This window comes from Cibotium barometz, chromosome 50 (assembly GCF_041138505.1).
Source record: "Cibotium barometz isolate CiBa-2024 chromosome 50, ASM4113850v1, whole genome shotgun sequence".
NCBI lineage: Eukaryota > Viridiplantae > Streptophyta > Polypodiopsida > Cyatheales > Cibotiaceae > Cibotium > Cibotium barometz.
In genome coordinates this window covers 42251546-42395724 of record NC_141095.1, presented here as the reverse complement: position 1 = coordinate 42395724, position 144179 = coordinate 42251546, and the positions used below count along the sequence as shown (strand labels likewise).

General features: G+C 42.6%; 1 protein-coding gene across 3 annotated transcripts; it reads left to right on the top strand.

Moving 5' to 3' along the window:
- Window positions 1–83424: 83424 nt before the first annotated feature.
- On the top strand, window positions 83425–126034 carry LOC147610120 (uncharacterized). 3 transcript variants are annotated; one of them, XM_086787162.1, is made up of 4 exons: window positions 83425–83890; window positions 83973–84099; window positions 124978–125176; window positions 125380–125578. In XM_086787162.1, the coding sequence occupies exons 1-4, from the start codon at window positions 83492–83494 to the stop codon at window positions 125429–125431; spliced, it is 777 nt and encodes a 258-aa protein (XP_086643288.1). In that variant the 5' UTR covers window positions 83425–83491; the 3' UTR covers window positions 125432–125578. The 3 variants fall into 3 exon arrangements, with proteins under 3 accessions (XP_086643288.1, XP_086643291.1, XP_086643290.1); XM_086787165.1 differs by lacking the exon at window positions 124978–125176 and having other exon boundaries at window positions 125458–126034; XM_086787164.1 differs by lacking the exon at window positions 124978–125176 and having other exon boundaries at window positions 83426–83890; window positions 125380–126034.
- The last annotated feature ends 18145 nt before the right edge of the window (window positions 126035–144179 follow it).

Genomic DNA, 144179 nt, shown 5'->3' with positions numbered 1-144179 from the left:
AGATGAGAACTATTGAGTCTCCCTCACCCTGTCTTCTTTGGCCATTTTTAGATGCTTTGGTTATTATCTTTCATAGCCTTCTTTTGAGAGAAAGAAGAAGAAGAAGAAATTTTAGCCTTCCATCCTTGTGTGTGTATTATTTATTGAATGAGTGTGTGTGTGTTTGTAAGAGCTCAAGCTCTTCCTCCTCCCCCAATATCTCTTCTTGGACACAAGTGAGCATTACTTGGAAGTTATCTTACCTCCTTTACCTTAATCTTTTCTAAGATGGCCAAGGTTGATTAATTAATTGTCACGTTCTTCACTTATTTTCTTGTTGTATTAGTGTTATGATGGCTAGACACACAAGAAGGTGTAGCCAATAAGGGAGTTTTATTATCATCTAATCATTGTGGTAGTTCTAATATATTATCCTCAAATTCTATGGCCACCTTGCAGCATGTATCCAACCAGCATGGATAAATAATCATACATTTTAGGATCTTGTACTCCCTTTTGAAAACATGGCAATAATTTCTCATCCTCTCCCAAAGTTCATCGAGAGTTCAAGTGCTTGAGTTAAAAGATATAATCTTGCATTGATTTGTGCTCTTGGTACTTGATGTTGTAGAGTTGTGCCACTGTGCTCTTGAGCACCTTTACTTTCCTACTTATATTGATCAAAGACACTGTTGGTTCCAAGGGGGTACCGTTATTAATGCCTATTGTAGTCAAGATGGGATGCTTAGAGTAGGACACTCCACAATGGCGATATATATCTGGATCGCTTAGATGGTAAGTGTGCCATCCTTTGCTCCCAATCCACTTTGTAGCCCATAGCTAAGGTCCAAGTTTGTGCAAGCAGCATTTCCTCTTCCAAGGCACCTGCAAGCATTACAAAAATCTTACATGGCCAAGGGATATTTTTGGTGGAAATATTAACTTTTAAACCTCCCAAGGCCCCTAACTATTCCTACATACACACTTTTAACTTTAGTTGATGTTGACTCTAACTCTGGTTTCTTCAGCTTCACCCATGTTCATATAAGAGTAAGTTGTGACTTTCCTCCAAGTCAATCATTGCAAGAAGATTTGTTGTTTTTCCCTCCATAAAGAGTCCAACTTTGAGATAAGTATACACAATCTCAAGGTCTTCTTCTTCAATTAGGGCTAGAGTAGCCATGTTTATTTTTAATGTTAAGCCATTTTGTTTTACTTTGGCTTTGGCTACCCTTGCCTTAACCTCTTCTTATGCCTCTTTCTCGAGTCTCTCTTATTTCAGCTTTTCTTGTTTCTTTTTGCACGACTCTTCCAACATGTCTTAGGTTAAGAGTCCATATTATTTTTTGAGTTTTCTACTATTTATGCAGCCGTGCATCTTTACTCCATCAATGGTTTTGATGTGAGCCACTACATCTTTGGGAGGTGAGCTCTATAACTTTTAATGGTCATAGCCCTTGATATTTCAATTCTTTCCTCTTGGAAGAACTGACTCTATACATAAGTATCAAGTCTCCTTCTTGTAGCTCTTAAGATTTCATGTTTTGATCAAACCATCATTTGCACGTGAGCTTCTCTACTATCATTCCATGGAGAGCAACTACTCTAGTTTCATCGAGATTTTCTAACTCAATCAACTTCTCAAAAACTACTTGAACATTCTACCTAAGATTTTCTTTCACTACTATCCTCAAGCTAGGCACGTGCTCTTATATACAGTTGACCAGATCTCAATTGGTAAGGTGCTGCCAACTTAATGTAATAAGTTAGGAACTTTAGTTAGGGGCTCAACTATAAAAGGGGCTCATGGATCTTCATTTGTATCTTTTGATCATATGACTTTTGAATGCACATTGGAGCTTTGAGCTACCATGATTTGGCCTTTGGAAGCATCCTTTGGTAAAAGGTTAAATCACTTAGGTATTATGTATGATTATTTCTAATTGCATGTTAATCAACATAATGATTTATCTCAAATCTCAACTTATGGTCACTCGATTCTTGTGTTTTGATCCATGGTTCCATTGATTTTTGCACAATTTTTGCTGAGACTATGGGTCTTGGACCAATCTGAGCACAAAGCAAATTTTTAAAAGGATGTGAACCAAATTTAAACTAATTGGGAGTGATTAGTGTTAATTTTTTGATAATCACATTTTTATCTTATCTTCCACTTTTCCTCAAACTTTCCATGGCTAGGGTTCATCACATAGTAGCCATTCGTAAACATAACCTTGGGGCTTTGGTTGAGGACACAACAAATAGAGCACCATTTTGTGGTATTTTTGAGGTGTAGATTTATTTATTTTTCCCTCTTCCCATGAGATCAAGAAACCCCATTCCCAAGCTTCCAAAGTGATCAAGAGCTATCATGCACCCTAGGGCACAACTAGGAGCATTATATGCATTTGCTTCTCTTTCAAATCTCTCAGCAAGCTCGCGGTGATTTTGAGCCTATAGGGGTTTTATTTTACTCCAACCACTTGCTAGGGTACAAGATTTGTTGGCTTCTCTAGCTTAGAAATGATCTTGGGAGGCCAAATGGGATATTATTAGTGCTTTTCTTGAAGATCTTGGAGATTTTGGAGCTCTCTTGAAGAAGTGGACAAAACCAGAGAATAGTGCTTCACAAATCAATACAAAGAGAGGGCAAATCTTCATCAACTCCAAGCATTGGTGATGCTTAACGGCCATTGGTGAGTTGCTATTGCTATAGCTTGGCTACTTGGTTGTTTTCACGTAAGTTTCAATGGCATTTAGGGATTTCTTCAAGAAACCCTAATTTCTTAAAAAATTACCATTCCCTGTTGTCATTAGGAAATCTCAAGTATCAGTAGCTCAACATTATCTTCATTTATTGTGCTCGATACAAAGAGAGGGCAAATCTTCATCAACTCCAAGCATTGGTGATGCTTAACGAATCAATACAAAGAGAGGGCAAATCTTCATCAACTCCAAGCATTGGTGATGCTTAATGGCCATTGGTGAGTTGCTATTGCTATAGCTTGGCTACTTGGTTGTTTTCTCGTAAGTTTCAATGGCATTTAGGGATTTCTTCAAGAAACCCTAATTTCTTAAAAAATTACCATTCCTTGTTGTCATTAGGAAATCTCAAGTATCAGTAGCTTAACATTATCTTCATTTATTCCTATTCCACTCTCTCAAAGCATTTAGCTCGAATGTGAGTACAACTATCTCAATTGATTACTCAAAGTTACCTATTTTTTTTTTTTTGAGATTAGTGAGTGAGTAGTGATCTTAATCTTGTTTAGCACCCAAATTTGAGCTAAATTTGTTTAAATCATTGTTGAGATACATTTGAAATCTTGGTAAGACCTCCTCATTAAGCCATGTCTACCCAAATTATACTGGATAAATTTAGTGAGTGAAGGAATCCATACATAAAAGTCGTGTATCTCCTCATGATGCGAAAGGAGCTTTGGGAGTTAGTAACTAGAGATGAACTCAATAACGAGAGTGAGGTTGAGATCAAAGCATGGATAAATAAAAATAGAAAAGCCATGGCCATCATTGGGTTAAGCCTTGGAGATAATATCATTTCATCACATCAGCAAACAAAGAGCATGGATAAATAAAAATAGAAAAGCCATGGCCGTCATTGGGTTAAGCCTTAGAGATAATATCATTCATCACATCAACAAACAAAGAGCGTGCCAAAGAAGCTTAAGATGAGTTAGAGAAAGTATTTGGACCTAGAGCAAAAAAAATCAAAAATAAATATGAAAATACAGTTTTATGGGCTTAATATGGAGTTCAAAGACTCATTTATGGAGCATGTAGGTAAGATGAAGAGAATAATGATGCAACTTGCAAGTATCAAGGCACCTGCAATTACGGTCTTAATCAAAAGCATGCCTCAAGAGTTTTCTTCGGTGGTAAACAACTCTTATTAATCTTCCAAATCTTACTCTTGAAGGTATTGAATCCTCTTTGTTTAAACAAGAAGTATCAATAACGAGAGTGAGGTTGAGATCAAAGCATGGATAAATAAAAATAGAAAAGCCATGGCCATCATTGGGTTAAGCCTTGGAGATAATATCATTCATCACATCAATAAACAAAGAGCATGCCAAAGAAGCATGAGATGAGTTAGAGAAAGTATTTGGATCTAGAGCAAAAAAAAATCAGAAATAAATATGAAAATACAGTTTTATGGGCTTGATATGGAGTTCAAATACTCATTTGTGGAGCATGTAGGTAAGATGATGAAGAGAATTATGATGCAACCTGCAAGTACAAGGCATCCGGTGGGGATGAGAAAGATGCAATTGTAGTCTTAATCAAAAGCATGCCTCAAGAGTTTTCTTCAGTGGTGGTAAACGACTCTTATTAATCTTCCAAATCAAAAGCATGCCTCAAGTTTTCTTCAGTGGTGGTAAACGACTCTTATTAATCTTCCAAATCTTACTCTTGAAGGTATTGAATCCTCTTTGTTTGAACAAGATAAGAAACTAAAAGATACACAACAAAGCTTAACAAACAACAGGGAGACTGGATTCTTTAAGGAATCCAATGTCAAATGTAACCATTGTGAAAGGATGGGGCATGTAATGGTCCAATGTCATCATCAAAACAACACCAAGCTTGTATGTGATGCATGTGGCAAGGTAGGCCACCTTGAGAGAAGAATCGTTAATCAAAGGAGAAGTAACAAAGAAACTTGATGGTGGAAGCAACTCATGAGAATGCTCCATAAGAACACCTTTTCTAGGTGTAATGATGTATGAGATCATGTTTTATGTCATGTCTTATGTTGATGTCTATGTAAACCTTGGGATTGGGAAACCCTTGTTCAAGATGTGTCCATATGTGTGTGGATGCGATGCTATCTATGTTCACGTCCATGATGTTATGTCATGTTGATGTAATTACCTCTAGCCACCGCCCGCTGATGTAGGTTAAGTGATGTATGTGTGTGTCTCCATTAAGGGGGAGCAAATGTCATGTCTATGTATGTCACATTATCTTCTTAGGATGACATCCATTTGGGCACCAAGGGGGGGGTGTTGAAATATGATGCCCATCATGTCATGTATGGGACACATATATAGAGAGAGAGATGTAGTTTCAACATTTGAGAGGGAGTGAGTGTGTGAGAGAGAGAGAGGGTGCATGTGCATCTGTGTGTGCACGTGTGTTTGAGAGAGAGAGAGAGAGAGAGAGAGATTACATGTAAGATACATTTATTTGAGAGTGTGCACGTGTGTTTGAGAGAGAGAGAGAGAGAGAGAGAGAGAGAGAGAGAGAGAGAGAGATTACATGTAAGATACATTTATTTGAGAGTGAGCACATCTCACCATGCATCCACACCCATTAAAATTTAATCTAAATTAAAGTTATATATGTATGTGTGCATATATAAAAAATTATTTATATTTATAAATATGGGTGGTTAGAAGATGAAGTTATCTAGTTTCGTTTAGTGGGCGCCCTTGGGTTTAGCCTAAAAACATGTATTTTTTCAAGAAGAATAGCCAATCTCTCCTAGTTAGGCAAGGAGTTTCACTTCAAGGTCTTCTAATTAAACATCATATGCAAAGTCGGGCAACTAAAACTATAATCTGATTGAATATATAATAATTGCAAAGCTCCTTTTCTTTGGGAACCAAAATTGTATACATGCCCTGTTGGAGGTTTTGACATGTACACTATTTTCTATATTATTTAAAAGGTATTAGAATTGTTAAAAAACCATACTATTTTTTCCTCCCACCACAACTACCATTTAAAATGCTCAATTTGTATGGATCTGGTGATAATTGGGAAAGATTACTAGAATGTGGATCTAAGGTAAAATTACAAATCTAATAGTTGGATTTTTATAGATTTACTTTGGAAAATTTGTTATGACTATAAGAGGCCCATTAAATCAATTGTAATTTAATTATAGAAAATCAAATATTGAATCTTTCAATCTAAAAACTCTAGGGATCAATATACTTGTTACCATGAATTTGTTTTAAAAAAAATTAGCTTAATTTGAGTATGGGAAGGTCCATTTTCAATCCTCCCAAGTGAAAATTCCCATATTGTGTCCACTCTCCCCTTTTCAAGTCTAAACCAATCCTAGTTAGGTTTGGAAACTTTAGGCTTGGTAATCTTCAAAGCCTAGATATCATGCCATGTGTGAGGCCTTGGGTAGCCACAAATCTTATATGTGCATGCCACTTTATGTCCACACATCAGCTTCGAGAGGATCCACATAAGCACCTTGCCACCTCCACCCTTGATGTCAACATGGTCAACCTAGTTAACTTCCCACCTCATCATCCCAGTCATGATTAATGCCACATCTTCTTGTCACCTTTGTATGCCAGCTTGCACTTGATGACATGGCATGCCACATCATGGAATTACCACATCAGCCTCATAATAGTGCTGCCACATGTCAAGAAAATGCCACATGACATGCACGCCTGTGACACATGGCACCTCCTTCCCACCTTCACATTTTTTCAAAAACTTTTTAAAAAAAAAGTTAATTTAATATATTTTTAATATTTTTCAAAAAAAGAGAAATAAAATATAAACTTTTAAAGAATAAAATATATATAACTTATTAATATAAAAGAATTTAAAATCACTAATTTTAAAGGATTATATTTTTAAAATTAGATAAAGAATATTATTTTTAAATTCCATGTTATGTTATTTAAAATTTTTATTTTTTTGCATTTAATGTTGTTTGAAAATATTTTATATATAAGAAAAACCTTTGAATAAAATAAAAAAAAACATTATGAAAGAAAATGCAATTATATAATTATAAAACAAAAGATAAATTGGGTCGTCTTTGTGGTTGATTTTGTAGAGAACTATACCTTCACACCTTTTCAGGAGATACAATGAGCAAGTAATGGTTATATTTCAAAATATTTATTGTGTGTTTGAGCTATATTACTTAATTGATTATATTGTGTCCTAATCGTCTCTCTTCCTTACCTCACCAGGTTGTTATTATGGTCCACATTAGCTATCGACATGCAGAGGCACATGTAGATGGGATAGTGAGTAGCCCCGAGGCCCGTGTCATTATTCAAGAGTATAATTTCTATATCAGTGATGATCGTTCACATGATGCACATTTTGTGCAACACTATTTTCGTCTCCATGACGATTTTTTATGAGATTGTGAGGTCAAATGTGGCCATCGATGGGTTTGGTCGGATGACTATGGTGCACCACTCAAGTTATCTCATGACAGTTCTATTGGCTCTACAAGTAGTACTTATAGTTCTCTTAGATTCATAATTAATCTAAATTCAGTATAGAACATCTTAAATAAAACAATAACTAAGACTTGTTTTTATGGGTTTATAGGTGGCATGTGCAATCTAGTGTCCTAGTGATTTCGTCATTCTTTGAGATTGGTCACAGGGGAAGGGAGAGCATGATGGTGCGGGCGCATGTGTGAAACATGCTTTGAGACGTCATCAATTGTGGCAGGATGCTGAGTGGTTCAGAGATGTGTGCCACGTGGTCGAGTGGTGCTCCCAACATTTGTGTGGGAGTGCATCATCATCTTATCCCAAACGTGATGCTCGGATTGTCAAGAGATTTTTTTGGCATGTGGATGGTGGCATGATTGACCATAGAGGCCCCCATGATTGTGACAGTACCTAGCACCTTGGGCTACATTCCATCAGGGAGCACGTGCATGGTGGCCCCTGATAAAAAACAGAAGCAGGAGGGAACACACACAAGAGAAGCAAACCCTAATCCATATCCATCAATCATAAAGAAGGAGAGAAGCCATAGTCATCATCTCTCTCACACACACAAAGAGGAACACAACATAGTGTTATGTCCACACTACAAAGTAAACCTAATGTAATGTCCACACCACACATGACCAGCTGGACGCGGTCATAAACACACCGCACGATATCTATCTACCATACTGTCACTCTGTCAGCACCCATGTGCTATCCTCCAGCTGTATACGAGCTTGACACAACATAGTGTTATGTCCACACTACAAAGTAAACCTAATGTAATGTCCACACCACACATGACCAGCTGGACGCGGTCATAAACACACCACACGATATCTATCTACCATACTGTCACTCTGTCAGCACCCATGTGCTATCCTCCAGCTGTATACGAGCTTGACATTTCAACACTCCCCCTCAAGCTCGACATGTCCATCTCTAGGACTCCCAATCTAGTACGGAAATACTCGAACTTATCCTTACCAAGTGCTTTGGTAAAGATATCTGCAACCTGCTCATTTGTCTGCACATATGTCAAATCAACATGCCCATCTAGCACCTTCTCTCTGATGAAATGATAGTGGACCTCAATATGTTTGGTCCTGGCATGATAAACTGGGTTGCTAGCAAGCTGAATACTACTCATGTTGTCACAATGAATGACAACTCTCATATCACTCTGTAACTTGACATCATCTAGCAACTTCTTCAACCACATAGTCTCACATGCAGCTATGGCTGCTCCACGATACTCTGCCTTTGTGGTAGCTATGGCTGCTCCACGATACTCTGCCTCTGTGGTAGATAAAGCAACTGTAGGTTGCTTTTTACTGCTCCAAATCACAGCTCCACTACCAAGGCTGAAAACATAGCCACTGGTAGATCTCCTGTCATATGCACTACTGGCCCAATCTGCATCTGTATATCCATAGACATGCATGTCTTTTCCTGCCTCATAGAAAAGACCATAATGCACGGTAGTTTTGACGTATCTCAGAATATGTCTCACAGCATCCAAGTGAGGTTTACGAGGACTTTGCATAAACTGACTCACCAAACCAACTGCATAACTGAGATCTGGCCTCGTAATGGTCATGTAGATAAGGCTACCAACCATTTTCCTGTACATGGTGATATCGTCAAGCTCATCACCCAAATCAGCCCTAAGCTTCATGTTTTGCTCTAATGGTGTCAACATTGGTTTGCATGCTGTCATACCATACTTTGCCAGCATGTCAAGTGCATATTGACTTTGCACCAACCATATACCCTTGCTTGTTCTAATCACCTCAATGCCAAGAAAGAACCTTAAATCACCAAGGTCTTTCATATCAAACTCTTTGCATAAAGAGGCCTTAACCTCATCAATGCCTTTCTCACAATCACCTGTGATAATCAGATCATCAACATAAATGACTATCATCACGATACCATCATGTGTCTTCTTCACATAAAGTGAAGAGTCTGCATTTCCAACCACAAAACCAATACTGACAAGATATCTGCTGATCTTGTCACTCCAAGCACGAGGTGCTTGCTTCAAACCATAGAGTGCTTTCTTTAACTTGCAAACAAAAGTCGGATATTTTGGATGTACATATCCTTCTGGCTGTTCCATGTACACCTCTTCTTGTAGTTCACCATTCAAGAAAGCATTTTTTACATCCATTTGATGTAAAGCCCAACCTTTTTGTGCTGCTAGTGCAATAATAGACCTCACTGTAGCCATCTTAGCCACTGGGCTGAAAGTTTCATCATAATCAAGACCATAAGTTTGTGCATATCCTTTAGCGACCAGCCTTGCCTTATGTCTCTCTAGGCTGCCATCTGACTTGCACTTTACCTTATACACCCATTTGCAACCAATTGCATTCTTTCCTTGAGGTAACTCAGCCAATTCCCATGTATCATTTTTGTCCAAAGCATCAATCTCTTCATCCATGGCTTTCTCCCATACATGCTCTCCAATAGCCTCTGTATAGCATGTAGGTTCCACATGCTTTACCATAGATGTCATGTATGCATAGTGCATAGCAAAATCTCTATATGTCAATCTTTCAACTGGATATCTGACTCTCTGGGATCTCCGCAATGCATGCGGGTCACTCTGTACACCTGTAACTCTAGCATGTGGTGGCACATATCTGTCCTGTCTAGCACCAGGTGTGCGTAAAACAGGTATGCCGAGCTCCTCATCCAGACTCTCAGAACTAGATGACTCATAACCTGTGATTCCAATTCCTTCGACTTTCTTCTTGCCTTTACCCATAGCACTACTCCCAGTGCTCACACTCTCATGCCTCAAACGTCCTGACCATGGACGTATACTGCTACTCTCAGCTTCTACTGCTGCTGGCCCAGACATAGTAGTAGAACTAGAACTTGCTTGTGATGGCAAGTTCACAGGCACATTAGCCTCAAGTGAGTCAATGACTCCCTCATCTTTTGCTTTGTACCAACTAGCAAGCTCATCAAACACCACATAGCGTGAGATGACTACTTGTCTAGTTTGAGGGTTATAACATTTGTAGGCCTTTCGATCCTGTGCATATCCAACAAATACACATTTCTCTGCCTTAGGATCCAACTTCCGTCTTCTTTCATCAGGCACATGGACATAAGCTACGCATCCAAAGACTTTGAGATGTCCAATGTCTGGCCTGTAACCTGTAAGCCGCATCTCTAGCGTGCTTCCATGAATGGCTGCTGTAGGTGTTTTGTTCAGGATATACACTGCAGTAGCACATGCTTCTGCCCAATAGTAATCTGGCATGCTCTTTTCATTGAGCATTGCCCTTGCCACTTCACATATGACTCGATTCTTTCTCTCAGCCACACCATTCTGCTGAGGTGTATACTTGCATGTCAACTGTCTTCTTATCCCATGCTTCCTCAAGAAATGCTCAAAAGCTTTTGAGGTGTATTCACCACCTCCATCTGTTCTCAAACATTTAATCCAACAGCCATATTGCTTTTCTACAAGAGCTTTGAAATCCATGAACTTTTCCAGCACTTCACTCTTCTCTTTCAAAAAATATATCCATGTCATCCTGCTGAAGTCATCTATAAATGTCACATAGTATAGACTTCCTTTGATAGATGGATTTTGTGCAGGGCCCCATACATCACTGTGTACTATCTCAAGTGGCCTGTTACTCATATTTCCTTCTCTAGGAAACCTCAACCTTGCCTGCTTTCCAAACTGACAGGCTTCACAAACATGCATATGTCCATCATATTTGAATCGAGGCAATCCACTGACAATGCCTCTTGTTTGCATGTTCTTTAATCTCTGTATATTGACATGTCCAATCCTCTTGTGCCACATGTCAATGTCCTGCACAATCCCATTGCTCTTTGAAAACATGGCTGAGCTCAATTCTGGTATGCCTGCATCCAATTTGAACAACTTTCCTTCCTTCTTGCCCTTGGCAATCAATCTACAGCCATGCTTAAAGTCTTCCACAAAACAGCCATTCTCATTGAATCTTACCTGTAATCCCTGCTCAACCATTTGGCCTACTGATGCCAAATTTCTTGTGATGGATGGTACATATAATACCTCTGACATATTCTTTACATTTCCATCATGCATCCTCAAAGGCACACTGCCAACATGTGTTATAAGATGCTGAGTATCATCTCCTGTGACCACATAACCATTTGTATCCAATGGTTGCATCTTCTCAAACCACTCACCATGACATGTCATGTGGTTTGAGGCACCTGAATCCATATACCATGACTCATCTCCAGCATCCTGAGAATCCATTGTCCCCATAATGTGCTTCATTGCAAAAAGATGATTTGAACTTCCATCATTGTTACTAGTAGATGCATAATTTCCATGTTGTGGTCTTCCATTCCTCACATCATTCTGCTTTTTGTAACAATCTTTTGCCATATGTCCAAGTTTGCCACAATAGTGGCATTCAATCCCATTCAAATTTTGTTGAGGACCTTGCCATCGTCCTCTACCACGAGCACCTGTTCCAAATCTCCTCCTATTGGATTGAAATCCACGACCTCCACGTGATCCAAATGATGACTGTGAATTCTGAAAATTCTGATTTGATTGTGGTTGAGTAGACCTGTCATTCCAACCACGTCCTCCACGGCCTCGAGGGGTAAATCTCCCCCTGCCTCGAAAGCCTCTAGATGAGTAAAAAGCCTGATTCCTTGCATGCTCATCATTACTGGATGAGGATGCACCACCTGTAATATTCATTCCACCAAGTCCAAGCTTCAATTCTTCCACGATGAGCAATGACACAAGCTCATTAAAGTCTGGCATTCCTCCCAACCTTACTGAGATGGAAGTGTCAAAAGATTTGTATTCTTTGCCTAAACCACACAATGTGAGAGCAACCAAATCATCATCATCCATTGGGGCATGGATTGATGACAAGGAATCTGCATAACCCTTGATTTCCTGAACATACTCATGTATACTCCTATTCCTTCGTGTTACACTGTGAATCTGTTGCTTTAGTTGTATTTTCCTTGCACCAGTGTCTGTCTCATACATTCGGCACAATATACCCCATGCTTCTTTCGGTGTATCTGCATCTTGGATGTGAATAAGCAAGGCATCTGTTACACATATTGAAAAATAATGCAATACTTTCGAGGACTGCTCTACCCATTGCTTGTGAGCCACCAACTGAGCATTATTTGGTTGAGGAGGTAGGTATGGCTCCGGGTCTTCCTCCGAGACAAGACTCCATAAACCTTTGCCTTTCAAAAAACTCTTCATTCGAAACTTCCACACTTGAAAGTTAGTGCGGTCAAGCTTCTCTCCAACAATCTGTATCGGACCATCTCCCATTGTTGCAAAAATATAGTAGATGTACCCCCTTGACAAGTTGTATGCCGGACCTGTAAAGCTTCAAATCTCTCCAAATCACATCAAATGCTTGTAAATTGTGTGCATTAACATCCCACAATGATTCACCAACAATGTACACTCGATCAAAGTTGAAACCAAATGATACTTCTTCACAAAAAAATTTCTGGTTTTTTTTCTCGCCAGTAATTTCTCGCCAGTAACCAGTCAAGATTATGCTCTAAATCCTTCAAATCTTGTCCAAATTCAATTATTCAACTTGCATTGGCTTCCCAACACATTGCTCCAACATATCCTAGAAGGGTTTGATCAAATTCTTCAAGGTGAATGAGAACCACCAATTTTTGTAGCTCCCTGGTTTGCTTTTTTCTGCATCTGTCAGGTACCACCTCTCACTAAAAGTGCTCTATCTCCTTCAAATCTTATCCAAATTCAAAAAATTTTGAATCAAAAGTTTAGCAACTCATAGGAATCTACTTGTACCAAAGGAATTAGGCCAATTTGATATAGACAAGAATTAATGCCTTGATTAAAAATGCTCTGTTTCTGGACAGACTTTCTGCAAACCTGCAAACCTCTGCTAATTGAGTTCAATGAGCTCCAAATTCATGAAATGAGCTGCCCCAAATCTTATCTTGCTCACAATCACACTTTTGCTAAGTACTCCAAGCTTTAAAGCACCAAGATTGATGTTCAAATGAGTAAATTAAACCAAAACTTTGCAAACTGTCCAAGAATCTGCACAGAAATGCGCCGCCTGCTCCTGGGGCCTGTAGAGAAGGGGTTTTTCACAATTGAATTGATAGGATGCTTAGCAATGACCTAATCTACCTTGTGCTTGAAGGGTTTGGCTCAATTCTTCCTCTATCTCCTGCAATCAATCCTCCACGGAGGGTATGTCCACTGTTTTTGTGAAAAACCAGAACCTTTTGCATAAATTCACTTCCACTTGATTTTGTTCAAATCTGTATACATCAATCTGCTTCAAGATTCTGTATGTTGCTTGTGCCCACTTTGCTAATACATGTGTAAGCTCAAATACACGTGCCTTTGTGTATACATTTGCCAAGAGTATATTCACTTCAAGCTTTCCATGAAAGCTTATAGAAAAACCAGAAATTTTCTGCTTGCTTTATGCACTTCAATCTTCATTGAACCTGCTCTTTGGCACCTGCAATCCGCTCAAGGGAGTTTTGCTACTCTTACCAGTTAGGCCACGCTTCAGATCTGTAACCGAGGTGAGCTCCACAGCTTCTCCTTTGCTCCAAGCTCCAATGGCTTCCTTCACAGCTTTTTCTTCTTCTTCCCTCTTCTCTCACTCACTCTCACAACACAGCTAATGAGCTCTAGGCTCTGATACCATGATAAAAAATAGAAGCAGGAGGGAACACACACAAGAGAAGCAAACCCTAATCCATATCCATCAATCATAAAGAAGGAGAGAAGCCATAGTCATCATCTCTCTCACACACACAAAGAGGAACACAACATAGTGTTATGTCCACACTACAAAGTAAACCTAATGTAATGTCCACACCACACATGACCAGCTGGACGCGGTCATAAACACACCACACAATATCTATCTACCATACTGTCACTCTGTCAGCACCCATGTGCTATCCTCCAGCTGTATACGAGCTTGACACAACATAGTGTTATGTCCACACTACAAAGTAAACCTAATGTAATGTCCACACCACACATGACCAGCTGGACGCGGTCATAAACACACCACACGATATCTATCTACCATACTGTCACTTTGTCAGCACCCATGTGCTATCCTCCAGCTGTATACAAGCTTGACATTTCAACACCCCCATGATTTACACGTGACGGTTTGCATGCTTTTATGGAGAGCATATATGGATGGCGATTGGTCATATTGTGCCTCGAGAGAGGATGGGCAGATACATGGATACAAACATTCCTCTCCCTTCACATACCAGTGTTGTGTAATGAGCACACAGATTCTGTGTTCATGGTGGCCAACTATGATGACCTAATAGATTTTCTATAGGAGGGTAATGTATTTGCCCCGTTATTGCCGATGAGGGTAATAGCGAGGGAGTAGACTACTATCTGATGATTTGCACTCGGCCAAAGTGCATCCTTAACAACCAGATATATGTGGGGGGGGGACACACCCCCACATGCTCGCAAAGTTTGGTCAGCATCGAAGCATGTTTGGGTATGATGGCATGGAGAAGAGTGAGATTTTCCATGGCCTCTCGAACACTAAGAGACTTGGAAAATCCACACACAGCGCTAATTGCTAATCCAAATATGCTCTGATCTGACTAAACTTTGCGAGCATGTGGAGTTGGGTCTCCCCCACATGCTCGCAAAGTTTGGTCACCATCGGTGTATGTTTGGGTACGATGGCATGGGGAAGAGAAGGATTTTCCATGGCCTCTCAAGCACTAAGAGACTTGAAAAATCCACACATAGTGCTAATTGCTAATCTAAACATGCTATGATGATGACCAAACTTTGCGAGCATGTGGGGGTGGGTCCTCCCCACATGCTCACAAAGTTTGGTCACCATCAGAGTATGTGGGTCCTCCCCACATGCTCGCAAAGTTTGGTCACCCCATCAGAGCATGTTTGAGTACGATGGCATGGGGAAGAGCAGGATTTTCCATAGCCTCTCGAGCACTAAGAGACTTGAAAAATCCACACACAGCACTAATTGCTAATCCAAACATACTTTGATGGTGACCAAACTTTACGAGCATGTGGGGGTGGGCCCTCCCACATGCTCGCAAAGTGACCCACCCCCACATGCTCGCAAAGTTTGATCACCATCAAAGCATATTTTGGTACGATGGCATGGGGAAGAGTGGGATTTTCCATGGCCTCTCGAGCACTAAAAGACTTGAAAAATCCGCACTCGGCGCTAATTGCTAAACATAGCATGAACTCTAAGTGCTCGAGAGGCCATGGAAAATCCCTCTCTTCCCCATGCCATTATACCCAAACATGCTCCGATGCTGACGAAACTTTGCGATCATGTGGGGGACCCATGAGAGGCTATGGAAAACCCTCTCTTCCCCATGCCATTATACCCAAACATGCTCCCATCCCCCACATGATCACAAACTTTCGTCAGTATCATTCGGAGCATGTTTGGGTATAATGGCATGGAGAAGAGAGAGATTTTTCATGGCCTCTCGAGCACTAAGAGACTTGAAAAGTCCGCACTAGGCGCTAATTGCTAATCCAAATGTGCTCCGATGTTGACCAAACTTTGCGAGCATGTGCAAGTGACCCCCTCACCACATGCTCGCAAATTTTGGTCAACGGGCCCCCCCCACCTGCTCGCAAAGTTTGGTCAGCATTCGGAGCATGTTTGGTTACAATGGCATGGGGAAGAGCGAGATTTTTCACGTTTTCTTGAGCACTAAGAGACTTGGTCACCACATCGGAGTATGTTTAGGTACGATGGCATGGGGAAGAGCAAGATTTTCCATGGCCTCTCGAGCACTAAGAGACTTGCAACTCCACACATGGTACTAATTGCTAATCCTAACATGCTCTTATTTGGAAGCTCACGGTTGGCCCTCTATTAAAAATCAACTTGAAAGAAATACTCAAGCTTAAAATAGAAGAAAGCTATGCACGCAACACAAGAATGGGTTAAATCTTCCCCACCATGAGAGTGGCTCACATCCTCTTCATGGTGTATTTAAATATATTTTCTTGTACAAAAAGCAAGAGCCAAAAATACATGTAGCCAAAAATATGGATCTCCACATTGGGCTTGCATAAGCCTAAATACAAAAGTGTGAACACAAGGTTCACTCATAAAATAGAACTAATGTATATCAAAATGTTGCACACGAATGTGCACATAAAATATCATTTCCACTATCGAATAAAAAATCGCCACGCGCCATGCGTCAATAGATTTTCGTCAAAGCAAGCCCAATGGATCCATGCACATCCCGCACACTAACCCTGCCCCACTGATTTGCATTGACATTCACAATATAAGTTCAAAATATGTGACAAGTTAGAGGTGATCAGCCTCGCTTGCACATAAAATAAATATCCATCAAATAAATCCATAAATTCTAAATAATGTGAATAATTCCAACAGCTCTGATGAGTGACTAAACTTTGCGAGCATTGTAGCATTATATGGTAGTGATGTGTGTGAACACACTTAGGACCATCGGGGTAATTTTTCCCTCACTAGGAGGTTTTTTTCCCGTGCATATGTACACCCTCTTATCTACTCATTTTGGGGTGTGTACTTATCTTTTGTATCTAGCACATATTTGTTCATTCTAATCTAGTGAGTTTGTGTGCTCTCAAGCTTCTCTATCTTTTGTGTATGCATTGTTGCAATCCTAACCCTAATTCCAACAATTGGTATCAGAGCTAGCTTCCTTGACACTTGATCTAGTAGTTTGCCTCCTCCTCTCATCAACGACCTTGTTTTTCTATCTCTAATTGAGATACCCTCTTAGGAGAAGAAGGTCTATACTTTAGTGTATTGTATACAAAGTATACAAAATGTTTTGGGTCCGTGGTGTGGGTGCATTTTGGGCACCGCAAGGTTTCTACACAAACGTTCTAGAGAGGCATCATTTTGGATTAGTTCTGCTTGATTTTGGGTATTTGGGCTGTGTAGCGGCAAAGATTTGGTGTTCAGTAGTATCTACAGTGTCTTCAATAACATTGACCATCATACTTTTGCCAGTAATACTCTATTCTCTACTCTATGTTATTTTTTCATACACTTTGAGGTGATTCAGTCAGAGGTTGTAGCCATCCACCAGTACTTGCAGTGTGTTGAAAGATTTTGCATTTGCTAGAAAGTCATGGCCTGGCAGTAGTGATGTATTTAACATGTTGTCTATTGAGGACAAACTTGATGGGACTAACTACTCATTGTGGCCCTATATGATGAGGCATGTATTGGTTGCTAAAGGCCTTTGGAATGTGGTCAGTGGTAGTGAAACTCGTCCTGTTTCACAAGTACCAGTGCAACCAGGTGCTACAACAGGTACATCTGAAGTAGAATCTAATACAAATTAGGCTCCTCCACATGCACCACCAGTATCTTCCACTGCTTCTCAAACGAGATGGGATGGAAGAGATGCACATGCACATGCATTGCTTGCACTTTCTGTGAGGCAAAGCATTATTCCTCATATTCGATCATGTAAGACTTCAAAACAAGCATGGGATGTACTTACTGCATTATACCAGGTGTGCAATGAAGCACATGTTGCATATCTGCGCAAATAGTTGGACTCTGAACACATGAATGGACAGCACCTTCTTGACCAAGATCAAAGATTTTAAGTAGCAACTTACTAGTGTGGATAAGGTATATCTTGATAGTACATTGGTGCCCACAGTTCTTAACGCATTGCTGGATTCTTATCAGAGTTTTGCCTCTACCCTTAGACTCATGATGAAGGGAAATCCAAATTCCCTTACATTTGATGAGCTAGTTTTAATACTCTTACAAGAAGAGCAGTCTAGGCAAAACAGATCTGTTATGCGAGTTGATGACCAAGCTTTTATTGCCAATCACAAAGGCAAAGGTAAAGCTTCTTTGCATGGTGACTATAAGCTTCTTTGCATGGTGACTATAAGCCAAAATCAAAATCCTCAGGTAAGGATGTAGAGAAAGAAAGTGATAAGACTAAAAAGAAGGGCAAGTGTCACTATTGCAAGAAACCCTGGCACTACATAAATGAGTGCAAGAAAAGGCTAGAGAAGGAGAAAAAGAAAGAATCAAGCATGGTTGTGGCTAATGCATCTGCACTAAGTGCAAAGAAGAAGGAATCTGCAAGTTTTGCTCAATTTGATTAGGCATAGACTATACATTGCAGTTATGACCCTTCTGTTCATGATGTATGCATGTCAGTAGTAGAATCGGATACTTGGTACTTGACACTGGTACTAGTAAGCACATTACTTCACAAGAAAAAATCTCATCTTTGGAATCTATCCCAAGTGCAAGAACCATCACGTGTAAATGGTTCCTCATATCCTGTTAAAGGAGTTGGTAGAGTTGTGCTCACTACTGCAAATGGGGGCGCATTTACTCTTTCTAAAGTTTTATATGTGCTAGGTATTAAGAAGAACTTGTTTTGTTAGTTTTAGCCTTATCCTTGTTTTCAGGCTTGACGGTGGTGAAATTTATGGATGACAGATGTACAGTTCAGGATAGAAATGATGGCTATTCTATCATTGCCTCAGGTACTTGTTTCATGGCTTATACAAGATGGATGTATTTGAGAAGTTGCAGCATGATGCTTGCTCATTCTCTATGACTCGTGCTATGAGTGATGTAGAATTATGGTATGCACGATTTGGCCATCTAAATTATGGCAGTTTGTTACGCCTTCAAAGGCATGATATGGTGTCCTACTTGTGCCAACTCTTGAGACCCCTACTAGACATGTATGTGAGGGGTGTATTCTTGGTAAAATGCATCGGGCATCATTTCCAAAGAATGGATCTGTGAGAGCTATTAAGAAATTACAGCTTATATATAGTGATGTATGTTGTCCTATGAGAACACCATCTATTGGGGGATATCTCTACTTTGTCACTTTTATTGATGATTACTCCGGATATAGCTGGGTGTATCCATTAAAGCAGAAGTCAGAGGTTTTTATGTGCTTTAGGCACTTCGTATCCGTGGCTGAAAATGAATGTGAATGTAAAGTTATCACCCTTCGTTCAGATCGAGGGGGGGAGTATATGTCGTCCGAGGAATTTCATGCATATATGGCTGAAAAAGGCATAAGGCATCAATGTACAATGCTATACACACCTCAGCAAAATGGTGTGGCTGAGGAAGAATAGGTCTCTCATGGAGATGGCACGATGTATGGTGAAAGTCCAAGACTTACCTCATGGTTTTTGGTTAGAGACAACTATGTGTGCACACTATGTGCTGAAAAAATGTCATACCAAGGCCTTGCAATCTAAAACTCCTTATGAAGCTTGGCATGGCAGGAAGCCTTTGTGGCTCATTCGCATGTTTTTGGTTGTCTTGCTTATGCTCTTGTGCCTGAGCAACAGTGCAATAAGCTTGATGAAGACAGTTAAACGCATATTTGTGGGATACAGTTTAGAAATCAAGGGATATAAACTCTACCATCCGGCCTCAAAGCGCATGCTTTCATGCAAAAAACAGCAGAATGTATGCTCACAAGACATGTTTGATTTGCTTCTACCTTTGTTTAATGGAGGGCAGCCATATGTAGAGTAATTGAATGCTCAACCAAGTGCTGAAAGTCAACCTTTGCAGGTGAAAAATCAGCCTGCAAATCAACCTTTTGATGAGGTAATTATTGAGGATGTAGTGGTGGATGAGGAGAGAGCAGCCATAGAAGAATCTAGGCGTATGCCAAAATGGCTTGTGCAGACATTGAGGGATAGCAAGTTGGCAGCTCCTTTACCTAGCAGAACTCATGCAGGTTCTCATCATGCAGATTATTCTCATGTGGATCATGTTCTCATTTCTACTTTATGTAATGAGGAGGAACTTGTTTCCTTTGAGGAAGCACAAGATGATGATCATTCGATGCATGCTATGTAGGATGAGTATAACTCTATACTCAAGAATGACACCTGGTATATTTGACAGATCTACCTCATGGCAAGAAGGCCATTGGTACTAAGTGGGTTTACAAGTTAAAACGCAAAGCACATGGTAGCATTGATCACTACAAGGCCAGATTTGTTTTTTGCAAAGGGGTATGCCCAGCAAAAGGGCATTGATTATGATGAGACCTTTGCACCCACATCTCGTATGACTACCATTAGGTGTCTCATTGCTTTGGCAGCACATCATGGGTGGAATGTACATCAGTTGGACATTAAGACTCCATTCTTGAATGGTGATTTACTTGAGGTGTATGTATCGCAGCCTCCTGGTTTTGTTGTGAAAGGAGAAGAGTCTAAAAGTATGCAGGTTGAAAAAGGCTCTTTATGGCCTTAAGTAGGCTCCTAGAGCTTGGTATATGAGAAGATTTATACATACTTGGTTACAAATGATTTTTGCAACAGTCCAACAGAGAGAGTACCCTCTATGTGAAGAGGAGTAAGGACACATTTTTGGTCATCGTTCTATACGTTGATGACATGCTACTCACAAGACCCAATATAGATCAGATTTCAGCCTTTAAGGTTGATTTGCAATCATGGTTTGAGATGTCAAATTTGGGGCCGTTGCATTACTATTTGGGGATTTGGTTTATGCATCACAATGTGGGATTGTTATGCTGCAGTTTAAATATATACAGAAGCTATTGATGAAGAGGTTTAATCTTGAAGACTGTAAACATGTGACTACACCTAAGGAGACAGGAACTCGACTTAGTCTTCAAGATGCAGGAGACTCTTTTGATGCTAGTTTGTATCAGTAGGCTATTGGATCCCTTCTTTATGTATGCAACACGAGGCCATATATACAGTATGCGATCTCACAGTTGAGCAAATTTATGCATAGCCCATGTACGAGGCATTGGCAGGCTATTAAGTGGGTTTTCCACTATTTATAGGGCACTCAGTATTTTGGATTGTTTTATCCAAAAGGGGGTGAGCCACAGTTGCATGCTTTTAGTGATTCAAATTGGGCTGGATGTTATGACACACAAGTGTCCACTAGTAGGTTTTGCTTTCGCCTTGGTGATTCATATATATCATGGCTCAACAAGAAGAAGCTTACAGTGGCCACTTCCAGCTGTGAAGTTGAGTACAGGGCAGCTTTTACAGCTACAATTCAGAATATGTGGCTCAGACGTCTAATGGCTGATTTGGGTGTTGGAGAGTCGTCTAACACTATAATTTTCACTGATAGCTAGAGCACATTAGCAGTTGCTATGACGAGGAACCCAGTGTTTCATACTCGCACTAAGAACATTGAGGTGCATTACCACTATGTCAAGGAAAGACTCTTTATAGCAGAGATCAGCTTGGTCTATGTGCCTACACATGACAACATGGCAGATTTATTCACGAAGGCTCTTCCTCGTGAAAAGTTTGAAGCTTTTCGTAAAGCTTTGGGCTTACTTCCTTTTCAGGATTGATCGGCCATACCCTGTACATGTCCACATTATCACTCTAGGGGGGATTTGTAGCATTATATGGTAGTGATGCATGTGAACACACTGAGGACCACCGGGGTACTTTTTCCCTCACTAGGAGGTTGTTCCCCCATACATATGTACACCCTCTTATCTACTCATTTTGTGGTGTGTACTTATCTTTTGTATCTGGCACACATTTGTTCATTCTAATTTAGTGAGTGCATTGTTGCAACCCTAACCCTAGTGGGTCTCTCCACATACTATCAGAGTTTGGTCACTATCGGAGCATGCTTGGGTATGATGGCATGGGGAGAAGAGCGAAATTTTCCATGGCCTCTCGAGCACTAAGAGACTTGAAAAATCCACACACAGCACTAATTGCTAATCCAAACATGCTTCGATGTGGTGACCAAACTTTGCGAGCATGTGGGGGTGGGTCCCTCCCACATACTCGTAAAGTTTGGTCACCATTGGAGCATGTTTAGGTACGATGGCATGGGGAAGAGTGAGATTTTCCATGGCATCTTGAGCACTAAGAGACTTGAAAAATACGCACACTCTAATTGCTAATCCAAAAATGCTCCAATGGTGACCAAGCTTTGCGAGCAAGTGGGGGTGGGTCCCCCAAACATGCTCGCAAAGTTTGGTCACCATTGGAGCATGTTTGGATACGATGGCATGGGGAAGCACGGGATTTTTCATGGCCTCTCAAAGCACTAAGAGACTTGAAAAATCTTCACACGATGCTAATTGCTAATCCAAACATGCTTCGATGCTGCTAACCAAACTTTGCGAGCATGTGGGGGTGGGTCCCTCCCACATGCTCACAAAGTTTAGTCACCATCTGAGCATGTTTGGGTACGATGGCATGGGGAAGAGCAGGATTTTCCATGGCCTCTCAAAAGTACTAAGAGACTTGAAAAATCAACACACAATGCTAATTACTAATCCAAACATACTCCGATGTTGACCAAACTTTGCGAGCATGTGGGGGTGGGTCCCCCCCACGTGCTTGCAAAGTTTGGTCACCATCAGAGCATGTTTGGGTACGATGGCATGGGGATTTTTATTTAAAAATCCAAAAACCATGAATATCAACTAAAATGTAATGATCCTCAATAATGAGTTATAAACATCAACTAAGTACATCCTCGATAACGATATAAACATCAGCTAAGTACATCAGAATGATCCTCAAGAATGAAAAAACTCATAATGACATAAACATCAACTAAGTACATCAGAATGTGAGCTAATCTAGCTACTTTAGGTTTAGCCTCTAAATCAATAAATCAAGGCATAATGAAAATGTGCTACCCAAGCTAGTCTGAGGTTAGTCACTGCCAAAAAATCTAAGTACAATGTAAGTGAGCTAACCTAGCTAGTCTGAGTTTAGTTACTATCAACAGGAACCCAATCAAAATAATTATCTGGTCGACGTGCACGTCGAGGCTGCTATGCACGTCGAGGAGGCCGTGTCGACCTACAGGACTCGTGCTCAGAAAGAGGGACATGTCGAGAAGCGTACTAGCTCCTCCTGTGGGTGATGCAGGACAAATGGAAAAAATGTCCACATCCCAGAGCATATCCACTAGTACTGTCAATGTCCTCGAGGCATCATAGAGCACAGCAGTCATCATGGAGGAATGGTGGTGCATCTTGAGGGAGAGGTCATCGAAAAAACTTCGTAACATGCCATGGATATAAAGGCAAGTAAATCGTTGTCATGTCAGAAGAACTGCGAAACTCCCGAACATGCACGATCAACTGCTCTGCCCTGTGCTACGCAATCATCTCCATAATCATGTGTTTCTCTGCCTCAACTCTAACACTCTCTACTTCAGTCCGGACCTACTCAAAAAGTAAAACATACAAATAATTAATTAGTCTCTCTCATTATGTATTACTTAAAGAAATTTATAACTTTAGACCTTAATTATAACTATTTTACATATAAGAGAGACCTACCTGGTGGATGTTAGACTCTCGCATGGCGTGCCTCTGCAATGGGGCTATATTTGCACGTATGTAATGCTACTCTAAGATGGTCAATCTCCGCTCTTGCCTCTATCAACTCGTGATTGAGTAAGTCTCTCATTGGTATGTGTGGGACCCTACATGACACAATCAACCATGCCGCTCATTTTAAAAATATAGAAAAGTACATATAAACATGTAAACAAATGACTATGAAAAACCTAAACAAGCAATAAATATGTTTAAAGACCACGACATCTATCGGTATCGATCATGAAAACAAGCGCACCACGTGCTGGATGCTCTCTGTGTGGTGGTACTCTATACGTCGATACCCACCTGGGCGCCTAGTGCCTTAACCGTAGACAAAGGCACAAACATAGGATCTGTAGGCAGCAAACTACATGAAGGGCTGGTGGAGGCTGCCTACCCTAGTGTTGGAGATGACCTCGAGAGATGACCTCGACCAGCACCGCCACCAGGCTGATGGCTAGTGTAGTCCACCTACTCCCCTAAGATAAACTCTGCATATAATTACTTTGCAAAGTATATGGGAATCTAGCAGTTGTTTAGCATCCTCCCATATGCAGTAACATATCAATAGATATGTGCCGCCATCATACAAGGATGCAAACACCACAAAATAGTAAGGGGCAAACACCAGGCGGCATCCCACGGCTATCAAGGGAAAGGTCTAAGTAGGCTCCATCCCTAATCGGACCAAGCTCATAGACTTGACAATATGTTAGGCCATGTGATACTACCTCATTCATAGCTTTCTCCCAACACACATTTCCAACAGCCTCATCAATGCATGTGTGGGCTCTACAACCTACACAACTTTTGCATAGTGATGTGCCACATAACCATCATAGGTAAACCTCTACACAGGATTCTTCACTCTCCTAGATCTTCGCAGCTTTGCATTCATGGCTTCCATAGCCTTCCTTACATCAGGTGTTCTCATAGCTGGTATCCTGAGATCCTCATCAAGGCTCATCTCTGAGCCACTAGACTCTCCATCAACATGAGAATGCCCTGCAGAAATGTCAAGCATACTAAGGGGCTCAACCACTTTCTCTTTGCCTTTATGTGATGTACTAATCACATTTGCAGCACTGGTATTATGACGCAGCCTGCCACTCCATGGTCTATCAACTGAACCACTAGATGAGGACTCTCCTGGTCCACTCAAAGACTGTGATTGCTGACTTGTATTCTGTGCAACTACATTTCCACTCACATCAGCCCCAATAGCTTCTTTTTTAGCAGCATACCAACTGCTCATCTCATCAAAAACAACATCCCTACTTACCCTCAACTCACGTGTAGCAGGGTTATAACACCTGTATCCCTTTTGATCAAGGGAATACCCAATAAACACACATTTTTCAGCTTTTGGATCCACCTTAGTTCTCAGCTCATCTGGCACATGCACATATGCAATGCATCCAAAGACTTTCAGATGAGACAAATCAGGTTTTCTGCCAGTAAACCTCTCCTCTGGAGTTACATCATGTATGGCTGCAATTGGAGCCTTGTTCATGATGTAAACTGCTGTAGAAATAGCCTCAGCCCAATAGCTATGCGGCATATTCTTCTCTCCCATCAATGCCCGTGCAATCTCAGTAATGTGCCTATTTTTTCGCTCAACAACTCCATTTTGCTGCGGAGTGTATCTGCATGTAAATTGTCTCTGAATACCATTCTTCTGTAAAAATTCAGAGAACTCATTGGAGAAGTACTCTCCCCCTCCATCTGACCTTAGGCACTTTACATGTTTCCCTGTTTGCTTTTCAACCATAACTCTGAAATTCTAAAAATGAGTGAACACCTCACTCTTCTCCTTTATGAAGTATACCCACACTTTCCTTGTGTGGTCATCAATAAATGTCACATAATACCTACAGCCTCCCATAGACATAGTCTTCGTAGGACCCCATACATATGAATGCACAACATCTAGTGCATTTCTGCTCACATTTCTGTCACATGGAAATATATGCTTTGTTTGCTTTCCAAATTGGCATGCTTCACATATTTTCTACATACCTTCAACTTTAAACTTTGGCAGCCCTGTCACAATTCCTTTAGTCTGCATAGACTTCATTCTCTGCACATTCACATGTCCATCTTTTATGCCAAATGTCTGTGTCTGCAACAATTCTTGAACCATTTGCAAACATTGCAGCACTCACTTCAAGCAGTGGTTACCTTGTGTATATGCATCGAAATGATGGAAGAACTGTGGCATTGAAAACGTGTAATGTTGATAATAGATGGGTTGTGTCATATAACCCTTACCTTTCAATCACATATAATGCTCATGTGAATGTGGAAATATGCTCAACAATAGCAGCAGTGAAATATCTTTACAAGTACATATACAAGGGGCATGACAGAGCAACAATAAGATTTAGCACTATACAAGGTGGTGATGTTAATGATGCTTGTGTAGTTAATGAGATTAAGAGGTATTTGGATGCACGTTACGTCTCTGCATCAGAGGCATGTTGGAGACTCTTTGAGTATGATTTACACAATGAGAAGCTTGATGTGCAACGGTTGCAGGTACGGGGTCATAATGTTATCTTCAGAGATGATGATAATATTGCAAATGTTTTTCAGAGGGAAAATGTAGGCAATACTACTTTGATTGAATGGTTTACCTGTAATGAACAACATCCTAAAGCAAACAATACATTGTATAGTGATTTCCCTCAACAATGGGTTTGGAACTCCAGGTTGAAGAAATGGACCAAAAGAAAGATTGGAAACACTATAGGGGACGCATGTACTTTGTAGCTCCTTTGGCAGTGAGGCATACTATGTTCACCTACTTCTTACAATATGTAAAGGATCTAAATCATTTGAAGATTTGCGTTTGCTCAATGGTCACATCTATCCTTCTTTCAAGGCAGCTTGCATTGCCAGAGGGATACTAGAAGATGATTCTGAATGGGTTGCATGTATGGAGGAAGCATCATCCATTCCAAATGTTTTGCAGTTGAGATATCTTTTTGGTACTATATTGCTATTTTGTGAGCCTTCCTATCCAAGAATATTGTGGAGAGATTTCGAGAAGAAATGATAGAAGATTTTCTATACCAGTTAAGCAGGGGTCAGTTCACTGGTATTGAACAATTAGCCGAAACTCAAGCACTACTGCATTTAGAAGGAATTCTTCATGCTCAGAGACGAACATTGGCAGATTTTGAAGGAATGCCTGAACTAAACAGAACTGATTTGGAAGTCGGGTGAAAATAGATTGTTTTTGGAAGAGAGATCTTTTGATAATGTCGAGCAATCTAACTTGTCAAGTGCTATGGAGTCAACATTAACAGATAGCCAGTGTGTTGCTTTCGATGCTGTAATGCATGCAATTGGACAGATGCACGTGACATTTTTTTCCTAGATGGTCCGGGGGGGATCGGGCACCAAGACCTATTTGTATAATTTCTTACTTGCATGATTACGTGGACAAGGGCATGTTGCTCTCTGGCCAGTGCAGCCAAGTATTGCTTCTCTACTCTTGGCGAATGGACGTACTGCACACACTCTCATGTGTAAGTGAACTTATCATGTCACTTCACTTGTACTTCACTCATTCTCATCAATCTACTTTAAGTGTTATGCTTCTATCTATCTCTCCTTGCTTGTTGCATCTATGTGTGTGTTGCTACCTTGATCTCCACTCCAATAATACACATGTTATAAAATAATAAGAGGTTATCAAGATGAGGCATTGGCTTCACATCAAATAGCAATTAATACAAAATAGTTATGAAAGCATAGCAGCAAATAAAGAGAAACTAATATACAAGAGAGATAAAAACTAGAAGGAGAAAGGCAAGAGTCTTCTGGTATTCTTCCCTCTTAATCTCTTATAGAGTGAATAGTTTAAAAAATAGAGTGATATTCTTCCCTATGAATCTCTGTTATAGAGTGAAGAGCTCTAAAAATGTTTAAAAACTTTAATTTTGTTGAAGTGCTATATCTGACTAACCTTTCTTTGAGATTGTAAACAAAAATAGCTTGTGTTATGAGCTAAGCTTGCATTAACCTTCAACACCCCCCTCAAGCTTATGTTGATTTTTAGAATAGTAAGTGTGGATTGAAAACTTTCACGTTTTTCCTTTGACAATGCCTTTATAAAGATATCTGCCATTTAATATTTTATCTAACTTTTAGTCCATGAATGATAATACTTTCTCTTTGATAAAATGCTAATGTACTTCTCCATACTTTATTCTAGTAATTAAAACAAAATTATGAGCTAACATCCATTGGATTTGATATGTCAAAGCCAGACTCCCATGTAGACTTCTCTCATCATAGTGACAAAAAGGACCTCAATATTTCTAAAATTCTAGTTAGGTTAATGGCTATGGAGCGAGATGAATCCATAGGATCAACTGATTCCATAAAACTCTTTCTCTCTCCACAAAAAGGGCAAAGAACAACACAAAGGGTGGACCCACTATACATGTCGATCAAGCAAAGACTCGCTCCATTACAATTCCACGAGGCAAAGCAAAGGGATTCCCATCTATGTTACAACTTCCCTCAATTCTCGCCATCAACATTCCCGGATATAACCAGTCAAAGGAATAAGATGCTGACATGGATACGAGCATGGCAAAGAATCCCAGATCTAGATATAGTGGTTGCCGCCGTTATATCTTTAAAGTTGATCATAGTTCTCATTGATCAACCAAAGAAAATATATGATCGATATGATGCAGAGCAGCTGTGCTTCAATATGAACAGAGGCCTGAATGAACGAGGAATGGTGCTTTATTATCATTGCCTCAGGTTTCTACAAGGGTACATGCATATCACATTTGAAGATATGATAGACACTCGGTTATGGATGTCATACTCCACGTTCAGAAGAACCCTCAAAAGGCTTCAATCACACTGTAACTTCTACAGACATGAGTTCGGCGACCAAGTCTTTTGACCTAGGTAAGAGGTTATGAGGACAGCACCTACATCAGATAGGGAGGGGTTGTTAATCCGATTTTGGATTAACAAAGATGCTCCTCCCATTGAGGACATTAAGAAGTGCTATGTAAAGGCACTATAAATGTTGTACATTATGAGATATTGGCCAGCCATGGCTTGGAATTGAAAGACTTGGAGAATTGGATGCACATCCATACATACATACATATATATATATATATATATATATATATATATGTGTGTGTGTGTGTGTGTGTGTGTATGTATATATATGTATATGTATATGTATATATATGTATATATATATATGTATATATATATATATATATGTATATATATGTATATATATATATGTTGAGCGATATCTCGTGACAAAGAGGTGGTAGCTTGGGGCCCAAAAAGATAAAAATGGATGACCTATATATTTTCTAGGAGGAAAGGAAGACCACCATTGGATTTGATATGTCAAAGCCATAGACTCCCATGTAGACTTCTCTCATCATAGTGACAAAAAGGAGCTCAATCTTTCTAAAATTCCAATTAGGTTAATGGCCATGGAGCGAGATGAATCCATAGGATCAACTGCGTCCATAAAACTCTTTTGCTATCCACAAGAAGGGCAAAGAACAAGGCCTTAGTAGAAGCTGAAAAAGAAGCTAACCCATCTTGCAAAGAGAGCACATGTGCTAAAGACCTTAGACAAGTGCTTGAGCTTTCCAAAATAGATAATGTGAGTATGCTTTGTACACTTTGAAAAGGCTAAGAGAACCCTTGATCATTGGGAATCCTAGAACATCTTATGATGGACCAATGAGGTTAAGCAGGACCTAACAAGGATCCCAAACCCACGTATATTGGAAAGGACCTTTCTCCAAAAGTTAAAAAAAGACCTCATTGACCTACTCATAGAATTCCAAGACTTCTTTTCTTGGAAATATATTGACATGAAGAGCATACCCCTAGGAGGTGGTCAAGCACACTATTTCCATTGTGGAAGGAGCACAACCAAGGCATAGGGCCTAAATTTAATCTAAGATACTTAAGAATGGTCAAGGATAAGATTGACAAACTCATCAAAGCTGGATTCATTTACAAGATAGAGCACACGGAATGGCTATCCCTAACAGTCATAGTGTCTAAGAAAAACGAGAAGATCCAGGTTCGCATTAACCTCAAAAAGGTTAATGCAACCATGGTGAAGAACCATTACCTATTACCATTCCCTAAGCATGTGGTAGAATGAGTAGCAAAGCAAGGAGGCCTATAGCTTTCTTGATGGGTTCTCGGGCTATAACCAGTGGAAATAGACCTGATAGATTAACATAAGAATGTATTTGCCACAGAATGGGGACTTATGCATACAAAGTTATGCCATTCGACCTATCCACCAATGCCCCAGGCACTTTCCAAAGGCTTATGTGTACAATATATAAGGAATACCTTACGGAGTTCATTAAGGTTTTTATGGATGACCTTTGTGTCAATTCCAAATGGAAAGCACATCTCTAGTGCCCTAGAAAGGTACTAGAAAAATGCAAATTATATTGAATATCCCTTAACCCACTCAAATGCTAATTTTGGGTGAGGCATGGAGTAATACTAGGCCACATTGTTTCTAAACATGGCACCTCCACTGACAACAAGGTGAAGCTATTTCTTGAGCTTCCACCACCTACTAAGGTCAAGGGTGCCCAACATTTCAAGGGACAAGTTAGATACTGTAGAAGATTTATAATCCTATACACCGACATAGTGAGATCCTTGTATAGGCTTCTTGTCATCTTTGAGTGGACGAATGAGTGTCAAAAGTCCCATAACACTCTTAAAAAAGCCTTAGCAATTGCACCAATTCTAAGCTCTCCCAACTGGGATATTATTTTCCATGTGCACTTAGATATCTCAACTTTCATAATTTTCTACATTTTAGCCCAACTAGGAGACCATAACATGGATTTCCCTATTAGCTTTGGTAGCCTTGCCTGCCATTGAGACAAGGACTCTCAATGGTGTATACTATAAAGAAGTACCACCATTATGTGTTAGCAAACAAATTTGTATTTGTAGACCATGAGTTAGGCACTTCTCTACTCGATCAATAAGCCTTGTGCTATGGGAAGGATAACTCAATGGCTCCTAATCCTTCTAGAGTTTGATTTCATGGTGAAATCAGGTGCAGAAGGGCTCATAGCATATGCATGTCAATCACTTTTGTCGCGTGTCCCTAATGGAACCGCCGGGTCAAAGTGGAGGATGAACTACATGATGCCTTGCTCTTCAAACTCTGCATTATTCTAGAATGGGCCGAAGAGATAGCCCATTATTTGGTTAATAGTTTTCCCCAGGAGAGACCCCTCAATTATGATAGAGCACATCCCCTTACCAACTAATTTACAGGCAATTGTGCAAATTAGGCCAAGATGGGATCATGAGGTGCGATACTTAAGGATTTGAATACGTTGATATCCTTGAACAAGCTCACTCAAATGTAGCTGGAGGACATTTCTCAGCAGGACACCACTGCCAAAAAAGTTCTACTAGTAGGCTTATGGTGTCCCACTTTGTTTGGAGAAGCGGCTGAATTTGTAAAAGGCTATGATGAATGTGAACAATTTGCTAGTGTTCATAACCATGTTGAAATTCATTGCACCTGTAGTGTCTCTTTAACTATTTGAGAAGTGGGGCATTGACTTTATTGGATCGATTTGTCCAACAGCTCAAGGAACTCAAGTGCAATTTATCATCACGCCACCACGGACTATTGTACCAAATGGGTTGAGACCTGTGTGACTAGAAAGGTAGATGCAAGGGCAACAACCAAATTCCGTTATGAAAACATAATCACTAAAGTTGGGTGCCTGCTAAACTATTAAGAAACAACAAACAAAGGAAGCCACTTCATTAATGATGTAATCACTAGATTTGGGTGTCCGCTCAAATTAGTAAGCGACATGGGAACCCACTTCATCAATGATGTCCTGTTGCGTGAATTTATGGCAGTGCATTGTAAATTCTCACGCTACTACCCCCAAGCTAATGGCCATGCGAAAAACACAAATAAAATTATGTGTATTATCTTGACCAAGATTGTGTTATAGAGCATCCTACAAAGTAGCCATCCGATACACAACACATTTTAACTTGACATATGTAACAAATGCCATCATGCACATGGAATTCTTAGTACCAAGTTTAAGGCTTGTTGCCATCAAGTAAAGATTTATTGGGAATGCATTGATGAGGACGGACTGATTATTTGAACTTGAATGCTTAGAGGAAGCTAGATTACGTGCCATCCATGGAATGATAGTCGAAAAGCTTAGGTACAAGGAATGGTTTGATGAAAAGCTTAATGACAAAGATATCAAAGTCAAGGACATGGTTCTCATGTACATCACAAAATAAGTTTAAGGTTGTAGAGTAAAGCTTCAATGTAAGGCTTCATCACCTTGATCATTCAAGGCTCAGCACGTCAAGTTGAAGAGAGTGAACAAAATTAGCCATGTAGGTCACCAACGACACTTGATGTATGCAAGTAGAACTACGAATACTTGATGTTCTATCATAAGCTTCTTTGAATGAGAAGATTCTCATACAAGTTCATGGCATACCTAGGATGAGACAGCCAATCCGCATCTAAATGCACGAGTTTCTACTAATTTTTGGTCGCCCTTGGTAGAATTCCTGTGGGTTGACTATAACAAGGTAGCGAATGTGAGGAGGTTGCCAATTCCAGATTGATCATCGCTGGCACTCACGATTTATGCATACTCTGGTGCAGACTTGCTTAGCTCAACAAGCGACTCAACATTTTGCTCATAGGCGGATATTGAAGTGCTTTCCAGCTTGTGAAGCCAGGAGAGACAATGGAGGGCCATTTCTTGCATTTTAACTTCCGTTACCTTCTCTTCGTTTCGCCTCAACATGGATCTAGCCTCTGCATCACATGGAGCAGTTCGGATGTGCTAGCCTCAGCGAACGTCAGCATATAGCCTCTGCATCACAAGTTGTAGTTTGGAGGTGCTAGCCTAAATGAACTGCATCCTAGCCTCAGCATCACAGGCAACAGTTCGGAAGGGCTAGCCTCAGCCAACGTCAGCCTACTAGCCTCTACATCACAAATAGTAGTTCAAAGGTGCTAATGGTGGTGCTTGGCATCACTTTTCATTTCATCTCTCTCTTCGTTTCGTTTCAGCAGCTTCTCCACTTACAAATGAGACCATCATCACGACTAGCTCTAGTCAACAACAGCAGGTAGCCACTTCAACTACGAGGGCTGCAGTAACGCTGAGCTTGCACTGCTATGAGATGATGACAGTAAAACAAAAAAAGCGAGCTGAGCAAGCATCATAGCTTGGGCTCAGCAACGTCTGGCTCAAGCTTAGTAATGTCTGGCTCAACAACACCTCACCATAGTCCACGTGAGGAAGCAAAACAAAAAAAAGTGTAGATTTTTTTTTGAAGAGATAATAAACACACTATCCTTGAGCTCTTGGGCTCTCAACTTTTTTTTTTTGCCAGCAGTGTGTATAGAGGAAGAGAGAGAGAGACTCTATTGACCAAGAATGAAAAAAAGGAGAAGCAATACATTTGTTTTTTCCCTTTTACAACTTTATGGTTTGTCACTCCACACTTCCCTTCATTTGGCTAGCCCATTTATACTTGGTCCATTCACACTATCATATCTACACATTTTTCACTCACACTCTTGATTGTTAGGGGTGTTTCGCGCATAGCCTGCATCATTGGAATTTTATTGGGTTTGTACACACTCAAGCACACTTTTAGGTATTTTTTTTGTGAGTCCATACACACACTTGGGCTCACATTTAGGTTTTTTTTTTGTGAGTCCATACACGCACTTGGGCTCATTCACATGTAGTGTGAGTTGTGTGCTTTGTAGAGTGTTCATGCTTTTGGGAGTTTGGGGGTTCTTTCACATAGTTCAGATGCTATGTGTGGGTAGTTCACATGCATTGTAAGTGTTATTTACACGCTTGAGGTTCCTTGGTGATTGTTCACATGCACACATTACTATTGAGCTCATTTTGATTTATTTGTGCATATGAACCTTTGATCACACGTTGTGGGCTTTATTAGTGGTTGTTTAGATGCTTTGTTCTTTTGAGTGATCGGTCACATGCACATTAGTGCATTGTTGGGACGTGTTTACACACAGAGAGAGTTCTTGTGCATTACTCGCATGCATTAGTTTTTGTTCACACCTTATTCACATGTAGTCATCATGAGGTACTACTACTATCCTTCATTAGACTGACACACTATCCATTATCTTTGTCATCAACATTGCTTAATTTTATAGCTGATCTTGATTTTAGGAGATCCACTTATGCACTATCTTCATGGCTTTATGATCGATATTTTGAATTACCATCTTATGCCACATATCACATCTCTTTTGTCACATTCACACATAATTTTGGCACTACGAGGCTTTGATCTTTTGATCCTCATTCACGGATCTCTTGCTATCACGAGGTAGCATACTCATGTCATGGATGGATGTTTGAGCTCAAGGGTTTGCTGTCAAGTCATTTGAGGCATTTGTTTATCGAGGAGGCAGATGTATGTGCCAGGTGGTCGCACATAGCGACTTCATCGACCATTGCTTGCGTACCTCAACATGGAGGGTTTAGTATTGATCGCATGGGATGATTCTATTCTTGGCAACTTATATGAGTGTCCTACACTCGAGTCATTGTGACTATGTTCGTGAGAGTGTACATTTTACTGGCACAGATCCATATGACGATGATGATGTATCACACCCACATACCTATGATATTGTATCTCATAAACATGAGATTGTATCATGCACACACACACACATACATGATGACATTGACACGTGCACATGATGATACACATGCACATGATCGTAGTGATATGCGTGCACATAATGATGTTGACACATGAACATGATGATGATGTATGTGATAGTGATGTGTGTGAGTTAGATCATGTGGGCATGATCTTGTGTAGAGATGGAAGCGAGATGGCATTGACACTTCTATGCCTATCATCTTTCCTGTGTTAGGATGTGGACACTCTAGTTGATCATGGGTGACATTTTAGAGGATAGTGTGCATTTGATTAGTGATGTATCCATTAGCACACTTTAGGTTAGTGAAACTCTACATACGAGTGACAAAGACACCTATGACCATAGACTTGAGTTCCTAGTGCTAGATGCATTAGGCTTTTCTTCTAGGATTTCTATTTGTGGAGATATCGCCGATAAGACCACTCCTAGTATTCATAGCATTCCTGGCAACGTTCGTGTGGATAGAGTTAATGTATTTGAGAAGTTAGGGCTCGTTCGTTGACATTAGCTTCTTGCACATTCCATTTGACCCTGGGGGATATTCGGCTACTTTCATCATCGAGAGTGGTCTCTTACACTTTCCTTTTGATTTAGGTGGGAAATTGTTTAGCTTTATCATTGAGACGGGAGGCCCTCATCCTTTTTCGTTTGACCATGGGGTCATATTACACGTGTCACAGTATTTGGGTCTTCCATGATAGTGACTTGGTCATGATTTTTGGCTTTTATACATAGCCTTTTGTATATGTTTGATTTTTTTTACATGACTACCCTTTGATTTTGAGGATGAAATCATTGTAGGAAGGGACGGTTTGTAATGAAGCTACAACTTTAGATTAGGTCTCGGACCATGGTCATGGGCTCAAGTATAAAAGGGGGCTCATGGGCCACTATTATATCTTTTGGACATCTTATGATATTTGGTCATGACTCTTGGATCCTCATGGCTTTCATAGCTTGGCTTGTTGAAGGCTTTTTCCATCCTCTTGGTGTGGGAGGTTAACTCACTTGAACATCATGGCTATTATATGAGGTTATCACTTAATCTTATATTAATCCGTGGTGATTGTCCCAAATCTCAACTTTACGATCACTCCATTTCACTTGGAACATAGTAGTACTCTTTTGAATACTTGGCCTTGAGGAGGCCTTGAGAAGGTAGGGTCGCTACATAGGTTTCTACCCCGTGAAGTCACGCATTATTAGGGATGCCTTGGCCTGTTGTCATTTGTATCCCCCATGGTCCCTCTTATGAGATATGGATTACTGATTGAACTTGTATTAAAGATAAAGCTTGATAAGACATATACTAAGGTAATGAATGATGTTGTTGGTGTTGAGGGTAGGGTTTGGGTATTGTCATTGGTTTAAGATTTTGAGGGCTCTCTCAATATCAATTTAATTGAGAAGATCATGCTAGTTAAATGGGTAGTTAGGGGGTTGCATCTACTACTATGTTGTCTCTAATTGGGGTTCTAGGATTTAACCTTCTTCCAAGACCTGTGATGGGTGAGAGGGGTGATTTGCTTATGAAGGTGAGTCCATTAGATCTCTCCTAGAGAGGTAAGTTGTGGGGATAGGCTTGGGAGATGAGAGGTAAGAGGGTGGTGCTAGAGATGCAAGTGGGGTAATCCAAGGAGGAGTGCCAGGTGTGGTGAGGTGAAAGCGAGGAAGGGGGGGGGGCTAATGTAGAGGGTTGTCCCAAGGGAAGGGAGTGCAAGGCATATTCTTTTTCCTTGCCTTTGGGAAAAGTTCTTGAAACATGTGTAATTGAATAGGAGCTTGATGTTGAAGGGCAAGGAAGCTTCACCTGGGTTGCCACCTATTTTGGTAATCCTATTTAGGGGGCCTTCTTTGGATATGTCTTTATTGTTGCTGGATGCATCATCGTCATCCTTATCCTTTTGGCAGTGTCCATGGTGTCCTCTTCCTTGTCCTTCACCTCGAGTGCTAGCTTTGATAAAATTCAAGTGCCTCCCTGTATTCCTCATTTGAGATGTCTTGGGGGGTAGGCCACATGCATAGTGTTGAAGAGGTGGTACTTGTTGGTGCACATTAGTTGTAGCTACTTCCAGATACATTGATATAAGACAATGATGTTGACATGGGTGCATAGACTGTGCTAGCCTTGGCATGGTGAGATGGTGTAGGCCTCATCCATGATGCCTCATCCATGATGTGTCAGCAGCCATGTGTGCACATCCACTGAATGGCTCTAATGATGATATCTATGGATGCAAGGTATGGGCATAACTTAGTGGGAACAAAAAGGTCAATGAAGTCCCCCTCGTCTAAGCAATCAGAGAAGGTAAGGACTCAGCACCAAGACTAGAGGTTAAGGAAGAGGATGTGGTGAGGGAAATAAAAAATGGTGGAGGGCTTAGTGAAGGAGATGGAATTTTGGAAGAAGAACATGACAAGGGTGGTATGGGAGGCATAAGAGACTTTGGAGAGGATGGTGAAGAAGGTGGAGGTGGGAAGCTCATCTCGTCAAGGAATATATTGTGTTGGAGGAGGTTGAGCTAGAGGGTCCTATGATGTAGTTTGAGGAGGCCAAAGGGTGGTTGGGGAGGGATTGCAAGGTTTGGCAGGTCGGCAACATCCATAAGGCTTTTAACCTTCCTTTCTATTTCTAAGGTAACCTACGTAGGTTAGGGGTTAGCTTTCATCTCTCTATAATGGTTTACTCGAGTAGAGTGATGGATTAGTCCTTGGCTTCAATTTCCCTCCAAAATTCTTGGTGCTATGCAGACATCTCATTATGGAACTTGTCCATGAGTTGCTTGCCTGTTGTGCATGCCATGGCCTACGGGCTATCTGGAGGAGTGCAATGTCATGGTCAATTCTTCCTATGTTTGTGCTCTGGTTGTTGCCCGAGCTCCCTCTACTCCTATGTGTAGGACCTCCAACCCAACTATAGATGAGCAATCCTAGAATTGGTTCAAGGGCCTATCATTGAGGGCCTATCATTGAGGGTGATGGGTGGCGGCATTCTTTTGAGTCTATAATTGGGTGGTGTTGGCATGCCTAGTGGGCTGCATCCATTTTCTCCTTTTGTTTAGTTATGTATGTGGTCATATGCCCGAAAATATTTTAAATCAATGAGGAAAAGGTGCGTGAAAATTTGGAAGGCATCCCTGAGGGTGGAAGAGGGCATGCAATAAGCTTTTGACAGAAGAGAGGTGTCCTTCCTATATCCATGGTAGGTTTTAGTAATATTCTCTATTCCTCATGAGAATTGAGAAAAAGATAATACTCTTGAAATTGACTATTTGCTTGGCACTTCTTGGTACGGTAATTATCCATTCCCCCTATTCCTCCTTCTTCCCCCTCTAGTACTTTTGTTAGGGACAATCGGTTCATACAGGCCACCCTAGGAATGGGTGGTTGTTGTGGCAATACTAGAGGTAGTAGTGGTAACTTTATAACTCTTAGAACTCCTTGAGGCACATACTTCCCTAGGTGAGCTGCGTTAGCAAGCATGGGTCTTGTCGGTGGATCAGGCAAAGTAAAGTGTTGGTGTGGGCAGTTTGTATAGGTTTAATAGTAGCCCAAATAGAGAGGTGGTAGCAAACGAGGCTACTATCCTCAAGATATCTTTAGTAGTTAGATCAGAACAAGTAGTGTATGTAGATATTGAGGCAATGGGTTGTGTGTCATAATATGGGTACGGGTAACTTCGTGGCATGGCATACTGGGTATTTCCCTAGAGACAAGTTAGGATACTGTGGCGGCAGCCATGTAAAGCTAGGTTGTATTGTGGTGTGTATGCTTCTCCCAATGTCAGGTCTAGTCCGAAGTTCCTTGATCCGTGCCACAAGGTTCCCATAGTTATATACCCACCAACTTGGATTTACTCTTCAGCCCTAGTAGCTACTAGAGTTACTACTCTACAGCCTCTATGGTCATATTAAACTTGAAACTCCTTGCACTGCTCACCAGGGTCTAACACTATAAAGCTGATAAGTCTCTAGGCTGTTCTGAACACTCTAAGGTTCATATTCTAAGAGCTACCTAAGCTAAAAAGTAGTAGATGTAACCGTTGTCTCTATGACTATTCCATTTGTGATTCTAGGAAGGATTTCTCCTTCCTCTACTATAGGGTTGGTGCTTCCTATTCCCAAACTAGACTAGTTAGGGTTCATATCAAGAATGAAAGCCTCCATGCTTGGTTTGAGCTAATTTTTAGCCAATATGGATTGATTTATAACACCTTTTTAAGCATTCATTTGCTCCACATATATGGCTACCCATGTCATTGTACAAAGGTAAGAGCGTATCAAAGATGTCTTGTGATCATACATAAATTATCATTTTTTTTGTACAAAATCATGGGTTGAATTGAGTTCTCACAAAGATAATATCTCTACTCACACTAAAATCCCCTTTGTGTGCCTAGATGGTAGAGTCTATATCCTTTGCTTTCTAAGTTGTATCCTTCGAAAATACATTTTACTTCCTTATCATCCAGCTTATTATGTTGTCACTCAGGCATAAGAGTATAAGCAAGATAACCAAAAAACACGCAAATGAGCCATAAAGGGCTTCCTACCATTCCAAGCTTCATAAGGGGTAATTGTCTACAAGACCTTGGTGGGGCATCTATTTAGCACATAAGAGGCACACATAACTACCTCTAACCAAAAAACATGAGGTAAATCCTGGCCTTCAACCATGCAACATGCCATCTCTTTAAGAGATCTATTATTCCTCTCAACCACACCATTTTGTTAAGGTGTATAAGGTACTGAGCATTGTTGTTTTATGCCTCTTTCATCCATATGTATACATGAAACCCTAAATCTATATGAAGGGTGCCAACTTTACATGTAGACACATTTATAGCTATAGAAACAAAGTGTCTAAAGTATGTAAAAACCTATGACTTTGCCTTCAATGGTGGATACATCTAGGTGTGCCTAGATTATTCATCAATAAAAGTCACAAAGTAGAGATATCCCCGCAATCGACAGTGTCCTCATGGGACCACATACATCACTATGTACAAGTTATAATTTCTAGAGAGTCCTAACATATCCATCTTTCAGGAATGATGCTCGTTTTGTATCTGGCTCAAAATATACCCCTCACATACATGTTTGATAGGGGTCTCAAGCTTTGTCAACTCTAACACCATTTCTTACCTTTTCAGATGTAGCATACTACCAAAATTCAAGTGACCAAAGCAGGCATACCATAGCTCTATGCCACTCATAGCACATGTGGCAATACATTGAATAAGCATATGTGCAAATCTCTCATAATTGTCTAACTTGTAAAGCCTATGCTAATCTCTCTCATACATGTCCACTGTGTAAAGCCCATGGCTTTAAGTATTAGATACCACAATGATATCTCATCACTTTGGTCATGAATTGTACACTTGTCTCATCAATAAATCCAAACACTAGGTCTGACCTAGCAATGGCAGAGGAGGCCGACAACGAGTTCTTTTTAATGTGTGGCATAAATAATAAGACTTCTGAGAGAGTGATTGTTGCACCATTTACAGTAGTGAGAACAATCGTACTAACTCCTTTTATAGGACATGAGGAGTTGTTTGCACATGTGACTATTCCTCCCAACTGAGGAAAATAAATCATGCTACGAAGTAATGTGCTTGCTAGCAACACTATCAAAGTACTAGACATGTTGATCTATCACTGACATACATACACCACGGACAAAAGGATCATAACTGCAGTGCATAATGAATGCCCAATCATTATGTGTATTTTGACTCCTTCTCAACACTTGATGCTAATGCATTGGCCACATAGCCATGTCGACTCTTTCTCCTTCTCCACCACCATTTTTTGCATTCACTGATGTAATGGCACGGCTTTCGATAGTAGTTACATTTTCCTTTCTTCTTAAGCTTATCACCCCCCTCAACATCCTTTCTATAGAGAAGATTGGGTTGATTCTATCTTTGGCTTATAGCCACCCTAAGAAAAGGGTTTACCTTTACCTTTTTGACTATTGGTAGTAATAAATCCCTGATCTCCCACACATATACCTGGTCAGTTTTGTTGAGATTATTGTTCCTCAGCAAAAAGTAAGGGAATTGGGTTATCCTTCATTCATGATCCAAAGTGTAGATGCAAAATCTTGGTATGAATCTGATAGAGGTATGAGAATAGTAGAGACCAAGTGCTGCCTAGATTTGCCTCATCATCAATACATGTCCCTAAGATCTTTAATTCTTGTGAGAATCTCATCCATTAAATCTCCCTCATTCATGTGCTTAGATTATAACTGCTTATGTTAGTAGGTTACTCGTGCCTCATATACACTTGGTAAAGCACAACAAGTGCATCCCAAGCATGCTTTATAATTTTACATGAGCGAATATAAAGAACAATACTCCTTTTCATTGAAAGTGCCACTAATGCATGTGCATCCCTCCCATCCCACTTGGCTTATTGCATTGTGGTGGGAGGTGTGAAGGTGGATGCCACAATTACATCATAACTTGTATCACCATCCAAAGTGCCTATGCTATTATATTGGCGAGATAGACATGCCTTATTGCTAAGACCTTTTGTGACTAATACATGGTGCATCATATAGAACCACAACCGGTATAGTTGGTCTTGTCAATCTTATCCTTAGCAAAAAAACATACCAAATACATCACTACCTACCATTCAACCTACATATAACTATTCTCTAACACAGAATGTAAATATCCTAACCACCTACTATAGGGTATTGTCAATGCTGTTGCCCACTGAATGTAACCAATATGATTGCCAATAGATCACTGTGATGACAATGCAAACCTATAAAGTGTATGAAAAATTACTGAATGTAGAGTATGGAAATGATATTTAGCTAAAATGCAAAAATCAATGATAATGTTGACGATGCTATTGAAGATAAGCTCAAAGATGTAATTTCGAAGATGATGATGACCCTATCTCTACATACCAAATGCTGCTTATGTTATAAAGAATATCCAAAATCAAATATAAATAGTTCAAACTAACACTCCCCCAAGACACCCGTGAAAACTTGAAAGCATGCAAACTAAAATGCTCCAAAACACAAAAAATGTATTTAAACAACACACTATAGTAGGGTATACGTTCTCCACCTAAGAGGATAACTTAATCTGAGATAATCAAAAGAGAAAATCCCTAGGAGAATATGACGAGGGTTGAGAGCCAAGAGAACTTTCTCAGATACTAATTGTTGGAGACAAGATCAAAGTAGCGATGCACACATAGATGCAGCAAGCAGGGAGAGATAGATGGAAGCACAACAATCAAAGTAGATTGATGAGAACGAGTGAAGTACAAGTGAAGTGACATGATAAGGCCCGTTACACACACTCATAAGAGTGCATACATATGATCAGGAAAAAAGAGAGAAAAGTTACCCTGGCTCATTATTATTAGCCTATGTCCACACATCACACTACCATAGGCTCTTCTACAAACAAACACATATGTATCATATGAATATAATATCCAAAAAATTGTTGAGATTCAAGCTCGATGTCAGTGTGTGCCAGCTATGCTATGTGCTGGCATGTTAGGTAGGAACATGTGTGAGACATAAATGACCGCGTCCAGCTGGTCATAGTGTGTGGACATTAGCTAGGGTTAGTAGTGTGTGGACACAACACATAGTGTGTCTTGTGTATTATGGATTATGGCTTTATGCATTGTGTGAGAAGGGAGATGGCTTCCCTCTACAGTTAGGGTTTATGGAGCTGGAAATGAGCTTATTAAACAGACTGTCTCTACTGTGTTCAGTGAAACAGAGTGTGATTAATCGACTAATTACTCTATCATCTTAAACAATTGGTCTAATTCCTTTTACATGGAGTTAGTGGACATCATTGCTAAGCTAATGAATGCCTGGTCTCTCAATTTGGACAAGGATTAAAGAAATTAGAGCAAATTTACTACTAGTTTTACTAGTTTTTATGGTTTTTCTCAAAACAGAGAAGGGGGTTTGACAAAATTGGTATATGTACACATCTTGGATGGTGTTGATATGCAACATTGAGGTTGTTTAGGTGTCAATGCAAGTTATCCACACTTGATTGAACCACTAGATTGCAATTTGGAGCCTTGGAAAGCGCATCAAAGTAGGGTATCTTGGACTGCGTAAACCAATTCATTTTGGATGCATACAGTTGATTTTTTACATCAAAATTGAAGTTTGTTGACTACTTTGGAGTATCTGGAACACTCATTAGAGTGTGGTTGAGTTGAGGAAGGCTTGTTTACAGATTTGGACGTGTACGAAAGGTGTATTTGCATTGAGCAAATATGTCGGATAATCTAGTACAAATTGTGGGTGAAAAGCTAGATAGGAAGAACTTCTAGGCATGGAAGTACAGGATTAAAAGTTTTCTGAAGGGAAAAGGTTTTTGGAATCTCATTACATGTGCGGAGCTACCCCGACAACCTACACAGCAGCAGGTTATAGCTCATAAACAATGGTCAGAAAGAGCATACAAAGTGTTGCATTATCTGTCTATATGTATTTCGGATGCTATACTCATAAATATACATGATGTTGAGAATCCCAAGGATGCATGGGATACATTGGTAAAGTTGTTTGATGCAGACACTAGAGCTCGCAAGTCTCAGTTGCGTGACAACAGATTCATAATGTGAAACGGAATAGAAGGAGCATCCATGATTATGTACAAGAGATAAAGAAGTATGCAGATGCATTGGCAACAATCAATGCCCCCATGCCTGATGATGATTTGGTAGACATTACCTTGCGTGGTCTTGGTGGCAAGGAGTATAAGTCTTTTGATACATCCATCTTGGTTCGGAGTATAGGTTTTTGGATGCATAGCTTATGTACATGTGCATGACGAGAGAAGGAGGAAGTTGGATCCTAAGGCAAAAAAGTGTGTGTTTGTTGGATATGCACAGGATCGAAAGGCATATAAATGTTACAATCCACAAACTAGGCAAGTGGTTATCTCACGAGATGTGGTGTTTGATGAACTTGCTAGTTGGTACAAAGCAAAGGATGAGGGTGTCATTGATTCACTTGATGCTGATGTGCATGTGAACTTGCCACAAGCAAGTTCTAGTTCTATTTCTATGTCTGGGCCAGCAAAGTCTGAGAGTAGCACTGTACATCCATGGTCAGGATGCTTGAGGCATGAGAGTGTGAGCACTGGGAGTAGTGTTGTGGATAAAGGAAAAAAGAAGGTTGAAGGAATTGGCATTACAGGTTATGAGTCGTCAAGTTCAGAGAGTTTGGATGAGGAACTTAGAATACCTGTTTTACGCACACTTGGTGCAAGGCAAGATAGATATGTGCCACCACATGCTAGAGTGATAGGTGTTAAGAGTGATCCACAGGCATTGCGGAGATCCCAAAGGGTCAGGTATCCAGTTGACAAGTTGACAGCAGAGTCTGAGAGTAGCACTGTACATCCATGGTCAAGACGCTTGAGGCATGAGAGTGTGAGCACTAGGAGTAGTGTTGTGGATAAAGGAAAAAAGAAGGTTGAAGGAATTGGCATTACAGGTTATGAGTCGTCAAGTTCAGAGAGTTTGGATGAGGAACTTAGAATACCTGTTTTACACACACCTGGTGCAAGGCAAGATAGATATGTGCCACCACATGCTAGAGTGATAGGTGTTAAGAGTGATCCGCAGGCATTGCGGAGATCCCAAAGGGTCAGGTATCCAGTTGACAAGTTGACATATTGTGATTTTGCTATGTATTACGCATATATGACCTCTTTGGTGAAGCAGGTGGAACCTACATGCTATACAGAAGCTATTGGAAAGCATGTATGGGAGAAAGCAATGGATGTTGAGATGGACGCATTAGTTCATAATGACACATGGGATTTGGTTGCATTACCACAAGACAAAAATGTCATTGGTTGTAAATGGGTTTACAAAGTGAAATGCAAGTCAGATGGTTCCATTGAGCGACATAAAGCGAGATTAGTAGCTAAGGGTTATGCACAAACCCAAGGCTTGGACTATGATGAAACATTTAGTCTAGTGGCAAAGATGGGAACAGTGAGAGCAGTCATTGCTATGGCTGCATCAAATGGATGTGAAAAATGCATTTCTAAATGGTGATCTACAAGAAGAAGTTTATATGGCACAGCCAGAAGGATATGTACACCCAAAGTATCCCACTCATGTATGCAGATTGAAGAAAGCTTTATATGGTTTGAAGCAAGCACCTCGTGCTTGGAGTGATAAGATGAGCAGATATTTTATCTCCCTTGGATTTCAGGTTTCTATAGCAGATTCTTCACTCTATGTGAAGAAAACAGATCATGGGATTGTTTTACTTGTCATCTATGTGAATGACTTGATTATCACACAGGAGATCATGGTACAGATGTGATGCATGTCAAGAAAGCATTGAGTGGGCAGTTTGACATGAAAGATTTGGGTGAATTGAGATACTTTCTTGGAATTGAAGTGATCAAAGATCATGCAGGTACATGGTTAGTGTAACGCCAATATGCATTAGTGGATATGTTGGCAAAAATATAGCATGACAGGGTGTAAGCCAATGAGTACACCTTTGGAGCAGAATGTAAAGTTGCGGGCTGATTTTGGTGAAGAGTTGGATAACCCATCTATGTACAGAAAGATGGTTGGTAGTCTCATTTACATGACTATCACACGCCCAGATTTGAGTTATGTTGTGGGGCTAGTAAGCCAATTTATGCAGAGCCCCAGAAAACCTCATTTGGATGCAGTGAGACACATTATGCGATATGTAAAGACCACTGCACATTATGGTCTTCTTTATGAGAATGGTAAAGGCTTGGATATATATGGCTACACTGACGCAGATTGGGCAAGTAGCTCGTATGCTAGGAGGTCTACTAGTGGTTATGCCTTTACACTTGGGAAGTGCTGTGGTGAGTTGGAGTAGCAAGAAGCAACCTACTGTCATTTATCTAGTAGTACAGAGGCTGAAGGCTGAATACAGGGGTGCAGCCATTGCTACACGTGAAGGAATATGGTTAAAGAATCTCTTGGCTGATTTGGGTGAGCCTATTGATGGCAAGGTTATCATTCATTGTGACAACATGAGCAGCATACAGTTGGCCAAGAATCCAGTGTTTCATGTGCGGACCAAACACATAGAGGTCCATTATCACTTTGTCAGAGAGAAAGTGATGGTACAGTGGATCTATAGTATGTGAAGAGACTGAAGAGCAGGTGGCTGATATCTTTACAAAGCCACCAGGGAGAAGTTTGAGTACTTCCATACTATGTTGGGAGTACGTGGGATGAGCTTGAGGGGGAGTGTTGAGAGCTTTGATATCCCAAGCTCATCTACATCTTCATCTATGGCAGTACATCATGAGCTTGAGAGGGGCTATTGAGATTCAAGCTCGATGTCAGTGTGTGCTAGCTATGCTATGTGCTGGCATATTAGGTAGGAACATGTGTGAGACATAAATGACCGCGTCCAGCTGGTCATAGTGTGTGGACATTAGCTAGGGTTAGTAGTGTGTGGACACAACACATAGTGTGTCTTGTGTATTATGGATTATGGCTTTATGCATTGTGTGAGAAGGGAGATGGCTTTCCTCTATGGTTAGGGTTTGCAATATACATTAGGGTTTGCTCCTCTGTGTGTGTCTCCTCTCCCTCTACCTATTTTTCAACAAAAATAAAGTAAGATTTTAACATTATACACTATATTCATCTCCAAGGAAGTGTAAACCATAGCATGCTCAAGGAGACATCATAGCTCTCTAGTCTAAACTGTAGAACGAATCAAATCTCTCCAGCCCCACAACATATCGTGGTGAGGTCTCCTCAAGATTTATCCTTCCTTGGGATCATTCCCAAGTCTTGATTCCACAAGTCATTTCATTTAAATTCTAGTAAAGTATTTTGTATACAAGAAGGTCTTTTTATGTCATCCATCTACTTCTCTTATTTGGGGCTTATCTCTATGCTAAAACATCTATGGTTCTTTGGTCATTTTTTAAGGTCTTCTTCTTCCTTATAGGGTTCTTAACATATCCAAACCTTGATTTCTTCTCTTGATTAGATTTATTTATATTTTTATTAATGTAGTGTTAATTCCTTCACAAATTTAAGAACCTGGCCTCTTTGATCTAAGCACATCCAATCCTAACCTTTTCTAACCTCGATCTTATTTTCAAATCTTATTCTAGGACTTCAAATTTATTAATTAGGGTCATTTAATTTGGTCTCTTTAATGCACTCAATGATTTTTTGTAAGATATGTCTTAAGGTCAATAAGGTATTCTTAATTTCCTCAATTTGAGAGTCAATCATGATTTTCTCTCACTAAGGATAAGTTTTCTTTAAAGAGATTGATCCAATCTATCCACATCTACACAATGTGGATAGATTGATCGAATCTATCCACATCTACACAATTTGAATTTTTAAAGCAAAATCTAGGGTTTTGGCCTAGTCTTGACCTTAATCTTACCCACATGCATTAATGCAAGTAACCAACTTCTCTCTCTCTCTCTCTCTCTCTCTCTCTCTCTCTCTCTCTCTCTCTCTCTCTCTCTCTCTCTCTCTCTCTCTCTCTCTCTCTCTCTCTCTCTAGAATTCTTGGTTATCATTGCACCATGCATTTTCCAAAAAGGAAGTCTTGCTTGAATCTTAACAATCCCTAATTCTTTTTCATTAAACTAGGGTAATCTCCCATCTTGCTACGATTTTTCTCTCTCTATATTTTTAATCTTGCTCTCTCTCTAGCCATATGGGTACCCTACATTCATAATTTAATATAATTTTTTAAATTAAACCTAACCATCCATAATTAATCTAAAAGCTTATCTAGACTTAGGTTCTCAAATATTAAAGCATCGACATTAGTTTTTCCTCTTTAAAAAATAATTTAACTTAAGGCTTAGCCATTGTTAAAATAAATTCTCTTAGATTTAGGAATAGCCTATCCCAATCTTTACTTTTTCTATGGTTATAGGTGACAAAAAGGTTCCCTCAATTTAACAAGTTCTATGGTTATACGCAACAAAAAGGTTCCCTCAATTTAACATGATCCCCATAGGTAACACTCTCATATTGCCCCCTAATATTCAATTTTGTTAACTCATAGAAGAACATGAAATTATTCGTGGTGGATATAGAATCGAAGACAACACCACCATATATCATGAACACTTTCTCTCTCACTTACATTTTCTTCAATCCCTCCTACCACCTGACAGATCTTTGTCACAATGGAAACACATCTTTTAGAGGATTGTAGAATCACACTCTTATGTATCGCTCATAACCCATAAGAAATGATAACTTTTTGCTCCATTTTTTTGTGGATTAGAGTTAATTCATGGAATATATATTTCCATGTTTCCCACTTTTATGAATTCTCCTAAACGGGTTTAAATTGGGATGCCTTTATAAAACCGGGCGATCATGGCTTACTTTACATGTACATGGGTGAATTCGTACATGCATTGGAGTATTGGTTGCATCATCTTGATGATATGAAGTTTTGTATGGTTGTTTATATTTTTAATTAATTAATTAATTAATTAATTGACTTAGTGTGATGCAACTACAGATAATTGGACTGGATAATGGAGGCAAGCTAGTGGTGGTCAGTAATATTTTGAGATGATTGATTTTGAATATTGACAAATAATATTTGATTTTGTGACAACAAGCGCCATTAATTCATTTTGGATGCCATCCATATCAATGTATATATTATTTGGGATATGTGAAAGCTTCCTTATGTATATATGATTTTTCAAGCTATGTACACTTTTATATGGTTTTAGACTCACCTCTATTTTTGAAGTAGTTTAGCTTGCACACTCAAGAAAGCTATTTTTAAAGCAAGCTACTTTTGAAGTAAGTTATTATTGATGAAGGCAACATATTTATAAAGCACGCTATTTTGAGTCCCAAAAGCTATTTCAAGAAATATATTTAAGTACATTGAGAGGAAGCGTGGGCTCACTCTTCTATGGGGGGCAAATTGGACCCAATCTTGTGTCTTGAGTAATTCTTTATTCTATTTGTGTTTGATATTTTATATTGTTGCAATCATTAATTTTGGTTTATGTTAACCTCCCACAATAGCAATTATAGCCAATTCTTTATCATACTTCATGATCCATGTAAGCTTAGCATCTCTAGTGAAAATATTTTTGTTGTTTCCACATTGACCAGACTGCAAAAACTTTTCCTCATGAGATGACACTTTACCTTCATTTTCTTATGGAAACCATTGCCCAAAAAATCTATCCAAACTTATGGAATGAGATGCCATTTTTTTTATATGGGAAGGTGTTACCAACTAAGATTAGCTTTAGTGATAGTGTCGAATCCCTTACAAAAAGAGTTTAAGGCTTAATGACTCTCCAAAGTCATGAAATGAGATGCTATTTTTTGATGTAGGAAGGTCTTACCAATTGAGATTAGCTTTAGTGGTAGTGTCTAATCGCTTACAAAGAGGCAAGGCTTAATGATTAGTACATATCTTCTCTTAATGCTATTTTTTAATGTGGTAAGGTCTTACCAACTGAAATTAGCTTCAGTGGTAGTGTCTAATCCCTTATAAAAGAGGCAAGTCTTAATGATTGGTACATATCTTCTCTTAAAGACATGGGCAAAAAATCAGTGTGATTTAGAGAATAAAAATCATACACCAAATGAGAGGTGTTTTGAGAAATGATGCAAATCAATGTTAAAGTAACTCATAAACATATAATTTAAAGCTTGAAATACCTAAAAAACTCAATGTTGATTAGTGCTAATCACTTGTTAATGACAATGGGCTAAAAATGATGGAATGCTTGGATCTCCTCAATTGGTGCATGATTTGATTCAAGAGTTGGGCTAGAGACTCCTTATGCTTTAAAAATTGATGATGATGATCAAGAGCAATTAGACCATCTTTATTTATAAGTGCTGATTTTTACAAATTACTACTACTTTTGGAAAACATAGATTTTTGGCTACATTTTTCTTCAAATTAGGCCTTGTGAGTTGGGTTGACGGTCCTATACTTGGTTTTGAAAGAGAAGCTCTAAGGAGTGAGAACTAGGCACATCAGTGAAAGCTACATTTTTGCAAAGAGGGAAAGAAGGTGATTTTCTAATGGAATATGGATAAATGACAATGATTAGACACCATGACTCTAATACCATGTTGAAATTAGGGTTTGGAAAGATTATGGTGGAAGAAGTGATGTTTAAGCATGATGATTAAGTATAAATATTAGTTTAATGATGAAGATTAACACAAGAGTGTGAGCAAGAGAGATGAACGGATAGAGCATAATTCTTCCTTAGTATAGGCACAAAAATTACATAAAAGTGATCCATGAAAATAGTAACTCTATTTGATTTTTACTCAAGCTAAATGTAGAATTTGATTTAACCTTTAAACTTCTGCACACCTTAATGTTAATGGATGATTATTTATTATTTCTATCACACATTACACACACATCATTTATCATCATTATCAATGGTTTGTTCATTTTGAGTTATGATGTAAGGTGTTTTCTGGGAAATTGAAGAGGTGAAAACTTGAGTAGATGTGAAGCTAGCAATTATATACAAGCTAAACATTTGGCACATCATGTCTTCATACTATGTATTTAAAACATTCATAAATAGATTTCAAATTGTTCATAATGTACAATAAGTACATTATGAACAATAGATTTTAGATTGTTCATAATGTACAATAGATTTTAGATTGTTCATAATGTACAATAAGTACACAAGTAGATTTTGTGTCGTCATTGAGTTTGTGTGTTCTAGTGCCCACTGCATCTCTATTAAATCTTTCACAAGCATGTGTACAACAAATTGGTGTTAGGAGACTAACATTGCTTTAGCTAGATTTGCACATAGGTGGTTCTGGAGTGTAAATAATGTGAGCTCACTAGCAGGCAAGATATGTGGACATATTTCAATATTAAGGAAACCAATGCTAGATTAGCTTCCATTGGGTAGAGCCTATGTATTTAAGGAGTGCACATACATTATTGGTGAAAATCTATTTAGGTTCTCCATACATTATTGGTTCCTAGTTCTCATCATAGATGTAGAGGTAATGATGGATATGTTCTTACAAGATGATGACATGATATGAGTATTTGTTGGCACGTATTACTTTTGTATGGAAGGGCAAGCATGCATGGGGCATGGGCTTTGCATGTATTCACCTTAGATTTTACTTCTACACTTACCTGTCATTCATATCAAAAGGAGGAGGATTCCTCTAAGCAATAGACATAGTAACATGCTCACTTTGGGTTTGAGCCATCACGTCTTGTCATTTTGCTCATGGAGCAACCAAACAAGATTTACTCCTAGTCTGATAGCCATCACTCAAAGTGCTTTGTTTGTGAACACTAAATGGTGTTGTTTGCATCGTAGACGATCTCTTACATGGAGCCAACTAGAAATTATATGATTTGACATGAACATAGGACTAATTGAATGTGTCATGCTATATTACTATCATTGTCTCAAGGACAAAACCTACATAACAATGTACATGGGATTTCAACCCCATTTTGGAATTAACAAAGTGCTCTTCACCTACATAACAATGTACATGAGAAATGATGGGGCCACATCCATGCAACCTACTTAGTTATCTAAGTTTTGGGCACCCAAGACTAGTTATACATAGGTCATTTTTCTTCTAATGCAAAGACGCAATCCCCCCTATGTGCTAATTGAGCTCTTGTGTACTTGTTCTTTGCTCGTGTGTGTGTGTGTGTGTGTGTGTGTGTGTGTGTGTGAGAGAGAGAGAGAGAGAGAGAGAGAGAGAGAGAGAGAGTTGAGAGGATTAACTTATTATTCTTAGTTTCTTAGTACATGTGCCTCCCTATACTTTGTGAGTGTGTGTGTGTGTGTGTGTGTGTGTGTGTGTGTGTGTGTGTGTGTGTGAGAGAGAGAGAGAGAGAGAGAGAGAGAGAGAGAGAGTTGAGAGGATTAACTTATTATTCTTAGTTTCTTAGTACATGTGCCTCCCTATACTTTGTGACAGAGAGTGTAAGGAGTGAGAGAGGTGTGTCCTTGCAAACGGGTGCACAACAGCTTCTTATTGATGACAGCTAAGAGGTGAGGCAAGGTAGTAACCATTGGTGAAACTTGGAATCTATGGATATCCTATGCTCTCAAAAGTATGGTAAGTATCCCCATGATGGTCACAACCTATTTCCTTCCCTAAGTAAATGGTTGAGAGTTCTTTAGGGGGCAAAAACGGACCATAAACAATGGAGTACAATGATAAAACTTTACAAGATAGAACCCAAAAAAAAAGGAAATTGTAAAGGATTATATCTTGCATATGAAAACCCTGAAGTCTTAATGTGATGGTTGTAATGAAGTAGTGACTTCATAAGTTAGAATTAGGGATTATGGTCATGGGCTCAAGTATAAAAGGGGGCTCATGGGCCACTATTGTATCTTTTGGTCATTTGACATTTGAATGAACCATGGAGTCTTGAGCTACCACAGTTTAGCTTGTGGAAGGCTATTCCATTCTCATGGTGGGAGATTAAATCACTTAGGCATTATGTGTGCTATGTATGTGGTTCTTGCTAATTACATACTAGTCTATGTGATGATTTGTCCCATACCTTTTGGAGCAAATCTTGGCACCGGGACCAAATTTGGGAGAACTTTTTGAGAAAATTAGGGGAAAAAATGAATTATCACATACTTCATCTTTTCCCTCTTCTTCTTGCTTGAGCTCCCATGGCTTCCCTTGCACATTTGGCCTCACATAAGCTTCCTCCACCTTAGGCAAAAGCTTGGGCCACACTAGGGCATTGGGACCAAATTTGCGGGAAATTTTTAAGAAAATTAGGGGAAAAAATGAATTCTCACATTTTTCATCTTCTCCCTCTTCTTGCTTGAGCTCCCATGGCTTCCCTTGCACATTTGGCCTCACATAAGCTTACTCCACCTTAGGCAAAATCTTGGGCCACTCAAGGGCTACACAAAGAGTTTCATCTTGGCCATTTTTTCATTTCCACAAAAGCTATGGCAGCCCATGTTTTTGCCACCCCCTTCTTGAAGGTTTTGATAATGGAAATGGTGATATCAAGCTACATCAATCATGGTAAAGTGTTCTTCATCATGCAAGTTTTCCATAGAACTCTCAATGGTGATTTTACTTGAGATTCATGGGATTTAGGGTTTCATGAAAAAATAGGGTTTTTGCATGGATAATGCATAAATTAATACCGTGTTTCCCATGCTCTTCCCTACCCATTCATGCCTTTAAAACCATGGGATTATGGTTTCTTGACTTTCTCTTCAATTTGGAAGTTTTTTTTTTCCAAAAATTAGATTTTCCTCACATTTTCATTAAAGTGGCATTGCTTTGTTTTCCCCCACACTCTCTTCTACCCATAGATACCACCCTTGTTGCAATCTTGATAAGAAGTTATGATTTCTTGGGCTACTTTGGGAATTTGGGGTTTCTTGCCAAAATTAGTATTTTCACTTAATTTCTTTGAGATCCAGGGTGTTAGTTCCCTTCCCCTATCTCATCTCTACCCTCTCATATCATTGATTTACAATAATGATCACAAATTTAGTGTTTCTTGGGAGAAACAAGGTCTTGGAAATTTCCTTTAAAATTAGGGCTTATGGTGGGATTTCTTGAGTTTTCAATCAATAATCCTTCTTCGCTTAATCTCCTCTACACAATCATGCATTGCTTGATCAATTTGGGCTAAGGGCATTAGGATTTTGGGAGAAAATAGGGTTTAGGGTAAAATTCTTGCATATCAGGGGATTCTCATCATTCCTTTTCATATTGCTTACATTGCCTTAAACCTCTACTTGCTCTTTATCATTCTCACACATTCTCCCAATCACTCTTATACACATGCAAAGAAGCCAACAATTGGATTGAAAGAGAAGAAGAGTATGTAATCATTAATGCTTTTTACATTTGTTATGCCTTGGTGAGGGCATTGTTTTGCTTCTCTATGGTTGGATGCCTATTGCAAGCTTTGGAGCAAAGGATTTTGATGAAGAAAGGGTACAACAAGCATAATACAAGCATGAGTACATGCTAAAGTTATAATGTACATGAGCATGAGTACATGCTTTGAATTGTAAGCCCGTAAACACTCTACTCTTTTTACATTGTTGGATTCTCAATCAAACTGTATAAGTTCATTCCAAACAAGCACTAGAATCTAGCATGTTGAGAGGGTACCTACCCTTGGCATTGGTAGAGAGGCCAAGGAGGAGTATGGCTTAAAATCTCCTTGTCATGAGTGCTTTTGGAAAAGCGGCAAGGAGGGGATTAGGTACATCGATGTGAAGACCTTGCCTCAACCCTTGTCATTGGATTCTAAACTTTGGTAATGGGGTGGGAAGGCTTGGCCGAGAGATGGGCAGTGGCAAGTAAGAGATGTTCATCAACTTGCTACATCGAATTAAATCGGCAATGGCTCTATGCATATAAGTGGCAATGAGTCGAAATACAATTGACAATCAATAGGATTATGTAACGATGCATAGTTGGCTAGATTGATCTTGGATATAGTGTTTGAGATTGGCTCATAAATGCACCAAGGTCATGCCAAAATCTGGTAAAAATGCCTTTGATGGATGATATTTGGATGCATTATGATGCTTTGCATATGCTGATATGCATACATGCATTGGTTTGCAAGTTGGTTGCTTGCGGGATGAAAATTTGACATAATTTGTAGTTTGCAAAAAAAGTGTGATTCAATCCGAGAGGTTTTGGATTGAACCTAAATTGAACATTGGGGTTATTCCACACCATTAGGGCTTCCCATAGAGCCCTCAACCACCCCGTTTGGTTCCTAAGATAAGGATCTATCCCCATTTCTCTTTCACATACCCTATTTAGACAAAATTTGAGCCAAGTTTTAGATCATAAATTTGGCCTCACCATTGCATTCTCCACTAGCCAAATACCTTAACCACCAAGTTTCAACTCATTTGGTGCATTGGAGTGCAAGCGGTGGACCAAACTATCACTATTTGACTTGGGGGAAAAATCAAAATAGAGGCATATAGAGGGTTGATTGAACCAAAATTGACATCATAGGCTTTCTCCTTACCTTAACACCTTCCCATAGAGCCCTAGAATACCCAAATTTGCCAAAACAACCATGTTATGCAGTAAGCCAAAAGGTAGAAAGCTATCATTGACAATAATGGAGAATATGGTAGGGGAAGCACTCATAAAAATGCCTCTCAATCCATGGGTCAAATGTCAAAGGGAGTTGAAGAAGATGTTAATGTGGGAAGTGCTCATAAGCACACCTCTCAAAGTTCCCAAGGCATTTCAAACAATAATCTCTTGTAATGCTTGTGAATAAAATTGATTTTAGGCCACTCATGGATGGATATCATCAACCATACCTTGAATTCAAAGTTTGAATCTATGAGACTACCAAGATAAGAGCTATCAATTGGGTCAATCCATGAACCAACACCATGAAAAATCCATTGATGGTAGAAATGGTGGGGATCATGAGGGTGCATGAAGCTCATTATGGTGGTCACAAGGTAGGTAAACAAGCTACGCAAGAGGCTTTGGTGAAGGCTCCTTCATTGGGGTTTGTGATGGATGCTAGGAGACCCCTCAAACAAGATTTGAGGCCTTCTTCATTTCAGCCTGGTACTTCTTAAGTGATTCTTTCATCAATGTGGAAGTGTTGGCTCAAAGGCCATAGTCTCAAAGAGGCTATGAGGTTGGTGGAGCTTTATGAGCCAAAATATAGGAATTCTCAACCTATCTCACTCATGAAGGATTCACAAAAGCCACCTATTACTTCTTCCAACATGAATACAAACCCTCTTCCTACACCACCCACTTCCATTCCTAGACTTCCAACCATATACGAGGGTGGAGAACCCAAGCGTGGAGCTCACTTTGATATAAAGAAAGGGAAAAACTTCAATAAGAAGACTCCTCAAACCTTCAACAACAAGACTCAAAGGATGGATGACCCAAAGATTGATGAATTGAGAAGCAAAGACTTATGCTTTAAGTGCAAAGAGATAATCACCCGTGAATGTGTGCAAAGCTAAGAAGGTTGTGGCCACTATGATCCTCATGGGATGAAGCAGAGGATGCCAAGGGGTCTCATGATGTTGAAGAGTTTGAAGATTGCCATGAAGTAACACTAGATGAGGAGTCGAAAGAGAACCATTTATTTATAAAAATGGATGATGAATTCCTATTTGATCCTAGTGGTAAGAATGATAGTGACATATTGTGATCCGACATGACATTTCAAAAGTCTAAAGTTTTTTCTTATCCCAATTAAACCTCTCTCCCAAGCAAAAGAGGTGGTTGGTCACCCTTCAAAGTTATGATTTTAAGATATCGTATACACTAGGCAAAGAACAATGTAGTACAAACTCATCGTCAAGAATGTGGGCTTACACTATGGCTTGGGTGTTTTTTTTGCGAGCATTTTTTGGGTGTTTTTTTGCGAGCATTTTTTGGCGAGTGCTTTTTGGTTTTAAGGCGAGCAGTTTCTATCTCTATTCTTTTTGTCTCTCTCTACTCTTTTGTTCTCTCTTCCTCCTTTCTCTCAATTTACTTTGATTTCATAGCATATTTAAAAAAAAGATAGCATACAAAGATGGAACTTCTAATATATTCCAAGCATATTATGACCACCACCTACTACTACGAGATGTTGAGCACGCAACAATACAAGAAAGCATTTGAGACCTTATAATACTATTGGGACTCAGCTACCATCTTTCTCTCACTATCTTCCCTCAATGTACTACAATATTGTTGCTACTTTTTTACAAAGACACCATAGAAAGATGAAACTTCCATTATATTCCAAATAAAAATTACAAGACTACAACATATTATGACAAACACCTACGAGATGTTGAACACAAGCAACAATACATGAAAAAGCATGTGGGACCTCAACTATGATCTTGGACTTTTTTGATTACCCTAAATTTGCAATGAAGGTGGCAACTTCTTCTCGAAGAGGAGCCTCTTTTGCCTCTTTAATGATACCAAAGGCTCTCCACATGCCAATTTCTGTTCCACTTTCACCTCTAGCATGTGCTTGTCTACGAGGTTTACCGCCTTCTTTATTGTGAGCTTCTTAGAGCTCCTACACTTTGGACGTTGTTGTCAATGTCTCCAAAAGGGCATCCAATCTTGGTTATTTTTCTTTAAGGTGCATGAAAGATGCAAAGAGCTTTAATTACGATGCTTGCAAATGTTGTATTATTAGAGAAATTATTGGATGAACCCATTAAAAATAGAGTTTATGCCCAGCCTATGAAAATATAAAGAAATAAGGGGTTGGTGGAGTGGAATGTATCCCTTTAATAAGAGTAGTGAAACATGAAAATCTCTATTCTATTTATAAGGTCTTAGAAATTTAATATAAAAAAAACTTTTGAAAGAATATATGCACGTAACTTGCAACATACAAAGACAACAACACAGTCTCCCTCTCTCAAACTTTCTCTCTTTCACTCAAACTCTCTTCTGCTCGATCTTTCTCCATCTGTCTCTATTGTTAATTCAATTATCTAAAATGTTACATCAATACCAAAAAAATGTCATAGCATCAATTTAAGTGTACAAAAGTGCATCACAATAATGTGAAAATCAATAATTTTTTATCATTACAAGAGATGCATTACATCAAAAAGGGTGCCGTGGTGGCTACTAATGGAAGAAGGAATATGGTTGTATATAGGGAGCTCTACCAAACAGTGCAGGTCAGAATAGCAGCCTTGCAAGTTTGGGACGTTGTCCCCATGATGAGGGCATCGTAAGAGGATCCAAGGGGGGCATATATGGCATAACAAGTCAAAATGGGGCCTCCAATGGAACACTAGGTGGCTATGACGAGGCACTTGACCTTGTTGGGCTCATGGGTAATGGGGCGAGTAGAGGAGGGTGAGGAACATGTGGAGACAATGCACTTGACCTTGTTGGGATAATGGGTAATGGGGCAGGTAATGGGGAGGGAGGAGGGTGGTGAGGAACATGTGGAGATAAGGTTCCCACATCCCTTTGCTACTCCCATCAAGCATAATCACTAATGTCACCCTTGAAATAATGTTGCCCTAAATCTTCAGGATGCTGCAAAAGTGGTCCTATACAAGAAATAAAGCACACCTCATCCCACTCCACACTGATGCAATGTTGATGTAGCCCCTTGCATGCTCTAGCAAGGGTCCCAGTTCTAGCAAAGCAATCTAAAACTGCATCCCCTTGATCTATGGAATGTCCCAAGTAACCACCTACCATACATGGTCTAGCAAGGGTCCCAATTCCAGCAAAGCAATCTAAAACTGCATCCCCTTGATCTGTGAATGTCCCAAGTAACCACCTACCATACACGCTTCTTTCATTTGCATATATATATATATATATATATATATATATATATATATATATATATATATATATATATATATATATATGAACAAATAACAATAAAAAAGATAATTAATATAGAATGATTGCACTTAAAATGAATTTCAATGAAGTGAGTGCCATAAACAAAGCTCTACTTACCTTGCAAAAGCCTCACTACGCTTAGCAACATATTGAATGGGATTCTCGTCCGTTATCTAACATGTATGGGTGGGCTCCCTCTCGTGGTTTAAGCTCTATGAAGACATCGTCATCCACCTCAAAACCTAGATGACCAACAGCTACCTCACCTCTCCACCTGTCATACTTCGATCGACTAGACGTAGTGTGATGGGGGTGCATAAAGATGGCGATGACCAAAACAGTGACCTACGTGCACACACATGTAACTACGTTAGGGAAATCATGGTTGTTCACTTAAAATTTAAATTTAGTACAATCCACTTTTTCACTCACCTTTTCTCGTCTATCCTCTGATATGAGAGACTCATGAACAAAGTCCTATGTAATGTTGAGTTGCAAGTTTTTACCTCTTGCACTACCCAAGTGCTCTACATGTAGAGTACAACCATAGAGTCGGCAGCATGTAGAAACTCTATATATAACCACAAAGAATGGAGAGAGTGACTGGCGCACGAGTGAGAGATCATACCTATGTTTTTGCTTTCCCAAAAGTGTGACAGAGGTGATCAATATTGGAGTTGAGAACTAAGTGGAGAGAGTGCACCACTTTTGAATCAAAGTCTTCATTTTGACAAGACCAATCACATGTTATTCTTGCCAATGTTCAAATATTAAACTTATGCTAAAACACAAAGATGTTAAGTACCCTTATCGAATCCCAATAGGCCTATGTCATCTTCCTTTGGACTCTTTGTCCCATGCTCTTTGCTCTCACCACTCGAGATCATATATATGATCATCACCTCATGCATGGGACTCCCACCGACCAATGCTCTCATCATCACCTCATGCATGGGACTCCCACCGACCAATGCTCTCATCATCCTCAAAGGTTCTCTCCTCACCATCCTCATCATTGTCTTCCCCTTCCCACTCTAGTCGTGACCTCTTTTTGGGGTATCATGGTTGCAAATGATGGAGACACATGTACATTGGCTTCTTGCCCTTTTCCTTGGGTTGCCTTGCTGCTTGGTGGCCAGCTTCTTGCCCTTCTTTTCTCCTACATCCAACCCATATAGCAACAATAAAATCCCTATACAAGAACTTCATAGTTCATACAAACATGCTACCCTACACAATAATACTTACCCTAAAACTGCTCAGTCTCCCTAAGAGGAAACTCTCCCTCGAGGTAGTCCCGATCCAGTCCTCAGGGTACAATCTCGTCTTATCTCTCTCGAACTACACCCATGCGTCTAAAGGGTGCTCGGGAATACATGTCTGATTACACACAATTTCTCCCACCTAATACAAAAACACTTGAATACTCTTTCAATACGATAGACTAATAAAATGAGACACACAATATCGATTATGCTACTACATACCTGTATAATAGGTGTCGTGCCAAGATCCAAGGTGGCACGCATTTTCCTTTCCATCTTAGGAATGCCTTTTCAAAGTGCATCTTCCTAAAAGCTTTCAGGGCATCCACAGTACCCACCCCCAAAGTTGCGTGTGGCTCTCTTGTGCATGTCGGCTATGGCTGGGTGGGTTCTCCTCCAACTTTCCATAGAGTTGTAGCATGTACTCGTTCAATTGGAACCAATACACATGATGATACATCCACACAAAGAAAGCTCTATCTCCAAAGAAGGAATCTGGGCATCTCTCATTGTTGCACTTGCCACCCGCGCCAATATATCCAAGAGCCGACATTTCTTGCATTGTGAACCAACTTTATGTGTCTAGCTACATATCAAAAAAACTTTAATACATTAAGAGAAAATGTGTGATCTCACTGTGCATTTGAAATGTGCGTATAAGCGATCTCTGCTAGCTTGGAAGTAGTGAATCTTCTCGCCTTTTCACCCCAACCTTGGTAAGAGATCACCTTTTTGAAGAACTCTTTGCCCCGTAGTCAAGGTTGGCTATTTATGCGAGCTCATGTCCTCTCTTTGTAAATAGCGCCTCCATCTCCTTGAGGGCGTCTTTGTAATTCTTATTGAAAAATTTTGTATTATGATTGTACTCTCTACTCCCCCACTTAGGCAAGCCACTGACCTTCTTTTGGTATGTGGCATCAAACTCAAACTACAATGCATTTTTGTTATAGAAACATCTTTGGAAATAAAAATATGAATTTATTGTAGTGTGTTACGAGGAGTCGCTCACATACCTTAAACACCAATTGAGCGAGAAGTGTCATGGGAACCTTCAACCACTTCAATCTATTAGGCTGATGCCTAGGAGATTTCTCTTCCCACACACAATCCTAATCACTAAACTTTGACAACGATTGTGGATCAACAAGCCCCACACGCTGCATCATGAATATGTCATGTGCCATTGTGTTTGGCTCATGAATGCTAGTCACCCTAGCAATTTTGCATGCATAATAAATTAGGTTAATGATCACATATAAGATGTTTGTTCATTTCAATCACAAAAAAAAATAAGATACAAGTCCACTTACTTGTTTATCATGTGCAACGCTATGAGGAACTCAATCTCCTCCTCCTGTATGAATCAAACTACCCTATAATTCACCTTTAGAACCTTCTCTCTATCAACTCGAGTAGTTCTTGCCCATTCCTTCCATGCTTTGAGATGATGGTTACCATCCCTATTGCCATCCTTCCGTCTACTCTAATATCATTGCAAACTCTTTGGACAATGATAGGTCAGGGCCAACTCCACTTCGATGGTCGAATTAAATGGGCTCTTGGCCATGGAAACTCTCGAAGACAATGTACGCTGCCACCATTGTCGTCTGGTATGTACTCTCTTCCATTCTTTTAATCAACCCTTCAATGTAATCCTCATTCATGCGGATTGCAAGGTTTGCAAGGAGGTAACATAAAGGCACTCTAGGAAGGCGATATTGATCATCAACCAAGTTATCCTCCATCTAATTCATGGAGATGTGTTGATCACTACCAAAACTCTCCTTTATGGACTCCTCTTCTTCGGTAATCATGGTGCCACCACTACTGGCGTTATGATTATTGTCGAGCATTATTGTAGGAGCAAGCCTCACACCCAATTGTAATCCAAATATATTGTGGCAACTTGTGACATGCCCACATCCTAAGATAGTGCAATCTTGTCTAGATTTTTGAAGCCCTTGGATTGTAAACACGTTCAGGGAGGCATTATATTTGTTTTCTTCTATACCGGGAAAGGTTGTGAGGTTGTGAGAGTATGCACTAGAAGGGGGGAGGTGAGGATTTGAGATGAAAAGATTGAGGGGGTGTAGGGTATTTGAGAGGGTGAGAGGGAGAGAGTGGGAAGAGTCTGAGGGAGAGAGGGTGGCGATTAGGGTTTGACAGGGTAAGACAGGAGAGGAGGGTTTGATAGGGTAAGAGGGGAGAGGAGGGTTTGATAGGGTAAGAGGGGAGAGGAGGGTTTGATAGGGTGAGAGGGGGGCGATTAGAAGGGGGAGGCGAGAGGGGTTTGAGAGGGTGAGAGGGAAGATGAGGGTTTGAGTTGGTGAGAGGGGGGCAATTAGAAGGGGGGGCGAGAGGGGTTCGAGAGGGTTAGAGGGGAGAGATGGGTTTGATAAGGGGTGATTGAGGGAGATGCCATTTGTTAGGGGAGCGATCAAGGGAGAGAGAGGGAGCAAGGGAGAGAGGCCGTTTGTTAGGGGGGGAGATTGAGGGAGAGAGCCATTTAAATGGCACCTACCATGGTGGCAAGTGCCACATGTTTGGCCCGAGTTCGAGCAATACACGTGGCATGGACGTGGCACTTCCATATGTATTGCCTGCACATGGGAATACACGTGGCCTACCACATGTATTGCTTGCACAGGAGCAATACATATGGCCTACCACGTGTATTACCTGTGTGTTAGCAATACACATGGTAGCGCTGTGTCATTAAAATTGTGTATACAGGTGCATTGCCATGTGTAATACCTCAGCATGGCATTGTTAAAAAGTCTCCAAGCCCACAAGTTGCAATGGATCACACTTGGCATATATATTGCCATTATGCAATACAAGTGGCATTGTTAAAGAGTCTTCAAGCCCATAATTTGCAATGGATCACACATGAAGCTATTGGCATCCATTGGATTGATAGGATTTTTGGCATCCTCTCGATTACACATGGAGCTATGGAGGATGAAATGTCATCATCATAGTGGAGAGAGAGAGAGAGAGAGAGAGAGAGCTCACCAATGGGTGTGTGTGTGTGTGTAAATATGTCAGTGTGTGTGCAAATATATATTTGTGTACAAATATATATAAATACATATATACATACATACATACATACATACATACATACATACATACATATATATATATATATATATATATATATCCTTGAATTTTATTATTATTATTAATATTCTTTAAAAAATTTAATTACATTGAAATTTAATATTCTTTGAAAACGGTCAATTTAAAAATGGCCACATTATTCAAAGGTGATAATCACCATTCATTTGGTGTGTACTTTGTACCTATTGTTGTGACATTCTTTTTTGTTGTTGTGTACTTATTTTTTATCCTCTTTACAATGAGTTGCACAATCTTCTTCCCATGTTCTAAAAAGAATCTATGTTTCACCAATAGTCAAGTTCTCATGAGTGCTACCAATACATGTCCTTTGGATTGCCCACACTGCTTCATTCACCTTATTACAACCTTTTCCATGAAAGCAGGCTCCTAGGACAAGGGTCCATAGGTGAGAAGTGTTTTGTTTTCAAGATGTCCACCATTGACCCGCTTCTAGTTGGAGTTGGTGAATCTAATACAACGGACCAGCTCTGGGGACCTACGACATGCATGGATACAATTCGACCACACCCGACAAACATCAAATTGGGTGACCATGGCTTATCATGTGTATGCCCCAAGGCAACATATTATAAATGTCATAAATGTGGTCAAAGGATTTTAAATGTGTTAACGAGCGTAATGACTTGAGTTTTCACGTAGCATGCAGGATCTTCTAGCAATTGTGACATGTGAAACGAAAGAGGAGGATATGGAGGCCCGATGTTTGTTTTGGGAGTGCATCAATGAGGTGATGGAAAACCATGGTTGTGAAAGGGCATATTTCTTTGGTTTCATCGGCAGACGCTGATTGGAATGTAGTTCAATGGTGGGAAAAATAACATCCTCACAAATAGGGAGAGGTCCTACCTATATCATTGGGAGCAGAGCATGGTTGCCCACATAACAAAGTATGTGTATGCCACATCTTAAGATGAGCACGAAGCAATGTGCAAGAAGTGGCGCATGGCCCCTACTAGTAGTGAAGTTGTATCAGTAGAGGCTCGATTAATATGGCAATGGTGGCGCAATGGTCATGTCATGGTAGGAAAATTTTAGCACAATTAACTCTTGGTTGAGTTGTTGGTTGGGAGGTGCACATAGCACATTGGGGTTCAGTCACATGACAATAGTAGAGAGAAGTAATGATGGTCCAAATACCCCAAGAACAAACCTAGCATAGAAAGCAAGCATGGGAGTTGGTGTGCAGGGAAAGGATATAGACACAAGATTTCTCTTTATGATGCATGTACTACTGATATGGCAAATGCATTTTTGCAAAGCACTAAGTCAGTCTCTTACTCTTAAGGCAAGCACATAGGGAGAGAACCGAGCTTGGAGACACTAACAAAATGGATGTCTACAAGCCCAGCCCCAACAAGTGGTTCGAACAGTCAATCAAGCAACTGAAAGAACACCCATGTATAAGGCACCTACCCCCCTAATTTGATGACAAAGAAACTACACATCACAAGAGACCAACCGCCACTATGGTCGATATAAACGATGAGGCCACACATCGTTTGGAGTATAATTTGCATGTACGAGGCCGCAAATATGTGGGGAGGCCATGGAAGATAAATTTTAAGGAGCATGATACAACCACTACTTCTAAAAGAATAGTGGAAGTCACAAAGTTTAGTGTGATTGAGCGCAAGGTGAACGAAGTAGTGTGGGCGAAGAACATGTATTGGTAGCAAGGTCATATTATGTAGCAAAACACCTCATGGTAGTAAGAGGTATGGGCAACACATAGGTAGATCTGTAAAGGGTGTGCCTGCACCATCATTCAAAGAGTATCGCAAGCACCCTAATAGTCTCATCAGGTAATGGATGTGGTTTTGCCCACGTGCTTCGTTGCTATATTGTGGACACCAACATAGACCCAAAGCCCAATCCACCACCCAAGATATGGCCAGTTGCTATAGGAACTAATCTCACAGACGAGGAGGTTTATTTATTATGGAAAGGATACCAGGTGGAGAGCAAGAATATGAAGGTGTCATGCCCACCCCACCTAGTAGCAGGTTGGGATACAATGACCTTTACAATATCAAGTAATAAAGAACCACCATATGGGTCCACTACGAACACAAAGATAGGTGGCTTAGGCATGCAAAATGGTATAAGAGTCAAGTACCACACATCGATATCAAAGGAAGCAACAAAAAAATTAATGCCGCTTTGAAAATGAAAGCTAGGGTGATAGAAGAAGTAGAGGCTGGAGCACAAGCATAAAGTTTTTAAGATCCAATCGCACGGGGATGATGCACACATTGGAAAATACGATGTGCATGTGAAAGACAAACCGTGTTTTATATGTCCAAATTTTGCAGATAGAGAATCCAAGAAGAAGCCTCATCTTGCATGCAAGCACTTATACTTCATATGTTCTTGTCTTGAGCCAAAATGAGTATATGTTCATGCACCAACCTATCCTCTTAGACTTGGAGCTCTACAATGCCTTGTCTCGTAGGAGAACCTATCCTCTTAGACTTGGAGCTCTACAATGCCTTGTCTCGTAGGAGAACCTACCCTAATTTAGACCATTGATGAATACATGGAATTTCATATGCCAAATTTTCTCACTTCATGTCCTATACTATTTTGGGACTTCTGTCACCTCATTGTAGAGGGTTTAATTGTGCAATATCTTTCTCTCTCCCCCTCCCTCTCCCTCTCCCTCTCTCTCTTGATGGAGGTTAATGTTTATGAACTATGCAATCTTGCTTCCAAACAAAGTTTGTTAAGCTTCTCATATTGTATGATGAGACTAAAGTTGAGTTTTGTTAAATATTTTTAGTCCATTGCATTTTCAAGAAGGTATTTTATTGCAGAACGTGGTCTTCTATTGATGAGTGGTAATCACATTACGAGCATTAAATGGTTATAAATCTTAGGAACATGAGAGGGGAACAATGAGGGAGGGAGAGAAGAGAGAAGCAAGGTGGGCCACATGAAGCCTTTAAGCATGTAAGTTTTTTTTTTTGAAATTTCACGTATAAAAAGAAAAGATACATACTCGCTCTTCCCCCAAAAAAATGGAAAGATGCCTTTATTATTGTCATTAAAAAAGAAGAAAGGTGTTTTTTTGTTTGTTGCAAAATTACAAGGAATATCTCTTTATCCACCTCTCCCACTCCTATAAATATAAAGGTAAGCTTCATAGCACTTTGTTAATTACTGTGTAGCTACGTGTTGTTAGTAGAGTACACCACCCATAACCCTCCTATATATTGCTTGTGATGGCCTCATCAAATGTTACCATTGAAGCTATTTTTGGGCGTATTACGAGGGAGGCCACCAATGAGAAGTTCAAGCAAAAGAACATAATGGTATACAAGCATGGAAAGGTCTCACATCCTTACCACTTCCTAGTAGTTAGGATGATGATATTTCCCAAGTGAAGACCAAAGTGGTGGGCTTAATTGCGATATGGCGAGCCCATGATTTTATTGATGATGCATCCAAGTGTCTCTTCCTTGAGGAAGTGCAGAAGGGAATGAACCCCGTTTGCTTACTCTATACATTCACCCTAGAGGACAAGCAAAGCCCATGGAAGTAAACAAAATTGTGTACAACAGTTCTAACTTAAGAGTCATATTTGGAAGTTGTATGTGAATGAACTTGGGTTTATTTTCACTTGGAAGTAATAACCTCAATTTAGAGGATGTAATGTTGACATTTCTCTCACTCCCTCTCGCTCTCTCTCTCTCTCCCTCTCACTTAACGTTGTCATGTCTCTCTTTCCCTCTCTCTCTCCCACTCTTTTCCTCCCTCTCTCTCCCACTCTTTTCCTCCCTCTCTCTCTTGATAAAGGGAGGGAATCTTTTTATAATCCGCTTGCCCAATTCCAAAAAAGCGGTTGCTAGAAAATCCTCACAAAAAAAATCCCCTCTATGGCTTTAATTATGGAGGTTTATAGTAATTGGATTAAGGGGATTCATTAGGAATACCTCCTAAATGGGGGTGCTGTCCACATTTATAGAAAATTACAGTAAGGTAATCATGAAGATATTCCTCATTCCAAGCTTCACAACAACCTCTTATGGTACAAAGATCGAGTGTATCTTATTTCTACCTTATCCTACATACCAAAGGTGCTTCATGAGATGCATTCTTCTCTACTTGTTTTGTGGGCCATCTTTGTGTATTGAAGCATATGACAAAAAAGTGAGCAAATGCTTTTTTTGGAAAGGCATGTGGAGTTATGTCAACAAGTTTGTGATGGAATTTCCTTCATGTCAAAGGAATAAGGATAGCCATTAAGACCACCCGGTGGTTTACTTTATCCTTGACCCATTTTGAATGGAAAGTGGACCCACATCCCAAGACTAAGCATGGGTGGATCAAATATTTGTGGTAGTTGATAGGCTTACCAAATCATCTCACTTCATTGCTTCTAAGACCATACATGGGGCATCTCAAAAATTGCTAAGAAATTCATGGAAAATGTATTCAAGATATATGGCAAGAGAGTTGAGGAATAGAAACATCGAAGAGATCCTTAAATGGAAGAATTTACCCTTGGGATGGGAGCTACATGGAAACCATTTATTTATGTGCAACAATAAGGCCTATCTATGGAAGATGTTTCTTGACCATGTGACATGATCTCCATGGAATTTTTTGCTGAGTGATATACTTTATGTAATTTTCTAGACAGATTTTCTAGAGGTGATTTTGGGAGTCTTTTTGCTATAATAATGGACTCCCATGGCTATTGTGATGGAGAGTTATGATGAGGGGATAATTTGACATTGTACATAACTCATTTGCAGCCCATTTCAAGGTGTTCATGAAGGAATTGCAAGGGCTTTCAAAATGGATGTCAAGATAGTCTCCTACATATGAATTACGGTTATTCTTTATTGGATAGTCAAAGCTTATGGAATGAATTTTTCTAATATTGATTGAAGGCTTATTCAATTGTTTCCTTGGAGACTTTATCATAGGTCCATGCATGGACCTTATTCTATCTGCATTTTGAAAGTATGGTGGTAGCTCTCTGTTAGCCTTCAACATCTCTGAGAACATTACATGAGAGGCTTCAAAAAATGGGTTATCCGTGTTGGCCCATGGGGCAGCTGAGTTGTTAGCTAATCTGTCTTTCAGGTGCTCATTTTCTTTGTTTAGGGCATGGTTGGCATCTTGCAACTTCCGGACCTCAACTAGTAGCTCTCCTCGCTCTTTCCTTAGCACACCGACCGCGCCGGCAGCATCTTTGTGCTTTTTGTGGCTAATTTCGCATCATATTTTACCTTGGCGAGTTTTGCTTATAGCCTAGCGACCTCTTCTTTCGCTTTGCATAGCTCCAGTTTCCACTGTTGTTTGTTTCTGGGTCTACTGTACATTTTCCACTTTTGGTCGTGCATCCTCTATATGCTTTTGGAGGGCTGTCTTGTATTCTTCCCAATCTCCGAGCCTTTGTCTTTTGAGTTGATCTTCGTTTTCTAGACACTTGCATTTCTAATTCAAGGGCATTTAGCTCACTGATTATGTCCATTTCAAATTTGTGCTCTTCTCTAGATTTTCCATGTATTCTTTTGCATGTGTTTTGGCCTTGTCATAATCTTCATAGGCTTCTCTCAAAAATTTTGCATATTCTAGGGAGGGATTCCAGGGAGGGTTTGGCATGCTGTAATTCCTTATTTCTCTCTGGTAGCTTCTTAGCCTCCTTCTCCTAGTGAACTACCTTCCAATTAGCCTTCACAGGGCTTGCACCAGGCTCTGCTCCTCATTTTTGTATTGTTTCATTTTCTGCTTGTTTCTCCCTCCCAGAAGTACTTGGCTTGGGGGGGCCCTGGCTTGTAGGCTGCTGCTGTTGTTGTTGTTGCAGGCTATTGCTATTGTTGTTGTTGTCTGATGTGGCTACTGCTCCTTGTGTGCGTCATCATCTTCATCTATGTCATGGATGACCTTTTGGGCTTTACAAGCCATTTGTTCATGTATGTCTAGTAGGGCTTCCAAGGCTTGGTCCCATAGTTTGCTAAGTCTGACCTTCACTATTTTAATGATTGCTGCTTTAGCATCAAGCAAAAGGCACATAATCTCTTCTTCTTCTTGGGTCTTCAGGGCTTGGACCTCCGTCGAATGCTATTGTGCTTTCCAACACTTCTTCCTTTAGCCCCTGGATGGTGTTGCCCTAGACTTTGGCTGGCTTTTGAGCTTCCGCTAATTTTGCCCTGAGCCTTTCCACCTGAACTTGGAGCATGTTTTTCTCAATGTACTAAGGCCTTTTCCGTCATAGCGAGCTTGTTCTGCATCTCTACATTATGCTAAGCCATCATTTGTGCTTTGCTCTCCAAGTTCCTGGCTTTGGCTGCAGCATTTTTTGAGCAGCCCATGTTGTTGATTCAGGGCACACATCTGACTAATGGTGCTCTAAGCCTTTGAATCATTTTCCTCCATTGAAGCGAGGGCCTAAGAGATAATGTTCTAGGCCACAAACATCATCCCTTTGTTCATATGCAAATGCTAGGTGGGGAGTTGCGCCTCCGATTCTCCGGGTAGCTTGGGGATGTGGCTTGGTCCTTCTTGCATTTTCTATGTCAAAGTTGCCACCCAAGGCCAAAGTTCCGGTGGTATGAAAAGCTCAGCCCCTGTAGACATCTTGCTCTTTTGAGCTTCTTCTTCTTTCTTTTCTGTTGTTCTCCTTCTCTCTTCCTGCTCCTTCCTTCTCTTTTCTTCTTCCTCCTTTTTTCTTTTCTCTTCTTCTAACTTTTTCTTCTTTTCTACTTCTACAGCAGTGACTTCCCGCTTCTGTCTCTCTTCCAGTTTTCTTTTCCTTTATTCCTTTGCTTTTTGCTTCTTCACCTCTTCCGGGTCAAACAACAACTCTTCATCTACCCTCAGCTCTCTCTTCTTGTTTTGCTAGCCTTCTAGGCAATTTTTTACCATTCCTCCTCATCATCTACATCATCTTCAAAAGAACTGAAGGTCACTTTGGTGAGCTTCAAGGATCGTCTAGCTTCACGGTGTTGTTGTTCTGCTTAGGGGTCTCCAGACCTGAGATCCACGAACCTAGCGGCCTGTGCAATGGCTCTTAGGTGTGCATGCACCACCGTTGGTTGTTTTTCCTTGGCCCATGTGGCTTCTCTCTTTGCCAAATTATCTTTGTAGGTGGCAACCCAGTTGATCTTTTCTCCTACTTCTATTGCTCTGAGTAGCTTGTAGTTTTTATTTGACATGTTTTCTGACTTTCCCATGAACATCACATTCTGCAACAACAATAAGAAGACAAATTGATGTCATCGGGTCTCATCTGCCACATCCTTCACCTGGTGTATGTTGCATGTTTTTGGGATCTCTTCCTCCACCATGGGCTTCATGTTTGTGTCACCTGTGCCCTACCCACCATCAACAACCCTAGTGCATGGTGCACTGCAAGCTCCGAGATCTCTATGGGCTCTTTCCCCTCCATATGCATAATGTTTGTTTCAAGAAACTGATTAATCAGCTTTGCCCCATCCTTGGGGTCATGTAGGTCCTTCCACTGGCAATCCACCATCTTTTCGAAGCCAGACTTCCTGGCCCACTCGTGGTGTTCTTTCTTTCTCATGCTAGGAACCATCATCGGCTTGTAGAGGCTTTTATGTGGCCTTTTTTTTTTGCTTTAGCATCTTGCTGATCTTTGGCATGGCTTTGTCTTCTGAGAGAGTGCTGTGAATTGGTGAGAAAGTTGTGAGCAAGCAGGCGGGTTGAGAGTGTGCGTGTTTTGGCTCCTTGTGCTCTTTTTTGGGATGCTTTTTCCTTTTTCCTTCCTTTCTTGCGGCATTGTCATTTTGACTTCCCACTTCTCGATGTGATTTGACCCCTAATTCATATCATCCCCGTCGTCTTGGCGTAAAGGCATTAAAATTTACTCACCACCTCCCCGTTCTACCGTTGCATGTGGAGTTTTAATAATGTTGTAACAATTGTCCTCCATGCAGTTACTTATGCCAACATCGTGGCCATTTGCATTGCTGACGTGGATCTGGCTCGCGTACACTTGGTTGCAGAATCGTGATCTTTTGTAAACTAGGCACCCTTGCGAAATTCTTCGGCATTGTTGCTTCTTGGGTTTTCTGTGTCATTGTTCACTAGTGAGATCATGCCACAATGGATGCTCCAGACTGGCTCCTTGTCCTCCTCTTATTCTTCTTCTGGTGTAACTACCACTGGTTGGCCCATGTATTTTCTCATCTTGAAGTCATTCACTGTTTTGGGAAAGGGTATACCGTCCAAGATTTTTAATGTAAAGGCATTCTGTGACTGGGTTTTTCATCATGAATATCCACCGGATTTTGAATTTTCTGGGTGCGATCCCAACTTGGAGTCGTAGACCAATACTAGGTCTCCTTGCTTAAAAATTTTGTTATTGAGATGCCTGTCAAGCCAGGCTTTCCTTCTTCGCTTGTAGAGAGCTAAGTTGTCTTTCTTCTTCTAAGGCTAGGAGCTCCTGTATTCTATGCTCCCGAGATTCCTCCATTGGTAATTTTTCTTAGATTGCTACTCTTAAGCTGGGTAAATTCCATGGCCATTACTGCCTCCAGCCCACAGATTAGCTTGAATGGTGTTTTCCCCGTTGAGACTTTGTATGATGTGTAGAATGCCCATAGGGCTGCATCTAGCTTCTGGTCCTAATCATTTTTGTTGGCATTTATAATCTTTAGTATTTTGGTAAGAACCTTGTTGGTTGATTTCGCTTGGCCATTGCAGTGTGGGTAATAGGTTAAGGAATTCTTGTGATTGATTAGGTACTTTTCCATAAACCCTTTCATCACCTTATTCAAGGGTGCCATGGTCACTAACTATTTCCACCGGCAATCCATGCTTAGCAATAATGTCTTTGAAGAGGAACTTCACCAACTCTTTTGTGGAATTGTTCTTCTCACAGCTTTAGCTTCCGACTATTTGGTGAAATGATCAATAACCACTAATTTATTCATACCTAATGCCTTTTGTGGGCGGCTTGATTGGTCCAACAAAATCCAATCCTCACTTCATGAATGGAAACAGCGGCAATATTGGTGAGATGAGCAATCTATCAGAATCACCGGGTTGCCCATTCGCTGGACAGACATCACGTTGCTTTGCTTTGTTGTTGGCATCCCCCATGACTGTTGGTCATCACCACCATAGGCCTGCTTGCAAAATTTTATGAGTTGTGATTTCTCCGCCCATATGTCCTCCTGTAATTCCACAGTGTGCTTCTCTTAATACTGCTTGCTTCTCATGGTCTAGGTCACACCTGCGTAGGATCTAGTCTATGCCTCTTTTGTAAAGCTGCCCACCATCAATCATAGTAGTGAAGTTTTTGCTCCTTCAGGAAATCCTTTTCTTCTTGTCAGCAGTGTAACCTTCTGGGAATGTTCCATCCTCTAGAAACTACATCATGCCAATTCTCTCCCACTTCTGCACTGCTACTGTAAATCGGTTGGTATTCGGGAGTTGGTCATCCACTCCATCTAGAGCAGGTTCTCCAGAATCTAGTCTAAACAGAAAGTCTGCCATTGTATTCTCTTTTCTAGGCATATGCTAGATGGTGAACTCAAGTTCTTACAGCAGAAGCATCCACCTTACCATATTTTCCACTAGAAAGGCTTTAAATGAGGGCTTGATGGTCCACGTGAAAAACAAATTTGTTTCCCAAGAGGTAGTGTCGGAACTTGTTCACGGCATAAATTATTGAGAGAGATTCTCGCTCTGTTGTGCTATAGTTCCTTTCCGCCTTTGTGTGAGGGATTTGCTAGCATAATGAATGGATTGCATATACCCCTGTTGCTTCTCTTGCATCAGTGCACTATCCACTGCTTTGTCTAAAGCATCTACATATACATGGAATATTTCACATTGGTGCAGTTGACACCATTCTCTTTAGCCATTGGAATGCTTATTGACACTCTAGATTCCATTTATACTTTGCATCTTTCTTGGTAAGTGCATACAATGGGTTAGCCACATGTGCTAAATTATTTTAAAAATCTAGCATGCCACTTAATCTTACCAAGGAATCTCTCTAGTTGCTTAATGTTCTGAGGAGTAGACATTATGGACATGGCCTCTACTTTAGTAGGATCTATGGCCAATCCTTGGGCCTACACTATGTGTCCTAACAGTGTTCCCGATCTTACTAATAAATGCACACTTGGCTGGATTTAGCATAGGCCTTATATCCCTGCATCTCTGTAGACATAGCCTCAGATGATAATAGATGTGCTTTGCCTTATCACCAAACACACTGAAGTCATCCACCAAAGCTTTCATGAAATCTGTCAGGTAATCATAGAAAATCTCTTGCACCATTCTCTGAAAAGTAGTCAATGCATTTTTCAAGCCAAACATCCTGACAGTCGCCACGAAGACACCCCATTCAGTGATGAAGGCTATTTTCTCCCTGTCTTCTGGCGTCATTTTTACCTTCTTGTATCCATTGAATCCATCTGGAAATGAGTAAATTTCCTTCCCAGCTACCTTATCCAGCAAAGAGTCTGTAAATAAAAGTGGAAAGGGATCCGAGATAGTTGCGAGATTTTGATCTTCATGTTATATTTGGACACTACTACAATTGGGGATATCCAAGCAGCTTTCTCTACCGGCACAATGAAACCTACTCTTAGCAGTCTACCAATTTTTTCTTTGACTTGTTTGGTGTAGTTAGGATTCATTCTGTACCTCTATTATCTGACAGGTATGGTGATAGAATTTCATGGTGCTCATGCTAGATCATTATGTGGAGGAGAGAGACTCACAAAATACAAGAAAATATCTTGCTTATTAAGCTGCTCAAAATACAACTAGGCTTCTTGCTCCATACAAAATGTCTCCTAGCTTCACCTTTAAATAACTGAGCTAGTGGACCTTAAGTCCCTTCACACACACACCCTTCTTCTCCCCTTTTACATAACCTTAGTCTCTTAATACCCCCCCTCAATACCAACTATGAAAGAAATTGGAATAGGTGGTATTGGACATAGGATGCCTTTATAACATTAGGCGTACAAGGTTAGGAATATAGGTGTGGTTACATTGAAATTTAAAACAATGTCTCAGTGGAGTTAGAGGCTGATACAAAGTTAGCCTCTAACTCTTTGTTAAGACATTTAGAAGTGATATGTCCTGTTTTTTTACACTTGTTACATTTCATTTTGTTGGGATATTTGATCCAACAATTATTTACCAAATGACCCACCTTTTTGCAATGGACACATCTTACTTTGATCACTTGATGTGACAAAGCTTGTTCGATATTCGATGAAGTTGTTGCATTTAAAGATTCAGCTCCTCCCTTTGGCCTCTTTTCTTCATCAAGACAAGATTGAATGACTCCTTCAAGGGTGGGATTAGGTATGTTCTTCAGGGTGGTGACCAAGGTGGGGTACACCTTCTTGACTGCTTTTAGCAAAACAGCCACTGCATCATCTTCATCCATTCACTGATGCAAGCTGAGCCATAAGGCCCTTCAAGTGAGAGATGAAGGCTCATCATCTTCATCCATTCTCGCATTCACTGCATCATCTTCATCCATTCTCGCATTCACTGATGCAAGCTGAGCCATAAGGCCCTTCAAGTGAGAGATGAAGGCTCCAATGCCGTCTGCCTACATCATCTTCATCCATTCCCGCATTCACTGATGCAAGTTGAGCCATAAGGCCCTTCAAGTGACTTCTTTTAGCAAAACAACCACTGCATCATCTTCATCCATTCTCGCATTCACTGATGCAAGTTGAGCCATAAGACCCTTCAAGTGAGAGAAGAAGGCTCCAATGCCGTCTCCCTCTTTGAGTTCCAAGCTGAAAATTTCAATTTTAAGTGAGATCTTGGAATTCTTACCACGAGCTCCATAGAGCTTATCAAACTCATCCCATTTCTCCTTTGCAGTCGGAAGCTGGTCCACATGGTGAATGAGAGCCTCATCAAGATGAAACATGATGATGGCTTGTGCCCTCTCATCATCTTCAATATCTTCAGCCTTAGTTCGATCAATAACCTTAGTGCTGCCGAAGATGAATGGCCAAAAACCTTTGGACATCATCTTGTACTTGACCAAGGACTTGCCAAGTGTGGAAGCCCTCTTGAGAACTTCTTAATTTGGGTGTTGTCCTTTGACATTGGGTATTGAAGGAGATTACTAGAGAGTAATGGGCTGATTTATGAAGAGGAAAAACATAAATTTTTTTAATATTTTGGCTTAAGTAGAAAGAGAAAGGCTTATGAGAGTGCAACAACCCTTAATCAAGCCAAGGATGTTGCATAAAAAGGAGATTAAGATGGTTAAGCTTATGGTTTAGCACTTAGGGTTTGTGCCCAACCACTAATTTTGATGTGGGGAGAGCTTCATTAGTGTCAATGAACACTTTGTTTGGTGATTAAGATCACCATTAGTGTTTAAAAAACACGATTAGTGCTTAAGAGCACATTTCTAACGTCTAATGACACTTGCATTGGTGATTAGATTCACCATTAGTGTTTAAGAACCCTCTTAGTGTTTAAAAACACTTTGGAATGACTCCCCTTTGATGGATTAGAAGCCTCATTAGTGTTAATCGACCCTATTAGTGTTTATAAACACTATTACCAAAAAGCTTGAGCAAGCTTCCATGGAAAAAACCAGTAGGCGCCTGGTCTTTTGCTTCCCACGAGAGTTTTACGCCTCCATTTCAGTTGAGATTTGAGGTGTGAATAGTGGAGACTATGGGCTTCAAAAGCCCTAAACTTTCATAGCTTATAGATGCCTGCAGACGGTGAATCTGCATATGGCATCAGCTACGCAAAAAAACGTGCGCCGGTTTACTCAGGCGGCAATGCCACGGCACCGAGAGGAGTAATCCGCCAATTGCTTGTACGAAGATGAGCGCCCAGACCTCCTCTACATTTTCTTAGATGAAAACACGTTGAGATATTACCTCCACGAGTTGCTACAGCTCCTCCACTAGGCAGGAGGTTCAGCTCCACAAAAGAAAAAGAGATAAAATTGACCTATTCTACACCACAAAAGGGACCTAATCTTGCCAAGCTCTAGATACCATGATAGAATTTTGTGGTGCTCATGATTATGTGGAGAAGAGAGACTCACAAAATACAAGAAAATATCTTGCTTATTAAGTTGCTCAAAATACAACTAGGCTTCTTGCTCCATACAAAATACCTCCTAGCTTCACCTTTAAATAAGTGAGCTAGTGGACCTTAAGTCCCTTCACACACACACCCTTCTCCTCCCCTTTTACATAACCTTAGACTCTTAATATATGGCTCCTTCTCTTAAATTGATGTTGTGTTGAAAGAATTTAGGGTTAATGCCCTCCATATCCTCATACGACTAAGCAAAGACATCTTGGTATTCTTTTAGTATGGATACCAACTCTTGCTTGAATTCTTCTTCCAGTTCCAAACTAATCTTCACATGCTTTTCTTATTTTTCATTTCCCAGATTCACCTCTTGTAGGCTGTCCCCATGATTACTTTTGCGGCATTTTCCTTCTGGTTCTCTTTTTGCTTCCACACCTATCATGGATCTCTTGCATTTCTTCCTCTTGCTCTAGATTCTGAGCTCATTCAACCTCTTCCAAGGCTTTCTCTTGCATGGTTTTGCTCAGTTTTTTTCTCCTTGAGCTCTCTGGTTTTGTGGAATTTAAATCTTTTTTCTTAATTTCTTTGGCTACTTCTTTCGCTTTTCCATCTTTTGCTTCCACATAGTGTCCCATCACTTCATCTATATGTAACGTGTACAAGGGCACTAGTCGGGATGTTCACGGAGTATTCTGTCTTCTTCATCATCATCAAAGCCTTCTGACATATTGAATGTCTCCACATGAACTATCCTTTGATCAGGTGTTACTGATCCCCTTACATCAGAAAGGTCAACATGGACTTTCCGCTTCCCCTTTCTAATAGAGATTCTATTTTTGCCCCCGTCTTGCTTTACTTTGCCATGTCTCAACCAAGGCCTTCCCAATAACACTTGGTAAGTCCCAGTGTGGTTTTCAGTGGGTTATGACCACCAAGTTGACCTTGAAGTATACTTGTTTGATTTTTATTTGGACATTTTTGACAATTCTTTTAGGAACCACCATTCTGTTTTCTACCATTCTTATGTTGAATGGAGTGGGCTCCCATTTGAGACCCACTTCTATTGTAGTTTCCTCAATAATGACATTTACTTCCGTTCCACCATCCAATACTGCATCATTGATGAGCACGTTGTTCAGTTAAATTGTGACTTTGGCCACTTCATCATCTCTAGATGTTGGGGGTTTCTGAGCTTGCATTCTACTACATTTTGGGGTTTCTTCTTCTTCTAAGTGTTTCAATTCCTTGCTTAGTCCTTCAATGTCTACCATCAAGATTTTAGCCTTGAATCTTGGACATAAGTCCAACACTTGTCTCAGTAGAACCTGTCTATCCAGTAGCATTGATACTACATTGGTTTGTAACCAATCAACATCCTTCTTGCTTTCTTCCAAGAATATTTCATTGTTGTGCTCTACACACATCTTGTGCAAATTTTTGCTTGATTCTGGGAGATCTACGGGGACGACTTCGCATGAGCCATCTTCTTTCTACTCACCTTGCCTTATTTTTATTTCCTTAGTGGTTTGAATCTTCACCTTCTCCTGATGTCCCCAGTCCATAGTTGCCTTCTTGTTGCAGGCATTGGGTAAGTCCTGATTATCTAGCGGAGTTATTACTACAACAGATTCATTTGCTTTAGCACTTATGACTGCCAAGATGTATTGAACCTCCATCTGTATGTCATCCAAATGCATCATGTTAGCACTTGACAAATTTTTTTTGAGTTGCATCAATTTCGCCTGTCTTTCTTCATCATGCTTTTTCTTCATGGTACACTCTACCTTTGTGTGCCTAGGCTGACAATAGCAGCAGATGAAGGTGGCAGAACCACTGGCATGTCCTTGGCTTCTTCTTCTTGAGAAATTTCCATGGCCTGTGCTCCTATACCTTCCCATTCCTGAGGGTCTTCTTTTTGCTCCTTCCATGTTGTTCACCATGGGAGCTCTATTTTTCATGTTGTACCTCCAATTCCATGTACTATGATTATACATGTTACAAATGGTACATGTTGCTAGCACTGTGCATTCCTCCTTGAGGTGGCCTTCTTGTTTATATTGGGAGTAGAATACATTTTTGTGGAATTTTGAGCTTTTTCTCTTTTTCATATCTTACATTAGCTTCTTCATTTGCAGCACAAGTTCTCCGAGGCTCATTTTTGCCTTCACTGTTTTTTTCTTTTTGTCCTTCCTTTTCTTCGCTGCCTTCTATGAGGTGTTGCTTGAATCATCCTCCTCAGTTGTGACACTTTTCGTGGGCTTTCTCTTTTGTCTTCTTTATTGGCTTCTTTTTTCTGCCATTTTAGTTAGCTCGACCAGTTCCTAAAACTTTCCTTATTTTTTGCCTACTTTGTGCTGATTGCTATAAGGATGTCAGGCTTAAGCCCTTGGAGAAACCAATGTGCAACTATTTGCATTATGGGTCGAGTTTGTTCCGCCACTCTCTACCTCAAGCTCAGCAGTTTTGTTGCATAGGCCTCTACATCCATGTCTTCTTGTCAGAGTTCTCTCATTTTCTCACAAAGGTGAGTTGTAGACTTTATCTTGTGGAATCTCCCCATAAAAAGAGTCATGACCTCTTTATAAGTCTACAAATGGTTGTCTTGGTATCTTGATACCCACTCCATGGCTTTGTCTTTGAAGGTGTTCGTGAAAGCATCTATGCAGATTTCACTCAACTCTGGCTCTTCAACATCCCGAGGTCTGGCTACTTTTCAGTATTGCTCAAACCTCCTTACATGTAGATCTGCATCTTCTCCTTTCTCTCCTCATGAGAACATTGGGGGCTAATGATGCCATGGCTCCCTTGAACCTTTTTCGAGGGTTTTGTTGTTGTGGTTGTTCTTCCAGATTTTGTTGCTCCACCCTTCTTGGGCTTCCTAGACCTAGACTGTGCACATCTTCTAGCTCTTGGCACTTCTTTTCTTGGTCCAAATTATGCTTGAAACTTGACACTGCCTCTTGCTCGTATGAGGTTGTAGAAGTTTCCACACTATCTTCCTAGTTGGAACGGTGCGAGACACTCCCAGCTGTGAGCTTCCTAGAGGGTTTCTTGGAAGGTATCACTTTTCTCCATTCATAGGTTCACAATCATGCAAAAGGCATGCCTAAATCCATTTTTGCTGGTTGGGTTGTGTGGTGAAAGGTTCTCCGCACACTGACTTTCCCATAAAATTCCCTCCATTCTCCACATACTAGTTTTAGGGATCTATTTCTAGCAAGATCAGTTTAAGTTGAACCAAAACTTTCTTTTTCAGGGTTTCCTTTGCTTGAAGGTATAGAATGCTACTCACAGCGGAGATTTTTCCAGTTCGCCACGATTTCCCAAAAGGAAAGATTTTCGGCCCAATTATAGTAGAGGTTTCCCTCAGTAGTAATATTTCCAACGGAGTTATCGTAGAGTCCCCAGTAGGATCGCCAAGTGTTTCTTGCCAATTTCCCTCTCAGCGGCAGAATGGCAAGACAATACTCTAAGGTAATAGACCAGTCAGGCAAGACAATAGTCTAAGGTAACTGACCAGTCAGGAAATGCCGTGGGAGACATGTAGCCACCCGCCAGATCTTCTGGATTTAAACACCAACTCTAGAGTGGTCAGGGGGGCTCTCAGAACATCGCTTAGCTTTATAACTTCATACACACTCACTCTGCTCTCACATCGCTACTACGTAACTCTCTCAGACTCTTTCACGTGCACAACATGTTTATTAAAACAGACACATCACTCTTAATCAACACATAATAGAGAGCAGAGATAAAGTAAATGACAACATTGATCTTGTTTGATGTATTACTTCCAGAATTAGTACAAGTTCACTCCAGAGAAACTACTCAACACAAGGCTATGACCTCCTAAGAACTATGACTATGTTAAGCTTCACATCACTGGCTGTCTGTCAACTACTAGCTATGAGCTACAACATGCAACCTTCAGCTAGTGCATCCCGCTACTGCTAGCCTTGCAATATAGTGATCAGCCATCTTTTTAAGCTCAGCTCAGTCTTCTTGATCTTGGCAACGGCTACTTTGGTGGTTTTACAACCCGCCACCTTCACACGTACAATACCACCAAGGTGGTGCTCAACGACATGGAAGGTGGTCAGATTGAGCGTTCTACTACCACTAAGCTGCTGGGCGCAACAAGTATATTTAGGGGGTAGGGTCCTCACATGCCTACCACCTCTCAATATTAATTAGCTTGATCTCAATTTTTGAAAATTGTTCCATTTTAATGTTTACTATTACTCCTATTTTCCTTCCTCTTTAAAGGATCCCCCTTAAATTTCTTCAATAGGGAGTACGTGTGCCAAGGCAGTCTAACATCATATCTACATTGAAAAAAATAATATACAAGCCAAGCTAAATATATCTCTCTCTAAAAAAAAAGTAAAAACCTTAACCCTAATTTGCATGTCATGGACTAAACTCCAACATGATTAAAACCCCTACAATCCCTAACGTGCTTGCCTTGCCATGGCCTAAAGCTACACATGCTACCCGCCTTTATTGCCACCCATGCCATGGCCACTTGCATTCACCCTTCGTCCACATAAACAAATGATTGGGGGCTTCTACGTGCTTGGGCTTTGTGTGCTTTTATAAGTTATTGTATGCCCTTAACAAAATGGGGTAGTTTCCCACCTTGTTACACCCTGTTCTTGTTGCTTGATGTATAACCTTTGCTTACTGTACCTTTTTCAAGAATACATTATCATGCCCTTCTAACTCATATAATCTAATTGAATTTTGTATATAATCATCATACCCTTCTAGGTCATATAGTCATATAATCTAAGTAAGAAGAAGAAGAACTATTCCTTCTTCTTCTTCTTCTTCTTCTTCACATGCATTTGAAGAAAAAGACATGCTTCTTCTTGTTCACATGCATCTGAAGAAAAAGGCATGCTTCTTCTTGTTTTTCTTTAGCTTCTTCTTCTTCTGCACATGATTTGAGAAGACGTCTTGAGAAGTAAAAGGATGTTTACATGATCTAAAAGGGCATGATGATGCCTTCTTGAAAGAAGTTTAGAAAGAAAAAAAGAGACTCCTTAGTGAAATCCTCTATCTCCCTCAAAATGCATAGTGTCTCTTTTGGAAGAGTGTTAAGAGCTTCTTTGTCCTCATTGCTCTCATCTTGCATACGTTGTCACACCATGCAACATTGGCACTACATCCAATGGGTGGCAAAGTCCACCTCCTCACTCTCATGCATGAAAGAGCTGTAAGTAGGAGCAGAGAAAAAATTAGGTATGGAGAATTGTCCCTATACAAACATGACTTGTAACCTTTTTTGTTTGGGGCACCCACTAGGAGTAAGTGATTCGAGGGCACCTATTATTAGTTATAGGGCTTTTACAAGCATTTGGTCTTCTATGCCAAGTCCTCATGTTCTATTCTAGATGTATGAGACTTGGGAGCATCACTAGAGTGCTTACAACATATAATGATGCAATGGCATCATTGTAGTGCTTGCAACATATAAATAAAGCAATGGAATGAACGGTTTGAAACAATGAAAGCATGGGCCTATATAGTTGGCAAAGATAACTAAAGTGATTAACATACTCCCCTTCTTGACGTTGCTCACATCCTCGGAATCGATTGAAGAAGTTAGCCTATGGAAGTGGGGAGATTGTTAGCAGATGTAGTGGGGGTTGTAGTAGCAGTCAAAAGATGTGGCATTATTGGGCCATTGTGCCTCTAGAAGGGACAGGGTAGGGGTGTTATTATGATTTAGAAAAAGGTTAGTGGAGTACTGGTGATCAAATGTCCACATTAGTCTTCTCAATGTGTAGGCCTTTGAGATTATTCTCTTAAACTTTTGAGCTTCTTCATACTCAATGTATTTAATTTACTTTCTTTTTCTTTTTTCTCATTTGCTTTTATGGCTTTTTTATCCTCTTATGTGAGGAGTTAGAGTGCAATAGAAGTAACTAATCGTTAATATCTAATAAAATGTCAAAATATGGAGTTCATTAAGTAATTTGTTAGTCAGTAGTAGTCACTAATCACCACTCATATAAGAGGTGGTGAGGTTTTATAAGGAGATGTACTCCACTTTTAGGAGTAAAGGGGAAAATCTACCTGTTGTTTGCCCTCTTCTCTTCACAATACTTCAAATTCAATTAACTTCACATGACCTAACAAGCAAGCCTCTCAAGAAATCCTAAGGAATTCTAAGATGGAAAGAACAAATTATTCTTCCTATCTTCTCTCCCTTTTCTCCTCTACCTCCTCCCAAGTTCTTTGCTCCATTAACCAATCTGACCACTACTATGGCCTTTGCTATAGGGTTTACTTCTCTTGGTTCTATGGTGCCCCTAGTCTCCAGCACCCTTTAGTATAAAAAGTCATTGTTGGAATATGGGAAAAACATTTTGCTACTACTGACATATACCCAACTTGCAACTGGAAATGCTACTGACATATACCCAACTTACAACTTACTTACAACTGGAAATGCTACTGTCAAAGACTTGCACACTATCAAAGAATCTTAGTTCTTACTGATCAAGGTCAAAAGAAAGGTTACATCTTTAAGGGCTACTTGGAGCTTCAGGTTTTAGAGGGAGGAAGTGGATTAAGGTCAAGAGGAAAAACAATAGCTAAAAATGGAGGAAGCCATTTAGTATAAACAACTCAAGCTTTACCTTAAAGCATGGTGGGCATGTAAAATTAAGAGGGCCACCAAGGCCACTTATAAAATAAAGCTCCTTAGGACATTATCTCCCATCTTCTCCTCTCTAATCTCTTCCTTGATGACACCTATGCTACTAATGATGAAGAAAATCTTTACTTTCTAAGATAAAAAATTTGAGGACCTGCTCCTCTCAGTTCTCTTCTTGGTGTGCTTTGAAGCATCTCACTATTTGGAAAGGTCCCTCGAGAAACAAGAGAATTAACATCTTTTAGGACTCTTTCTAGTTTTATGTCTTTTGGAAAAGAGACATTCCCATCATTCAATCATTTCCTAAACAGAGAGGATGTGTTTACCTCGGGCACCTTATGGAATCATTAGAATAACATATGGCTACAATGGCCATAAATTCAAGTTAGATTCAATCTTTCTAGATTTGACAATAAGGACTTGACTTAGTCCATAATGTATGCCACATATTTTAAGGTGGCCGGGGCCCCTTTGTCTTTTAAAGATTTTAGATGTATCAACCCAAAAAACTTTAACCCTATTCCCAAAACTCCCCTGATCAACCTGGGATCCGCATCAACCTAAATACCAAGTGGCATGTCCTTCCAACCATATTTTTTGGAGTAGGGAAAAAGAACTCTTGCCCCTTATGGTTCATTCTTTATAAGCATAAAGGCTTGTGGATAGGTGACATGACCAAAGGCTATTGGCATAAGTGATGGTTTATGTCCCAAATGTAGAAATTGTAATGAACATATTTTCCACCTTTTCTGTCATTGCCCTTTCAACACACTACGATGAGACTTGGTCTAAACCCTGATACAACTAGCCCATGATTGCAAGCTATCCTAGAGAGGAATCATAGGCACATGTCTCCAATGTTATGGAATCATCAGGGTTGAAGCCTTGTGAGCTATTTGGATTTTTAGAAATAAAATGATGTTTGTCAATACTAGAATTGATCCAATTTCTATCTTTGTCCTAGATTTGTTTTTTCAGTTGAAGGAGCTGCAAGAAGTGGGACGCAATAACAAAGATGAGACAAGTCCACAAGAAGTGTTTTTTAGATGGTAAGAAGTGGGATGCAAAAACAAAAATGAGACAAATCCATAAAAAGCTCAAAGCACAGACAATGAATTTGGTGAGCATCTACCTGTGGCCCCTCTTTTAGGGAGACAATTGGGTTTACACCATTGGGGCTATACAGAGAAGCTGTATTTAGATCAGGTCCAGGAAGTACATGACATGGATTATGAATTGTTGAACTTTATGGCCATAATTATTACTACCAATTCCCCTTTTAGCTGGACAACTAGAGGTTTACACCACTGGGCTATACAAAAGCTATACTTTGATTAGTACTATTCGATAAGGATTGTGAATTGCTGAACTTTATGGTCATAATTATTGTTGCCAAAAAAAAAACCTAGGGTGAAAAAGTATCGACATGTGGGCAAACAGTTACAGCTTGTAAATATTTCTTAAAGTCTACTACTGTATTTCCCCTTATCAAATTCTATGTTGCCATTTTATTTATTTAAACATCAGTATCTCCTGTTTGAATCATGCCCCGATGAGAGATGCAAAGCTGGCTCAGCAGGAGCTCCTTGGTGTTGTTGAAGTTGCGGCCCCGCCGCAGCCCGTGGTGTTGGCGTTGTTATTCGGGGAGCGAAGCCGAATGGAGGCCTAGTCTCCAAGCTATCGCGCGCCGCAATAGTCGGACCGGGGGCGCGGCCTTTTATCGAGCGCACGGCCTCATTTCCGCTGTCATCTACGAGGGCATCCGCAGCGAAGGAGGCCGCCAGCAGCAGCAGCAGCAGAGCAGCAGCTTACTGGTCTTCCTCAAGGAGAAGGAGGTAGCGGAATTCTTGCACAAGATGGGCCGCCAAGTCTTCATGTCGACCGTCTTCGTCATGCACGTGTGCAGCAGCTTGAAGCCGGAGATGGAGACGTTTACAGAGAGAGTCTTGCCCCGCACCGTAAGCACTTACCCATCGAACCACCGACCCGCCCCCACGAGTTACTACCAAGCCTTTACTTCATTTCCTGACCATTGTGCAGGTGAACTTTGATGACTCAGGGAAAATCACAAATCTCCGGTTCATAAAGGCACCTGCCGCCATCAAGCTGAAGCTGAACTGCCCTGTTGTATTTACGAGAGCCGAAGAATGCTTAGGCATTAAAAAAGGTGAGTTCTTGTGGCTAATGTTTGAAAATACTGTTGGACAAATGAACTACGGTGCAAGGTAACACCACCTTTGAACCAGCCATGAAACTTGAATCCTTGCATGAAATATCTGAAGGGCATGTTAGGGTGCTGGAAGATTATAGCATTGAATTGTATCGGACAGCAAGATAAGTAACTTCCAGATCTCAAGGTGTATCTCAAGTTTTTTGTGTGGCCTATCAACCTCAAGTGCAGGTGTATGACAAAGAAAGATAGCAACAGAAGACTTTAGAGAACACAGTTGTACAAAACAGATACCTAATTCTATCATATTATTGCATAAATGTACAAGCCTGCTAAACTGTGACCAAGGCTAAGCTGATTTTCTTAATACTGAATGATGTACAAAACCCTAGGAAGAACCCAAGTTTTGAAAGGCCTTTTGTTGCTGAAAGATGCTGGCTGCTGTGCTAGTCCTGGCTGATTTGCTGCTGGTTGCCCTGCTCTGAAGCTCTGGAGGCTGGGGTTACTTCCAAAGGGGAGCCTACCCCCCCCCCCCCCCCCCCCCGCCCAACAAAAAAAAAGAAAAAAAGAAAGTGCTCCCCTACAACTGGTTGGTTGGTTGACCCAATGTCAGTCTGCTGAAAGGGGCTGCCGACCAGCCGTAAGCCACACTTGCCTGGTTGCTGAAGAACGCTGTCTGCTCTGCAATTTGGGGCTGCTTTGCTGCTGGTTGCTACCGCTAAAGTAAGCCAGGAAGCTGCCAGCAAAGGAGAATGTTGTGGACACCTTCCCTGTTACGATGTCGTACTACATGGAGAGGAAGAGGGCCTGGCTCTAGTTAACCTCCCAGCCGGCCGTAGAGCAGAATGAGGAGTCCCCCATTCTGCTGGGCTATATGTAGATCTGTAGTGGCCTGCCTGCCCACATTAGTCTGGACGCCCGCGGTGCTACGACCCAGACGTCTCACCCTTGAACCCCGGACTCGCTCACTGCACGCTCTCTAGCATGCGTACTTGGAGCCCGGTCGAACCCTCATGCAGTCACTACAGACTACGTGACATTACCTCCCCCTTAAGAAGAGTTTTCATCTGCGAAAACAAACTCTGGAAAGTTCTTGGTAAGCGTACTCAAGCGTTCCCATGTGGATGCTTCATCCTCTCTATGTTGCCACTTAACAAGTGCCTCTCATCACTTTGGAAAGTGGTCCGAAACCCTCTCTGAACAGGCAGTAAAAACGGCCTCGTATCTCATAAGTGTTTCGATCTCTAAATCCGAGAATCCTCTCGGGTTTGTGTCAAAGAGTCGTTGATTCAATAAGCTCCACCAAAACGCTTGAAGAAACTACGTTCTCTTTATGATCAATAGTTTTTCGTACTCTATTGACGTGAAAAACAGGATGAACTCGAGAGCTCTCTGACAACTCAAGTTTGTATGCTAATCCACCAACTCAAGTTTGTATGCTAATCGAGCATTTATCCCACTTACGCTAAGATCTCTGCAACTCATTCACGGGTAGAAACTCCTTTCGAAACAACGTTTCGAAATCCACCTAGGTGTGAGGATGTTTGGCACTATCGGCCAAACTCATCCACCATTTATATGCTTTGTCTGTCAACAACAGGCTGGCCTCTACGGGCCTCATATCCTTAGGTGTTTGCCTAAGGTTATGAATATCCGACCATTTCTGTACTAAGTTATTCGCCGAATTCTTGTTGCGTTCTTCCTCCTCTCCAAAAGGCTTGGCGGATTGAGATGCTTGAGAAGATTAGCAGTTGCTACGGACTGGTTGGTAGGTGCTGCGGCATGCCTACCTCCACTGGGTCCTACGTCCCTTGGAGAAGGGAATCTTACTCTCCTTTGCGTTGGTCGTTGCGCAACTGTACTCCCTGATGGAGTGGCCGGAATAGCATCTAAACGCCTGTGGATGCTCCTCAACATAGTCAAAATCTCAGATTGGTCTCTTTCAAGTTCTTTGGTCCTAGCAAACAGTTGTGAGATGGACTCTCTCGAGATATCTATAACCGACTCATCTCGGCCCTGGTATCAGTGTGGAGAGTATCGTTTTCATACTCCTCCTTGTCCGGGAGAGCATCCTCCAAGTGGTTATAAGCACCACCAGTCTCTACGGATTGGTCGTCAAACAAGTTCGTGGTGTCCACTGTGAATGGATCCACAGGGTCATTTAGGGATAGGGACACAATGGGCTTGAAATCAATGGACACATCCCGGGTCTCATGTGAGACTGAGGGAGCACATAAAGTATCGGTTTGGCAAGCCGCTACTGCATGGCGCATGCAGCCAAGCTTAGTCTGTGAATGGAGAATAGCAAACGAGAAAAACTTGGACTACCCCCACTAGACATTTCGGATTAATCTACTTTATATATATATATATATATATATATATATATATATATATATATATATATATGCTTTTTCTGCCTATATAGAAAATAATATTCAATGAAAATAAATAAATAAAAAGATGTAGGCCTCCCCCCCCCCTCAATACATTTGTATTTCTTGGAGTATTTATATGTACAAGTGTCACGGGCCAATAGGCCAGATTTCTCCTCACGTGGAGTGAATACAACTCAAACAATTGGGTACTTGTCGATGAAGTCTGGACAGTTGAAGTCGTCCCAAGTCACAGGCACACTCCCACCTTCACTGGGTGCACACCTGCCTTTCACTGGTCTTCCGGGACCGTGCACCAACAGGCATGCCCGTACTAGCATAGGCAAAGGGGTACACCGCGGAGGGAACATTGCCTGGTTTTCCTAGATAAGCTTTGCTCCCGGACTCCCTAGTGTTTCTAACCTTCACGGGCTCTCAGAAGTCTGAGGGCGCGGTTAGCACTACCACTCAGGGAAAAACAAACCAAACTAGAAAGTTATCTTTTGGCGCACACGCGGTTTTGTGTACCCTTTGTACGCTCCACCTCCTTGTTTTTGCGCTACTTGGTCTCGGTTGGGCAGTAACCATAGGGCTGGTCGCCGTTGTTCTACTATGTTGGGGCTTCTGTCTCTGTTGTAGCTGGGCTGTAGTAGATGAGAGCGCAAGAGATATAGAGCTCTTCCCTCACTTGTGATGCTGCTCCCCAGAGGTGGATGCTAGTGTTGGCCGATTCTTCTACCACGATGCCATTTTCTTCCAAGCTGCTTGCCGTTACTACTTCAAAGACATGGTTCGGAAGATTGCAAAGTATGGACCCACCTACACTCCTCCATCATTGGAGACATTGAGGACCACCTTACTAGCGAAGGAGAAAGACACAGTTGCTGCAGCTACTACAGAGGTTGTCAGGTCTTCTTGGGACATGAATGGCATCACACTCATTGTAGATGGGTGGAGTGACACTCGATCAAGAAGCATTCATGGTGTTATTGCTTATTCCAAAGGACGTACAGTAGATGCTGCACATGAAGTTCGGAAGGCATTTGTAGATCTTTACGAGATTAAGTCTCCGGGTCGGATTTTGGATTTAGAAAAGGAGCTTATGAAATTGTCTATTTTTACCTTTTTCGTTTTTATCTGCTTTCGTCTCGAAGATGAAAGATCTCCGGGACGAGCTTGCTGTTTGTGGCAAGGATATCTCTACATAGGATATGGCTATTTGGCTTCTCTCCAAGCTTCTAGAGAGGTTTGATGCTTTCTTTCGATCTCTTGTTTCTTCTCATCGTCCTGTTCCAGTCGCTTGGGAGGAAGTTCTCCCCTCCATTATGCAGATTTAGTCTCGCTTTGAGGAGCGGACTGGCACTTGTGGTGGTTCTTCTGATGGAGCTTTGGCTGCCCCAAATAAAGGGAAGAATCGACAGAAGAAAGGAAAAGGGGGTTCTGACAAGAACTCCAAGGATAACGACAAAGATAAAGAGAGACAAAAATAAATCTTCTAAAAACAAGGACATTGAGTGTCACTACTGTGGCAAGAAGGGTCATGAACAGCCCCAATGTCACAAGAAGAAGCGGGATGAAGAAGCAAAGGACTCTACCTTTACAGCGATGTCTTAGACCAAGAAGGATGATGGTATTCTTCTATTAGTCGGTGCTTGTCGTGTACTGCTTCTTGTGACTTCTTAGTCGCGGGCGGTGCTACTGCTCACATGACACCTCATCGGGATTGGTTCGAGGACTTTACTGCCAGGACAAGCAATATCACTTTGGGTGATTCTTCTTCTATGCCAGGTCATGGACGTGGCACCATCCCCATCTTCCGCTCCTCCGAGGACAAGAGGTACTTCTCTGACGTTCTGTACATTCCAGATTTGGCATTTAACGTTTTGTTAGTGAGTGCTCTTACAGCTCAGGGTGCGGAGGTGATCTTCTCTCGTTTACGAGATCACTATTCGTGATAAGGAGACTGGTAGCATCTTGGCTCAGGGAGTCCAAGATAGTGGCTTGTACAAGTTGACCGCCTTGCTCTCTACTGGTTCTTCTTCAGCTCTTTGGCATGCTCGGTTTGGCCATTTGAGTTATCAGCTTCTACAACAAGCTTCGAAGGATGGGTTGGTTGAGGGTTTACCGACCATCAAGGCTCCATCTTCTGTTTGTTCCTCTTGTTTACAAGGGAAGCAACACCGAGCCGCCTTTCCGAAGGAGGCGACACACAGATCTTCGACATCACTTGCTCTTGTTCATGCAGACTTATGCGGTCCTATCAGTACCGCATCTTTGAGTAAGGCGTTGTACATGCTCGTGATGGTGGATGACTTCTCTAGATTTACGTGGGTCTTCTTTTTGAAGTCTAAGGATGAGGCTTTTTAGCACTTTTGTGATTGGAGGGTTTAGGTGGAAAAAGAGACCGGTTCTTCGGTCAAGGTTGTCAGGACTGACAGAGGGGGTGAGTTTACATCCTAGGAGCTTCAGCAATATTGCAAGGATGATGGCATTCAGAGACAGCTGACTACAACATATACTCCATCACAGAATGGAGTTGCAGAGAGGAAGAATAGGACCATCATGGAAATGGCCCATGCTATGCTTGAGCATTCTTCATTACCTCGACGTTTTTGGGCTGAGGCGGCTTCTTCTGCTGTGTATTTTCAGAATAGGTCTCCTACTGTTGCTCTTCGAGGTAAAACTCCATATGAGGCTTTCCATGGTGAGAAGCTCTCTGTTGTTCATTTGCGGGTATTTGGTTGGTTAGCGTATGTACATGTGCCTAAGGAGCATCGCTCCAAGTTGGACTCGAAGTCTCAGTGCATGACTTTTTCTCGGATACAGTTCTGTGTCCAAGGCATATCGTCTGTACGATGAGCAAGCCCGACAAAGTTGGTGAGTCGTGATGTGGTGTAATTAACTAATTAAGACGTGATTAGTGAGTAATTAACTAATAGCTTAATGTAGGCATGGATAATAAAAAACCAGCAAATTCTCATTAGGCCAATGCCTCAATTTATAGAGTTTACATCCAAGCATCTAATCCCACTGATTTCTCCTTGATTCACTCCACTCTTTTGCTTGATTCTCTCCACCTCTCCCAGAATATCTCCACACTTCCTAAATCTTCTCATGCTACCCTTTATTCTCTCCCGGTAGATTCTTCTCACCTTTTCACAGGTTCTCTCACATTTACAGATTCGCTTTTACAGCCTCTTGCCAAGGGCTTGTTCCCGCACACACCCTATTCACTTGTATATTTCAACACTTCCCCTCAAGTGAATACTCCTAGCACACCTGGACCCTATACCAAGTTTCCCTCTTACTTGATAGTCCGCGACCAGTGTCTAGCACACCTCCCCTCAAGTGAACTTAGCACACCTGGACCTTGTACCAAGTTTCTCTCTTGATAGTCCGCGACCAATGCCTCAAGTCCCTAAACTCATAGTCTTTGACACTCTCTCTCTTTGTGTCCAAGGCTTACTACAAGTGCGTGCGACCTTGACTAAAGTGCTCACACATACATCTACTACGTGGCCTACATCATCGGTGGCTCAGAGATGGTTTTACTTTGTTGGGGCAGGTTACATTGGGTTGTGGGGTCTCTCTCTCTCTGATCCCATTTTTACACTGATGTAATGTGCCCAATACATAATGCATATAGCATTCATTCTTATGCACATTCCCAAATGCAACTCTGGCTGTGAATAATCTTGAATTTGAGTGTGATTTGCAGGCATTAATCAAGGGTTAAATGCAAAATGATGATTACCACAAATTTATCAGTATAATTTTATCAGAAATTACATTAAATCAAGGGTAACCAATTTGTACGGAATGGTTGGAGTATCAAACTAACTCCGAATTGAAATCTGAAGTTATAGGGATCTGTATCAGATACCTAATGGTTAATTTAAACCCTCAATTGCACCAAAATATAGTGATTAGCATTGATTAATCACTGATTAGCAAATTAATCCTCTGTTTTGTGTGCAAAAAACAGAGTATGCGGGGAGCCCAGATCTGAGGCCTTAGAGTTCAAATGAGCTCAAATCCTTTCAAGGCCATCAATAGCAATTAGTCTAGTAGAGGATTAAGCCAAGAAACACAAGATTTGACCAAACATTGAATGCTTAATCTCTGTTTTACTAAAGTCACCTGCAGATTTGATGAAGAGCTTGGATCTCACTATAGACTTGATCAAATCAAATTCTGACTTCACCAGCTTGTAGAGCATGCTTAAAAACCCTTGGGGCTAAGAGGAATTAGACCCATTTGATTTGATGAAGTAGAAATCACTGATTTGCTGCTGCAGAAAAACAGCGCTTGAAAAAAATGCGAATTCTCCTAGATGCGCCGGCGGTTTGCGCTTCTGATTTGATGGGCTGGAGCACCATTGAGATGGCTATGTATGGCTAGAAGCAATGGGGGCTAATTTGATGTGTGCAAGGAGATAGAGCTCCTCCACCAGTTGGGGGTACAGAAGGCTTCTTGAAAATCACTAAAAAATTGATTATTTTCTAATTATCTACTAATCCTAATTAACTAGATAATGGGCATATAAACTTGATGGATTCTAGGCTTGGCTTTGATACCATGTTAAAATTACAGCAATGTGATGAGCTATGGTGGATCAAATGTGATGAGCTATGGTGGATCAAATGCTAGAATCAACATCATTAACAAAGTGATTAGACGATAATTAAGACGTGATTAGTGAGTAACTAACTAATAGCTTAATGTAGGCATGGATAATAAAAAACTAGCAAATTCTCATTAGGCCAATGCCTCAATTTATAGAGTTTACATCCAAGCATCTAATCTCACTGATTTCTCCTTGATTCACTCCACCTCTTTTGCTTGATTCTCTCCACCTCTCCCAGAATATCTCCACACTTCCTAAATCTTCTCATGCTACCCTTTATTCTCTCCCAGTAGATTCTTCTCACCTTTTTACGGGCTCTCTCACATTTACAGATTCTCTTTTACAGCTTTTTGCCAAGGGCTTGTTTCCGCACACATCCTATTCACTTGTATATTTCAGGATTTTGATGCCTAGGCCACAACAGCGTAAGGTGATTGGGGTGCGGTGGATCTTCAAAATGAAGTACCGAGTTGATGGCAGCTTGGACAAGCACAAGGCGAGGTTGGTTGCCAAGGGCTATGATCAGCGCCCTGGAGTCGACTTAGATGAGACCTTCACTCCGACAGCCCAGATGACTACCATTCGCACCGTTCTTGCTCTTGCAGGACATCATAGATGGCCCGTATTTCAGATGGACGTCAAGTTGGCTTTCCTAAATGGAGAGCTTTCACACGAAGTGTATATGTTGATCAGCCGCCGGGATAGCCATGCATAAGCATTCCATGGCGGTTTCCCTTGCAACCACCAAAGCATGCCTGATCTCTATGAGATTAAGTCTCTGGGTCAGATTTTGGCGTTGGAAAAGCAACTTATGAACTTATCAATTTCTGTGGTTCCATCTTTATCTGCCTTCATCACGAAGATGAAAGATCTCCGGGACGAGCTTGCTGTTTGTGGCAAGGACATCTCCACAAAGGATATGGCTATTCGGCTGCTCTCCAAACTTCCGAAGAGATTTGATGCATACTTTCAGTCTCTGGTTTCTTCTCCTCGTCCTGCTCCAGTTACTTGGGAGGAAGTTCTCTCCTCCGTTATGCAGATTGAGTCTCGCTTTGAGGAGCGGACTGGCACCTCCAGTGGCCCTGATGGAGCTTTGGCAGCACGAGATAAAGGGAAGACTCAACAAAAGAAAGGAAAAGGGGGTTTTGACAAGAACTCCAAGGATTCTGACAAGGATAAAGACAACAAATCTTCAAAGAATAAGGACATTGAATGTCATTATTGTGGCAAGAAGGGTCACAAGTCACCCCAATGTCACAAGAAGAAGCGTGATGAAGCAGCAAAGAACTCTTCCTCAACGGCGGTGTCTCAACCCAAGAAGAATGATGGCATTCTTCTCTTAGCAGGTACTTGGCGTATACTTGCTCTTGTGACTTCTCAGTCACAAGTCACCCCAATGTCACAAGAAGAAGCGTGATGAAGCAGCAAAGAACTCTTCCTCAACGGCGGTGTCTCAACCCAAGAAGGATGATGGCATTCTTCTCTTAGCAGGTACTTGGCGTATACTTGCTCTTGTGACTTCTCAGTCAACGGTCTTGGATTGTTGATAGCGGTGCTACTGCGGTTCCAAGCAAACAGGATCAGGTGTACCGGCTGAAGAAAGCTTTGTATGGTTTGAAGTAGGCTCCGCGGGCTTGGTACCGGCGGTTTGATGAGTTCTTTTAGAAGCTTGGCTTGCGCCGTTCTCATGCATATTCGAACCTTTATATCCTCCTTGAGAGGGTTGGTTGTTATCATTGTGGTCTATGTTGATGACCTTATCTTTACAGGTTCTTATTCTGTGAGGATCTGTTCAATCATGGATGCTTTGGAGACAAAGTTTGAGATGACGGATCTTGGCCTTTTGCATTATTTTCTTGGCTTTGAGATTTGGCAGACTTCTAAGGGTATTTTCTTCTCTTAGCAGAAGTACATACGGGAGATACTTGACAGGTTTCAGATGACTGGATGCAGAGCAATATATTCTCCTATGGATACTAGTGAGAAGCTTTCTCTTCTTGATGCTTCTCCAAGGATTGATCAGGGACCGTATCGGGTTCTTGTTGGTTGTTTGGTTTGGTTGACCTACTCCCGATTAGACATTTGTTTCGCAGTCAGCTTATTGAGTTCTTTCACATCCAAACCCCGTCAGCAGCATTGGTGGTGTGCTCTTAGGGTTCTTCGGTACTTGTGTGGTACTTTGGACTTTGGCATCTTCTATGGCAAGGGTGCACTCTTCTTGGATGGTCTGATTCAGATTGGGTGGAGATCCAGATACTCGGTGTTCGACCACTGGTTGTGTTTTTTCACTTGGGTCAGGAGCCATTTCATGGAGCAGTAAAAAGCAGCCTACTGTGGCATTTTCCGCTATAGAGGCGGAGTATCGTGCAGCTTGTTATGCTGCATGTGAGGCGATTTGGTTGCGGAGATTATTGGGAGAACCTGGCTTTCCTCCTACCGGATCTACTCTTCTTTGGTGTGACAATCAGAGTTGCATTGCCATCGTCAAGAACCGTGTGTTTCATGCTCGTACGAAACACATTGAGATTTAGTATCACTATGTTCGTGAATGGGTTCTTGCTGGAGATTTGCGTTTGGAGTATTGTCCTTCAGCAGAGAATGCAACAGATTTGTTCACCAAGCCGGTTTCTCAGGCTTCCTTGGCTCCTCATCTTCGGCTTCTCGGAGTTTGTTCATCATCTGGTGCTGAGAGGGGGTGTTAGCATATTCATCCCCAATTTCTGCCCATGTTTGGTGTCCCCTTTTGATCCCTTTTATGGCTCTTGGTTGTGGGCTGGCCACCCCTATTTTCTTGGTATTTTTCCCTATTTTCCTGGTATTTTTCAAGTGCCCATGTTCCCTACCATCTGCTCTCTATTGTTCCACAAACACATGGTAGCAACAATCTGCAAGAGAGCACGTATGACAAGAGAACACTACAAAGGGTATGTGATCTTGTAATCCGATTCCTCCCTCCTGCTACTTGCTCCCATATTTAAGCATAAAAGCTTACCAATAGCAAGTAGAGTCGATGACAGCGGACCTCTTCACAATGGAAGTCCTTGGAGTGTTGAGATCTTTGATTTGTTGTCTTTCTTCGTGACAAAAGTCTTCAAGAGGATGAAGGGAACCTTGGGAAAGCTTCCCCTATGGTTCAACTTGAGAAAGGAAGACTGAAATTAGGGTTTTCAGCAAAAAGACTAGAAATTACAGCAAAAATGAGAGCTGTTTTGCTGAATTTCAGTCATTGGGAGTGAGTAGGAGAGTGATTAGCACTTGGAAACACTCTTGGAAGCTCGGAAAACACCCTAGCAAGTTGGGTATGGCTAGAGAGCTTGGAAATGGAGAGAAATGGTGGAAAAACAGAGTTTTCAGCCTCCATCTTCATGAAGAGAAAACACGAATTTTCTCTTAATAAGTAAGTGAATTGGGATCCAATCAGGTGAAGGGACATGGGGAGATCCCCATTTATGAGTAAAAGGGGAGGATTAGGTCCTGGACATTGAGTCTTGTCCGCCTCGGGACTTCAGTGAGTGTGAACTTGGAAGCGGTCATAATTTATAAGTGACTTTTGGGCGCTCAAACTTTAATGAAATGGGAACGCACTCACTTATAAATATTGGCTAAGTCCTAAGGGCTATTTGAGCCTAGATTGGGTAATACTTACCACTTGTTCACATGCCACATAACCATGTCAGCAGACAGTTTCACACGCACGGTTCACAGGCGGGCGTCCCCTAGCCCGGAACGACACATAGGTCATGCAGGCATGAAAACAACATGCAATTTCATTTGCAGGCAAGCACATAAAGATGCTATGCAATGCAGCATTGGTATGGACAATCCCCGTTCATGAGACTATACCAAAATAGACGTGCTCCAGGCAAGTACACGAGGTACCAGACCCAATGGAACACCAATCCACCAAGCATTTCCGGGCATGTACACGGAGGCACAAGTCCCAACGGAAAGCCAAGTCTACAGTATCACATGAGTGGCATCAATCCCCGGCATAAACAACTGCCATGGACACCAGTCCAATGTATATACATGATAAGAAAGCACGGGTGGACCAATTGGGTGGCCAAATGGTGACACTATCTCATATAGGGGGAGGGGGAATAACCACACTTGTGGTTTATAATGCCAAGTGGTCAACCACCAATGGCCAACCACGTGCCAACTGCCAAGCTTCTGTGTGCCATCAGCCAAAGAAAGAGGGTGATCTTTCAAGGCCGAAAATTGTTCTTGAGCCTCTTCCAAAAATCTGAGAGAAATCGCTATGAGAGGCCCTGTGATTACCAATGTACTGTTGTTGCCGGAGTGACATTAACCTCTTGCATTTGAATCTTGCGGCCTAGCCGCGCTGTGTATGCGAAAAAGGGGGCATCCAGAGTCTCCTGCTGATCAGCAGGATCATGCAAAGTCCGCTCTCTTGGGTCCCATTGGAGACACTTGAGGGGCCGGTTCTCCCAAATCCAAAGCCGTAGAGTCTCTCCTTGACCACCTTGGCCGGCGGGGGGTCTATGTGCCACTCGTGTGCTTGAAATACGATCACCCTTACCCTTTGTAAGGTTTAGCCATTGAAATCGGGGACTCTTATCTCTCTAATCTGCCATGGGGACCGATGGAAAAAGTGAGCAAACCACAAACCTCATTTGTGCCATGGATTGCCAATAGAATATCATGCCTAGTAAACACACTTAGCCACTGTGGGGTTGTTGCAAGATCAGGGTGTCCAGTTTTATCCAGTTTATGCTGGACTGGGACAATGCTTGGAGAGCAAATTTTGGGGGGCAAGTTACTTAAAACGAGATCAAGCAAATAATAGAAAATACGCTTGTTCTTAAATTAACTCAAGATAACTTAAATTAATATAAATTAGTCTAATTAATCAAAAAATAAAAAATATGATGAAATGATAACAAATGATCTTTCCATACTTAGAGTGATCCAATTTATTTTTCCATAGATGCACCATTACAAGTACACTAGTCCCTAGGGATTCGGCATTTGGTCGTGCGCATAGTTGCAGATTTGGCACGCGACCCAGGATATGTGAGTATACACGAGGTTACTATGTCAGAGCAGGAGGCAGTCGCCATGGGTTACAGCCACTGGCGCCTGATCCGGGATTCTTGCAGTACACCGGGTGGGCAGACTCGCAGCCGTTCGGATGGGGACTACTCTCCATCCAAGCCGCTTGCGAAGGCTCGCCGCACGGCTGAGACAGCATCCACCTCAGTAGGACATCCATGAGGATCATCTCATGGAATGTACAGGGCCTTGGCGGAGCACACTTTATACGCTATCGAGGCTGCTTGAGGCAGGAGCTACAGAGATGCCTGGTTGGTGGCAGCATTGACATTCTGATGATGCAGGAGCACCACTTGGGTGAGAGCAGGATCCGGAGATATGGTTCGGTGATGCCTGGTAGATGGGACACTTTCTGGTCTGCAGGTTTTGGTCCTTTGGGTGGACAGGGAGGAGTATGCATGGTTATTGCAGATGCATGGCGGCAGGCCATTGTGGATCGAGGGATCATTGTGCCTGGTAGAGCACAGTATGTCATTCTGAGGATGCATGATGAGCTATTGGGTGTGCTCAACATCTATGCGCCCAATCATGCTAGTGCCAGAGCAGAGTTCTGGACTCAGGTTACAGATGCATTGCCAGAGGCCGCACATTGGTGTGTTGGGGGAGACTTCAACATGCTTGAGGACCCGGCAGATAGGGTGGGAGGCAGTCATGTTACAGTGCACGGCACGGAGCTTGCAGCTTGGGACCGGTTTTGCATGTCACTGAGGATCACTGATGCATGGCAGCATGGGGCTTTCTCCCGGTCTCAGGACAGTCTTAGTTTCTCTCGGTCGGATCGCCGGCAGGGAGGGACTAATCTATCTCGGATTGATCGCTTTTATGTGGGCGATTGGTTGGGGGAGCGAGGGGGCTCCGTCGGCATTCTTGCTGGCACCTCATTTTCAGATCATGCGCCAGTTATATTGACTTTGGAGGAGGGGACATGGGAGCCCAGCTTGCAGTTGAGGATCCCAGAGCGGGTACTTGCAGACCCCAGTCTCGCTGAGGACATTGAGAGGATCTGGCATGATAGTCAGTGCTCTGACCAGGATGCAGCGGGCCAGTGTGCCCAGGGACTCATTGATCTTAGCTCTTTTCTGCACGCTGCAGCTTTGACACGACTGGGAGAGATTCGCGAGCGGGAGCAACGGCTGAGACGCAGCCTTGCTTCGCTTCAGCGCCTTCAGGAGCAGCAGCCAGCATGTGAGTGGGTGGCGTCCCAGCTGAGCCAGGCACGCCAGGAGGTTAGAGAGGCAGAGGAGCAGAGACATGAGTTTTACTATCGTCGTCAAGCCTCTCAGTGGACACAGCTTGGTGATAGAGTGACTGGGGAGTTTTTTGAGATCACTGGACCCCGTCATGCGCGAGCAGGGGTTCGCCAGCTTGGTAGACCGGATGGATCGATAGCTACTGAGCTCGGGGAGATCAGAGCCATTGCCACTGCTTTTTATAGTGACTTGCTTTCAGCGGAGCCAGCCACTGAGGATCGAGATGTATGCAGACAGACTGTGTGGGCCCATGTGCAGAGGAGGGTCACAGACCATATGCGCACAGTTCTAGGTGCGCCTCTGTCAGAGATTGAGCTTGCCGAGGCCTTGAGGGTCCTACCGCGACATAGTTGCCCAGGGGAGGACGGACTGACGCCGGCCTTTTTTATGCGCTATTGGGACCTTTTGGGGCCAGGCCTCCGCAGGGGCTTTCAGCATGTTTTGGACACTGGGGTGATGCCGCAGAGCTTTTCAGAGGGCTTGATCTATCTTATCCCCAAGGGCGAGGGAGTATCAGATGATATTCGGCATTGGAGGCCTATTACGATCCTCAATACTGTCTACAAGGTCTTGGCAAAGGCCTTGAGTCTGAGGATCCAGCCCTTCCTGGGGGAGTTGATTCATGCTACTCAGACAGGATTTGTCAAGGAGCGCAGTATCCTTGACAACATCTTTACTTTCTGGGAGGCGACGGCCCGAGCTAGGTTTCTTGGCGAGGACTTGGTCGTGATGCTTCTCGATTTTGAGAAGGCATACGATAGAGTTGATTGGGGATTCTTAGAGGGCACTATGCTACGCCTGGGCTTTGAGCCAGGATGGATCAGAGGGGTGGCAGCTTTATATTCCACAGCTCGCAGCCAGGTGCTGATTGCAGGAGGTCGGGGGCCGAGTTTTGAGCTGACCAGATCAGTCCGTCAGGGGTGTCCTCTCGCCCCTTTCCTTTTTCTCTTCTTTGCGGAGGCTATGAGTATGTATTTGACGGCAGAGGAGGTTGGTTTGAGAGGACTTCAGCTCCCAGTCCGGGGGGAGGATTTGCTTGATGCTGAGTTTGCAGACGACACGGGCTTATTTTTGCATGGCCAAGAGGCCAATCTTATTCGGGCTGAGCAGTCGCTCTAGGTTTTTAGTGCAGCTTCGGGAGCATTGATCAATTGGCGCAAGACAGTGGCCTTTTGGATCAGTAGTGCTCCCACTCCGGCATGGAGTCCGGACCCCGGTTTTAGATGGATTCCTCCCGGCACAGCAGTGCGGTATTTGGGATAGCAGATTGGCCTCGATTTGTCACCAGAGCAGCAGATTGCCCCGCTTCTTCTGAGCATTCGGAAGAAGCTATTGTATTGGAGTACAGCTCGACTATCCTTGGCTGGGAGGGTGGTGGTGGCAAATCAGGTGCTGTTAGCGACTATGTGGTACATTACGTCTTGCTGGATTTTCTCGAGCTCTTGCATCAGCCAGGTACAGAGGCTGATCAGGAACTTTCTGTGGTCCGGGCGAGACGGTCAGCCAGCTCGGGCAAAGGTTGCATGGGCAGTTATTACACTTCCGCTGGCTCAGGGCGGTTTGGGCATTATAGATCCAGTCGATCAGAGTAGAGCCTTATTGGGGAAGCTTATTGTTCGGGGGTTGCTTCCAGGCGCGGAGCCTTGGAAAGAGCTCCTCTTGCAGCGACTGCAGGCCCGGGCGCCTCCTGCAGGGGGTACTTGGGCACCAGAGATTCGCTGGATCTTCATAGAGATGAGGAGGACAGGCCTCAGTAGAGGATGGGAGGACAGATTTGCTTTGAGTATCCTGAGAGCTTGGGAGCTGCTGAGACCGGGGCTCTCTCAGCGGCCTCCTTCTTGTGTTGAGGAGCGGGCCAGGCAGCCGCTCATCTGGAGCCCAGCGGTTCGTACAGAGCCGGGTCATATGCTGGGTTCTCGGCCTCGTCTAGCCTGGGGACCTTTAGCGGCAGGCCCAGCTCGTAGTTTTGGAGACTGGCAGGCTCTTTGCAGTCTACCAGAGGAGACCCAGGTGGAGAGGCTGAGCCACTTCAGAGGGGGGTTGATTATGAGGGATGATATTCAGGAGGCACTTTCAGAGGAGTGGTTCACACCTCTCGAGCCAGTGGCCCCACGGTGGATGGGAGCCTTTACGCAGTTGGAGATCCTGATTGCTGTCAGAGCTTGCACTGAGGATGGCAGATGCCTCTATTATGAGATTCAGGATGAGGGCAGACTCCAGAGAGTGGAGGTGGAGTCGCCTTTGGTTGCAGAGTGCACCTTTCAGAGGATTCGGGTAGTGGCTGCCGCTTCTCGGAAGTGGCATATTGACCCCGACCCTGCTGACGTGCTCCCGGATTGGCGCATATGGGCATATGCAGCGCGCCCCTTGGCCCGGCTACAGTGGGACCCCGGAGAGTACGAGTGGCATGATCCTTATGCATCCCTTGAGGCCACAGAGATCACATTTTTCCAGTATACTGTTCGGCTGGGACGGCATATTTTGACGGCGAGGAGGACGGTTTCTCCAGCGGCAGCGGGGCATTGGCGATTGCAGGGACTATCACAGGAGTTCCTGGAGGATTTCTGGGCTCGGCTCTGGGCTAGTCGACAGGCCCGCAGGATCTCGGTTTTTCAGTGGCTGGTCGCCCACAGGGGCTCAGCAGTTGGCACTTGGCTTGTTTACAGCGGTCTTCCGGCGGCCTGCGTCCGATGCGGCCACCCTATGGAGACACAGAGACACTGCCTTTGGGACTGCCCTCAGGCACAGCAGATTTGGCTGCGGATGCTGCGTATTCTGGCCCCCCTCTCTCCAGAGGGTATGTTTACGTGGGGTGCCGCTGCTTGGTCGACTTCGTCAGGGCCTGCTATGGGCTATGAGATGGAGCAGGGCAGTCAGGCCATCAGATTTATTAGGGGCCAGCCTCGCCTGGTTCCGGCACCGGATTTCTCGTCCGCCAGCAGCTGGACACAGGAGAGGGATTTACGATGGGAGCTCCTCAGCAGCCTCACCATCTGGTTCACCTGGAGGGCCCGGTGCTTTACGGCCTTTGAGGGGAGATTAGAGCCACCAGCAGAGACTGTTCGGGGGATTTGGCAGGAGTTGATCCACACCCTGCGAGGACAGTACGACCGCATCCGGAGAGACTCGGATGAGGCGATCTTACGGCGCCAGGCCTTTCATACCACTTGGCGCTGCGGCCCGTTCTACACCCTACACACGGGATCCCCCCGTTGGCACTACAGGCCACCTGTTTGGCTCTTTCCCCCCCCCATTGTATGATTTAGCCGCTCAGTCCTTTAGACTGATGCTTGTATTTTGCAGCACCTAGGGAGAGTCTCCCGGGCTGCCATGATGTATTCACTGCTCTTCTCTCTGTTAGGAGCAGGAGAGATCTCTTTTGTAGCCCTCCGGGCGTTTTTTACATAACTAATGAAAGGATCTTTTCTCGGAAAAAAAAAAAAGTACACTAGTCCCTATAGGTTTTAGATGATTCACATCAAAAATGTAATTTTACTAATTAGATTATTAATATTTGCAGGCCTTCTGACAGTCTGGAAGAACTTTGAAAAAGAGATCATTAAAAATCCAACCATTGGATTTGCAATTTTTACTAACCACCACATTCTACTAATGTCTCAGTATCTACCCACTCTTTTGATCTACAAGATTGAGGACTTTAAGTGGTAGCTATTGTGGGTACAAAATGTGGCGTGTATTATAACACTATAAAGACCTTAAAATATTTAAAGAAAATAGACAAGTATCTTAAAATTTTTTCAAAAAATCAAGTTAAGCTCCATATTATGTGAAGATCTAAGGTACAAAGTGGGAATATCATATGAGTTTATATGTAAAAGATATTAGCATTTTATGGAATCAGTTTAAATCTGGGACAGGGTGTATACATTGACTTTGTACCTAAGAAAATGAGGACCTTTGACTATCTAATGCTTAATCAAATTATGCAACTATATTTCCAACTTTGAATATGATGTTCCAACAAAAGAACTTCAAACGAAATTCCTTCATTTACTAGGAGAGATTAGCCACTAAAGGTAAACAAATGCCTGTTTTTTTACTGTTTTCAGGGTGCCTGAGTGGACAAAACTGGGCACCCTGATCTTGCAACCACCCGACATGGGGGGGTCGGGTCTGGGATTGGTGTTAGCCACTCCTAGGGAATAGTTGGGTCGATGTCGAGGCTAAGTCTGCCTCTACCCCGGATCCTTGCTAGGCCTCTCCTGAACCTTCGGGGGCAGCTGCTTGTGTGCAAGCCAATCTCCAAGGGACCTGGTAGGTCCTATGCTCAGCACTTCCCATGATACATGAGGTCGGGCCCCCCAACATATGGCCATTGGATAAACGGATCAAGGGGTTTCAGATCAAGGGAAGGTACCAGAGCTAGCTGCCCAAGGGCCGGCCTAAGGTGATCCCACGCTCAGAGTAGGTTGGTTAAAAATCTGTCCTCAAAAGCTCGGCTAAATCCGTGGGCCCGCATCTTTGTGAAGATCCATGTAGTACTTTGCAGCTAGGGGTCCCCCAGGCTCGGGGTACAAGCTGAAATCCAAGCCAAGAGGAAGTCCTTCCAAGGCTCACCACCGAGAAGGAGTCCTCTAACTATTAGCTTGCCCAGTAGGGCGTGGCTTTGAATGGTGGGGTCGATGATGCCTAGGTCCTCTCTGTGTCGTGGTTGAATGATCACTCTCCAAGCCACCTTGGCCCGGGCAGGCCTCCCATCACTGTCGGCCCACAAGAAGTTCCGGATCAACTGTTGTACCTGACCAATGCATTCTCGAGAGAAGGCCCAACAAGAAGTAATGTACCACATGGTGGCAAGAAGGACCTGGCTCGCTACCACCACTCGACTAGCTAAGGAGAGCCTCGCAGAACTCTAGTACAAAAGCTTCTTGCGAATGCTCTGAAGAAGAGGGGCGAGCTACTACTTCGGAGAGAGATCGATGCCCACCTGGTCTCCCAGATAGCGAACTGGAGAGCCCCTCCGGATCCATTGGAAAGCCTCAACTGGGCGCCAAGTCAGGGCAGGTGCAGAGCCCACCCAGAAACCACAAAAGATCTTGATCATCTCAGCGAATCTCAAGAGATTTCCCACATCCCCGGAAAGGTGTGCTGTTTTGTCATCTGCAAACTTTGAGTCCAATAGCTCCTCCTGAGTACGGAGGGGGAGACGCAATCCTTGGAGCCCCATCTCCTGAGCTGAGAGGAAACTGCTCATGGCCTAGGTGACGAATAGGAAAAGGTAACGTGCCAGTGGACAGCCTGCCTGACCGAGTGAGAGGGGGAATCTGTTGCCTTGGGCTCAAGCCTAACTGTGAGAGGCTGAGTAAAGTCTTGAAACACCACGGATCCACTCCAATGGGAACCCCATCCGACGCATCATGCCCTCTAGAAAGCTCCAATCAACCCTATCATAAGCTTTCTCAAAGTCTAGGAAGAGTACTATGAGGTCGTGTTGCCGCATCCTGGCCGAACCTGGCACCTCCCAGAAGGAGAAGATGTTGTAGAATGCTCTGATCCTGAACAAAACCTGTGTGAGTGTCATGGATCAAGTCAGGGAGGAAAGGCTGAAGTCGTTGGCTGATGGCCTTGGCCAAGATCTTATAGGTGGTCCCAAGAAGGGTGATGGGTCTCCACTGTTGGATCTCCAATCGGTCACCACCCTCCTTAGGAATCAACTGTATCAAACCCTCTGAAAGCCTCTCTGGCATGGCACTTGTGATCATAATCTCATTGAAGGCTACCCGAAGGCCGCCTTCCATGAGATCCCAGTGGCAAAGAAAGAAGGAAACTGGAAGCCCGTCTGCCCCTGGGTATTTGTCCCCCCTAGGGAGAGCCGTCAATGCCTCCGCCAACTCCTTTGTTGTGAAGGGAGTCAATAAGGACCGTAGAGCGGGGGGGACCACCTCTCTCATGTGCCGCCAGACCCTTTCACGCGCGTCCATCACTTGGGGGGGATAATCGTTGTCCGTGAGGAGGGATCGAAAAAAAATCAGTGGCAATGGCTCACATGGGGGGGTCAGAAACAATAGCTCCATCCTGGCCACGCAACCTGTGAATACAATCTCTCCGCCTATGGGGGCTTGCAATCTCGAAGAAAATTCCCGTGACTCTATTGCCAGCCTGGGTCCAAAAGGAAGCTCTGGCATGGTACCTATACTCCACCCTCTTCTCCTCGATGGCTCTGATCTCCGTACGGGTGGCAACAAGCCGACTCTCAATCCACGGGCTATTGGGGGAACTCTCCAGAAGCCGCTGGAGAGAAGCAAGACCCCTCCTCAGGCTCCTCTCCAACTCACGAAATCCCTCCAATTTGCTCTATGCTGCCTCCGGTAAAAATCAACTAATCTCACCAAGGCCCACATCCAAGGTGCACGCGGCAAAGCTTGAGATATAATCCAGTCCCACCCTTATCTGCTCTATCCTGCTGCAGATCTCGGTGTCCTATATGAGGTTGTCTGGAATCCTAGTACTCGCATGCGTGTCCTACCTCTAGGGGTCCTCTAAGGACATAATAACCGGAGTGTGATCAGAAAGTGCTGTCCGCCAAGATGCCGATCATGCCCCCATGACCGCAAGCCCACTCATCCACGTAGAACCTATCAAGTCGAGAAAGGTTGGGGCCGGTGCTCCTCCTATCAGACCGCGAGAAACACAGGCTCCCGGGGCTACGCCCAAACTCTGGGAGATGCCAAGGGTCTTGTCCCTTGAGTGCCAAGATCAACTCCTCCCATGCATAGTACTCTGCGCTTGAGATTGTAGCCGTGCCTCCTCCAAGTCTGTCCTTTACTGACTCGATCATGTTAAAATCTCCACCCATGTACCAAAAGTCAACCTGAGGAAGGGCCTGATGGACTGTGCTCCAGAAGATGGCTCTACCTGCTGCGGCGTTTGGGGCATAAACATTGAGGAAGTCCACACAGTCCTCTCCAATCATAATGGTAACCCATTGCGCTCGTCTAGAGACTATGACACCTAAGCCTATCATTGCCGGCAAGAGTTGCTCACTAACAGAAATACAAACTTCTCTAGGGGCCGAAAGAGAGACCAAAAAGTGTGGCTCTTGCCTGGTAAAATCTTCCCGCAACGATGAGTATGCCCCTCGGAAAGATGGTGCTCGTGGAGGAAAAGAATGTCGATGGGTCCCCCAATTGTAGCTCTATGAAGCTCTCTTGTGAGGATGCCTCGCCTCTAAAAGCACCGAGGCCCCCCTAAACCGTGAATGTTCCATGAGGCTATCCGTATCAATCTCTGTGGGAGGCGGAACTATCGGAATTTCCCTCCACTCAAAGAGTCTTGGGAATAGTCGCAATCAATCTTGGGGCAAAGGCGTGCCAAGTGGGCGCGAATCCTGTCCTCCATGTGTCGCCACTCTATCCGAGCGCGAGAGTAGGCATACTCTAAACTCCATTGATCACAATGGAGGTATCTGTAAGAGGGGGAGAGGGGTACTGCAACTGAGATATGAAGGAACACCACCTCTAGGCTGGAGGACACCACCTCCCCGTCGTGATCTCTATGGCATGAGCCTCCCAGCTCCATCCTACCTAGGGGCCATAGGTGGGTGAGCACGTCGGTGATGCGTAGATCATGAAGATGGTGTGAAAGTGCTAGTGCATGCCCCTAGATGGCCGACTCCGAATCCCACTTTGTCCCCGGGGCTGCACACAAGCGAAAGGAGAAAATCATTGCGCCACTCTTTGGTGTAGAAGGTGGAATGATGAAACACCACAGATCCAAATGGGAGCTACGGTCTCCTAAAAAATATCAGTTCCTTCCATCGGAAGACATTGGGAGAAATTGTAATCCACAGGCAGCTCTAAGATTTTGGGGGCCCCACCTGGGGACTTTGGCGGGAGAGCCCTCATCGGGGAGGTGGCAATGGTCATCTCTACCGGCTTCGAGAATTGATGAATCAAGCGTCAGACGGAGCTCGCCGGTTGCCTCCGCTCCAGGTCGGGTGCTGTAGGAGAGCGGCAAGAGTGCTTTGGAGAGGTGGAGGGAGGGGGGAGTGTGGGCTCAGAGGAAGAGGGACGGGGTAGGGGGGACTGTTGTGGGAAGAGTTAGAGGCGAGAATGGAGATGAGGAGGAGGAGGGGGGGGGAGGGAGGGAGGGAGGGGAGAAGAGGGAGATGGGATGGGTTGGGAGTGATCCATCGGAGAGGGAGGGTGCTGTTAGGGGCTCGTCGGGGGTTCAGTGGGGCTAGTTGGCTTCATGGGAAATTGAGAACCGGAGGAGTCTTGGCGGGGTACCAGCCGCCAAGCCGAAGGGGCCAGACAGACCCGCGTAGTGGCTGGAGGGGGCCATCGTTGACGGGTAGGTGCTGTGATAAATGCTCGAAACGATTCTCTGACAAAACCAAATCCACTTGTACTCTGCGAGCTTGGCGTGCGCGGTAGCGGCGCTCAACTCTGGTAGTCGGCTGACGGTCTTCGCATAGGCCAACGGTCTGCCACTCTTTGGGTCGTGGTGCTCGGCTACTTGACAGCCCGCCTTTCTCTCTACCCCCTGGTGAGGATCTCCGCGTGCGCGCCGGGGGGGGGGGGGGGGGGGGGTGTCAGAGAGGCTACGGAGGAGGAAAGCGAGGAGGGTTGGGGAGGGAGGGGGGGAGGGGCACAGGCGGAAGTGAAGGAGATAGCACATGCCGAAACAAGATGCCACCACGAACAGCAAGGAACTTTGCTTGGGCACGAATTCCTACACAAGTGTGCAGTGAACTCCAAAAATAGATGATGAGCTGTTGGACATACCGCGCCCATAATCCCCAACACTGGGACGGAACGCATCACGCCCCAAAAGCCTCGAACAATGAACTTGGAACAGATCCAGTTCATAATCTTTGCTATACCAAAGATAACCATGTCCTGCCATATCTCTAATGCTTGGAACACCGAATCACAGTCCCCATGAAAGTGCCTGGTCAGAACTGTTGATTGACACCTTCAACTTACCCTGTGAACGGACTCCTCCAAAAGTAGGGAGCTAAGATCATCAAAATCCAACTGAGTGGATGTGACCTGGCACCGCAAAGATTGAGAAATAACATCATAGTCCGGAGGAAGCTTGGTGAGGATTTGAGCAGCCAGTTCATAAGAGGACAAAGCAGCACCCATAGCCAGTTTAACTGGTCATGGATCACCTCGGCCTTCATGAGAAAAGACTGCATGGAATTGCCTTCAGGAAATAACAAACCGTAGAGTTGCCCTTGCAAGGTAATTGCCCTCATCGATGAATCTCGTGCAAAGAGATCCTCCAACTTTGACCATACCTGATGAGCATTGGAGAGAGTTTGCACTGCCGGTGAGACCTCCTCAGTGATGGTCCGCACAAGCACAGAATGCACCTTCGAGTCCCGATTCTCCTAGTCTTGTAATTCCACAACAAATTCATCCTCCTGATCCTGAGTCCACCTCCTAGAGTTTTGAGGATGCTTGGGCTTACTTTCAGTGCCTTGAACAATGTCCCACAAACCCTTGTGGATGAACCAGATCCGCATCTGAAGCTTCCAATGAGCATAGTTGGGTCCTTTCAACTTGTCATCTTTGTTTATAGAGGGGGGAGCCATATCCACAGCAGCAAAGAACAAATCTCAGCTCTCAAACACTTCTCTCAAGTGCTTTCCAACGAAGCGAGGCACCAGGAACAATCAGCCCCCTCTCAAATCGTAGACAGAAAGAGGCGGGACAGCAGCAAAACATTCCAAGATTCATGAGGAACCTCCTACTGGAAGGGCAAGGACTCGTGGAGGAAGAAGACAATGTAGGGCCACTAGTCTGGCAGCACCAAATGCAAAGAACTCACCAAAAACAGATGCTGGTGCAGAAAACACAGCCACAACTCCACCTTTTACCTTTGTAGAAGAAAACGCAGCCAAGTTCAAAAGCGGCCTCGGTCTTCAGACAAAACCAAAGGGCGGTGCAAAAACAAACTTGCACACAAACACTTCAACACCATCGAGGACCTAGAAAAGGAAAACAAGCAGGGGGAGCTAGAGTGCTCCTGCAAACAGTACACGGACACTGATTGGCCCCAAAACGTAGTGGGGCCCCTTGCGGTATTTCTTTAATTGATTATCGAGGACCTAGAAAAGGAAAACAAGCAGGGGGAGCCAGAGTGCTCCTGCAAACAGTACACGGACACTGATTGGCCCCAAAACGTAGTGGGGCCCCTTGCGGTATTTCTTTAATTGATTATAAGATCTTTGATTACAATAAGGCTGAAAACTCAGCCGTCATAGTAGAACTCCTGAAGCCTGCAGAGACCCTGCATCATGGCTTCTTGTCTACTCGGCATCCACAAACAAGTCCAGCCATTGTTCACATCAAAAGACTCTCACACATTGAGTCTGCATATAGAAGCTTTCTCCCATGATCAGGGCTGCCACAACCATCCATAGCCTCTCACCCTATGAACATCATCACACCCTGACACATCTAGTGCTTCTGCATCACAACACAGGCTCCCAAACTGTCTCCCAAAAGAGAATAACTCGCATCACAACACAGCATACCATACAGTAGACATACCTATACACTCCCTCTCTACCTTCCAAGGATACTATCCATCTCTGTCATGGATTCCCTGTCCCCTGTCCAATCAGTAGCAAGGCTGTACCAAATATGTGTCCACTTCTGTGACCGCTGCCCGCATGTGACCTATCTCCTGGAGAACCATAAACATGTTTCCTCGAGAAACCTACGACCTGATTCCACGTGAAACCCGTAGGCCTGTTTCCCTTTGAAACTTTTGTCCTGTTTTCATATAGAACCATTCACAGCACCATTCAACAACAGTGCCAACAACGGCATACATCTAGTTTCCTGTTCCCTCATGAAACATCTGGAAACATAGAGATGCCCATAACTGTAGGTCCCTCTGTTCCTTTTTAGCAGGAAGAAAACAATCTGCTCCATGAGCACGCAGCCATGCGAGCTTGCATCACTCCCATGCCAAGAAACACTTTCAATTGACCTGTACTTGCAGCCGGAAACCCAAGCACAGCTGAATTTGCTGCCAACCAAAAACAGCCCATAAAGAGTCCCTGGATTCCACTCTCCAAGCTGCCAAAACCCTCCTCCCAAGAGAGAGAGAGAGAGAGAGAGAGAGAGAGAGAGAGAGAGAGAGAGAGAGAGAAACACATGGGCAAGGCTGCTGTCCAACCCGACGCTCCCTGCTGTCCAGCCCTGCCAGCCCTCAAAGAGAGAGAAAACATGCTCAATCCAGCCCTGCCTCCTAGCAAGAGAGAGAGAGAGAGACATGGCAGTTCAGCCAGCTCTATCCGCCTCCTGCAGCCCTGTGTGTGCCTGCGCATGAAAGGACCTTGCAGCCTGCACCAGCTTTGTCCGCCTCCCGCAGCCCTGTATGTGCCTGCGCACAAAAGGACCCTGCAGCCTGCCACTTGCGAAGAGAAAAGCATTGCTGATTCTGCAGGCTGACTGTGCGCCTATGGAGAGAACCAGTCGAGCAGCCTGTATGCCTATGTCTCCTGCCCTGCCCTTCACAGAAACGTGGGAGAGAGAGAGACAGAGATAAGTGTGCCCTCCTGTGTACCCAGCCGAGCAGCCCTCCCAAGCGAAAAAGCACCTTTTCATCAAAAGGGAGGCACCTCTTTTCTGCCCGCCAGTGCCTCTTTAGAAAAAACACACACGTGGCCCCAATAATAGCATATGGGCCACGTTTACTTTCATAAAGAGTATTATCAAGTTTTTAAAGGCTTTGAAAATCTCTTTGCCCCCTTCACACTTGGGGTTGTCCACACATGGGTTTCCTTTTTAACTCCAATCTGATGCCATTCACACTGTCCACCATGTCCCCGTGCACACTTGCATACTGTCCAGAGAAAAACACAGGGTCGTGACATACCCCCCTCTTGAAAAAATAGCAAGCATCCTCGATTGCACTCAATGGCATAGTAAGGCATCTTCAGCAAAGACTCCCCATATGACAAAAGCAATGGCCCTCAAGTGCATCTGTGTGATGAAACAATCATCCTGCACAATATGGCCACACCGTCACATCAAACTGACAAACAACTCTTGCTTGTTCCTTCAGAACCTGCAGCAAAAGTCTAAAACCAAGTGGAAACACGTTAACTGTGTTAGCCAAAAACAAACCATGCATCATTCTACATATGACACACATGCATGACACATATATGCATTCGCAACAATATGCTCCTCAAAATGCTCTACCTACTCTAAAGTAACAGTCTCAGGGTTGCTTGCAAGCCTTACGCCCATGGGAATCCCGCAGGACCCACGACTGGTGGTACAACATGAGCATATGAAAGCACTCAAGGCATCCAAACAATACATTCACTAAGTACTTCCCACATATGTCTCATGGCCATCCCGCAGGAGTCACACCCAGTGGTGCATCCATGAACATAATAAAGTACTTGATGTATCATACCAATATCATGCATCACACGACACAATCCAGAGTATTACCCAATGTATTCTCAATGGTACCAGGATCCAATGGCACCAGAATACAATAATACCTCAAAAAGTGTATGCATACATGCACAAATAGAGTTCAATCCATACACAACTTTTTTTTCCAACTCAATTTCACAACTCTACCAGTCTGAACAATTTGCGCTCGCTGAAGCTCTCGCCCTCCCCCCTGCTCACGCCTTCGTCCCGCCTGCTCGCGCCGTCGTCCCCCCCCCCCCCCCCCGCGCCGTGCTCGCCCCCCTTTCGCACCCGTCTGCCCTCCCCTTTTGTGCCCGCCTGCCCCCCCTTTCGCACTCGTCTGCCCCTTCGCCCCCTTTCGCACCCGTCCGCCCCCCGCCCCCTGCCCGCTTGCCCCCCCTCTCGCGTCCGCCTGCCCCTTTCGTGCCCGCCTGCCCCCCTTTCGCCCCCGCCTACTCCTGCCCCCCCCCCCCCCCCCCTCGCGCCCGCCTGCCCTCGCCCTTTTCCCGCCCCCCCCCCCCCTCGCGCCCTTCGCGCCCCCCTCTCACGCCCTTCCGCTCCCGCTCCCTCCCCGCGCCTCGCTCCCCCTCGCCTCCCCCCCCCTTTGTCATCCGCCCCTCCCCCCCTCGCATTCGGTCTTTCCCTCCTCGCTCCGCGCTTCCCCCCGTCCCGCTTTGCCCTCGACTCAGCTTCAGACTCTGATGGAGGCCCCTCCCGCCCCACCTCATAGGGACTCTTTCGTAGCCCCCTCGCCCGCACCTGAGGATACCCCCATCAGGCTCTCTCTTTCGCCAAAAGAGGAAGCGAGCCTCACCACAGAGGTGGAACGCCTCCAGGCACATTCCACCATCTGCCGTATAGTTGGCACCCGCCCCAGCAAAGGGGAGATCCGGGATCTTCTCCAGGCCCGCCTTCTTGCAGATGTGGGCAAGATCCTGGACGTTCAGTTAACTGGGCCGCGGCCATTACCAGATTGAGTTTGAGACAGAGCGTGGCCCAGGTCCTAGCCATGAGTCCCCTTGACATCAGGGGCGCTCGGGCCTTCTTCAGACATTGGCAGCATGGTTTCGACCCAGCAGCGGCCGAGCAGGGAGAGCACCTATTCCACGTCACAGTTTGCTTTCCTGGACTTCGCCGCGAGTACCTTCCGCTTCTCTCCAGGATAGGATCATTGGTGGGATCGGTGCTTGAGACTGGCCCCACAGCAGCTTCAGTGGTGGCTAGATGCCTTCGGTCAGAGTTTTACCTTCACCGCAGCAGCAGACCTCCGATGGCCCGTCCACAGATGCGGCTCGGCAGGCAGCCTCTGGGACACCTGCTCAGCCCACAGAGACCTTTGATTGGCAGCCTAGACAGGGGCGCCGTAGAGGGAGACAGCCACAGTAGCATGCCCCGAGACCGACGCAGCAGCAGACATAGCCTCAACATCATTGGGTTCCAGTGAGGAACAGCTTTGCTCCCCTCCAGGAGGAGACCCCAGCGCAGACTGAGGATCAGGAGATGCCAGCGCCCCCCCTTTCACCTCCACCCTTCCCTTCCCCTTCCCCTTCCCCGTCCCCCCCCCCCCCCCCCCCCCCCGCCTCGCTTCCACCCTCGCCTCCTCCCGTTCCCTCTCCCGCATTTTCAGCGTCTCCTTCCCCACCCCCTTCTCCCCCCCTCCTCCCCCCCCCCCCCCCCCCCCCCCCGCTCGCCTTAGCTCCTGCCTAGCCAAGGCCTTGAGTTTGAGGATCCAGCCTTTCCTTGGGGATTCAGGCTTTATCAAGGAACGCAGTATCCTTGACAACATCTTCACCTTTTGGGAGGCGACGGCCCGAGCTAGGTTTCTCGGCGAGGACTTGGTCGTTATGCTTCTTGATTTTGAGAAGGCATACGATAGAGTCGATTGTGGTTTTTTGGAGGGCACTATGCTTCGCTTGGGTTTTGAGCCAGACTGGATTCGAGGAGTGGCGGCTCTATATTCCACAGCTCGTAGCCAGGTGTTGATGGCAGGAGGACGGGAGCCGAGTTTTGAGCTGACCAGATCAGTCCGTCAGGGATGCCCTCTCGCTTCGTTCCTTTTTCTTTTCTTTGCGGAGGCTATGAGCATGTATCTAACAGCAGAGGAGGTTGGCTTGAGAGGACTCCAGCTTCCAGTCCGGGGTGAGGACTTGCTTGATTCTGAGTTTGCTGATGACATGGGATTGTTTTTGCATGGCAAGGAGGCCAATCTACAGAGGGCAGAGCAGTCTCTATAGGTTTTTGGTGTGGCTTCGGGAGCATTGATCAATTGGCGCAAGACAGCAGCTTTTTGGATCAGTAGCGCTCCCGCTCCAGCATGGAGCCCAGACCCGGGTTTTAGATGGATTCCTCCTGGCACGGCAGTGCGGTATCTGGGATGCCAGATTGGATTTGATTTGTCACCTGAGCAGCAGATCGCCCCGCTTCTTCTGAGCATTCGGAAGAAGCTTCTATATTGGAGTACAGCTCAGCTTTCCTTGGCTGGGAGGGTGGTGGTGACAAATCAGGTGCTTTTAGTGACTATGTGGTATATCACGTCTTGCTGGATTTTCTCGAGCTCTTGCATCAGCCAGGTACAGAGGCTGATCAGGAACTTTCTTTGGTCAGGGCGGGATGGTCAGCCGGCCCGAGCAAAGGTTGCTTGGGCAGTTATTACTCTTCTGCTGGCCTAGGGGGGCTTGGGCATTATAGATCCAACTGATCAGAGTAGAGCCTTGTTGGGGAAGCTTATCGTTCGGGGGCTGCTTCCAGGCGCTGAGCCTTGGAAGGAGCTTCTTTTTCAGCGGCGGCTGCAGGCTAGAGCTCCCCCAGCAGGGGACACTTGGGCACCAGAGATACGGTGGATCTTCATAGAGATGAGGAGGACAGGCCTCAGTAGAGGATGGGAGGACAGATTTGCCTTGAGCATCCTGCGAGCTTGGGAGTTGCCGAGACCGGGGCTTTCTCAGAGGCCTCCCACTTGTGATGAGGAGCGGGCCAGACAGCTGCTCATCTGGAGCCCCGCGGTACGCACAGAGCAGGGTCATATGCTGGGTTCTCGGTCTCGTCTAGCCTGGGGACCATTGGCGGCAAGCCCAGCATGCAGTTTTGGAGATTGGCAGGCCGTTTGCAGTCTCCCGGAGGAGATCCAGGCGGAGAGGCTGAGTCACTTCAGAGGGGGGCTGATTATGAGGGATGACATTCAGGAGGCACTCACTGAGGAGTGGTTCACGCCTTTCGAGCCAGCGGCCCCACGGTGGATGGGAGCCTTTATACAGTTGGAGATCCTGATTGCTGTCAGAGCTTGCACTGAGGATGGTAGATGCCTCTACTATGAGATACAGGATGAGGGCAGACTTCAGAGAGTGGAGGCGGAGTCGCCTTTGGTTGCAGAGTGCATCTTTCAGAGGATACGGGTAGTGGCCGCCGCTTCTCGGAAGTGGCATATTGATCCAGACCCTGCAGATGTGGACTCTGATTGGCGCATATGGGCATATGCTGCGCGCCCCTTGGCCCGGCTCCAGTGGGACCCTGGCGAGTACGAGTGGCATGATCCTTATGCATCCCCCGAGGCCACAGAGATCACCTTTTTCCAGTACACTGTTCAGTTGGGGAGGCATATTTTGACTGTGAGGAGGATGGTCTCTCCAGCTGCATCGGAGCATTGGCGGCTACAGGGACTCTCACAGGAGTTCCTGGAGGATTTTTGGACCATGCTCTGGGCTAGCAGACAGGCACGCAGGATCTCGGCTTTCCAGTGGCTGGTTGCCCACAGGGGCTCTGCAGTTGGCACCTGGCTTGTCTACAGTGGCCTTCCGCCGGCCTGCGTCCGACGCGGCCACCCATTGGAGACACAGCGACATTGCCTATGGGGCTGTCCACAGGCGCAGCAGATTTGGCTGAGGATTCTGCACATTTTGGCCCCCTTCTCTCCAGAGGGAATGTATATGTGGGGAGCCGCTTGGTCGACTTTGTCAGGGCTAGCTATGGGATACGAGACGGAGCAGGCCAGCTAGGCCATCAGATTCATTGGGGGCCAGCCTCGCCTTGTTCCTTCACCGGATTTCTCGACAGCCGGTGGACACAGGAGAGGGATCTACGATGGGAGCTCCTCAGCAGCCTCACCATATGGTTCACCTGGAGAGCCCGTTGTTTCAGGGCTTTTGAGGGGAGACTAGAGCCACCAGCAGAGATTGTTCGGGCTATCTGGCAGGAGTTGATTCACACCCTGCGAGGACAGTATGACCGCATCTGGGGCGACTTGGATTGAGCGATCTTGCGACGCCAGGCTTTCCACACCACTTGGCGCAGCGGCCCTTTCTATACTCTACACGCGGGTACCCCCTGCTGGCACTACAGGCCACTTGTTTGGATTTTCCCCCCTCCTATTGTATGATATAGCCTCTCAGTTTATTTGTACTTTTTTGCACCTAGGGAGAGTCTCCCTAGCTGCCTTGATTGGTCTCTACTTTGCCTTCTTATGAGCAGGAGAGGGTTTGTAGTCCATTGGGCTTTTTTATAACTAATGAAAGGATCTTTTCATAGAAAAAAAAAATAGAGTTCAATCCATATATCCATGAACCAAACCAACTCTAGGATTGCTCGGAAGACTTATGCCCTCCACAGAGTTATCCATAGTTGCAGTTATAGTTCAAGGTGCGGCTGACTGTGAACCATACCCAACTTTACCATCTCATGTGACTAGTACACAATATCATAGAAGTCCCATAAGCAAATGTACTGTCAGCCTCAGTACATTCGGGTGAATACAAAGATGTCTCCAAGCGACTCCTAGATGACAACTGAGCCTGTCTGTAACAAGAGAGCGGAGGTGCTACCCCCCTCTTGAGCATCAGGCAATGCTCCAGACCTATGCTCTGTTGAACCTGAATGAGCCGTAACAAGAGTTGACTCCAAAAGGCATCAAGATAAAGCTGCAATTCCTGAGGTGAATCTGCTAAGTCACCCTCCTCCATCCACTTCGCATCCATCAGTGAACGGCTCTTGAACTTCACAAGATAGCGATGGGGAACTTTACCTTGTACCTTTCTTTCGTTGTGTGCCAGTATCTGCTCGGGAATAAGAACCTCATAAAGTTCCTTCGCTTCCGTCTGAGCCTCATCTGATACATCCTTAGGCACCCAAAATCTGCTTGCACTCCACCCAAGTAGTAAGCACAAGTCCCCAATGAAGCATAGTAGATCACCACTGCCAAACATAGAAAGAAACTGTCTTCCGAACCCATGAAGCCTCCGTGAAGATACCACCGGTGACAAAGTGTCGAAAGTCATAGCCTTCAACCCATCTTTTGCACCATAACACTTCAACTGCTTCTTGTTCTTGGCTGACTACTTCTTGTCCTTGGTGTCTTTTCTCTTGAGCTTCATCTTCAGCTTTTGCTCTTCACCTCATATAGGCAAAGACACACAATCCTGCACTGCCTCCTGCACTTCCTTTTCACTTTCCACATGTTGAAGCTTTTGATGTGACACACGAGACAACCACGAGCTCGCCCCCTCAGGAAAGTTGGCGATTGTCTCGACCAGAGTAACCATGGGCTCGCCTACTTGAGAAAGTCGATGATGTCCTGGCGACGGAACCTTGAAAACCGGCCTCGGTCTTCAGACAAAACCAAAGGGCGGTGCAAAAACAAACTTGCACACAAAACACTTCAACACCATCGAGGACCTAGAAAAGGAAAACAAACAGGGGGAGCCAGAGTGCTCCTGCAAACAGTACATGGACACTGATTGGCCCCAGAACGCAGTGGCGCCCCTTGCGGTATTTTTGATTATAAGAGCTTTGATTACAATAAGGCTGAAAACTCAGCCGTCACAGTAGAACTCCTGAAGCCTGCAAAGATCCTGCATCATGGCTTCTTGTCCACTCGGCATCCACAAACAAGTCCAGCCATTGTTCACATCAAAAGACTCTCACACATTGAGTCTGCATACAGAAGCTTTCTCCCATGATCAGGGCTGCCACAACCATCCATAGCCTCTCACCCTATGAACATCATCACACCCTGACACATCTAGTGCTTCTGCGTCACAACACAGACTCCCAAACTGTCTCCCAGAAGCAAACAACTCGCATCACAACACAGCATACCATACAGTAGACACACCTATACACTCCCTCTCTACCTTCCAAGGTTACTATCCATCTCTGTCATGGATTGCCTGTCCCCTGTCCAATCAGTAGCAAGGCTGTACCAAACATGTGTCCACTTCCGTGACCGATGTTGCCTGCATGTGACCTATCTCCTGGAGAACCATAAACATGTTTCCTCGAGAAACCTACGACTTGATTCCACGTGAAACCCGTAGGCCTGTTTCCCTTTGAAACTTTTGTCTTGTTTTCATACAGAACCATTCACAGCACCATTCAACAACAGTGCCAACAACGGCATACATCTAGTTTCCTGTTCCCTCATGAAACATCTGGAAACATAGAGATGCCCATAACTGTAGGTCCCTCTGTTCCTTTCTAGCAGGAAGAAAACAATCTGCTCCATCAGCACACAGCCATGCGAGCTTGCATCACTCCCATGCCAAGAAACACTTTCAATTGACCTGTACTTGCAGCTAGAAACCCAAGCACATAGCTGAATTTGCTGCCAACCAAAAACAGCCCATAAAGAGTCCCTGGATTCCACTCTCCAAGCTGCCAAAACCCTCCTCCCAAGAGAGAGAGAGAGAGAGAGAGAGAGAGAGAGAGAAACACATGGGCAAGGCTGCTGTCCAACCCGACGCTCCCTGCTGTCCAGCCCTGCCAGTCCTCAAAGAGAGAGAGAAAACATGCTCAATCCAGCCCTGCCTCCTAGCAAGAGATATAGAGAGAGACATGGCAGTTCAGCCCGCCAGTCTGTTGCACCAGCTCTATCCGCCTCTTGCAGCCCCGTGTGTGCCTGCGCACGAAAGGACCTTGCAGCCTGCACCAGCTCTGTCTGCCTCTTGCGGCCCTGTATGTGCCTCAAAAGGACCCTGCAGCCTACCACTTGCGAAGAGAAAAGCATTGCTGATTCTGCAGCCTGACTGTGCGCCTATGGAGAGAACCAGTCGAGCAGCCTGTATGCCTCTGTCTCCTGCCCTGCCCTTCACAGAAACGTGGGAGAGAGAGAGAAAAACAGAGGGTCGTGACATGTGAACTGGCTGGATTACCTCTGTAGGAGAAAAACACAGCCACCAAAACTGGCCTGCAGCAAACAGCTGGCTGGCTGGACCTGAAAACGCAGCACTGTTGGGGAAACGCAGCCACTGTTGTCACAGATCTGCGGCTGGGAGAGATGTGGAGAAAAAACGCACAGCCAAAGGAGGGCAGATGTGCAGAGTTTGGAGCAGCTTAGACCTAAGCGTATGATACCATGAAGGAGATAGCAAAGGCGGAAGCATAAACAGTAAACATATGAGAGAGTGCAAGGAGAATGAGAGAGTTAGACAAGATCACCTTTTATAACAACAGTAAAGCTTTACAATGGCAATGGCCAGCAAGTGGATGTTAAACTATGTGCAAGGGAAATGGATGGAGGAGTGAATAATGGGGAACTCCTTATATAGTGCACGAGTGAGCTGGCTGACGGCCTCTAGGGCTGGTTTGACTACTCACAAGACAAATAAATAGAAGAAATACAATAAAATACCCAGATAAATGGTAAAGCCCCATAACACTAAGATGCACAATTCTAACAGGAAGGAGGGAGGAGAGGGGGGGTGGGTGCAGGCAAAGCAAGAAGCTGGGGGGGTGGGGGGAGGCCTGGGTTGAGGCGGGATAGGGGGTGCGGGCGGGACGAGGGGGGGAGAGGGGGTTGTAGGTAGACGGTGGTGGGGGGGGGGGGTGCGCGCAGAAAGGGCTGGGCGTGAACAATTTCTTGGATCTGAGCACACATTTTCTGGTTTTCTTGTTTTTTTTAATAAAAAGTTTGCACTAGTTTCTTGATTTTTAGGCAAGGTTGAGTGTAATCTTGCAAGATATGGGGTGTCAAATTCATTTTGGGGGGATAAGGAGTGTTACACTATGGTTTGAGCAAAATTTTGGAGAAGAGAGTTTTTTCCATCTTTTTAGGGTTCTTTTTCAAAAAAATGCGGAAAAGTGAGTGTCCTTCTTCTTCCCCTTTTCCCCTTTGAAGCTTTCATGGAAACCTTGAAAGTTGGCTCTCTACTACACAGTATTCCTCTCTTTCTCTACCAATAATGAAGCCATGGATCATTCTCTTCAAGAGCTACTCAAGGAGCTGCTTCTTGGCCATGGAAGGGAGGCGATTTTGCGCTGTTAGGCTGCCAAAAATCGCACCTACTTCATGCCTATGGCTCTATTTATAGTTGCTACCTAATAATGCCTATTATTCTATTTACAATCTTGGCATTTAAAATAGCCCTTCCTTACATCATCGGTTGGGGCTTGTTCTCATTCAGTTGCAACAATCAAAGCAAATACTCTCTTCGGAGGGCGGGGCCTTAAGTGGGTAGTTAGGACCTCATCGGGTGTACTGAAGTGCTAGACAGATTCAGAGAGATGCCACAGGACAGATTGTCATACAGAGCTTTTGAGGCATCTAGACAGCTGGGCTGAGGCAGGAGACAGAGGATCATGGTATGCACAGGTCACACATTGGTTCTCACAGCATGGCCTAGACATGGATCATCTACCACCGTTCCAGTATGACAGGGATGCACCACATATCCGTCTCTCTCATAGTGAGAGGAATAGAGTATTGAGTCAGGACCTATGGCAGCTCTATACACGAGAGACATGGATATCACCTACATAGCCTCTTCCACCGAAGATGCTACACTAAAGAGATCACTTCATGAGTATCACTGATGATGGATTTATAGAGAGGCCTAGATACATGGAGGGCTTTTTACCACATGGCTCCCGAGTAGCTATTGGTTAGCTTAGAGTCTCATCACATCGATTGGAGATCGAGATTGGCAGAGCAGCACGGATCCCTCGAGAGGAGAGGGTATGCAGATTTTGCAGAGAGGAGGTGGAGAGTGAGGAGCATTATGTATGTAGATGCAGAGCATATACAGCCATCAGAGAGAGATATCCCATTTTATTCAGAGAGCCACATTCCCTACGCCAGATCTTTGAGGCAGCAGACCAACGCATACTAGGGAGATTCATTCTAGACATACAGCGTCACAGAGACATCATTACAGGCTCAGACAGCTCCAGAGGGGGGACGACAGACACAGATTACTACATTTTTTCACAGATCCACACCCCACTCCCAGCCCCTACACAGCAGGGAATTACTCTCCAGAGAGTAGAGAAACGGCGACTGTGGTCGGCCGGAATGGAACGGAACGGCGAGCAAAGGACCTCAACCGGTTACCGGCGGAGCTCTTCGGGCAGAACTGTCGCCGCCGGCTGGAGAGGGCGGTGCCGCCCGTGGGCTGGGCGGGGGTGGTGTGCCGCCGGTTCTGGGCGGCAGAGTTGGCCAAGTCCGGCGGACGGAAGGTGGTCCGTCGAGACGGAAATCCATAGCGACGGACAGAACCGACGGAAATTCGCAGGTGCTGCTTCTCCACAGGCGGAATACCAAGGCCAGCTCCCAGCTCTGATACCAATTGTTGGGTGTTGGACTCACACACACACACACACACACACACACACACACACACACAAAAACCTGCACATTAGGGTTAGGTGCAGGGTAGAATAGCTCACACACAGAAATGAGAGAGAGAGAGAGAGAGAGAGAGAGAGAGAGAAGAGAGAGAAGAGATGAGATGAGATGAGATGAGATGAGATATTATATTATATTAACGTCTTCAAAAGGCCATAATGACCTATGAGACCAAAAGTTACATCATGGTGGATCTGATACAATGTCTGGATAAAAAAACCTAGAAAATGAAAAATAAAGATGATACTACTGGCACCTAGAAAATGAAACTGGAACTGGAAGGTACACTATGGAGGTACCTCCATCTCATAATATGTGCTGCATCGGACACTGGCGGATCTCCTCAATATCCTCTGTGGTCAGCACCCAGAGAGAGAGAGAGAGCCAAAAGTGTGGTATCCACAAAATGCAAGTCAACCCTTGCATGTGTGCCACATCCATATAATATAGAAGTACAAAATATTATATGTTAGAGTGTCCTTTCACACTTGATGTCCAAGGGGAAAAACCACATGGGAAAAAGTGCCCTTGCTTAAGCCCTGTTCACACATAGCACTACCATAAGTGAGCATATGCCTACAATGAGGAGGCCTCTTTTAGGGCTTCCATTGCTCTTCAGCTTGCCCATATGGATTTGATCGGACCTATGACTACGATCACACTTGGAGGAGCTAGATATTTTTTCTTATTGGTGGATGATTCTTCCAAGAAGATTTGGGTCCTTTTCTTGTCCCAAAAATCACAAACATTTACAATGTTAAAAGAATGGGTTGCTATGGTGGAGGCCGATGCTAGTCTCAAAGTCGTCAAAGTGCGCTTTGACAATGGTGGTGAGTTTACTTCTCGAGCATTTCTCACAGCATATAGAGACAGTTTTCTACTCCCCACACTCCTCAACAAAATGGGGTAGTAGAAATCCTCGCCTTCCTTCTGGGCATAGCCCTTAGCCACCAAGTAGGCTTTATATTTGTCGAGTGAACCATCGGCAAGAAACTTCACTGTATAAGTCCATTTGACACCAATAACCTTCCTATGAGAAGGGCGGGGAACAAGTTCCCATGTGTGATTTCTGTTAGTGGCATCCATTTCCACCTTCATCGCAAGCTACCACTTAGGAATTTGTAAGGCCTCCTTAGGTGTAGAAGGCATTCGCATGATGCATCAAGGAAGTCATCAATGCAAAATTAACTATAAGCGTGCTAGCACTCTAGGGTTGTAGTCTGGTAGATCTCCTCAATTTGGATGGAGCCAAATCAGAAGTTGAGTAAGAACGATGACTCTCCACCCTATCATGATCCTACTCAGTATAGAGAGCTTGTCGGCTCGCTTATTCATCTCACCATTACAAGGCCTGTTCTTGCTTACAGCGTTAGTGTTCTAAGTCAGTTTCTTTGAGCACCACATACTTCTCATTGGCAGGCTGCTGTTCGTGTTCTCAAATATATACAAGACACCTTGACACATGGGATTTCATATGGCTCTAGCCTCTATTTGATTGGATATTCAGATTCCGACTGGGCAGGTGACCTAGATACCCGGAGGCGTACTATGGGCTATTGTAGCTTACTTGGCACTGGACTTATTTCTTGGCAAACGAAGAAGCAGCCTAAAGTTTCCGGTTCTTCAACAGAAGTAGAGTATCGTACTTTGAAATGGTCAAAGAGCTTTTGTGGCTTCATCAACTGCTTGATCATCTTCATGTCCCTCCTCCGATGCCTATTGTTGTCTACTCCGACAGTCAAAGTGCCATGGCTTTTGCACGGAACTTGGTCTTCCATTCGAAGTCCAGCACATTGTCGTTCATTATCATATGGTTGATGACTACGTGGTGCTCGGTACCTATTGCTCTACTCTGGACAACGTGGCAGACATCTTCACCAAGGCGCTTTCTAGACCAACTTTGGATCACTTACTTCCATGTGCCGGTATCGGACCTCTTCAGTGGAGCTGAAGAGGAAGTGTTGGAGGGGTCGTCTCCACTGTTCAGGGTGCTTCCCTGTTGTTCCTGCACCTCTGGAGGACCTCACCCAGCCTGGGAAATTTTCCCATATTTTTCTAGATTTTTTCCACATTTTTTGGCACCTTTTCTGGCATGTTCCACATTATGCCCCAGTTGGCCTACTTTATACTGGCCGACTGGGCTCCCTAGGTGCTATATAAGCATGGGCTTTGCCCTCAGTTGTATCATCTCATTTTTCCGCATCTTCTGGGATATTGGCTGCACCTACGGTGTGCCTCATGCTGCCTACTTCAGCTTTGTAACCACCTTTTGGTGTATATGATTTTCCTTCAGTTCCTGTGCATCCTGCATTTGCGAACTTCAATTCTCTTTCATTGTTTGGTACTTTGTCACTAATCATGCTCAAGAAGACTTCCGCTACACAATATGTAACAGTGGTATTGGAGCTTTGGCGCCTGGTCAAAAAATTCAGTCAATTTTCTCTGGTAATGCCAGTTCAGTACTTGAAGGAACAACACAAAATCCAGATGGAAGTGTCCGATCGGGTGGAAAATCAGCAGGCCAAAGAGGTGTTGCGAAAAAAGTAGCCGGAAAATCTCAGGCCAACCAGAATCATAATTCATTGTCTTGGAGATGAAACTGGAAGAGGAAGGTGAAGTGTCCTTGCCAGTGGAGATGCAACCACCAATGCAAGGTGTAGAGACATAATGGCTGGATGGATGTGCGAAAGCACAAAAGAAGGTGGCGTACCCGAGTAGGCTCATAGAATCTGAACACCAGCTGTATGATCTATGGTAAGATCTGAAGTGGCATTTGATTCACATGTCGGTGGAACAGCTAATCAAGTTGGTGCCAAGTTTTAGGGAGTAGCTGATGGGTCTCTTGAAACCTCAGGAAGAGAAGACGCTAGCAAGAACGAAGAATAATTTGACACCGTAAACCAAGCCTGATCTGCCCTCGGCACTAAATCAAGAAGAAGAAGCAATCGGTTCCCAACAAATTGGTAGGTAAAGTAAAACGTTTCTCAACCCTCGTTTTATTTCTTATATTGGCTCCCCAATGAGTGAGTAGAACGAGCGCTCCCCCAGTGTAGAGTTGGTATACTTAGAGCAGGTATATGCCTGCATAGTCCAAAAGCATACCCAAGAAAGTCCAAGAGCTTCCTCTTGGGACAGTCCAAATCACATGCATCCCCATTCTCGACCTAACAACCCACCATTTCTTGGGCACAATTAGTGCACAAAGGCCAAAGCTCACATACGGCTTGCACTAACCTGACACTCACTACCCACATTGCTTGTATCCTTTTTTTAGCTACATCTAGGCCTCTTCCCTATAATTGTGCACATCACACACACAGCGATTGTGCACACAGTAAAACTAAAGAGACTAGTGGTTTGGATTTTGGTGTGTGCCTGGTTGCTTTCTAGGTTTCCTACATAGTGAGGATGAGGTAGACATGGTTTCTACATGGATGTCCCTTGTGGAGGGAATAATTCTTTGCCTTGGTGGATGACACCCAATAGGAAGGGTGCGACCAATTTTCATGAGGAATATAACCATGGCCAAAGGGGTAGCTTGAGAAGCCACCTACCAAAAACTCCTCCGTCCCACCATAAAGAAGCCGTCGTCACCCAAGCACACACCAAAATCCATATGTTGGAAACCACGATGTTGGATGACACCTGGTTGTCGAAAGGATGCGACCAAAAGAAGCTAGACATGCTTCTCTCATGGTCCATTTCCCTTACAACACCTTGTTGCCAACCATGAGATTGGTCCCTTGGGGATACCCTTACCTTCATAAGGCATACCCTGTCCCTTTACTTGCTTCAATTCAATATCTCCGTATCGTTTTATCGGACCCTACCTCAATCCCCACCTTCCATGCCTTATTATTATCCTACATCATCAACACAGCGACCCTTGACACCCTTTTCTTCTTTGACCAAGCCATCTCCTTCTTGAACACCACAATTTTGTACTCCATTGAATCCCATCCACTTTTGTCCAAGTGTACCATGTGGTGCCACTTGTTTACATCAATTTTACACTCTTTACTAAAGAATATCACTTCCTCAAACCCATGGAACTACTCGGTCACCTAAACTACTCCATCAATGAAGAGCTACTTCACTCACCCCTATGCTAGCCTTGAAGACCCTAAGTGAAGTCTACTTACCATGCTGTAAATGAAGTCCACTTACCGCACCAACTTTGTCACATGCCCAACAAACCCAATACAACTTGCAACTATATCAAATAGTATACACTTACCTCAAGCAAGCCCTCGCCACCGAACATTCCACCATTCACACCATCCATATGGCTTACGATAAAAAAGATGACCTAGAAGAATTCTGTTCGTTTTTTCTGATAATGCCAGCTCAGTACCTAAGACAGAAGAATCACAGATTCATGTAGCAACCAAGCTGAACCCCACGAAGGTGAGACCCCATGGTGAGCATTATCACAAACCCATCTTATCTTGGAGAATACAAAGAAGTCAGTGATCAAGCTTTCAAAAGTTTTGTGTAATCCCACCATCGTGACCATTTGAAGGAGGGTCTTGATCATTGTGAGGAGCACTTCGGCACTTCACCTTCAGCTGGGTTCTTTTGTTAAGAATCCTTGCCGAATTTGTCGTCTCATTTTGGTTTGTCACTATGTCCTGTAATTTCACACTATCGTCCAGAGAGTTCAACGGTGTCCTTATGTGTGCATGCACTGATTTGCTTCTAGGCTTCCTTGTACAATAGATTGATGAACGGAGACACCTTATCTCTAGAGGATGGCCATGGCTTTAATGGCTGAATTCAGTATTTGCTGATGGAGGCTCTTGCATGTTGTAGGGGAGGAGGTTGTAATGAACTGTGAAGGAGAGGGGTAAGACTTTTTTAGGCACTTTTGTAGCTGTGGGACAAGGCCTACTGCTGGTTGGTTGTTACCTCGCCACAAACTTGCCAATCAGGTGGTCCTAGTGTTAATCGATGTGGGCTTTTGCTGCCCTCAACTGCTTCTTGTTTGCATCCTGCTGTTCCATGCACCTGCTTGTTGTTTCCAGCCACTTGCTAGTTCTATGAGCTCCGTCTGTCCCCACAGAGTGATTGCCCAATCATTTTCTTAGCCTGCTGTCTTTGTCATGAGATCTTTGCATAGATCTCTTTGTATGGTGTGAAACCAGCATCTTGGGCATCCAGGCTGCTGAAAAATGGCACTCCTCTTGAATGTGAGCCTTAACATATGCAAACATGACCAAGCCAGGGCTTTGGGAAAATGCCTAAGGAGCTTCAGTTTTCAACAGAGCCGAAATGGGGAAATCCCATGTCTTCAAAGGAGATGTACGCATTGGAGAAGAGGGGAAAGAAATTGAGAGATCATTTTGCTTTGATTGATGGTGTGGTTGATGAAATGGCTGTGGGATGGCCGCTGCGTTTGATGAAATATGTTGAGTCTGAAACAAGTGCGTGCTATACAATCCACAATCAGAAAGATCGTGAACAAAATATGTCATTTTTCTGTAATCGATGTTGAAGTGTGGGAAGTTGTTGCGTGGCATGGCAGGTGCGATTGATGAAACATGTGGAGGCAGAAACAAGTGCTGCATGCTACTACAACCCATAATCAGAAGAGTCGTTTATCTACCATCCCATGTGGCATCCATAGGAACAATGTTTGGAAATGTCTTCTCCCGTGAGCCAAATAGCATACATTTCTCTTGTAACATTATGTTGCCTCTCCTCTTTAGACAGCAGCATGAAAGGTAACCTAGAGTCACGAGGACATAATCTCAATGTAGTGTTTTGCTTGTAGCTGAGGAAGCTGTTTCTAGTATGACAACTTTTGATATTGAATTTGATGTGACTTTTACACCAGAAGTCTTTTTTTATACCATATGCTGTGAACATCTGTATCAGGTCAGACTGTCTTGCGATTTGTTATCTTAATCTCATAAATCGTTTGCAGGAGGCTTGCTAAAAAAGTATTACAACTATCTTCCTTTGTCATGTGTTCCTGAACTGCTTCCAACTGTTGTGGAGGTAGACGTAGGTGAGCTGGATATTGGTGACCAAGTGCTTATAGGAGACATCAAATCCAAGGTGGATTTACATCCAGACTTGGACCCTGCATCTCCAGTTTGTGAGATATCAGTGAAGGATTAAAAGTGGCATCTCATTCCTCATAGTTCAGGCTTGTATCCATCCAATTGCAAGGTTGTGGAAATGGAAGCTCTTCAAGAGCAGTTTTGCAGCATATGCCAGATTTTCTTGTGCAGAGAAAACATTATGTATCTGGATTGAGGGCACATTCTTGTGGAAGGAGAAAGCTCCAGTTTTTGCGTTGTTCTTGCATGTTTTATGTGCAGCAAATTGGAAGACCTTTTGTTTGTCATTCATTGTCTAGATTGTGGTGTTCAAGAAAGTAGTGTGCCCTAGAAAACACCGCCCATTGTAACTCATCAAGGATAAGTCTTTTGGTGTGAAAAACATAAGAGGTAACGTAATATGGTTGCATTCTAACTTAAGGAAAGAACATTAAATGCTTGTTCTAGCACCATCATACCCACAGCCTTTGTCTTGCATATTTTTGCTATGACATGGGAAAGTCGTTTTGTGTTGCATATTTTTGCTATGACATGGGAAAATCGTATGTGGGCAGACCCATTGACAGTTACCTCGGAAATGCCATGCATGCTGTCAAATCTGCATTGTTCTTTTTCTCTTTCCTGTTCTTGCAACTCATGTTTGTTGATCGTATTTACTTCTGTATTACATCATCCAGTGTGAATGGCTTTTGTTAGCCTCAAGATACTGTTGGCACCAAAATGAAACTGCGAGTCTTTGGATAATTCTGGATACACAAGTCAAGAACGCATGCAGACCTTCTGTGTTATAATAAGCAGCACGAATAGTAGAGTGAAACAAGTCTCTGTTTTGTTGAAATCAGGAATTAGGCATTGTCAGTAAGTTGGAAAGAGGCAGCTATATCAGATTATTCCCAAGATGTTTCATGTATTGAAGGATAAGTAATTAGAAGAGAGTAACATATTCTCGATAAACAGAAGTGTATGAAACATTACACTAGGAGGAGGTTGAGATATGGGGATTCATTAGTGATGTTTATCTTCTTTTTTTTAATGTTTTTGTTTGGGATCTTGACCTGAATTTGAAAGTACACATACTCTACTCACAGACACTAATGCCATCCCTTGCACATTGGGAGAATCGAACCCATACCCTTGGGACTCTTGATCTCCAACCTTACCACTGCACAATGATAAGATCGGTGATGTTTATCTTTTTAGTTACGAAAACATAATGAAATGAATTTATTTGTCATTTTCATTGGCATATTTCATCAATAAGAGGAGACAAGATTAGGAAAGATTAAAATGTTGTTTTTCTTTTTTTCCTCCCACATTTAAGTTTCAAATTTGGTTGTCTCTTACTCTCCGACCCCTTGCAGCTCACATGTCTCTCTAGGGATCTCTCATGTTCTTAACATGTAAGCATTGGAAACTATGATGATGTGAGGTGATGCATGTATGGAAATACAGCTCAGTCAACGGGTAGGTGGCAATGCTTATGATGTAAGGAAAAATTGAAATCTAAAAAAAAAGGCTTGTTAGTATCAATAAACTGCCCTTGAGAAAAGAAAAGGAAGCTGCATCAATTGGAGTCCCCTACCATGTATAGTAGTGAAAAAAGAAGTTACATACTATTTGTGGATTAAGATTTTAGGAAATCATGCGAGTGAGATGATAGGGTGCCAAAGCAAAGAAGGCTTGGTTTATTGAGGCACATGATCAAATCATTCCATATTATTAAAATGTTGGATTATGCTAACAACATTGCTTTAATACACATTAATTTTGTTAAAGGCCTTAAGAATCATGTGGCATATATGTGTGACAACTCCTTTTGGTATAAGCATTGTATAAAATTTTCATCAATGTATATAGGAGGCTATGTATAAGCATGGCTCACAAATGTATGAATTCTAGCAAGAGTGCCATGCTAGGAGGTTATAAATATGTAGAAGACTCCATGACTCTATCGAAAGTAAGCTATAGCTCTCTTTGATGTGATAAGTTCAACGACCTCTATCTAGAGACTTGGTCGAAGTGCAATGAATTATGAAAGATAAAAAGGTAAGAAACTGGTAAAACTTTACTATATCAATGTATTTTTGGAAAATAACTTAAGTTATATATATATTCACATTTCAAAGTCTTAAAATCATATGCCAAGTGCCACTCACTAGTAAATGCACTAACGTAATCCATATCTTTAAATCGTTTTTCATATTTATGTTACTTTTTTTTGCTATATTTTTTATTGTTTCCTATTGTTTTGGATGAGTATGGGAGCACACAAGAAATGGAACGATCCCACTACCTTACGAAAGTAGACTACTTGAAGGTAAAAGAGAAACGCTTTCATAATATATCAATGTCTTCATAATATGTTAAACATCTTTTATGATATTCTCTACATGTGTTGGTTAAAGAGAATGCGAGGGAGAGGGAGAGCTTGAGTTCCTTGCAAGCAAACACACACACACACAAGAGAGAGGATGACTGAATTTTCTTCTATCTTTTTCTCTTCTCTACAACCATATAACTAAAAAGATAAGAGTACATACTATAATGAAAAGTACTCTCCTATACTAAGGTATGATGGTCGGTCTATAGTGTGAACTCGACTATATGAGCTTGTGCTATAACTATGCCATAACTCTAGTGCTCCAAAGTGTCTATCACACAGCATGTCATCCACTGGCAGTATATCAACCATAATCTCACCAACTATGCTAGTGGCAGAAGTGCAGAAGCTTTCACCCAGGCGAGAGTAATGAAGTAGTAATTTCATTAGTTAGAATTAGGGATGTGTGTGATTCTTCCTCATTGCATGCTAATCTATATGATGATTTGTCTTATATCTTAGCTTCTTAATCTTACATTAGTGATTCTCCATTTCAATTGGTATCATAGCTTTGGTCTTGATCATGGGAATTTTGATGTTAATATGGCAAGAGATTTGCAAGAAAATGGACTTTTATGAGTGATTTTGGTATTTTCTTGATTTCCTACACACTTTCTTCTTGTATTTTCTTGGATTTTCTTGATGTTGATGGGGGAGATAGTGTAGTTGCAAATTTTTGCTTCATTTCATCAATTTTCTAAGGTTTTGGAGCATTTGGGCAAGATTTGCATCAATTTTGGTAATTTTTGGACCAAATTTGAAAGGAGGAGATCAATTTTTGGGAAGCTGTGGAGCAAAATTAGGGATCTCCATGTTTGCTCTCTTCTCCCTCCTTGTGCTTAAGCTTTCCATAGCCATATCCCACTATTCTTGCATATTTTACTTGCTAAAGCTTGGGGTTTTGTTAGAGCATGGCCTAAGCAACACACAGAGCATATTTCATGGAGTTAAGGGTGCTGTTTTTCACCCGTGAGGTTGCAAATTTGCGTGCAATTTTGTAGAGGAGATGCTAGAGATTGAAGGCTTTCCATGCTCAACAACAAGTTAATGTGGCTTCTAATCAAGGGACATGTTGGAAGAGTTTACAAGCTTCTTTAGATGAGCTTTCAATACTTTTTCCAAGATTTAAGGTTTCATAAAAATTAGGATTTTTGCATGGATTATGCACAAATTAACACCATAATCTTGTTCCCCATTCTCTTTCCGATCTATTCATGCTTTTGGTTGACTCTCAAATCATCTTTTCTTCAATTTGGGGATTTTCTTGAAAATTAGATTTTCTCCACACATTTTCATGAAATTGTCATTTCTTGGCTCTTCCTCACACTCTTCTCTACCCATAGATGCCACCCTTGTTGCATTCTTGATAAGAAATTAAGGTTTCTTGGGCAACTTTTGGATTTGGGGTTTCTTGCCAAAATTAGGCTTTTCACTTAAACTTTTTGAGCCCCAGGGTGTTAGTTCTCTTCCCCTATCTCTTCTCTACCCTCTCATATCATTGATTTCAAATAATGTTCACAATTTTAGGGTTTCTTGAGAGAAATAGGGTTTTGGAAATTGCCTTCAAAATTAGGGTTTATGGTGGGATTTCTTGAGTTTTTAATCCATAATCCTTCTTTCCTTGATCTACTCTACACAATCATGCATTGCTTGATCAATTTGGCCAAGGGAATTAGGGTTTTAGGAGAAAAGAGGGTTTTGGGATTCTTATCATTCCCTTGCATATTGCTCACATTGCCTTAAACCTTGCATATTGCTCACATTGCCTTAAACCTCTACTTGCTCTTTGTCATTCCCACACATTTTTCCAATTACCTTTACCCTATATATGAAAAGAATCCAATAATTGAATTGAAATAAAAGAAGATTATGTAATCATTGATGCTTCTTGGATTTGTTATGCCTTAGTGAGGACATGAGTTCTAGTTGTTGGTTGGTTTGATGATATTGGATGTATGAAGCCACTATGGACAATTAAGGGAAGTATGAGTCCATGCTAAGCTGGTTAATGATATGAAAAACTGGCATGAGTTTATGCTAAACTCATTGTAAACATCTCTACCTTACATTTGAGATTCATATACACCAACACTACATATTATATTCACATTACATTTTCTAGAATACTAGTAATGTGTGAGGGTACCTTGGCATATGACGAAGAGGCCAAGGGGAGCATGTCTTCAACCGACCGTGCCGTGAGTGCTTTGGTGAAGTGGTACGGGAGGGGATTAGGTACCTGCTGTGAAGATTTGGTCCCAACTCTTGCCTCGGGCATTAAACTTAGTAAGAGGATGGGAAGTGCTTGGCCGGGAGATCGGCAAGCATCGACGCGCTTCTTTGACACTTGAAGACTTAAAAGGATCCTTGCATTAGGGAAAAGGGGTCCATTTTATGGACACATTGGCACACGAATGGTCAAAGAGTTTACATTAAGTGATGCCAAATGATATATACAATGTTGCCAAGTGCAAGTGATTGATTGGATGCAATAGGAAAATTGAGATTTAGCTCCAATTGCAAAGAAGACCATGTCAATTTTGTTCAAAATTCTATACACATAAGGGATTGAAGGCAAAATACAGTGTTTATGATGTGTTTTTGGAATGATCATTATGCTAATAATGCAAGGAAGGATGACCTAATGCAATTGGAAGACATTTAGACTCTACTTGGAGTCACTTGGATAATTCTTACAGAAACCTAAAACCCTAATTCATTTTCTGCACATTTGGATTGAGGTTTGGGAATTTAGGTACTCTCAAAGTAATCACTTACTTAGAACTTCCTAACAAGCTGACAACCATTCTAATCAGATACCGATTGATTTCCCAAATTGTAAAACTTTATCGGAGGCCAAACTTGGGCCCATTAAAAAACAAGAAGTTATTTGGGACATTTGACATCATGGGATGATTATACAACCTTAGGGCTCTCCAACAAGTCAAAGTACACCAAAATTTTGATGTCATTTGGATGGTTAAATCTCTAGGGTTGACTTTGACCAAAAAACAAGATAGAGAATGGTTGTACATTGACCAAGGTCAAACCCCTTATACCATTGTTAAGTACACTCCTAGAGCATTCTCAAGAGCCAATAAACTTTCAATTTTGATAAGTTTTGAGGATTTAAGGGAAAAAAATTTATTTTCAACCATATCCATGTTAACCCTAATACAAAGAATACTAGGGCACATCCAATTTCCACTATTTTTCCATATATGGATAGGGAATCTTAAGAGCTTTGTAACAAGCCTTAGATCACCTCATTCTGAATCTCTACTCTATTTTATCATCAACTTTTGGAAAAACTATATTTTCATGGTGGCAAGCCAAAAGGGAGATCGAGGAAGTTGTCACATTGGGCCATTGAGGAAATGGATTGAGGAAATATGAATGATCATAAAACTATGGAAAATATGGAGGACACTATGGGTCAAGCCTCAAGGGAGGTTCAAGAGGAATTAAATGTGACTTCGCTCATAAGCTGAACCCTCAAGGGAGGTTCAAGAGGAACTAAATGTGACTCCGCTCATAAGCTGAACCCTCAAGGGAGGTTCAAGAGGAATTAAATGTGACTCCGCTCATAAGCTAAACCCTCAAGCCTCGCAACCCACATCAAATGACGCCCTCCTTCAACTACTAGTGGATCGACTTGATTTCAAATCTCTCATGGAGAAGTTGGATACTATCAACTAAACTTTGAACTCGATGTTTGATACCATGGTCACAAAGATGGGAATTATGGAGGAAAGGTTGATGAGTTAACCTCAAGTTGGTAATCATAAAGGAAGGAATGGTGGGCATCAAGTTGGCATTGGTAGCAAAACTTCCAAGAAACCTATGTTGAAAGTCATAGGGAAGGAAAGCAAGCTAGCAAGAGGCTTCCTTGAAGGTTACCGGTGATTTCAACATTAAGGCTCCCTCAATCGGATTCATGATGGATGCTAGAAGGCCACTCTTGAAGGATATGGGACCAACATCATTCCATGCCCTTTCATCTCAATTGAATGGGAAATCACCACAAGTACCATTCAAACCTATGGATACATCTTATGGGGATTCCAAGAGGGTGTTTACCCAACAAAAGGAAAATCAATCTATGATGGTAGAAGAGGAGATGTATTGGGAAGAAGAAGAGGTTATGCATGAAACGCAAGATTGGGATCGTATGTCCTTCATAGAGAGGCAACGTGATGCACATGATAGATGGATGGAACTACCTAATTTCATCAAGGTGGAGTACAAGGGAGAAATTCAAACCTTCACCACATCATGGGAACTCAATCCATACTTTAAAGGATGTTAAAGACAAAAAGTTCAAAGGCAATAGCTCAAACCCATACAATTAGGAGGAATGGATTGCTAAATTGGAGATTAAAATTATGATTTAAATTCATAGTTTGATTTTAAGCATAAAAGAGGAGCTACTATCATATTTTTAACAAGCTTTTATTCTTTTAGAAAAAAATTGAGAATTATCAGTAATAGTAGCAAAGCTATGGTAAAATTTTTAGAAAATAATACATATCTTATTTTTATGCATAATGCTAAAAGAGGACTTCCTACCATATTCTAGGATTGGACATCCTATGCAAAAAGAATGATTTTCATCATATTCATGAGAAATAATTTTTTTGTAATTATGGATAATTAATTGATTATGAGAAAAGAGTAATTTTTGGTAAATTTATTTTTATACAAAAAGAGAAATTTCCATGGTATTTGAGATCCAAGCAATTAAATGGTAAAGGATGAATTTTTGGTAAATTTATTTTTATACAAAAAGAGGAATTCTCCTGATATTTGAGATCCAAGTAATTAAATGGTAAAAGAGGAATTTTTGGCATAATTCAAATTATGAGTATTTATCAAAAGTGAAATTTTGAGTATTATTATTTTTTGGAAAATATGGGTAGAATTAATTTTTGTAAATCCCATGAATCTTTTACTCAAAAAGAAGAATATTGAATATATCTTACTTGAGAAATTTGAGAAAGAATATGAAAATATCCATCGAGAAAACTTGGATAATTCTTATTCAGAAATGAGAATCTGGAATCCCTGGGAGGATCGAGGATCCAATGAGTAAACGAAAGTTTAGAATTAGTTCTCATTAATGAAGCTTAAGGAATGAAAATACAATACGTAAATGCTCTTTCTGAGTTTTTACTATTCAATTATGATAAGGTTATTTTCCCTTTTTAAACCTTCAACAACACTCTGATAAGTAGATTTAATGGGATCGAGAAAAAGTACCTTTAAACTAGGCCAAGCAATTGGCAGAAACTTAGAAAAGGTCCTATCAGTGTGGATGTGAATGGATGTGGTGAGATGTGAATGCGATGTGAATGGATGTGATGTGATGTGGATCTGGTTAGATATGAATGGATGAGATATGATGTGGATAAATGAGATGTGGATGTGATGTGGATCTGAATGAATGTAGATGGATGTGATGTGATATGAATGGATGAGATGTGATGTGGATATGTTGTGACGTGATGTGATGAGGATAGATGTGGATAGATGTGATGAGATGTAATATGATGTGATTGGATGAGAATGGATGAAGGATGATGGGAATACATATGACTGGATGTGGAATAAGCAATGTGAATTGATGTAGAAGAATGTGGAATAACGAGAAATGATGTGGAACAATGTGGGAAGATGAGAGTTCGTTAGAAACTGTATTTATGAAACCTATTTTTAAATGACTGTTTTATGTCAAGAATTCTGGGGAAGCATTTTGACCATCTTGTGAATGAGGTCGTGGAGACCTAAGTGATAAAGTTGCAATCAGCTTCTGACGGAGAGTCAATGGGGGACGTCTCGCGTAGCAAGGTCGGCCAAGGTCTTGACCACCCTCTGTTCAATTTAAATGGTGAGCTTCTGGTACGGTGGATGAGGGACCAAGGAAGCGGCCTATGAGTGAAGCACTAGGTGACCTGCGAAGGAGCCTAGAGAGTGCTGACCATACGGTGCTCGGGCTCTGGGTCGCCAAGATACCCACGCGTGCATCGGGGAAGAAAAATGGAATAAGGAGTTAGAGTTGTTTTTTGAACTCAGGTATGGATCTAGTTGATTGACCTTGTTGGTCCTCAATGGATGAGTCCATGGCTCTTTTATATGGATCTGTTGGTTGATCTTGTTGATCTTCAATGGAGAGTCCATTTGGATTTTTCTTATGTGATTATATTTCTGGGTACTATGAGCTAGGAACTATTGAAAAGGCCCCTGAGTGAACAGGTGGTGAGCGTTTTGGTTACCAATGATGCCATAGGTACACCGATGAAGGAATGATTGGAAATTAGAATTCAAGCTAGATATTTTGGAGGATTATGATCAGTGATACTATGGTTTCATTAAAAGATTGTTTTAAAGACAGATGAATCTGTGAAACAGGCAATTTCATATTGGGTGTGTAAGTGGTGTGACTATCTCGAAGTTTGCTTGAAGCGCCAGCTAGGGGGCTTGGGAACTCTTTTCCTCCCTGGTACTCGGGGCAAAACATAACCAAATTTCTAAATGGATCCTATCACTACAGTGGTTGCGGTTGGCTAACCCATGGGATTGGATGGGGTTAGGCTGGATTGATGGATCCCTAAAATGAGACTCAATTCTGTTAAGTTACGATAGTTGAAGTTAACCTCGGATAACCCTTGTTCTATGGAAAAGAGTCAACGGCTGTGCCTCTTGATGATGAGGAAAAAAGTGTTGGACTCTATGATCCAAGTGCAAGTCTCTTCCTTGATCTGACCATGAGACTTACGAGTTCGGTCAGATCAGTTTGGTTAGTGATGACCTTGACTACATTAGAATAAAATATCCTAGAGGAATCGCCTATGTTTGTTGGGCGAGGGAAGTTTTTTTGGGTTCAGTTTTGGAAGAACCGAGGGATTATTCTCTTGTCCGGATATCTGTGGTGGGCGAGGCCCCAAGTGAGAGGCTCTGCCCTGCGCAAGAAGTGCTACTTCCGTTTGCTAGCACCCTAGATTTCGTTGCGCGGAGGGGGCATGGATCTTTCATAGTCTCCCTTGTGTCTACTAATGGGTGCAAAGTAAACTCGTATCTACATACAACCATGTACAATGCACAAGCTAGTATAGAATAGTTATAGCATGGGTTTCTAATTTCACTTATACTGCTTGTGCTTGGTACAGACCCAGAAAATCAAGCATACCTCCCTTTACCATGTGTTGCGCAATCGCAATATGTGAGAAAGCGTGATCCTCTTGGAACATCCATTTTTCCTATTCCAATTGATGAAATGTTTGAAATTAATAATGTAACCTTTATGGTCCATTATTCAACCATACGAGAAGCAGGTCTTGGACTTTTTTTATCCTCTTCTCTTCCAAGAGGTGTGACTATTCTTCATTATGGTGGAGACAAGTACTATCTCCATGATTGGAAGGAGTTGTGCAAGTTGAATCCAAGAGCTTTGAAGTACTCATTTAAAGAGGATTCCAAGGTAGATAGTCCAGAGGATAGGGTGTACATGGTTGGTGATGTAGAGTATGGAAATGTAGCAAGATACATAAACAGTTGTCAAGGCACAAACATGAGACCAAATGTATGTTTTACTCTTCACCCAAAATTACCCCCTTGGATAAGAATGTAAATTTAATAGAGTATGGTTACATATGTGTGGAAATCTTATGCAATATTCATGGTTGGTGAAGAGTTGTTAGCTAATTATAGCTTTCTTTGATTCTATATACATTCTTGATGATTGACGACACAGAAATATTAATCGTTTACATTGTCATGTTTAATTATTTTTCCAAGTTAATCTCTTTCATAGTTTTAGTTTAAACGTCATGATTGTTGAAGGTCACTCCAACATGGGCTTGCATTAGAGCATGCAAGAATCTCCCTAGTGCCATTCCTATTCTTATTTGTGCATTAGAAGAATGGCCCTAGGGGTGTGTTGGAATGGCCTTGGGGCATCATAGAATGGCCCTTGTGCATGAGAATAATGGTCTATTCTTGGAATGGTTGTGCATGAAAAGAATGGCCCTAGGGCCATTCTTTTTCTTCTTGTGTATGTGAGCACCACTCTATGGGCTGTTCTTAGATGACCTAGGGCCATTCTAACACGACCTTGAGGCCATTAGAGCATGTAAGAATGGCCCTAGGACCATTCTTACAATTGTTGTGCATGAGAAGAATGGCACTAGGGTCATTTTTTGATGCCCAAGGCCACTCTAACATGGCAATCAGGCCATTAGAGCATGCAAGGATGGCTTTGGGGTCATGCAAAAGAATGGCCCTAGGGCCATTCCTAATGCTATTGTACATGGAAAGCGTGCCCCTAGAGCAAGGTTATCATAGTTTAAATTTTGTGCAAGTTAGAGAATAAAATTGGCTACCACATCTTTTTGTTTGAGAACTGTTTACTTGTAGTTAAGTTTTGTGCATCCTTTTAGTTTGTTGAGATTTGCATGATGAACTAGATGCTACCAAGTCGTTGCAAACTTCTAATGCAGTAGAATTGAAGCCATTCTGCTACGGTAGCAAATATATCAAAAGTTATACCTAGGGGCTTTATTACTTTTAAGTAGATATATATTTCCTTAAGAAAATATTTGCTTAAAAAAGAACATATTTGTTTACTATGCATATGGGTACACCATTGTCTAGGCCATATCATGCTTTAAAATGTTATCATTAGAGTTATTTTGCACAGGAGCCTCTTATGATTCGTATGAAATAACTACAACATCAAGCATCGCGGATACTAGCACGAATGAAATTGCCATTGAAGTTGTGGAGGAGTCAATTCCACTTGAGAAGGAGATTTGTTCAATACAAAACACATCTAAGAGAGCAATGCTGACTGTGGTATTGGATTTAAATGGATTACTCTTGAAGCATTGCTTCCAGCCATGTTCTCTACACCAATCCATTATGTATGCTCCAAATAGATACCTTATACTTCATCCAGGGTGTATATCATTTTTGTAAAATATTTTAGAAAAATTCAATGTTGGTATCTGGTCAATTGCAACATAGGAGAATGTTCTCCAGATGGTGAGAGCTTTGCAAGAGAAAGCTGGGAGAATACTTCCTTTCTTTGCTATTTGGAGTCAGAATACATGTTATAGTTTTGAGAAGAGAAAAGTGTTCAGGCCAGATAACCAGGTGTTGAGGCAATGTTTAATCCACTTGCAAGAATGTCAAAAGTCTTTCAATGTGATCCACGGAGGATAGTTCTTATTGATGACTCTCCATATAAAGCTTGTGTTGCTCCCTCTAATAACTGCATCTTTCCGAACAAGTTTGATTTAGATAAGAAAGATGGCAATGTTCTCATGGGAGAGCTACTACCATACTTAATGCTTCTTGATGATGTAGAAGATATAGGTATTGTCGTTGAAAATAATCGATATGGTCAGCTCCTAATATCTAATGGCCATGATTTATATAACCTTGTTGGTGATGTTATTGACAAATGGCAAGAGTATAATGTGATTTGGTCACAAACAAGGTTCAACATTGGTAAACTTCCTCTTGCAAGTCAATTGCAGGACTCTTCTAAGGTGAAGGACAGTATCTTGGCAAGTGCACCCACCTTGGGACCTAATCTTTCATGTACTCATTGATGCTTCAAACTTAGTTATTCGATATGTGTTGGTATAACTAGGACACAAGTTGGATTACCGTGCTTGTTTTAGTAGTGGGCAACTTAATGATGCGAAGATAAATTATACAACAACTAGAAAGAGAAGGGTTGGCCATGGTGTATGATTTGAAAAAGTATAGACATTATTTATTGGCCAACAAGTTTGTGTTACTTGTGGACCACAATGCACTTTTATATCTTGTCAACAAGCCTTGCACCACACGGGAAGAATTACATGATGCTTACTTTACCTTCTAGAATTTGACTTTACGGTCACTATAAGGAAGGGATTTCAACATGTTAGCAAATCACATATCACAAATTACTAACAGGGCAAACACACCTCCAGAGTTGATGATGACCTTCTAGATGCATGCTTATTTAAAATTGACATGGTGTCTGAAAATATGCAATTGGTGTATTAAACTAGATACTCCTTCCTTATCAATTGATTGCTAAATAATTATATCAGCTTAGAAAAGATAATGTCCTATAGAGGTGTGATACTCCTTCCTTATCAATTGATTGCTAAATAATTATATCAGCTTAGAAAAGATAATGTCCTATAGAGGTGTGTTTATGAGGAAGAATTTATACATGTTTTGGAGGATGCACACTCTAGAATTGATGGAGGACATTTCATGGGGGAGAGGTTATAGTAGTAAAGGACTACAAGGAGGCTTATCGTGGCCAACCTTATTTGGTGATGCCATAGAGTTTGTTAAAAGTTGCAATGAATGTCAAAGATTTTATGTTTCATAGAAAAAAAATAGGATATTGCTCACTCATGTCATAGTCCGAAAACCTTCTGAGAAATGGGGATTTGACTTTGAGGACTCATAAATCGTGTCTTTCACTAGACTCAAGCAAGATATATCATATTTGCTATAGACTACTTCACAAAGTGGGAAAAAGCTAGAGCCACTAGAAAAGTTAATGCTCGTACCACTATTAAATTCTTATATGATTAGGTAGCTTCCTGATTCAAATGCCCATCGAAGAATGTGAGTGATCAAGGGTTACACTTCATCAATGAGGTCATTGAACAGTTTTTGAAAGGATTTTGCCTTACTACACACAAGTAAATGTTACGTCGAGAGATGTTATATTAAGAAAAACAATAGGAGCCGGTTGAATTAATTGGGAACATAAGGTTAGCTTAGAGCTATGCTCGCGGCCTATTACACATCATACAAAGTTGAAATGGGATATACACCATTCTAGCTAGCATATGGAGTTGATGCTCTTTGATAGTTGCAGTCGTTATAAAGAATAGTTAGAATCAAGTATGGGCTAGACAATAGCTTCATTAAAATTGGATAGAGAAGGAGCTGCAACTTTGAAAGAATGAACTCAAATGGATCCTATAGTTATATACCCTTCAAGTTGAAAATTAGAAGGTGAGCATTATTTGGAACAAGGAAACTAACTAGAGGTTGTCAATGATGAAAAGCATGGCAAATGACTGAAATCTACACATGTGAGTAACTTAATGTAATCAAGTCCAAAAGATGCTCAAAAGGAGGCATTCAACATATATATATATATATATATCACATGTGAGTAACTTAATGTAATCAAGTCCAAAAGATGCTCAAAAGGAGGCATTCAACATATATATATCTCTCTCACATGAAGCTAATGGAACCCCTTTAACATCATCATCAAGGCAATCAGTGAGATAAGAATTGATGAGCAACAGCCTTACACTTAAAAAAAATCGAGTGAGATAGTCACCATGTTGTGATTATCTCAAAATAATCACATGTATAAAAGTTGTCAAAGTGGCAAGATGATCATGCAAAAACCTTCCCAAGAGTTGAACTCTACATCAACTTTAAGTGCTAAAATCATGACATTTTTACATGTGAAAAACTAGGTAAAATTTGATGCGACTCATTTACTGGTTTTTCATGTGTCCCTCCTCATGCATCATTACCACACACTTGCTTGCCTTCAAATCATAGAATATATAGCAAACAACCTATAGCTAAAAATAAATAGTTGTAGGCGAATCCCTCCATCACAAAGGAACACATGAAAAATCAGAATAGGTGTTACGGGTAAAACATTACTTCCCATGAGCTTTATAAAATGGCAAGAGAAGGCTATGATGATAAGTGAAGAGCCTCACAATAGCTGAAGTGACGTGAAGCCACTTGTCTCACTTTGATCCACTTTCTAACAAGTGTCAGGCCACTTGTCTCACTTTGGTCCACTTTCTTGCCACATGTCCCAATCTAAGAGACAGGTCCTTCCATAAACTTTATCTCTAAAAATATCCCAACTGGTAGCCCATTTGTCATAGGTACTTTGGCAACTCTTAGTATTGGCTCAATTTCAGACATGATGACCCGAACAGAATTTCCATTAGAGTAGAGTAGAGTCGAGCCAAAAATAGCTACCCTCCTAGATTTTAGACATTTAGATTACAGAAATATGACTGTATGCATTATGCAAAATTATGAAAAACATGAATGTATTGATATATATTTTGATATGCAGATACAGCTGTACTTCGCTCCTTAAAGAGGCTGCACTAGTTACAATCTTGTTACATCCACAGTCAGATTACATCATATTACGTAACGTCTTCTAGCTTCTGGGTCGAACTCGGGTTTCAGCACCTAGTGTAGTGGAACGGATTCCCAATCCCAAGATTCGAACCCACCACCTTAAGCTTTCGTCTTCGACTCCTCCTTTTCATCGTCGAGCCACAGTAGAGGAGGAACTTGCAGCAGCAGCAACTTGGAACAGGACCTTAGGTACCGCCGGGTGGAGTTTTGGCGCCATGTTGCCGTAGAAAATTATTCGCCTTCCGATCCGTGCTTCCACCAAGTTTGTTTGAACTATGACAGTAGCCAACCAACTTACTGTTGTTGGACATATGAACATGCTTGTTGAACTTGCTCGCTCTGCATCAGTTCTACCCTCTCCTCTGATGGTTTCTTTCTGCTAGAAGTTGATCCCATTCAGTCCAAAGCTTTGATCGGCTTGGTTCTAGGTAGATTTCGGGGTGCCTGTGTACGTGGCACCCCGTGAGCGGTCATCTAGCCGGTGACCGCTTCAGTGCAGACAGCGGTGCAGAAGAGTTTGAACACACGTCCGTATGCATTTGCTGTGATCCGAACCTAGGTCCTTGCCAGGGAGGCGAAGCTCCTATCCACTACACCACGCGCACACTTGTGATATAAACACATGTCCATAACACCTTATGGACATATGTCTACAAATGGGCCCGTCTCACCGGCCATTGACCGGGTGACCGGGCCCACAGGGTGCCACGTACACAGGCACCCCGAAATCTACCTACAGCAGCCGATTGGCTTCCGTCTGAGCGAGCTACCAGAAGTTCCACTCTGCCTTGCCACTATTTAGCTTCTTTAAGTCTAGAGAGGAGACCTCTTAACTACTTCTTCAAAGAATTAATTTCTACAAATAAGGTCTTGCCAAAGTGGCAGTATCGATTTGAGCAATGGAATCTACAAGCCTCTCTTGAGCTGCCAACTGAGCTTCCAAGAAACGGTTTTATCTTTAATCTGTTCGCGCATTCAAACATGCCCTTGCGCTGCTGCATCTGCTCCCTGTTGAGCCTCCCGCTAGAGCTGATCCACCTGTTCCTGCAAAGGGTCAGCTGAGCTCAGCACCCAACTTCTGAGCTCTATAGACCTTTTGTTTTTTCAAATTTTCCATGACGACTAGGCATCAATTTCTCTTTTGGAAAACACTTAACCAAATACTCTGCATAATGTCTCTGGACTGAAGTCTTCTAAGATTGTCGAAATAGTAAACTGTGGTGCAGAAACCTGTGGTATTGTGACCATCGATGACTTGATGAAGAAAATATATTTTTAATTGGTTCGGCAAAGGCATAATCGACATTAATGGCAGTAGTTGTCGGCCCTCAGGGACTAAGTGTCACAGGGTCTTAAAGACCCTCGTCAGGTGGCATCAATGGATGGCATTGATTAAAATCGCGATGCCTTTTTTGGACTGTTGGTGGATAAAGTAAACTAGGTCGAGTAAATTAGGGGTAAATACATAGAATATAATGGCTTGAAACCACATGGTTTTGTTGCTTGAAGGTATAGTGTAATGGTAAGATGTTTCCTATGACGACCCAAAATCTCGAGTTCAAATCTTGTTTTGCACATATATCTTGTTCCAAAAATTTTCTAAGTCCCAAACCCAAATTCATCACCCTCATTCCATGATGTAAACTACAAAGTAAACTATGATTTGCCGAGTAAACTAGGAAGTAAACTATGCCCGTATAGTAAACTAGGATCGCTTAATAACCTAGTTTACTCGGCCTAGTTTCCTCGACCTAGTTTACTTTATCCAATGGCCCAAAAAAACCGTCATGATTTTGATTAATACCATCCTAACAAGGGTCTTTAAGACCCAGTGGCACTTAGTCCTGAGGGTTGCCGTCTCCGAGGTCTTTTGCTTCTTTTTCCCAATAGTTGGCAGAATGGAAAGCTTTCTTTTGAATAAACTAGCCACCGCAGTGAAGAGCCAGACATTGGTATTGTATCAGCATTTGATTTCCCTCTAGACTTCTCTGTGGTCGTATCTGCATACGCATCTACCTACTCAGCATCCACAAGAAACAATACAACTACCCGACCCTTGTAGGGGTTTTCAGCCCTAGTTGGATGATTTCTTTCTTGAGCCTTAAAAGCCATATGGAACGCCGTGAGTATAGAGTATAGCTTTTCATCCCATTTCTTTTGATTTTCATTGACCACTTTTTTTAGGATCTTGTTGCTAGACTCTGCCTGACCATTTGCCTGAGGATAATACAATGTGGATTTTTTGTGTATAATTAGATGCCGAGTGACCAGTTCCTTAGTCACCTTATTTAGAAAATGTTTACCCTTCTCATTGACCAATTCAATAGGGCACCCAAACCGCGTCATGATCATTTTATAAAGGAACTTGGTCACTACCTGAGCTGTAGCTCCTTGTCCACTGGGAGGCGCTGTTTTCCCTTCTGAAAAAACAGGTGGCACCCGCAGCTCAGGAGGTCGCAAACCAACTCAAACTCGAGAGCCGACAGCGGTATTAGGTACGATGCCGGCTGATCTCCCTTTCTTACACTCTTCATCATAATCTGACTCCGCTAGTCACCTCCTTAAGTTCCCTCTGTGAGCCACCTCTGCCCGGTCGTCCCATTAATGGAAACCCATGCAGAAGGCCGCCGTGAAATGGATGGGCACGACCTTCCCACGCCACTTAGGGTCCCGCTGCCGCGCCTTTCTATCAGCCTCGGGTAGCATCACTGAGAAGTGAACGCCACCACAATCCTGCTTGTAGAATTTTTTGACCAATCACATCACCTGCAAAATGTCCTCCCACTAATACCTTGGTGAGCTTTCTGCATAACTGCTTCCTGTTCATGAGGAGGCTGGGAATCTGATCAACTCCCTTCTTATATAGTAATCCAGTAAGCACCCTGAAATTCAAGCTACGGATCGCCAAGAATATCCTCTAGTCTGTGGAGAATCCATCTCCTATTACTCATGTTGCTACAAATTGTAGCATCTCATCATACCATGTAGGCAGAATGGGCGATGAATGCTTCAGCGTGGCAAATAGACTAGCATCAAGAAAATCATCAGAAACCCCAACCGGAGGTTCTCCAAACTCCAGCCTCAACAAATAATCTGCTACTGCATGATTGGAGCTAGATATGCGAACAATTGTAAACTCAAATTCCTATAGAATTAGCATCCATCGAGCCTGCTTGCCTACTAAATTTGGCTTATTAACTAAGTATAGTAAAGCCAAATGATAACATGAAAGGTGAACCTCTTCCCTAGTAACTAAATCATTCCTAGAGTCTCTCTTTTAGTGGGTGGAATAATTTTGCTATGCCTAGGACAACCGCCTGTGCTGTTGGGATAGTAAACTGGCCTAAATCACTTCGGCTCCTCCTCCTGCATGAGAACACTACCAATTGCCACATCTGATACATCCACAAAGACATGAAACTGAAGATCTCAGTGCGAAGGTTGGACAATTGGTGTCACAACAAATATTAGTTTCAATTGATAGAACGCCATGTCATAAGAATCTCTTGCACCTTTCTCTAGAAAGTGGCCGGGACATTCTTCACCCGAACGTCATTACATTAGAAGCAAGCATCCTCCATTCGATCACATAAAAGCGTTCTTCTCTTTGTCCTCTTCGGTGCCATTTGGACTTGATTATACCCACTGAATCCATCCAAAAAAAATATTTCATGGCCTTCTACCACATCCAACACAGAATCTATGAATGACAGAGGAAATGGATCTATGATCGTATAAGCATTCAATTTGTGGGAATCCACACATACCCAAAGCTTCTAGTTTGTCTTGGGAACTATCATGATCGAAGACAACCATGTTGCTCAATTGATTAGGTAAGTAAATTGAACCTTTATAAGTTTATCCAATTCCTCCTTCACCCTTATGGTGTAATTCGGATTCATTCTGTATCTGTGTTGTTTGACTAGTACTACATCTTCCATCAGGTTGATCTTATGTTGATAGAATTCCGGGTCTATCCCCATGTAACTCCATGTAAAAACATCCACAAAGTAAATCAGCAAGGCATGTAAATCTTGAGGAAATGCCTCGTCCAACTTGGCATTGACCCAAACA

Bases quoted from the DNA above. Each gene is read 5' to 3' on its own strand.
- LOC147610120 (XM_086787162.1), top strand. From the start codon at position 83,492: ATGCAAAGCTGGCTCAGCAGGAGCTCCTTGGTGTTGTTGAAGTTGCGG. The intron at 84,100-124,977 runs GTGAGTTCTTGT...GTGGCATGGCAG, and splicing joins ATGCTTAGGCATTAAAAAAG to GTGCGATTGATGAAACATGT. The intron at 125,177-125,379 runs GTAACCTAGAGT...AATCGTTTGCAG, and splicing joins TTTAGACAGCAGCATGAAAG to GAGGCTTGCTAAAAAAGTAT.